Raw genomic sequence first — 137381 nt, forward strand, 5'->3', positions numbered from 1 at the left:
CTGAGTCTCAAGGTAAAGATGAGGAGGGGTTCATAACTCTGTGAAAGACTGCACGAGCAAATAGTGCAGTTTAAGAATAACGTTTCTCAACACAATTGCAAAGAACTTTTGCTTTTTATCATCTACAGTACATAATGACATTAAAAGATTCAGAAAATCTGGAGAAATCTTTGTTTGCAAGGGACAAGACCAAAAAACAGTATTTGTTGGCCATGATCTTTGATAAAAACAGACATGATTGAGTAGAGGAAATCACCACATGGGCTTAGAAACACTTCACAAAACCACTGTCTGTAAAAAAACAGTTTATCACTGCATCCACAAATGCAAGTTAAAACTCTAAAACATAAAGAAGAAATCACATATAAACAGGATCCAGAAATGCTGCCACCCTCTCTGGGCCTGAGCTCATTTAAAATGGACTGAGGGGAAGTGGAAAAGTGTCCTGTGGTCCACCAAATTAACATTTGAAATTCTTTTTGGAAATCAAGGCTGAAGACCACTCAGCTTGTTATCAATGCACAGTTCAAAAGCCAGTGGTCATGATGGTTTAGGGGTGCATTAGTGCACATGGCATGGGTGACCTGCACATCTGTGAAGACACCATTAATGCTGAATGATATCTACATATTTTGGCAACATATGCTGCCATCCAGACTTTCTTTATCAGGGAAGGTGTTCATTATTTCAGCAAGAGAATGTCAAACCACATTCTGCATGTATTACAACAGCATTGCTCTATTTTAAAAAAGTTTGAGTGCTAAACTGACCTGCCTGAAGTCCAAACCTGTCACCACTGAAAACATTTGTAGGGTTATGAAATGAAAGATACAACAAAGAAGACTCCGAACCGTTGAGTAGCTGAAATTCTGTATCAAACAAGAACACGAAAACATTTCACTTTCAAAACTACAGCAGTTGGTCTCCTCAGTTCCCAAACGCCTATAGAGTGTTGTTAAAAGAAGAGGTAATGTAACACAGTAAACATGTTCCTGTCCCAACTCTTTTGGAATGTGTTGTTGGCATTAAATTTAAAATGGAAATGCAAATATTTTTCAAAAAACAATAACATTTCTCAGTTTCAACATTTGATATGTCTTTGTAGTATGTTCCCTTAAAAATATGGTTTACATGATTTGCATATCATTGTACTTTCCAAAAGTGAATTTAATGTGAAAACTATGTACTTTAAATGCTTTAAAGGGTCCTGTGAAGACAAAGGTATGATCTAACTTAATCAAACTCTGCGCCATCCATTACTTGGAGACCTAGTTGGATTATGCCAGGCGTGGAGCTCCTAGGGGCACGGTTCTGTAACGGCCTGCCGTAATATTCCTAGACACTTTACTATTTAAGACCTAATAAAAAGGGTCATATAAAGTCAGTGGGGTGACATGCCTAGATTGGGGGCCACAGGAGCCAAGGTTAACTTTCTTGGAATTTCTGCCAATGCTTTTAAATGACATGTTAAATGGATTTTAAATTATTTTTATATGTTAAATGATGAAAATGCATATTCTCAACCCAAAAAAGTTACATAGAACCACGTGTTTGGTCTGTTCTCTTTGCGTCTCAACGTCTAGTTTGAGTGTATCTGGTTTTGGGGATCCTAGGGGCCACAGTTTTGTTAAGGGACCCTGAAATGCTATGAAGTCAAAGGTACAACATGTCCTCACCAAACTCAGTGTCCTACATCAAATGGAGGCCTAGTTGGAATATGCCTGATTTGGGGCTTCTAGGAGCCATGGCTTTGTAAAAGGCCGGTGCGAACTCCACTGCCCAGGCCCCGCCTCCTGTTCACAGCACGGCCACTGGACTATACCTCATGTTCGATCCTGGCAGAAGGGCTGGGGAGCGGAGGCGGTGACAGGGAGGCGGAGCAATGAGCTCTCTGTCCCTCTTGGCTCAGGTGCTCACGCTGCCCTTAATGAGAGCCAGCTGATGCTGGTCTGGATTGGCAGGATGAGCGCTGTTTATGCTACATCCTCCATTCAAGGCCTTTGGGTCTAAAATCACTTAATGAAAGGTTCATCTAAAGGCAACAGGTAGACATAGATACAGGAAACTCAGCACTGCACTATATGCCTTGTGGCCTTGTTTGTGCATGCCCGGTTTAGACCCATTTTAATATGCTGTCCAACTGTAAGTGCATGAGTGAGAACTGTGCTGTTTTTCCACATCTTATTGCTCAGCTAAGAAAGGCTTAGCAACACATGGTCACTTGTGATGGGAAGCTCAGGTCCTGAGCTATTGCATTCTCTCTGCTCTCAGTGGGGGTGCCATCTGGCAGGGTCAAACTTGCATTTGGGCTGTTTACTCCTATGTAAAATCCAACCTCCGAATTGAGTTTCTTACCTCAGAGAACCCATCAGTAAAATTTTGGCAGAGAGCTTTCGAGATTAATTTAAAATGTCAAGCCTCATGTATCTGTATTTCAGAAATTAATATTTATTTCTTGGACTTTGTGCCAATGCTTTTCAATATCAGACATTTAGATTTATTTTTTTTTTAATTTCTGGTGTTAAATGATGGAAATGCATATTCTCAAGCAAATAAAGTGAGTTGGGGACACTTCTTTGGCCTGTTGCATCTGTGTGCTTTGGCAGACTACTGCATTATACTGTGAGAGCATGAGTAAAAGCAGTGCACTTTTTTCCAAGGCTTATTTCTGAGTCCAGCACTGTTGCACTGTTCGGTAAGGGTCAAACCCCCATTTAAGCTGCATATCGACCTCCTATGTAAAATTTAACACCAGAATTCTCACCTTGGATCCTGTCTATAAAGATTAGGCAAGAAATTACCTTGTTGGACCTCAAAGGTCAATTCATAACCCAGTTTTTAGAGATCAATATTCATGTCTTGGAATGGCAATGCATTTTAATGATATCTTAGACATTTATACCTTCTTTTTTGGCCATTTGTTCTGCTACTCTGTCGTCTTATGATCTATTTTGACCTCATATGATTTGGAACCTCTGAGTAATGCTAATCTGAGGTTGGGACCACAAGCAGACCGACCCCATGCACTTTCTATAGCCTATGATAAATAATTTAGAAATTCTTATAAAACAGATTTCTATTTTACTTTCTGAATTTCCAGTGTTAAACTGTAAATGCTTGGAAATTGGAAATGCCTCCTCCATTCACTTTTCTGACAATAAACATTTAAAATCTTCATATAAAAATAAGGGTGAGTCACACGATAGTCTAACTTTGCTTTGTCATTTGGTGACATTTGGTATTGTGGCCTAGTTTGATATTTTAAAGATTTACAGGGAATAATTAATTTATAAAATTACAAATAACAGTTCTGCCAAACACATTCTCAACCTCTAACCAGCTCTACTACACACTCCCTCACACTCACCTAACCAGCTCTACTACACACAGCCTCACACACACCTAACCAGCTCTACCACACACACCCGTATACACACACTCTCACACACCCTCATGGACATCAAGCTCCACTCACGTGTATTATTATTATTAGTGTTCCACATCAGGCATTTACCAAAATCTAGACAATAAAAAGTCATGCAGATTCTACTAAAGTTGATCTGTTATTCCTGTCTGGATTCAAATTGTTACTTTTTAATGTACATAACTTAACATCCACCAAGAAATGCCCACTCACTCACATACATTTATCTACACTTTATTTCAGTGACGCTGTGACATCAGACCTGTTGTGAACTGATGCTAGAAAGTGATGCAGATGGAGGAGAAGAGACATTGATATTTATTTATTTATTTATTTATTTATTTTTTCTTTCAGATCTGGGAGAACACAGAAGTGATGTCAGCGGTCATATGAGCATAGTGTAGGGTACTACTTGTGTTGAAAAAGAATCATTGGAGTAATAAATGCACAATAAGAGCTCATTTTAAATTATTTGTTGGAACATATTCTGTTAAAACATATTGGGTTCTGTTGATTATATTACATTAAATTACATGTTTATTCTGTATCTTTCTTTTTATTCATTATTGTGCTCTATATATGATAAGATATGTGAAAAGATATGTGTCTCTCACTATTCTCTCACTATTCACTTCTCTACTGACAATTCAGATCATTTATTTGTTGGATTTTTAGTCAGTCAGTTGAACTTGTCTTATTTCTGTGTTTCTGTCTTCTAACTGAAGAGCAGTTTGTGTGCGAGATGTTATCAGTGTGTGGATCAGCTCTCTGCAGGTGCAGCATTAATGCTGTATTACACTGGAGTGTTTCCTCTCTCTGAAGTCAGTCTCCTGTATGTTGCTGTGTTTCTCACCACACTGCTGCGAGCGTCTCTCCTCACACACACACACACACCTCTAGAGAAGAAGGTGAAGTTCTGTTTATCAGTGCTGACGCTCTTTTGATAAATATGGAGAAAGAAAAAAACACCTCCTCTGATTTGTCACTGAAAATGTTTGATGATTTCCTCTCCTCTTTCTAATAAGGTCATAGTGAGTGTGATTGGCAGCTGTGGGGAGCTTTCTCTCTCTCTCTCTCCCTCTCTCTCTATCAGTTTCTTCATTCTCTCTGGGGGAGTGTAGGTGAAGCTTGTTCTGCGGCTGAGTTGAACGGACTGTGTGCAGGTCAGAGGGAGATGGACAGCTGTGTGGCTCTCATTCTTCTGTCCTCCACAATCACACTCACCACAGCTGGTAAGTACTCTCTTTTTTTTTATTTATTACATTTGTTAAACAGTTAATGAAAATGAAAAAAAAAGATTTAATGTGAAGCTCACACAAAACATTTAAAAGTCATGTAAAAATATGTGTGTGTGTGTGTGTTTGTGTGTGTGCGTGTGTGTGTGTGTGTGTGTGTTTGTGTGTGTGTGTGTGTTTGAAACAGAGCAGAAGTTATTTGAAGTGTTTTGAACTGACTTTGTTCATCTAAACTAAAATTTTGCATTGTTTCATTAAATGTATTTATTTTAGTTTAATATATCTAGTTAAATTGCTTATTTTCACATGAAGTAATTTCTTTTACATTAAAATAATTAACTATTTTTACTAGGTAGAAAGTGTCATTGCCAGTGATGCTAACAAGAAATATAATAATTTATTTGACTGGTTGGTTTGTGCTCACTGACTGTCCTTTTTTAGCCTGTTTCATATCAGCCCCTGTTGTTAAGTCTTCAGGCTAAGAAAGCAAAGCAATTTGGACATCTTTCATAATTTGGATTTTCACAACAACAACAACAACAACAACAACAATAATAATAATAATAATAATAATAATAATAATAATAATAATAATAATACATTAATTTAAACTAAGTAACAACACTTTCAAAAGACATATTTTCTGATGTTGGAAAGGCATTGCCTTGTGTGGCTTGGGTGTGGCTTGAACACCCACTACTGACATTCATACAACCTTTACATAAGCTTCAAAATCCATTTATTAATTAATTATTCAAAAGTGTCATTTTAAATGTTCAAAAACAATTACTCTCTCAGGAGCCAGAATAAAAGTATTTATATAATCTTGTTTACATTTGGCTTTCATAAGACCTCATGCTGTATTCAACACAGCTTGTGTCTACATGGTTTTTAGCAGAGCATGTAGCCAAAGAGGATTAATCTTTGTGGTTATCAAACCATCTCTCAGGATGTCCAACCTGTGGAGAGCAACTACAGAGCCTGGCTCTGTATGGCAGCCGCCTTGATCGCGTGAGATTATCTCGGCCTATGTCATACTGGGGACTTTCGGGGCCAAAGTCCTGCAGAGATTAGCATTCACCCTCATATAACTCTCAGTTCATGAAGGCCTTGCTAATTAGCTGAAGAGCTGAATCAGGTGTATTTAATGATGCAGCGTGCTGAAGTCGGCAGTGTATTGGCCCACAGGGACTGGAGCCTGACACATGTGGTCTACGTCTTGGCCTGTGCCAGTGGTTCTCAAAGTCATTTCTGGGGACCCCATGCTTTGCACATTTTTGTTGTTCCTACTCAAACACACTTGACCATGCATATGTGGAGTATGTTAGTTCATGAGTTGAATATGGTGTGCAACATGAGTGATTCCTAAGACTGACTTTGGCATCTTCTGGCCTATGTCTAATGTTGACTCTGGCTTGATGGCTGAAAAGCTTCATGATTTGGAAAAAATATGCAAATAGAAGTGGTGGCGGTAACACTTTACATTAAGGGTCGCTAATCAATCATTAAATATATAATAATCAACTATTAGTTTCCCATTATTTAGTTATTAGTTAACTCTTCATTAAGCATTAGCTATTACTTAGTAATTGATTAAGCACTTATCAATTAGTAATTAAGCACACTGTTAATTGATAAGTTAGTTTGTTGTTAGTTTGTGGCTTACTTACTCATTATCTGTGTGCTAATTGCTGCTTATTACATTGTTAATTAACTAATAAGTATTTTTCTTCATATAAAGAAGTAACGTGATAACTTACTAGCACCTATGTGTTAATCCCGCTAATTATCTGTTAATTAACTTTCCATCACCTCCATATATTCAGTTGCTTCACTTTTCTCACTTTGGTTCTTGTTCATTAAAGATGCTTATGGTCACATCTGACCGTAAGATGAGCACACACAAATTCACTGACGGTTTTGTTATTCATCACATTCATCACATTCATCTTGGCATATCTGTACTCATATCTGGTAGGAGTGCATGTAAATTTGGGCATAAATGCTGGATATGTGGCTAATTAACCAAAACCATTATCAACATAATCTGTAATAGCAAAAATAAGAACAATAGAACATTTCAATAATACTAATTTGTGTGCATGACAGTCCAGTACAAAAGTGGATGTACTTACTTTACATGCACATTGATATAAACAAGTGCTGCAACTATTTCATGTTCCATTTAAAGACATTACACTGTGCTTTTGTTTCATACTACTGACTCACAAACACAGCTTCGGTCATACACTGCAATAATACAGCGTTTATTTTAGGGAATTAATTACACTAAACAATCACTCTACTATGTTAACAACACTGAGTATTTTGTTTTATTTCACATTTTATTTTTTCCAGTTGTTTTCATTTTAATACTATTAAGTTTGGTCAGCAGGGGAGGACTGCACTCACTGCTGGACATCAAACTCCAACCATGAGCACGGCCATTAGCTTTCATGCCAAACACTGCCGTTTTATTGGCTGGCTACTGAAACATCTGCATGAATTAGGGTGTGTTTCATGTAAATATGTAAATGAGGTGCTGGTAGGCTGGTTTCATGCACTGAAGCTGATTTATCATTTATGCTCAAATCTCCACTTGTTTCCACATCGTACAAAATTGTTATGAATCAGACGCAGAGCAGTTCAAACCTTATAAAAGGCAAAAAAAGTGTTCTTTTTTTTACGTAACTTTGATGATTAATGGCCATTAGATCTTTACATTTTGACCATTAATTACTTCTTAAATTCCACTTAATCAATCATGACAAAAGGAAGTGAATGGAAGCACTGATTTAACTGTAAACACAGCTAAAATGCTGTGTGTGGTGTAGCCCTGCTTACTGCTGCTGCAGCTGCTCACATCAAGCAGTGTCTCTGTAGTTGAACAACATGCCAGCGATTTCTGTAATATTTCTGTTTTCAAAAGAAATCAGTTCTTCTGTGTAGTATGAATTTGGTAGACGTTGTTTAGCTGTAGCTAGCTAGCAACGCTAGAAGCCATTTCTAACTGTAGCTGTATTCCCAAAATAAGGAAGCTAGTTAGCTTTCATTAGCTGCTACCACCAGCCGGCTAACGTGGAGCAGGTTCTGTGACACATTTAGCTGCAGGATGGCAGTGACTTCTGACATAAACACAAACAAAAACTTTTACATGTGAAGTCTATTTGATAGACATCGTTTAAACTGTATTAGCTTACGGTAGGCTAGCAGGCTACAGTCGCTAATTAGCTAGCCTACCATTAGCAGTTTGAGGAGCACCAGCTTCGTATGAGCTTCAAACTTTAAAGCTAAGTTAGCTCTAATGCTAGCTATGTTAGCGATCTACCAAACAGCATTATTCTTATAGTTTCATGGCAATTTTTGAAGCAGCACTTCAGAAAACATCCACCTTTCACTGCTCAGTCAAAAACGCGACTCCTAGCTGAAAACATCTGAAAAAGCTGCTTTATGTTAGCCGGGCTAGTTTGGTTAGCAGTAGCTTCTAGCCAGTATAGCTAGCTTAATATAAACAAAGTCTATAACATTCATGCTACATATAAACGTTCTTCTTTCTTTTGAAAACAGAAGATTACCGAATCGCTGGCGTGTTGTACAAACACACAGAGGCTGCCTGATGTGAAGCAGCTGCAGCAGAACTGCAGTAAAAACAACACACAGCATTTTAGCTCTGTTTACAGTTAAATCAGCGCCTCCGTCCACTTCTTACTCTCACTGTCACAACCGTGCAGGAAAACTAAAATACAGCTGCTGTAGCTCAGTGTTTGAGCTTTACAGTTCACTACTAAACATTTTGACATCGCGTCTGCAGTAGCTTTATGGAGAGGAAGTGAGTTTTACCATGCTAATGCTTAAACCGGAAGTAATCACGAATCTTGTGAAAAGGGCCCATTAATCATTAAAGTTACGTAAAAAAAGAACACGTTTTTTTGCCTTTTATACGGTATGAACTGCTCTGCGTCTGATTCATAACAATTTTGTACGATGTGGAAACAAGTGGAGATTTGAGCATAAATGATAAATCAGCTTCAGTGCATGAAACCAGCCTACCAGCACCTCATTTACATATCATTTACATGAAACACACCCTAATTCATGTAGATGTTTCAGTAGCCAGCCAATAAAACGGCAGTGTTTGGCATGAAAGCTAACGGCCGTGCTCATGGGTGGAGTTTGATGTCCAGCAGTGAGTGCACTCCTCCCCTGCTGACCAAACTTATACAAATAGTATTAAAATGAAAACAACTGGAAAAAAAATAAAATGTGAAATAAAACAAAATACTCAGTGTTGTTAACATAGTAGAGTGATTGTTTAGTGTAATTAATTCCCTAAAATAAACGCTGTATTATTGCAGTGTATGACCGAAGCTGTGTTTGTGAGTCAGTAGTATGAAACAAAAGCACAGTGTAATGTGTCTTTAAATGGAAAATGAAATAGTTGCAGCACTTGTTTATATCAATGTGCATGTAAAGTAAGTACATCCACTTTTGTACTGGACTGTCATGCACACAAATTAGTATTATTGAAATGTTCTATTGTTGTTCTTATTTTTGCAATCACAGATTATGTTGATAATAGTTTTGTTTAATTAGCCACATATCCAGCATTTATGCCCAAATTTACATGCACTCCTACCAGATATGAGTACAGATATGCCAAGGTGAACGTGATGAATAAAAAAACCGTCCATGAATTTGTGTGCGCTCATCTTACGGTCAGATGTGACCATAAGCATCTTTAATGAACAAGAACCAAAGTAAGAAAAGTGAAGCAACTGAATATATGGAAGTGATGGAAAGTTAATTAACAGATAATTAGCAGGATTAACACATAGGTGCTAGTAAGTTATCACGTTACTTCTTTATATGAAGAAAAATACTTATTAGTTAATTAACAATGTAATAACAGCAATTAGCACACAGATAATGAGTAAGTAAGCCACAAACTAACGACAAACTAACTTATCAACTAACAGTGTACTTAATTACTAATTGATAAGTGCTTAATCAATTACTAAGTAATAGCTAATGCTTAATGAAGAGTTAACTAATAACTAAATAATGGGAAACTAATAGTTGATTATTATATATTTAATGATTGATTAGCGACCCTTAATGTAAAGTGTTACTGTGGTGGCTAAATGCTCTTTAAAACTGTGATTCCATGCAATTCTTTACCATAGACAAGGTGTCAGAAGCTACTGGACTGCATGATTTTAGGCATTTTTTTTCTAATGATAATAATGAAATTAATGAACTCTCTGACTTCAAAATTATTAATGTGCATCATAGCCCATTGTTCTGTGCCATAGTCTGGTATACAGTGGCAAGAAAAAAGTATGTGAAACCTTTGGAATTATCATTGTGTGTATGTATAAAGTCATTTTAAAATATCATCTAAATTACAATAAAAAAAAACAAACACAATCTATTTAAACCAAGAACAGAAAAAAATAATGTATTGTTCTTGTCTATCTTGAATACATCATTCAAACTATCACAGAGTAGGTTGGAAAAAGTATGTGAACCCTTAGGGTAATAACTAATTAACTGAAGTCAGGAGTTAGCAAACCTGGGCTCTAGTCAATAAAATGAGATAGGAGGTGTGGGTTACAACTACTTTGGCTAAAAACACTCAAACATTTTGAGTTTGCAATTCACAAGAAGCATCTGCTGATGTGAACCAGGCCCAGCAGCATGGTTATATACATGGTTTATTATGTTTCGTGAAACACTAATATTTACTTTCTCTCTCTCTGTCTGTCTCCCTCTCTCTCTCTCCCCTCTCTCTCTCTCTCTCTCTATGTTATATAGACAGCGTGAAGTTGGTGGATGGTGGTAGTCGCTGTGCTGGGAGAGTAGAGGTTCATTACAATGAAACGTGGGGAACAGTGTGTGATGACTACTGGGATATGACAGATGCTTTAGTGGTGTGTAGAGAGCTGCATTGTGGAGAAGCTGTAGATGCACTGAGAGATGCTCACTTTGGATCAGGATCAGGACCAATCTGGATGGATGACGTGCACTGTACTGGATCAGAGTCTACACTGAAGAACTGTAAATCAGCAGGATGGGGTGAACATAACTGTAATCATGAAAAAGATGCTGCAGTCATTTGTGCAGGTAATCATTACTATAATACCTTTAGCACTGACATACTAATACACAGAGGTGTAGACTTGAGTGACTATCTTGACTTGGGAATTGACCTAGGACTCAAAACTTATTTGACTTGAAATTTACTTGCAGCTTAGTGACTTTTCCCTATTCCTGCTAATACACTCCACACTATTCACTATTATCTTCAGTTCACGAATTTGATGACTTGAGACTCAACTTTTACTTAAACAATAATCACTTGGACTTTGATTTGGAAAGATTCATGGCCCAAAGTCTGGCTAAAGAGGGGACTCGATGAGTAAATAACACCCAACCCCATCTCCCATGATAACATTGTGGCTTCCGAAGACAAAAATGACCATATGGACAAATGCTCTTTTATTTATAACAGGCACTTCAATAGACAGCAAGAAAAGCCCAGCCCAGACCTAAGCCAACAAAAAAGCATGAATAGGGGGTAATGTAGGACGAACATCCATGGAGGATGGACACTTCAACATACTGTAAAACCACTCTCCTCGGTCGCAACAACAACAACAACAACAACAACAACAACAACAACAGCAATATCAGTAGCAGTAGTAACTTTTTAACCTGAGAGCATGGTGCATTTTGAGAGCTGGTTTGCATGGCCACACCTCCTAAGCTCCTCACAGCAGTGTGGCCTATGGTGAACGCCATAATACTGTCAATTAAATAGGCTATATATCTGTTACCATAATTTTTGGTGTACAGTTTTGAAATTAATTTAATGAATTTAAAATGTTAAATTTTCTAAAGAATGAAAAAAATTAAAGAACTGACAAGTTTAGAATGTTTAGTTTCTTTAACACTTCCCTGTATTAACTTGGGACTTGAATTGAGGCTTGACTATACTGACTCAGGAGTTGAAACTGACATGACTTGAAATTTACTTGCAACTTAGTTTTACTTTTGACGTCTGCTCATGAATTCCACACTACTTTTTCATTCAACAGCTTTAATGGCTATTTAGCTGTACTTGGGCCTTTATAAGTTTACAATCTTAAACTTCTTATGTGACTAAAAAAAGTTGTTTTTTTTTTAATATTTATTAAGAAGTCTATTGTTAAGCTGGATTGCGCATTGACCATTTACATTTTGCTTTGATGTGAACAAACATCTCACACATCTTAGACATTTTAATAAAACAGATATTTAAACACTTTGCTGTCATTTACAAACACATGTAATGCATGATCACCAAATAATTGTCTCCTGATAATATTTTAGAAGTCAGGCTGGTTGGTGGTTCTCGCTGCTCTGGGAGAGTGGAGGTGCTTCATGGAGAGACCTGGTCCACAGTGTGTGATGCTGACTTTGACCAGCAGGATGCAGAGGTTGTGTGTCGAGAGATGGGCTGTGGGCTTCCTGTGGAGGTGCTGGGAGCAGCTGCTTTTGGCAGAGGGGAGGGTCCGGTGTGGTTAGAGGAGCTTCAGTGTAGAGGCAACGAGTCTCAGATTCACTTCTGTCCAACATCATCTTCACTCAAACCCAACTGCTCCCATGACGATGATGTGGGACTGGTGTGTGATGGTAAAGGAATAATAATTAAAAATATATTTACTACTTTCAATAAACCGTTACATTGCTTGCACCATTGTATGAGCAGTGAAATGCTCTTCTTCATGCTTATTCATCTTATTTGCTGTGGTTTTACTTTCAGCTCGAAACATGAAATATCTATGGCTCAAGTTTAGTGAAACCACAGCTAACATCCACAGCTCAGAAGCTGTCCTTAAGAAAAACACATATTCTTTACATGTGAAGTGTGCAAACACTACACATGTTTAGAAGTAAATGTGATTATATGTTTTTTTCACATGTGAACGTCTGTATATGTGATCACACATTTTTTCCTGTGTGAACCAGAGGTGTAGTCTTAAGAAAAAAAGTGGGTATACTATAAATCTGCACCAGCCCAGCACACAGTCAACAAATAAACCATATGAGATTGAAAGAGGTGACTGCGTATTGAAATTGAAATCCTGAAACAGTTACGCCTTTGATATGTGTACAGTTTACTGTACAATTCTGGTGTAGTTGGGTTTGGATTGCTATGACAGTGAGCTTGCATAAACAATTTCTCTGTTCTCTCTCTCTTTCATCTATTTTTGGATGGAAGGAACATCATATAAACATAAAAATCACAAAATAAATAGTTATACCTGAGAATTAAATTGTTTACAAACCTTTTTTTTTAGTCCTGACATTTGATGAAATAAATTCAAAATTGTTTATGAAGCATGGAACTGATCAGTTACATTGTGCTCTGTCAAATTGGCTTGTGATGTTTGACCACTGACGTGAATACGCCTTTATATGTGATTGCATATTTTTTCACGTGACAAAATATTTCTAATATATAAAGTGTGCAAACCTATTCACATGTGAAATGTGTACTTTTTTCTGTAAGAGTTATAATGTTATTGCTAGATTAATGCTACTGTTGGGTCAGTTTGACAGAAACAATTGTTTAAAAAGCTGTACATTTGAGTGTCTTGAGAAAATATAAACTAAGTATTAAACTCGCAATAGATATTCAATTTTACTCATAAAACATGTTCACAATGTTCTATTCTCACTTTTTTCATGGAATAGTAAAAATGTTCTTTTATATTTCTCTGTTTCCATGGCAGTATGTTTATTGATTAGTTCTGACATTATATTATTATCATCATATTGAAGTGATGGTGTTTTGGTGGTGCAATCAAATTTGGTAAAATAATAGTTTGAAACTTACTAGTGTTAACTAAAGACTAAAGTAAAAGAGTTTACTCTCTGTTTTACAGTCGGTGTGAGGCTGGCAGATGGTGACAATCGCTGTACTGGGAGAGTGGAGGTTCTTCATAGAGGACAGTGGGGAATAGTGTGTCATTGTGGCTGGGATATGAATGGTGCTGCAGTGGTGTGTAGAGAGCTGGGCTGTGGAGAGCCTGTAAATGTACTGAAGGATGCTCACTTTGGACCAGGATCAGGACCAATCTGGATGGATTTTTTGCAGTGTAGTGGATCAGAGTCAACACTGAAACACTGCAGTTCACTAGGATGGGGTAAACATAGATGTCGTCATGTGCACAATGCTGGGGCCATCTGCTCTGGTAAGCTCTCAAGAAATATACGATGGCCATACATCATCATTGTCAGCAGTGACAGCTTCATTTTGATGAAGATTTTAACAATAATTAAATTGCATCTTTTACACTAGTGGCTCTTAAATGTGGAAATATGAGAAAAAATGTGGAAAATGAAGTTTGATGTATGTATTCTGATTCTATGAGCTAATAAAATACAAACCTGACAGGTCAAAAACAGTTCACCCCACCAATACAGTGCAATATACTCCTACATATGCAAGACAGAGTGTACAGCCACTCCTAATGTAATTAAAATACACACAGGTCGCATATCCAGACTTAGTGATGGTCCTCATCTGTGCTCTGGGAGAGTTGAAGTTCTTCATGGAGTGACCTGGTCCACAGTGTGTGATGCTGACTTTGACCAGCAGGATGCAGAGGTTGTGTGTCGAGAGCTGGGCTGTGGGCTTCCTGCGGAGGTGCTGGGAGCAGCTGCTTTTGGCAGAGGGGAGGGTCAGGTGTGATCAGAGGAGCTTCAGTGTAGAGGCAATGAATCTCGGATTTACTTCTGTCCAACATCATCTTCACTCAAACACAACTGCACCCATGACAGTGATGTGGGACTGGTTTGTATTGGTAAAGTGTTCATATTTACCTCTATCGTTAAACACTACCTGTAGCATTATATAAGTTGCTCTTATTAATGGTCATTCCTCTAACGTGATGTTGATTCAGGTCACACTCAGACTTGGCTGGCGAACGGCTCTGACTCCTGTTCTGGACGAGTGGAGCTCCAGTACCTTAGTGAGTGGGGCACAGTGTGTAACATAGGCTGGAATATGAGAGCTGCCAGTGTCCTCTGTGGTCAGCTGAAGTGTGGGAGTGCTGTGGCTGTGTTGGGGTCAGACTGGTTTGGGGAGGGGAGTGGCCAGATCTGGGCTGATGTGTTTGATTGTCAGGGGAACGAAACACACCTGTCAAAATGTCCCATTTCATCATGGAGTCGGACTGCATGCTCTCATAAACAGGATGCTGGAGTCATCTGCAGTGGTGAGCTCTTAAAATTGTGTACTCCATCTTAGACTTACATACACCATGTTAGTAAATGCCTCTGTGTGTCTGACCCCTCAATCAAATTATAATATTAATTTGAAACTTTTCAATCAAATAAGTAATAGCTTCCCTTCTCAGAATCCTCTCTGGTGTTTCATGAGGGGCGAGTGCGGATGTCTGGAGGGATGGAGTGTGAGGGGGAGGTGGAGGTGTACCTCAGGCAGGACTGGAGGAGAGTTCTGCTGGACTCCTGGAGTGAGTCTGAGGCCTCTGTGGTCTGCAGACAGCTGGGCTGTGGCTCTGTGTTTAGCTTCTCCAGCTCCTCTACATCCAGTCCTGAACACAGACACATGTGTGTGACGGGTTTCAGTTGTTCTGGGAGTGAAGCTCATCTGGGGAACTGCAGCAGCGCAGAAACAGTCAACTGCAGCTCCAGAGAACAGCTCTCAATCACCTGCTCTTGTAAATATTATACTCTTTATATATTTTCGGTTGTCAGCAACAGTAACACTACTTTTATATGGTCATGTTTTAAATATCCAATCATTGTGTGCTATTCAACTTGTAGTAATGAGGCAAATCATTGGGTAATGCAGATAATTAAATATGTACATTGTGCATAAATGGCTCACCATGTGAGAAATAATTCATATCTCAGTCTCAGACATTGACGGTGTGTGTGTGTGTGTGTGTGTGTGTGTGTGTGTGTGTGTGTGGGTAATTTTAATTTAGCTCCCAGCTCCATCAGGCTGGTTGGTTCTGGGGGAGACTGTGCAGGAAGGCTGGAGGTTTTCCACAGTGGCTCATGGGGGACAGTGTGTGATGACTTTTGGGATATTGAGGATGCGCAGGTGGTGTGCAGACAGCTGCAGTGTGGAGTGGCCCTCAGTGCTCTGGTACCAGCCCAGTTTGGACCTGGAACTGGACCCATATGGCTGAATGAGGTGGAGTGTGAGGGGAACGAGACGTCCCTGTGGAACTGCAAATATCATTTGTCTAGAAAGTATGAATGTGAACACAAAGAAGACGTAGGGGTCATGTGTTCAGGTAAAGTGTGTTCATCAGCTTTTCAGTTTGTTGTACCTAATAATTCTTCAAGGTTTTAAGTAAGGATAGAGAATTATGGTAATGTTCATTTGCAATGTTTGGATATCTCTTTATATTTTAATATAGGAATCTCATTATCTTAATGAGTTGATATGAACCTTAAATCTAAATGCTGAAAAGTAAATGGCCGTAATGATATTAAGAAAATTTCCATCTGTACTATGCAGAATGTTTTGTGCCCATTCAGATCAGAGCAGTAAAAAACCACGAGCATTACGCTTCGTTATAGATGAAAAACATGCCAATCTAAAAACCACATGAATTGTCAAAGTGATATTAGGGGCAATTCCTTTGTACTATGGAGAAGACTCTGTTGAGTGAGTGTGTGACTGTGTGGATTTTAAAGGTGTATTATTTTCACTTCTATAACAAATTAAGCATTTTATGCTTAAAAAGCAAATCCTCACATATTTTTGTTGTTGTTATGTGTTATAACAATAACGTATAACCAGGGGTGGATTAACTGACAGGCTACCCTAGATTGCGGCCAAAAGGCCCATACATGGATTGGAGCCCACTGACTGGCAAGAAAAAAAATATTCTATATTTTTATCAAAAAAATGAGCCCACCTTGACCCATTATAATGAACTAACTTCATGAGTTCAGGATTGGTTAGGTTGGAAAGGTTCGTAGGTCAGTTGTAGTTTTTGCCTGATTCTACAGCAAGTAAGTATGTCGGTAAGGTCTGTTTAAAGTATATTGGCTAAATATTAAGAGGGTTAACTGCAGTTAGCTCAAATATAGACACAAACTAAACTATTTGCAATCATGAAAAGCAAGGTTCTGCCACTGTAATCAGTTGAAGAGCACAGAGGCAAAGGAAAAATCACCAACAGCTGCCATGGCCTCCACAAACTCAACTGCTGCATCAGAGGGAACTCTAACAGATGCTACAGAAGAGGGGACCCAAGAAACGCTGACAATGACAGCAGCTCCCTCTTCTTACAGCTCGGACCAAGCATAGTGGCTGAAAATTGATGAACAGATGTGGGCATACAGGGCCTGGAATTGTGTCAGAACATCAACATAAACACCAGAAGATGTACTTCTTTAAAACGCTCTAAAGCAAACGAGTATATATAGGTAGTGTCTGCTGTTTCCACCATACAGGGGTAGTGTTACATTTGGCTCTTAGACTGCTTATGACTTTGTCAGTGACTAAAGCGAGTGGTAAACACTGGTTTTCCAAATTGGCACTGGTGAAAAATACACAGAGGTCAACATTGGATCAAAACAGACTTTCACTAGTCTAATAAATGCCTTCTCTTAAATGAATACAGAAAGAAAAAATTCTAAAGGTAGGAATTTTGTTTCCTCTTGTATATTAAGAGATGTTTGTGTAACTGTCATAACTGGCTGCAGATTGACTTTGTTCTTGAGTAATGTAAGAAGGTGGATCTCAGCTGCGCCTTTATCCAGTGCTTGGTTGATCTCAAAGCCTCTTGCGTAATCAGCTCACAGACTTGCTGTGTTCCGATTTACCAGCTGCATTACTGTACTTGGTACTGTACTTACTATTCAAACTAGTGTATGAGTGTGTGCATATGTACACGTGACTCATCATTCTGTTTTTCCATTTTTTTGAGGAGTAGCATAATTTTCTCTTTGTATTTTCTTTCCTCTTGTAGTGGAAAGAGGGAGTGTTTGTGTTGGTGTTTGTGTGGGAGGGTTGTGGAGCCTATTCAAAGGGTAGCGTAGAGGCCCCTGATCACCTTAACCAACCACTGTACATGTAATAATTTATATATTATATACATTGTCTAAGATGTAAACATTACTAGACATCAGAAAACACTGTAAGGACAATACATTCAGCCTACCATTTCTCAATCCCATGCTGACCATTGTTTACCCCAGAGGCCTCAAGTCAACCTCAGCTTCACGTCAGACCAGAAGATGCTGACAACAGCCTTGCAAACATAAACAGAGGTGGGGTGGGTGAATGGGTCCTAGTTAAACCCGGCCAAGGCCAGCGACGCTAGCTAGGATATCACTTCCCAGTTTACTCATTGCAAATGTCCAGTCACTTGAAAACAAGCTGGACACACTGAGACATCTACAGAAATGTCAATGAGGTTTACAGCACCACACTACCTCCTCCATTTGGTAAAAGTGACCACCTCTCTCTGCTGATGAAGCCCACATACCGACAGCTGCTGAAACGGGTCAAAGCAATGGTGAGAACATGATGTGTGTGGCCTGAAAGGAAAGTCAGTGTTTCAGGACTGCTATCAGTGTACTGACTGGAACATGTTTAAAACTGCAGTCAAGGTGGAATGTATTCACGGGTTGATGTAAATAAATATGCGACATTTGTCACCGGATTCATAAAGAAGTATGTAAATAATATGATTTGAACAAAGCAAATTCACAAACTTCCAAACCAAAAACCGTGGAAGAAGAGTTAAGTCCACAGTCTGCTGAAAGCATGCAATGCAGCCTTCAAATCTGGCAACAGTGAGCAAATTAAAGCTGCCAGTTGCAACCCAAAGGCTGGCATCAGGGCTGCAAGCTACAAGTAGAGCACACAAATTCCAGTCTACTTCAACACCAATTCAGATCGCTGATGCACATGGCAAAGGAAGAGAGCAATCACTGACTATAAAAGCAAAGTCAGTAACTCAGTGACTACAGACATCTCCCTCCCTGCTGAACTGAACACTTTCTGTGCCCACTTTGAGATCACTGCTCAGACTCAGGTTATGACTGTCCTGCCCGCCTCCACAGAGCCAGCCTTCATACTGACTGCAGATGAGGTGAGGAAAGCACTGATTGGGGTGTCAACTTGGAAAGAAGCATGCACAGATGGTATTCCAGGTTGGGTCCTGAAAGCGTGTGCCAAACAGTTGGCTGTCACCTTCACAGACTTCTTCAACATTTCCCTAGCACAGTCTACCATTGCCGCCTGCTTTAAAGCCACAACCATATTCTCAGTACCAAAGAAACACATCATCTCATTCATGAATAACTACCATCCCATCTGTCTCACACCCATAGTGATGAAGTGCTTCGAGAAACTGATCTTAGCTCACATAAAGAGCAGTCTTTCTAGCACTTTGGATCCCCATCAGTTTGCCTACAGCACAAACAGATCTACTGATGACACAGTCTCCTTGACAAGACACACTGCACTCCACCACCTGGAAGGAATGAACACCTATGTCAGAATGCTGTTTATGGACCTCAGCTCTGCCTTCAATGTAGTAGGACAAGGCCACTTACCATAAAATACAGCTACTTAAATTAATCTCAGGTTAGGGTTTGCCCATGGACAGGGATCCAATGAACGGTTGTGATAATTACACCCACAGAACCACCAGTGATAGCTTTAATAAAGGTTCATTTATTGATAAAGGTATATGAGAACTAAATTAAAGGGTTGCAAAAGGGATATAGGCACTAAATGATAAAGTAAAGGTATGCAAAGGAACTAGAGATAAGCACTTCACCGGATAAACAAACTGTAATTAGCTGAGTCTGATGGCATTTGGGCAGCATGCAGAATACAATACTAACAATTATGTAATGACTAAGCTAAGTTTAGATTAAGAAGGGGAACAGAGTGATGCAGTGAAACTGAACCATATCAAGAAGTGAAAGTATCTTATAGCCTTGGGACTATAGCTGCGTGGGATGCACGGGAGTGTACACAGGTCGCAGTGGAGTCACTAGGCCATTACCCCAGAACACCACAAGACCAGCCTGAACGGTTGAGCAAGGTGAACCTCGATGGGCTTTCGTCGTCTTGCGGTCTCTCCTAGTTCTGCTCTCAGCAATGGCTGGGGACATCGGGCTGCAGAAGCAACTTCTGTAACTGGATGGCTTGCAGTCCTCGCGTGCTCGCTCTGGTCTGAAGCTCTTAAACTATGTTTGCAGAGTTTGCGATGACCTATTGTTGCCAATCAGACCTTCAAAATGAATCGACAAAACTTAAAATTAGATGCAGCTAGATGTGGCTATTTAATGTGCAAACAGAGTCTAGCAGTTACCAAGACTTCAAGATTACAGAGTGAATAAAAAACAAAATGAACTGAACAAAGACACTACAAACTGAGACACAAAACAAAAATACATCTGCAGATTAAGTGCTTTTCTTTTGGAGAGGGCAGTCACATGTTGTCTCTCTCTCTCCTTGTGACTCCCACTCTCTCTCTGTGCGGGTTTGCCGGTTTTAAAGAAGGAACTTTTGCGGGCGGGGCTAAGGCAGGGGAAAAGGGTTTTTGCACTCAATTTCTAATGAATATGCAGTTTCTTTGTCTACAGGACTGCTTAGGTTCCATCACACGCCAACTTTTAAGGATTCTGAGTGTGGTTACCACTAAAGAAAAGAACATAATAAGCATACAATTTCATATACAAAAACATTATTGTTTCAAAGGTAACCATTACAAGTAACCTCTGAGTCTACAGATTATTATATCGAAAAGTATTTTAATTCCACACCATGGTTACATAACGCTACCTGGAATCTCTAACCATTCTACTTTATAAAGAAATGTGACAATTTAGAATTAGTATAAATCCAAACTACCCTTTCTAAACAATGCTTAAGTGAAAAAGAAGTTACACACTTCTGCACAATGTTGCCTAAGGTGGGAGCAGGTGGGGGTTGGGACAGTCATTAGTGGGTTGCCTCACCTGGTCACTTAACACATCACATATTGTCAAAAAGGTCCAACAATGCCTCCACTTCAACTGAAGGCTAATAAGAGTCAACCTGACACAACAGCTCATCTGCAACTTCTACAAGTCCACTGTAGAGAGCATCCTGACAAGATGGTCTGCTACAGTAGCATCATGCTACTAAATGTAAGGTCCTGCAGAGGGTGGTAAAAACTGCCCAGCCCTCTCACTCATACAGGACACCTACAAGAAGAGGTGTCTGAGGAAAGCCGTCTCCTCCGACCCCACACATCCCAGCCATTCCCTTTTTCGACCTCTGCCATCCGGAAAGAGGTACTGGTACATCTGAGCCAGAACCACCAGATTCAAGAACAGTTTTTTTACCCATAAGCTGTTAAACTGGTCACACAAGCAACACCTACCTGAACATGAATACACACACTACGGACTGTTACTGATCTAACCCTGATCCTCCTAGTCTACTCAGCATATCCACACACTGAGCTCCACTAGCTCATGCGACTGTATGTACATTGCACTTTAACTGGAAACATTTAAGCTTTATGCACTCTATACTTGAACATTTACACTGTAAGCTGTATGCTTGAACATTAAACTCCTAATGTTCATTTACCTTTACCTTACACTTATATAGCATATATAACATCTGTGATGCTGTTTACAAACACTTATTATAATTTGCACACCAGATCTGGTTTACCTCAACATACTATACTCTTCCATTTAATACTCACTATTAACACCTAAACTGTTATTGCACAAGACTATATAACTATTATTGGTATTTATGATAGTATAGTAAGTACAATTTGCACTCTATTTCTGCCTTCTGACCTACAGTTACTGCTCATACACATATCTGTATATGTTGTCTATACACCTATTGTCTTTGTGCCTTTGTCTATTTTCTTTGCACTATTGTCTTTTTTTTATTTATTTATTTTTAAATCATTGCAAGAGAAGTAACCAGAGAGTGTTTTGTTATGCTCTCAACAGAACAAGTGTGAAGTGAGCTAATGTGGGGGTTCATGTTAAACCTTCTCAGGCTTCTGATGTAGAAGAGCTGCTTGGTGTGTTCAGTCCATGTGAGGTTCTTTGTGATGTGTATGCCAAGGAACTTGAAGATGATAACCCTCTCTACAGTGGCACTAACAATATGCACTAGTAGTCCACTAATCAATAAAGATCTGAAAATTGTAAACAAGTATATTAAAAACTGACTGATAAACTTAGTCAACTTTCTCTCACAAGAATTTAAAGAGATCAGACTCACTGAGGGCTGTGAGGGGAATCTGGAAGTGTTCTACAATGGAACCTGGGGTAATGTGTGTGTAAATGGGATGGATGAAGAAACAGTGAGTTTGATCTGTCAAGAGCTGAACTGTGGAAGATCTGGTAGTGAGAACCGAGCCAAAGCAAGAGTGGAATCGGCTCCTAACTGGCTGGATCATCTAAAATGTAGGAAGCATGACTCCACTCTGTGGCATTGCCCATCTTCCCCCTGGAGACAGAACACATGTGATAATAGCAATGAGGTGGCTCGCATTACCTGCTCAGGTAGGTAGATTGTAGTGGTTTTGAATACTGAAATCAGTAAAATGTGTACAATATAAGGACCTGATTAATGTTGAATGAATGTGATGGAAAAAGCTGTAGAGCAGAATTCTATGGAAAGTCAAATCTATAAGCAAAACAGCTTTGTGTGTAACAGCTCAAAGATGAATAAATTATCTTACCGTTCTCTCAGAAAATGAAAGTCGTCATGTGTTACAAAGTCATCAGAGGTGCTCATCATCTCCCAAACAGACACAGCAGAGACAATGCACAAGTAAGCAAAAAAAGGGCTAAATGTTTGTTTAACCATTTTTTTATTTTATTAGCAGTAAAGAAAACCCACATTTTGGTACACAGATGTGTCATAAATTTTGTGATGAAGTTTGTCAATATCTCCTCATGTGTGATGTGTGTGAAATAGATCACCTGCCTCTCAGGCTGAGGGAAGGAAATGGAAGCTGCTCTGGGAGGCTGGAGGTGTATCATAACGCTGAGTGGGGGTCGGTCTGTGATGATCTGTGGGACATCAAGGATGCTCAGGTGGTCTGCAGACAGCTGGACTGTGGGCCGGCACTGAGTGCTGATGGGAGTGCTGTCTTTGGTGCTGGTGAAGGACCTATCTGGCTGAACAGAGTGAAGTGTAGAGGGAATGAGATTCACCTGTGGGACTGTCCTCATTCCCTGAAGAACCACACTGACTGCTCACACAGGCAGGATGCTGGAGTCACCTGTACAGGTCAGAGGAGTCTGCCGGAGTTTGGAGTTTCGACTCCACCCGAGACTCATTTGTCCCAGTTTTAATAATCTATGAGACAATTTTATTCGGCTTTGTTAATGTTGGTTAATTTTTCTTATTCAGTGAATAAAACCATAAGAATGCTAGATAAAACCAAACCTTTCACTTTGGTGAATGTGCATAACATATTTAGGTTTCACTGACAGTTTTATTTCTGTATATACAGACATATCTGTGTCTTCTAGTACTACTACATCTGAAATAACAGCCACTGATTCCACCACCACAGGTACACTTTTTGTCTTTTTATTTTTTCTTGGTCATTTTTCTAAATGTTTTTTAAGTAATTTGTTCAGTGCTCTACACAGTTTCTAATATGTTTTATATTTACCGATGGTGAATCAGCAAAAAGAACAATCAGTCCTCCACAAACTCATCCAACTACTGTTCAGTCCATCTATCCAGTGTCTCTCCTGGTTCTGGGAGTGCTGCTCCTCCTGGCCTTAGTGCTTCTGGTTGTGCTGTTTTACCAGAACAGAGTGCTCAGGAGAGGTAGAGAGATTCAGAGATCATCTATAATCCACTTTCTGTACATTCTCTAAACATCATTAGTCCTTCAGTCTGTCATCAGTCTTCACTTCTACTGAACTGGCTTCATGTTTCTCTCTGCCCCCTCACAGTGCTCTCTAAGAGGAAGCGTAAGACTCTGCCTGAGGCAGTCTATGAGGAGATTGACAGCAAATACATCACTAAAAGAAATGACTCGACTCAAAAGGGTGAGTGATAAATGGAATGTTTTTGTAAAGCTTATTGTATTAAATTAAAATAATTGTATTAAATCATTTGACATAACAGAACACACACTGCAATGCATGCCCACTTGCCCAGTGATCAAACCAATGTTTAATTTTCTTGAATTATGATTAAATGATGATTTTAAAGTTTAACATAAATAACTAATACAGAATCTTCAGCCATTTTTTCAGTATTTCTTTCTCTGTGTATTAATATTGAGAGTAAATCAGTTAAATGAGAGTTTAGTGTATATTAGATGAAATGTACAGTTAGAGTAGATCTACATGTAGTGTAGTGTGTTAATTCTGCTGATAAGCATCTATTCGGCAGCTGAAGTTAAACTGCGTAATTTGTCAGAGAAACCACACAGCTGCAGGTGTTTGTGTGTGTGTATTTGTGTGTGTGTGTGTGTGTGTGTGTGTGTGTGTGTAGGTGTGTGTAGGTGAGTGTGTGTGTGTGTCAGAGAGAGAGAGAGAGAGAGAGAGAGAGAGAGAGAGTGAGAGAGAGGGAGAAAAACAGATGAATGTGTATATTGTAGGTATCGTTACTGGCTCATTTGGCCAGGACCCGTGGGAGGCTTGGCCATGTGGAGCAGTGAGCCTGAAGCACCATGGGTACTGCTGTGGCAGCAGTGAAAGACTTAAATGTCTAAATGATTTGTTGAAGTTCGGTTTAAGAGGTGAAGCAATAAAGTATGCGTTGTGCTGGACTGTGGGGTAGAAGGTGAGTCTGAAGTGTTTACATAAACGGGCTGTCTAAGGCTAGAAATGACCTGCTGTCTACCCTGCTGCATTTGTTAATACTAGGCGGCGGTGTTTTTCTATTTTGTGTTCAATTCAAGAGCCTTCCCTCAAAAGTGCTATGATTCCTGCATCTCCTTCTTTGCTAAGGTTAATGACTTCACAGGTATGAGAATTGTGTAGCGGTACAGTCTACAATTTGAATTAAGGAGTTAGCTCCTGAGTCTGATTGATGGCTATTGATCCTCCTGTGTTGTCATCCAGGGTTATGAAGTTAAACAAATTTGAACTAAATGTTTTTACTTGCATTAATTGCAACAGAATTGACTCTTTGTCCTGCCTTACCATCATAAATTAAATTGTTTGTAACACTTACATTACACATTTTGTCATTAGGTAACTTTTGCCATTACATTGATTTCTAGTTCTTTCTTCTTCTTCTTGTCACATTTACCGATCTTATTCTTGATGACGCCCTGCACTACACACTTGACCCAGCCTACTAGGAGCTTGTTAATTAGTGAATGAGTTGAATCAGGTGTTCTCCATGAGACAAAGCACAAATAGTTTAAGTGTATCAATGTAAATGTAATTGATTTGATTTGCCCACATGCATAATGTTTTCTGCATCTTCTTCTGTGCCAATGATACAATATATAAGATTTTTTTTTTTTTTTCCATTTGATTTTGTGGACAGGTCAGCATCTGAGCTCATTATATATATGGACAAGCCAGGAGCACTTTGAGGCCAAAAGTGGACATTTTTCAATAACTTTATTTTGAGTGGTCTTTTTTTAGATTAAATAAATACTCAACAGATTTTCAGTAACATATCAACAACATATTAATGATGTAGCAGCAGTAAATACATTCACTAGAGTATCAAGAGACTTTTAATTAACTGTGTAAATAAAATGCATTTATAATCTGCTTGGTACTAATCTTGCTGCTCTGTTGAATGACAGCCATGACAACGATAAACCGTATTAACTCCAGAGAAACAAAAATCCCATTAGCAATCCACACTATCCTCCATCTCAACTTCCCACCCCACCTGAATATCCCAACGACCATGGAGAAGCTGTTATCAGCCGGGATGAGACTGTCACTTGCCTTGTCAGCCAGAACTCAGATACAGTGAAAAATCAGACCAGCTTCTCCTTCACCCTGATCTACTGTCTCATCTCCACTTCAATCCCCCAGACTTTACCCTAAGAAGAGTCAAGCTGCCCCACCAACTATAGCACCTCAGAGAAAGTGTGCCTGTATTCTCTTCCATTCTAGTACTTATCATAAAAAAGAACAGGGAGTACATGTCAGATAATGTGAATGTATCCAATCTAAAGTATGTAAAATGTGAGACACAGCTGTTGGAGCAAAGTGAACATGTTGCTAAGTTAGCTCTTCTCAGTATCGGATCTCTCACAAACAAGTGAGTGCTACTATTGTATTAATTGAGTCAGCTCCACCAAACTTTATAAATGTCTCACATTCCAGCAAGAAAGTGGATGTATAGCTGCTGCATTTGATTCTTTCCAATGCAAGCAGTGATCGTTTGGTGGCTTCTAATCCTGTAAGTTTCTATATGCAGTTAATTGCAGTAATTGTCTACTATGCTAATTTTGTTGATGATTTTTGATCATTTTGTTATCGCTGGTGATTTTAATATCCTAATTGATGATCCCAAGGATAGTCATGCCTAGGAACTGTGGCCCCAATTGGACTTTTTTGAACTCTCACAGCATGTGACCAGGAGTACACCCTTCATGGATACACTTTCAATGTGGTCTCATAAGGTCTTGCTGTTAAAGATGCTGCTTTGTCACATCATTACTGAATTTTCTGTTTTAAACATGGGCCTCACTAGACATAAAGATAAAGACATATTTGTTTTAAGAAAAGGTGCATAAATGACAGCACAACTACACTTTTCATGAGCAAATTGTGCACAGCACAATGCAAAACATCTGATTTTATACATGTTAGTCATATTTTTAATTTCTATTTTCCTACATCTCTATATTTTAATTTGAATCATCTCTTTATGTTTTCATTTATTCATATATGAATAAACTTGCCTTGCCTAATACCTCTTTGCAATTTCAGAGTGAAATTATCTTTAATTTCTTTCTCTATTTAAAGATTTGATTCATCTCCAGTTCTGAAGCGTCTGTCAGAAATCTATCAGACTAAGATTTAAATTTAATTAAAAGTAATACTTTTTGCTCTTTTTGCAGCAAAGTCTCTGACTGAAGTAAAGGCAGACTACTATGAAGATGTCCCCACCAGTGGTCTGCTAAGTGAGTTCCTATATTAATTAATCACTTGATTTTATCTTTACATTAAACCACAATGTAAACATTTGATTGAACTGTTTGTAAATACAGGCTGTTTTGATTTAGGTGAATCAGCAAAAGACAGCACAGCAGAGAGCTATGAAAATGTCACCACTGCTGGACAGATCTCTGCAGGTGTGTTTCTGCGTCTAATAAAACTTTCTGTGGTTATATCTGAAATACTTGATGAAACAACAATCTAAAGCATGATTTTAGATTTTTAAGGGTCCATATCTTTAAAAAAAATGTTCCTCACTTTATTTTTAAATACAGGAGCTTTATATATTAGATAAACCATTTAGTTTTCAAAATGCCCATATAAAAATCATTTAGGTATACATGCCTATTCAGTCTACAGCAGTGAAACTCCATGCATTTATGTTGAAGTTATGAGGAGTGCAGCATCTTTTTGAATGAGGCACAATAAAGGACAGCCATTTCGAGTTGAGGCTTGATTACATTTATCAGGCTTAAAGCAACAGTAACAAAAAGGCTTTTTAATTGTAGAGAGAAATAGAGGTTGAAAAATGGCCATGTAAAAAAATTATGATACACAAATACTATAAGTGGACCTGGAGGAAAAAGCATATGGGTATATATATATATATATATATATATATATATATATATATATATATATATACAATATATGCATCCAAAATAATTATACATATATATATATATATATATATATATATATATACACACATACAAGACAACAAATACTAGACAACAAAACTATATATAATTGGGCATCATATATATTTGTATATATACACATACATTTATAAATAAGTTTTGGCATCAAGCGATTGAGTGATAAAGGACCTAGTCCAATCACTGTCAGCTATATAACTGTATAGAAAGAGGTCTCATAGTAGCTTTCATAGTTCAGTTGGATGCTGGGGGACATCAGTGTGTTCAATAATCTGATTGCCTCAGAGAAGAAGCTGTTTGCAGAGTTTGGAGGTGGTGGAACGGATGCTGCCATACATTCTGTTAGATGGCAGAAGGGTGAAGAGTCCATGAGAGGGGTGGGAGGGGTCGTCGACAATGTTGGTGGCCTTGCGGATACAGTGCTTGTGGTAAGAGGTATTGAAAGTGGGTAAAAACACACCAATGATCTTCTCAGCTGTCCTTACAATCTGCTATATGGTCCTGTGGTCTGAGACGGTGCCATTCCCATACCAGACAATGAGACAGCTGGTCAGGACACTATCTACCATCCCCGTGCAGAATGTAGTGAGGATGGAAGTGGGAAAGTTTGCTATCTTCATCCTTCTCAGGAAGTGAAATTGCTGCTGGGCTTTCTTGGCTAGGCAGGTGGTGTTTAGGGCCCAGGTGAGGTCATCACTGATGTGCACACCAAGGAACAAGGAACTGGAGCTTTTGACTTTCTCCACAGTTGAATCAGTGAAGTGCAGTGGAAAGTGATCACTGTGAATCCTCCTGAGGTCAACAATCATCTCTTTCATTTTATGAACATAAAGAGAGAGATTTTTGCCTTTGAACCAGTCCCTAAGCCTCTCAACCTCCTCCCTGTATGCTGACTCATCATTGTTGCTGATAGAGCCTGGTTAGTATGAATGATGAAGGTCTTGAAGGAAGTCACATCATCTATGCACTTGCTAATGTAGCCAGTCCTTGAAAATATTCCAGTCTGTGAGCTCAAAACTGTCCTGAATGGCTGAGATGGTCCTTCAGACTATTTTCTCACCTGTTTCAGATCTGGCTGGGCTCCCTTGAGCAGAGGTTTGTATGCTGGAATTAACATAATACAGATGTGGTCCAAGCAGTCGAGGTGGCGCTGAGGTTCAGCTTAATAGACACCATGGATATTGATGTAAACAAGGTGCAATATATTTAATGCACCAGTCACAAAATCAACATACTGGTAGACTTTATGTAGCACTGACTTCAGATTTGCATGATTAAAGTCTGCAGTGACTGATAACCCCATAAAGATTGTTCAGTGCTTCCCTCGCATTAGTGCGTGGTGGAATGTACACCATGTTTGTAAAAACACAAACCACCACCACAGGTTTTAAAGGACAGTGCCGTTACCCTGTCGGTGCAGTCACCTGTTAGCTCCACTAGTTGGATGCTGTTACCGATCCACCTTTCCGTAAAAACAAAAACAGTTTAGCTGTAGTCTGGGGTGATCCAGTTTATTGTTGAGAGAGTGGATGGTGGACAGCAGAAGAAATGGTAGAGCTAGGGTTAGCATTAGCCTAGCTTGAATGCCCGAGTGTTCACTGTGTTTCCACTTTCTGGCACACAGTTTTCAACGAACTCTCTCCCAGCCAGCAGCATCATGCAGTCCCTTCTGTAGGTCGAGCACCACATCCAACAGTCTGTAATTTATTACAGCTGAACTCTGTTTTCCCATATCAAGCAGGGTCATGCAATGACAGACGTTTACCAATGTTTTGGATGCACATCTTGATCAAAATTGTTTTAAGAAAGTGACTACAAGAAACAAAAGCTCCATGTTTCCAGGCCCCGGAGCAGCCACTGCGTGAGAAATGCACCACTATATTGGATCTATCAGTACTTAACTATCTTACATCTAAATTCACAAATCACAAAGTGCTTCATCATCACTGCTGATCAGAGCTCAGCTGTTGTAACAGGTTTGACTTGTAATGTAACAATACTGTAATCTCAAACATGAACACAGTCACTGATGATACTGATGCTGATTTAATGACATTTATCTCTACATTATGACAGAAGACATGACAGATAACTATGATGATGCTGTTACCACTGGACCAGACTCCATCATTATGACAGGTAAGCTTTCAAAGCTTTCTCAGTAACCTAGTAATTATACGGCAATAACTCATGAACGAATATAGGAATCATTAGTAATGGATAATGCATTATGCTACATTACTAATAAGTAAATATGAGAATGAATCAGTTGTTAACCGCCGGAGTTAACATCAAGTAAAGTACATTTACAGAACAAACAGGCTGATTAACTCATACAGTTGTTAACTGCAACAGTAACTGCGAATAATAAAATACATTAACTTTAAGATTAATTGATATAATAATTATTAAAAACTAAAATACTGTCAACAATGAACACATCATGACTGAGTATATTAAATAAATAATTAAAAAAAAAACCTGAAAATATAAGAACAAAGAGCCTCATTCACCAACTGATCATAACCCTTTAATGTTCTGCTCAACCATTTGGTAGAGCACATTTTGAGTCACTATACATGCCACAAAGTGCCATCTCAACCATTTGGTAGACGTAAATATTTTAAAAATTGTGGGGTCAAAAAAAACAAAACAAAAAAAAAACACCAATTGTTTTACTATTGCCCAAACATTATTTAAAAAAAATATCAAGCCTTTTCGCTTGATGAGGACATTAAAGGGTTAAGAAGAAATTCCTGCTTAAATTTGAGTTTTTAAATTTTTCTTAGAATGTTTCTCAAGAACAAATTTAAGAAAAGGCTTAGGAAGAGATTGGTGAATGTGGCCCAAGGTTAGTTCTTTGGAAACTGTTTCCAAATCATTTTTAAGCATTTAATTACAGTTAGATATTGATTATAAATAATAAATAATATTAATGATAATAAGTTCCACTTTTGTTTTGATCTTTTAAATGCATTTTATAAATTTACTCTCAAAAAATGCAAACTCCTCCTTTAATAACCCCACTGAATATATTCTCTTTTAGTCATTTGTTTTAAGCCAAGAACATTTAGGCTCAGATTAAATCCAGCATTTAAAACACTGCATCAGAGGCAGTTAGTAATTATTTACAATCACTCAGCTACATTTACTCAGTTATATGTATTTAGTTATATGAGTCAATTAAACTGTTTAGAGACTTTTTACTTACGAACTTCAAAAGATAATACTTTTATTTTCAGCCCCGTATTTATGTTTGTTTCTCTGTTAAAAAAAAAGATTAATCTCTAGATCAGAAGTGTCTGTTAGAAATGATGGTTGAACACTTTCTATGAATGTCACCTTTGTAAGCATCTATAAACACATTCATAACATGTTATAATGCATTCATAAGGCATTATAAACATGGCTATAAATATTTATAAAAATGCATTACACATTATAGCCATGCTTATTATGCATTATGAATTGTTAACATAATAAATTATAAGTACTGGTCATAACAAATTATAAAAGCTCATAAGTCGTATTTGTCCACTCTAAGTAAAGCATACTGTACTAAAGCCTCCTCCAGTGTTAAGGGTGAGGCTACAAGTTGAAGTATTTACTGAAGGATTTACTGAAACACTTCAATGTACAAAGTACAGCACATTACAGGCTTCCAATGTCAGATTTTAAACTAGTGCTGCCATCAGTGTTTTACCCAACATGGAAAAGTCAATGTACACCACCGTTAGCTTGGTATTTGTCTTTATTTTACGCTCTCCAAGCTGGGACTGACTTCTTTGGCACTGACAGTATAACATGTTATTAACACTACTTATAATGCATTATATTAACAATTCATAATGTATAATAAACATGGCTATAAAGTGTAATTCATTTTTATAAATGTTTATAATCATGTTTATGATGCCATATGCATGCATTATAACATGTTGTAAATGTGTTTATAGATGCTTACAGACATGGCATTCATAGAAAGTGTAACTGAAATGATTTAGATGCATAATCTTAATGGAGTCACACAGAAATTGTAACATCAAAGAGTCTCTGAATGAGTGTTTTAATGTAATTACATGTAATTAAATGTGATACAGTTTGCTTTTTTTGCAGCAAAGTCTCTGACTGGAGTAAAGGCAGAACATTACGATGATGTCACCACCAGTGGCCTGATAAGTAAGTTCCTTTATTAATTAATCTTGTTATTTTATTTTTAAACATTAAACCACAATGTAAAAATATCATTGAACTGTTTGTAAAGTCAGACTGCTTTAATTTGATTTAGGTGAATCAGCAAAAGAGGACACAGCTGAGAGCTATGATGATGTCATCACTGCTGGACAGATCTCTGTTGGTGTAGCAGGTGTGTTTCTGTTTTGGGGTTTTAGTTTTTAAATTATGGTTAAAAATCATTGCAAATGCTGTGAAATTGTACATTTTGAATTGTAAATTGTTGGCTTTCTGAAGCATTTGTGGAGCTTTACTGTCTCTTACAGCAGTGGTCCACAGATAAGTACAGGGGGTATTTTGGTGCCCATAACAAATGCTCATCATTTTTATTGTTATATTTTGTAAAACTTAATAAACAATCAAAATAGTGTTATCAAAACCTACATTCACTGATTTTGCCTGAAACAACTGACAAATATAACTGCATAAAATATGATTTCATATCCTTTAAAACATCTCTGTGTTTTGGTGTAGAGAACGTACCAGAGAATTATGATGATGTCATCAGTGCTTATCAGAGCTCAGCTGTTGTAACAGGTTTGACTTGTAATGTAACAATAATGTGATCTCAAACATGAACACAGTCACTGATGATACTGAAGCTGATTTTATTTAATTTTTACTTTTCAACAGTGACAGATATCTATGATGATGCTGTTAACACTGGACCAAACTCCAACATTATGAGTAAGTTATTTGTTCTTCATGTAAACAAATAATTTAAAACTGAATCGTCAACACATAAAAATAACAAGTTCATTTATTGTTGTTATAATTCATCATCCCATATTGGTGTAGTGAAAACACAAGAGAACTGTGATGATGCTGGATAGGATGTATGAAGGTTAAAAGGCAAGTGGCCATAGATTTAAATGCATAGATGCTGCATCATCTGTTGCTCTATCTGAGGCAATACGCCTGCACGTCCATCATGATGATGGCCATAATGTCCTTATTATTAATTTTTACCAAATTTGTTTTGTTATAATCCTCAGACGTTTTACATGTTTATGATTATCAGTTTTAAATTGCGCTATATTTGTAATGTTTAAGTTTAAATAAGGAGGTTGATGCAGCCATAAGAAGCGTCAGAATGATGTAATATTTAGATTTAGGCAGTGATAGGATTTCTCTTGAGCAAAGAGACTGCAGATCTCCCCTCACAATGAACATGTTTATGATATGGATTTTAAAAATCTGAACATTGAATACTAGCTGTAATAAAAATACATAAACTCCAGCAGCACTGCTGTGTCTGATCCACTCAGACCAGCGCAACACACACTAACACACCACCACCACTTCAGTGTTACTGCAGTGCTGAGAATGATCCATCACCCAAATAGTACCTGCTCTATGAGGAACCATGGGGGTCCTTACCACTGAAGAACAGGGCAAAGTGGGGCTAACAAAGTATGCAGAGAAACAGATGGACTACAGTCTGTAATTGTAAAACTACAAAGCGCACCTATATAGTAAGTGGAGCTGATAAAATAGACAATGAGCGTAGAAACAAAGAGGTGGTCATAATTTTATGCAGAAGGCAGGATTCACCCTGGACAAGTCGCCAGTCCATCGCAGGGCAGACATACACATTCACGCACACACTCACACTCACACCTAGGGTCAATTCAGCATGTCCAATTGGCCTGACTGCATGTTTTTGGACTGTGGGAGGAAACCAGAGTACCCGGAGGAAACCCACGCAGACACGGGGAGAACAGGCAAACTCCACACAGAAATGACCCTGGTCACCCGGCCGGGAATCGAACCCAGGCCCTTCTTGCTGTGAGGCGACAGTGCTACCCACTGCGCCACCGTGCCGCCCATGATAAACATTGTCCTCATTATTTTGATGTGGAGCTTAAAGCTGTCATCTTTATAACAAGTACAGTCATCATTCACTCTTTAAAGTGCTGACATTTATTCAAGTGGAGGCACTTCAGGTGACTAATTTATTAGTTGTATTTACTTGCACACTCAGTGCAAAAAGAAGTGTGCACATGAGTAAGAATGGAAATGATTAGCACAACACTGATAACACTACTAGGGAAGTAATCAGCCCTCTCTACATCTGTCTAAGTCTGTTCTGGGAATGATAGATAATGCAGATGCTCAAAACTAAAAGAAAGTTGGTTGTGTTTTTTTGGTTGCAAAAATCTTTTATTTAAATAAACAGAATAGACTGGTAGAGCTGAAAGTTATGGAGAGTCAGTGTCCAGCACAGTTTGAAGTTTCTCTGTTTAAACACTCTGACCAACCATAGTAATTAGTAGATGAGTTGAAAGAGGTATATTTGAACACTTAACTGAACAGGGAATCAGAGTGAAGTAGTCATTCAGTATTCACTGGCAGCTCTGTAGCATCTTCTACACATGGAACATCTTAGCATTACGGTGGAAAATATTTGAAGAACAACTTGTTCTGAGTTGCAGGCTGCATATTAAACAGAGTTACATAGTGCTCTGTTTTCAGCTTGTCCTCTTTGGTGTGTTTCGGAATACATTAACTATAAGAAAGATGTGTGTTTTTTATTTATTTTATTTTAAAGAGTTTTAATGCACTTGTTTTACAGATTTTGATGACATGGAGAAGGAGCCTTGGAGACAATCGTGTGACTGAGAGCACACAGCCAGTGTCTTTCCTCAAGAAATTACAAAATTACATTCAAACGCAAGAAACGCAGGAAGCATTTTTTACGGAGCATAAATGGGATATAGAGGAGTTAAACAACCCCCAAAATGTATAGAAATAAATAACATTTTAACATTCACTTTAATGCTACCAGCCTTAGCCAGCTAAAACATTTAATGCTACATCATTATCATAATCTTACTTTGATATCTCTAACCAACTTTTTGGTCTTCATGAAAATCTTATACGTGGTATGAATTAAAGGAAGTTAAAGGCTTTATGAGAATTTTCCAATGTTGCCAAAAACTAATTACAGTTCAATGAAATGATTGTTTTGAGTTGAACTGTAAGATTTTGTTTTATTATGCTGATAATTTGAGATTATAACCACACAGACATCATAATGACTGCATACTGAATTCTATATCTTTCTTATATACTGAATTCTATATCTTTTTAGTTTCTTATGACTTAAGTGTGTAATGCATGGAATATATTACAGTGGTTTGAGAGAAATTGTCTTTGTGCTGTTCTTCATACATATTGAAAGATATACAGAGTATAAATTTGGGATTTCCTTAATTTCACCTACACTCCTACACTGCACCTCAACCTTAATGAAGGTCAACAGAACAGAATGTTCAGGCTCTAGACTGAAACGACACTAAAACAGCCCTGTGAACAACACACTTTCTGAAGTGGTCCATGACCATGAGAAAATAACTGAATGTCAACCCCAATATCAACCCCAATCCACTCCATCAAGGCTACTGGACACCAACAGCTGCCAGAGTATAAAACCAGGGACAGTGTCCTCCCAGCAGCAGTTGATGAGACAATGGTGGACAGGGGCAGTCTTTGCACTAGGCAAAGGAAAGCAGCCACCTAATGCCCCCAAGAACCAAGGGCCCCATTAAATACAAATTAGATATACTGTACAGTTGATGTTAAATGACCTATTCTGAAATGTACATATATTGTAGTGATTATTTCTAGTCATTTCAGTGCAGTCTTTTTTTTAACAAGCAACATTATCTTATAATATTCTAACAAATTATATTATATATTATTATATATAATATTATATATATAACTATATATTAACAACTTTAGGATGAATTCCCTTGAATTTTTGCAGTGTAGATGGCTGCAACACTACAAATGTGCATGAAGAGGGCCCCAGTCTTTTGCCTTGGGCCCCAGAATCACATGACCCATCCCTGACTGTGGCCTGCCAAGCTGCTCCCCAATATCCAACCACCACAGCCTCAGTATGAAGACACATCAGCAGCTGCAGTAGCTCAATGTCATTCTTAGGATCTCTCTGAAACTTCTCTGTGCTGATATAGGAGCTCAGCACTGCTCTAACTGATGTCTCTGCTGCTGTTGGGGAAGCTGGATCTACCACCGTTAACACCGCTGCACACCACTTTGCTATCTTTGTCTCCATCATCATTGGCTCCGCCCCCAAAGCAGCCTGTTCACTCTGGCTCTCACAGTGTCTGCAGTGTACTGAGCCTGTTAAGGTTGCAATATCTCGAGTCACAATTGTGACAGCATCTGGGTTAGTCTTTTGACCTTAAATACCGTCCCCTTGGACAATGTACAGTGTGAACTTGCCACAAACACGCATAAGTTTATTGTTATTGTGATATCATAGAGAGGAACTCTGAACCTGCAACACTGAACATAAATACTTAGATAAATAGCAAGTTTCATAGTCTTACTAGGCTTAACAATAAATCAAGCACAATGAAATTGAGTCCAGCATTTGAAAGAATATCCTTAGTGGCTACAAATCTTATTTTAGGTGAGAGTCTAAGGCAGAGGTGCACATTCAAATAGGCATGAAGAGAGTGTCTAAAATTGCAACACAGTTAGGATTAATGATTAATTATTCATTTATTTAAAAAAAAAATACCAATATTATTTATTTGAAGTACAATGATTGAAAGAAAAAAAAATTATCACAAATGTATATACCTATTGTGGAGTGAGATATTCTCTGAATCTCCAAATTATGGGATTGATATATATATTGTAGCACGGCATGTGCTACCCCGGGCTCAAGGAGGACGCTGGAGGCAGGGTTCAGGGTTGCAGCAGCCATATTTATTAACAAATCAACACAACTCAAAACAACCAAACTATGCTGGCCACTTTTCAGTGGCTCTAAGCAGGCTAGACCTTTCAGTCTTCTTCAAAATAAGCTTTTCAGCTCCTCAGTCTCTTGCTGCTGCTGCTCGTCCCTCTCTCTCTCGCTCTGTTCCCTCTCAGCTCTTTAAAAGGCGCTCACGCTGCCAGCCAGATCAGCATCAGCCGGCTCTCATTAAGGGCAGCGTGAGCACCTGAGCCGAGAGGGAACGAGAGCTCGCTGCTCCACCTCCTTGTCACCGCCCCCAGCTGGCAGCTCAGCCGCCCGGGTCGAACGTGAGGTGTAATGGAGCGGCCTCGCTGCGTAACAGGGACTCGCTCCTTGCCCTGGTGCCTCTCGTTGCCGGCGCCGTCGTCGTCTTCCTCCTCCTCCCGCCATCACTCGCGTCACTCGGGTTACTCGGAGGAGCGCGGGCTTTGCGCTCCGCCCCCTCCCCACTCGCGGCTCTCTCCCTGCCGTCCTGGCCGAGGTTCGTCGCCGCTGGTTGTTCGGGCCCCGCCTTCCTGCCGGCTCTCGCGGCCGTCATCGTCGGGGCCCGGGGGGCGGGCGCATGCCACATATATATATATATATGGGAGTAGAATATAGCTGGACACTCAACATACCTGATAAATGGCAGCAAAGCGGTCACACTGGAAATCAGTCTACCACTGGTTAAAACTCAAAAAACCACTTTGTGCTATTAGTCAACTGACCAGCCCAAATGCACAGGCATCTGGCCAAAAATACACAATACGTTCATAGAGGTTACCCAGATAGCAGTCTCACCACACACACACACACAAGAAGCCTTGTAGCACATTCAGTAGCTTTTCAATTAAAGAACAAATCATTAAACATTACAGAGGCATATGGAGCAATTACATCATACAAAAAACACTACTTTAGAACACTTACAGAACTTTTTACATAACCTGATGACCACAGATGCGGTACATTCAAAAGAACATTAAAGAAACACATAATGCACTTATAGTTCTCTATCATTTGGTTTCACCCTCTAGAAAGGCAGCAAATGCCAAGCCCCTACATTACCCGGAATTTGTAGCAAATATACATGTTTAATTATGTCTGCGCGTCCCTTTAACCCACCGCCCACTGTCCCATGCTGCAGACACGGTTCATAGGGGAGAATAAAAAGGAAGGTAGCAGAAATTTTAACATGTTTGAAACATGTTAAAGTACTACTAACAAGTACTACTAAGTAAAACTACCCATTATCAAACTCTGCCTGACTAGTGTACACTCCTAGCATTGAAGAACTGACCTATTTGCTTTTTACTTTAGCATTGAAATCATGTCTGAAAGGACAACATGTAGTTCATAATAACATCAAGACAACTACTTTTACACCAATGACATGATAAACAAGAACAGAGTGAATTATGACTAAGCAATATAAACAGTAATGGTTTGTGTTCCATAGTACCACGCTAACATACTGTAAATCATACACGTTACTTGACAGCCCAAGGCTCATGCTTCATATGCAGACCTTTTTCTAAGCAGGCTTTAACACTACTAAACCACACTTTTTTTACAGCTTTACACAGTACAGTTTTTATGTGGTGGTTTTATCACAGGGAGTTCATTTCAAGTCAAACTTTTAAGAAACCGTTAATAATAATAATAATAATAATAATAATAATAATAATTATAATAATGACCCAGTCTAAAATGATAAAATGAGAAACATTTGAAGGAGGCACGTTTGATGGTTAACCCTAAGGCAGTAGTTCCCAAACTGTGGTACTTGTACCCCCAGAGGTATGTTGAATTACACTGAGGGTGCATCAAAAATTCAGATATTAATCTTTATTTAATTTCATTTAATCAGCTAGCTGCACATTTACACATACTTTCCCGTTATGAGCAACACAAACAGCTTATGGCAAACTGGAGCTCTGATAGTTGTTTATTTTACTGTTATATTATAACAGATTGTATCAGGGGAGAAACTGTTTCACTTCTGAGCAGTGGATGTTATTGTAATATATGTGATCTGTGACTCAGGTGAACATTAGTTCATTAGTTAATCAAAAGTAAAACTGGGGACGTTTTCAGTTTGGCGGTCAATACATCATTAGAATATCCGATGATTTTGTCTATGAAATAAAAAAGCAGGGACAGTTCCAGTTTCATGTATTTTGACCATGTTAACCTCTTAAATGGCCAGGGCCTGCTGGTGGGCCCAAAGTTACAAACATCTAGAACCTAAGAATAGATCAATCAGTTTGCACTGAAGTCCCTGTAGTTACTGAATAATAACCTTTAGTATGTAATAAGCCTGGGATGATTTTAAAGGTGTTAACTGTTGTGCTGTAATAAACAAACTTAGTAACTTTGTAATCTGTGTCAGACATCACACAGTAGCCTACTGTAGTGAGTGAAGCTACAGTAGACTATGGAAAACTTAATAAAGAAAATGGTCAGCATGCATGGGAATAAATGACAAAAGTCCTAAAAAGATTTATATTTCTTGCTCTTTCCCTTGTGAGATTAGATGCTTGGCACTTTTTAGAAAAGTCCCTGAGTAAAAAGGGTCTCAAAAGTCACTATCGGCTTAGGCAAGGATGAGGCAGGGATATGTTTACTACAAAAGATTCAGTGTTTATATATGCCCATAATTCATATTCATACTAAATATTTTGGCAGTTAAAAGAGACCGTGGCTATAGCCCAATAGTTAGACCTAAACACACCCCTGGGCTAGCTCCAGTTCTGGAGAGACAAAAAACAGCTGCTATGAACTTATGCCACAGGTCATATATTGATGGCTGAAAAAAGTGATACAGTTTAAAAAATTATGCACTATTTGTAGATCACATGGTAGTCTACATTCAATTAGATTATATACCTATACAAATCAGATAATCTGGGCTACCACCTGGTAGCATGATTCAAGTCCTGTGACCTCTTCCCAGCTTTAATCCCTGGGTTACCTCATGTTTTGAAAAGACGTTTATGGTGATGTTGTGGACTTGACACTTGCTAGCTTCTGTTCAAGTTTTACACAGCAGTAAACTAGGTGAGCAAGTGGTAGGAGTGGTTAGTAGATAGCAGCAGCCAGATCCCTCTGTTGGCCTAAACAAGCACAACGTGAGCCTGTCTGATCTGCTGCCAGGTCTTTCTTAGGACTTTCTGGTGTGTTTTTAAGGGTGTTTTCACACTTGAAAGACCGGACCAAGGTCCAAATCAAGGTTCATGTTTTTGTTACATTATATACATTTGATCCTGTTAATTTTGGTTTCAATTTGTAATTCAGCAAGCAATTTAGTGAACTTTGCATGACATACCTATATCCTGTCATCATCACCTACATGGGGTGACTGTCTTTATACTTAACATTGATTTATTAATAGAGGAGCATGAGTCTTATATCAGCATGTTGTCAATTCAGCGGGTAACCTTTTCCATTTGAACGGAGAAAACTGTTGAGTTTCGCCATTCTGGTCAGACCAAATTACAATTAAATATCCTGTCTCTGCCTACCCCCATCTCTCCCAGTTCTTTTTCTACCTCTATTGTTTAATGGGTGATGACAGCCTGCCTCAACTTCCTGTAATTGGTCCAAAGTCCAAACAACCTAAAAACCTGTTTTCACAATGTAAAGAAACTAAACCATGGATATGGTGCTGCTAAGCAGTTGCTAAGGTATCCAACAAACTGAAACAAGGTAATATGAGACATCTAAGACTGTCTGACAGAAAACCCAGTAGTAGTAGTAATAGTTATACTGCTGAAGATGGCATACAACAACTTGAATAATGCATTTCCTGATGAAAATGCAGAATGATTGCGCAGCTTAAGCTTCTAGTCAGGTGGTTGCTAAGATGTGGCTAGGTGGTTGCTATGGTGTATGGGGTGTTTACTGATTGGATTGTAGAGGGTTACCAAGTTTCAGGTTTATTAATAAAGAGAGTATCCATAATTAAAGTCAGCCAGTACTGACTTTACTCAATACTGAGAGGGCAAGGTAAAAAGGCAAGGTCGAAGGAAAACAAAGCAAGGTTCATACACAAAAATGCAAATAGACAAATGGAAGGCTTGGCAAGGCTCTGTTAACAAAGGCAATACTTAGCAAGGAGCTAAGCTAAAGCCCTGGCTTATATACTGAACTAACAGGTGACCGTAACGAGGAACAGATGTGAGTGATCAGTCGTCAGGTGAGGCAGAACATTGGAGAGTCATGTGAGGGAGCTTGTCGGTCATGTGATCAGCAGTGGGGTTCTGGGTAATGAAGTCTGGGGGGCTGGGAGGCGGAGACATCAGGAATGGAGGGTAGCGTGACATTGTTTAGAATAAATGGGAGCTGAGGGACAAAAAAGGACATATACATTTTTTTTTGTACAAAAAAAAAGAAGAAGAAGAAAAAGAATATACAGTCGGATAACAATAGAGTAATATAATAAGTAAACACTAATAAACTTATCTAGAGTTTATGCCCAGGGCCATCTCTAGCCTTTTGGGGCCCCTAAGCAGGACTTGCAGTGTTATTAATGTGTGTCTGTATGTGTGAGTAGATTATTATTGTTTGTTTGTGTGTGAGATGGTTATCAGTGTGTGGATCAGCTCTCTGCAGGTGCAGCATTAATGCTGTATTACACTGGAGTGTTTCCTCTCTCTGAAGTCAGTCTCCTGTATGTTGGTGTGTTTCTCACCACACTGCTGCGAGCGTCTCTCCTCACACACACACCTTTAGAGATGGAGGTGGAGTTCTGTTCATCAGCGCTGATGCTCTTTTGATAAATATGGAGAAAGAAAAAAATGCCTCCTCTGATTTGTCACTGAAAATGTTTGATGATTTCCTCTCCTCTTTCTAATAAGGTAATAGTGAGTGTGATTGGCGGCTATGGGGAGCCTCTCTCTCTCTCTCTCTCTCTCTCTCTCTCTCTCTCTCTCTTTCTCTCTCTCAGTTTCTTCAGTCTCTCTGGGGGAGTGGAGGAGAAGCTTGTTCTGCTGCTGAGTTGAACGGAGATGGACAGCTGTGTGGCTCTCATTGTTCTGTCCTCCACAATCTCACTCACCACAGCAGGTAAGAACACTCGCTTTTAAATAATTTAAAAGTTAAATCATTTTAACTCTCTCTCTCTAAAACAAAACATGTAATTTGGAAAGGGGGAGCAATTTGAAGATCTTGTAAAATATGTTGAACAAGGGCTGTAAATACACATTGTTTATTACTCTTTGAACATTGATTAATTTGTATTTTGCCCCAAGTGCTACTCTGTGATAATAACAGGCCAAAGAGTAATTATCGTCCTAGTCAGGCAGCGCTTCCGCTCTTTCCTCACAACAGCCAGGTTATCTGACAGTTTTTACAGTAACATTTTAAAAATATTCTTATTATATGTTTCTCCCAGGTGTAGTTATTATATTTATATATTTTATGCACAAATATTACTGACTGATTCTGCCTTTTGTCAGTCAATCAATCAGTCAATCAATTCATAACCTAGTTATAAAACGTTTTTTTTCATAGCTTAGTTGGTGGCTGATTGACTGTACAGGTCTCTCTCGCTCTCGCTCTCTCTCTCTCGCTCTCTCTCTCTCTCTCTCTCTCTCTCTCTCTCTCTCTCTGTTGTACAGACAGTGTGAGGTTGGTGGATGGTGGCAGTCGCTGTGCTGGGAGAGTGGAGGTTCTTCATAATGATCAGTGGGGAACAGTGTGTGATGATGGCTGGGGTATAAGAGATGCTGCAGTGGTGTGTAGAGAGCTGGGCTGTGGAAACGCTTTAAATGTACTGAGAGATGCTCATTTTGGACGAGGATCTGGACGAATCTGGATGGATAATGTGGACTGTAGTGGGTCAGAGTCTACACTGAAGAACTGTAGATCAAGAGGATGGGGTAAACATTACTGTAATCATGGTGAAGATGCTGGAGTCATCTGCTCAGGTAAACTGTAATTAGTCATGTCTATGAAGGACAGTCTGTCTAAATATAATCATGATTATCATCCCACTAGCTTCATATTAATCAACACTTCAACTGTAATTAATTTGTATTTAATTTGCACTAGTGACTCCTAAATCGGGAGTATGTGAGAAAATACGGGAAAAAAACTGATCTGATCATTCTAAAGTTCTGTCTGTCTTCAGTGCAGTTTTGAGATATTGAAGATCAAAGATTTCACTTTCAAAATAGCAAAACTCCTCTGTCATAAAATCTCCTTTCATATCCTACTAAAGCCTTGAAATCTGATGTCTGACCACTCAAATTCTAGGATATTTGAAAAGAGCCTGAACCCAATGCAGATAAAACCTTTTTTGCACTGAGAGCTCTCATTAAGGAAGTATATGGTTCTATCTGTGAATAAACCCAAACTAGTATAGAAACTTCACATGTTCTTCAAGATTCAAACTTTATTATCATACATGCTTATAGTACATTAAATTAAGGTCAATATAAAGGCAGCTGGTTTAGTGTAATAGAGCGGGATACACTGCTTTACATTAATTTTATGTTTAACCTCTTATTGACCAGGGTATATTTTGGTTTTTCCATCTGAATTTACACGACCAAATCGTAAGGCAAATTATTCAGTAACTGCATGAAATAAATGTAAATTTTTATTTTATTCATTTTCTTTTTTTTTTTTTGTAGTAAAAGCTCCCTTCAATTGAACAGAACATGTGTTTTTGATCATACACATATTGCTATATGCTTACAATTTACTACTGAAAGCTGAAAATCTTAGACGCTTTTTGTATTATTTTATAAAAATAATTTTTACAGAGCAGATCACTGAAGAGACACCATCTGTTTATGGTTTATAGCCCAGATTTGTGGAAAAATGGGTCGACTTTCAGTAGACAAAAAAAATTGTGAGTTCAGCTTCTTTTATTATAAGGGTTTAAAATTACATCACCCATCTATTTGACTGGAAAGAAGACATTTACAGCTCTCATATGACACCCACCTTTTAAATATAGCTTATGAAATATGAAAGTTATGAAGAATATGACGAAGTGTGTTTTGGAACCACCGGTGGTCTCAAGGAGTTGAAAAGGTTAAAACATTTGCCTAGGTTTGACAAGTCACATCAAGATCATGAGCATGTTGACTAAAATATATAAAGTTAAGAATGATGAAGACATCAAGTAAATAGCACCTGAACAGGCTCATTTCAGCACATTTTCATCACTGAAAATCATATTTTAAGTAAAATCTCAGGGCTGAAACGTGGTTAGTCAAAATGCTGAAGATAAACCACAAAGTTAGTACAACACTTACATTTATTTCCTTGATATCTTAATGTAACGCAAGTGCAAATGTAACTCAAATACTCACAGGTCAGATGCTCAGACTTGCTGATGGTCCACATCTGTGCTCTGGGAGAGTGGAGGTGCTTCATGAAGAGAACTGGTCCACGATGTGTGATGCTGGATTTGACCAGCAGGATGCAGAGGTTGTGTGTCGAGAGCTGGGCTGTGGGCTTGCTGTGGAGGTGCTGGGAGCAGCTGCTTTTGGCAGAGGGGAGGGTCAGGTGTGGTCAGAGGAGCTTCAGTGTAGAGGCAACGAATCTCAGATTTACTTATGTCCGACATCATCTTCACTCAAACACAACTGCTCCCATGACAGTGATGTGGGACTGGTGTGCTCGGGTAAAGAATGTATATTTAAGCTTACTTTAAAAAGCTATTTAAATTTTAGTAATTTTGCCACTGCTGGTTTTCATTATAAGAGCAATAATATGTCTTTATTCATGTTCATTTCTGTTCATTTATTTGATGTTGATACAGGTCACACTCAGGCTCGGCTGGTGAACAGCTCTGACTCCTGTTCTGGTCGAGTGGAACTCCAGTACCTCAGTGAGTGGGGCACAGTGTGTGATGTAAGCTGGGATATGAGAGCTGCCAGTGTCCTCTGTGGTCAGCTGAAGTGTGGGAGTGCTGTGGCTGTGTTGGGGTCAGACTGGTTTGGGGAAGGGAGTGGCCGGATCTGGGCTGATGTGTTTGATTGTCAGGGTAACGAAACACACCTGTCAAAATGTCCCATTTCATCATGGAGTCGAACGGCATGCTCTCATAAACAGGATGCTGGAATCATCTGCAGTGGTGAGTGGCTGTTAATGTTTATGGAAACTGCATAAACCTCTGCTAATTTAAAAAACATAAAAAGGTTTGACTAAGTTTGTTACATCCTTAATCAAAAAGAAAATATATGCTATATTGCATAAATCCTCTACAGATTCCTCTCTGGCATTCCATGAGGGGCGAGTGCGGTTGTCTGGAGGGATGGAGTGTGAGGGGGAGGTGGAGGTGTACTTCAGGCAGGACTGGAGGAGAGTTCTGCTGGACTCCTGGAGTGAGTCTGAGGCCTCTGTGGTCTGCAGACAGCTGGGCTGTGGCTCTGTGCTCAACTTCTCCAGCTCCTCTCCATCCAGTCCTGAACACAGACACATGTGTGTGACGGGTTTTAATTGTTCTGGGAGTGAAGCTCATCTGGGGAACTGCAGCAGCACACAAGCAGTCAACTGCAGCTCCAGAGAACAGCTCTCAATCACCTGCTCTGGTAAGGTTTGCAGCAGTGAAATAACAAAAATAATCTGCCACAAAATATGATGTGATCTTTATTATTAATTTCACAGTCACATTAAATTTCTTCGTTATATGGAGGACCAAAGAGTAATACACTGATCTCAAACAAAACAGCTGTAATGTATGAGTAATCTTAGGGTGAACTGCTGTGTGTGTGTGTGTGTGTATGTGTGTGTGTGTGTGCGTGTGTGTGTGTGTGTGTGTGTGTGTGTGTGTAGGTAAGTTTAATTCAGCTAACAGCTCCATCAGGCTGGTTGGTTCTGGGGGAGACTGTGCAGGAAGGCTGGAGGTTTTCCACAGCGGCTCATGGGGGACAGTGTGTGATGACTTGTGGGATATTAAGGATGCGCAGGTGGTGTGCAGACAGTTGCAGTGTGGAGTGGCCCTCAGTGACCCAGTACCAGCTTGGTTTGGACCTGGAACTGGACCCATATGGCTGGATGAGGTGGAGTGTGAGGGGTAACGAGACGTCCCTGTGGAACTGCAGATTTCAGCTGTGTGGAGAGAATGAATGTGGACACACTGAGGTTGTAGGGGTTGTGTGCTCAGGTAAAACAATATTAAGGAATTAAACCTTTGTATAAGTATATTACATGTAATTAAAATGTTCACAGAACACTAGATATTGAATTAACCTCTTACAAAATCCCTGCCATATCACATACTAAGTCTTGTTTTTAAGTAACTACAGGGACTTCACTGCAAACTCGTTTAGCTATTCTTAGGTTTGTGCCCACTGGTGGGCTCTGAACTTTTAAGGGGTTAATGAAAAACAGTTAGACGAAAGATTTGACTAAGTATAACTCATCTTTCTCCCATCAGAGTTTAAAGAGATCAGACTCACTGAGGGCTGTCTGGGGAATCTGGAAGTATTCTACAATGGAACCTGGGGTAATGTGTGTGTAAATGGGATGGATGAAGAAACAGCAAGTTTGATCTGTCAAGAGCTGAACTGTGGAAGATCTGGCAGTGAGAGGGCTTCCAAAGCAAGAGTGGAATCAGCTCCTAACTGGCTGGATGATCTGAAATGTAGGAAACACGACTCAACTCTGTGGCAGTGTCCATCTTCACCCTGGGGACAGAATAAGTGTGATAATAGCAATGAAGTGGCTCGCATTATTTGCTCAGGTAGGCAGAGGTTTTGTTTGTTGATAAGTGTGGGATGTGTAAAATGTGTCACTTTGTTCCCTGTGTTTCAACAGTACATGAAAGAATGAGGAATGTGAGATAAAACAGGCAGAAACATCTAAATATCAGTCTGTATACTCTATAGGGTCAAACAGATAAGCAAAAAGATGTATGTATAAAAGTCAATGATTACTGAATGAATCAATTCTTAACTTCTCATAATCACAGAAGAGGACAGTCGTGTGTTACGAAGCCATCTGAAATGCTCTTCATCTTCCCATCACAAACGGTGCTCAAGTAAGTTCTACTGCAAACAGATCTAGTCAATATTTGATTAACGGCATTAGTTACAAAAGTGTGTTACTCCACTTCTCCACACAAATATTAATGGCCTATGAAAGACGTTCTATAGTAAAATTTTATTGGACTATGTAGCTGTATTGTTGAATTCAGTGTCTTAATTGATTCATTAGTATACCCTGATGTGTGACATAGATCACCTCCCTCTCAGGCTGAGAGGAGGAAAGAAAAGCTGCTCTGGGAGGCTGGAGGTGTATTATAATAAAACATGGGGGTCCATATGTGATGATCAGTGGGACATCAGTGACGCTCAGGTGGTCTGCAGGCAGCTGGGCTGTGGGCCGGCGCTGATTGCTGATGGGAGTCCTGTCTTTGGTGGTGTAGGGCCTATCTGGCTGAACAGAGTGAAGTGTAGAGGGAATGAGATTCACCTGTGGGACTGTCCTCGTTCCCTGAAGAAACACACTGACTGCTCACGCTGGCAAGATGCTGAAGTCACCTGTGCAGGTCAGAGGAGTTCTGACTCCTATCTAAACATCTTGTCATAGTATTATTTATCTGCAAGGTGATTTTAGTCATTAATAATGTTGTCTAATGTTGGTTTGTCATACTCAGTCTTTACATGGGTAGAAATCAGAATGAAAATTTCCCATTAAAATTTTCCCCTTTGGTGAGTGTATATTTACATTTTGTGGGCTGTTCACTGTTTACTCATGATTTAGAAGGATACGCAGTTTAGAAAGTGTGTGTGTGTGTGTGTGTGTGTGTGTGTGTGTGTGTTCACTGTTTATTTTTGTGTGTTTTGTTTCTGTATTAACAGAGATTTCCACACTGACTACTACTGCTCCCACAACAGCAATCATCACATTCTCCACTGCAGGTACTATTTTTGTTGTTTAGATAGTTTCTTCCTAATTGTTTCTAAATAGATTCTTCAGTGCTTTACACAAATTCTCTTCTATATTTTTACATCCAGTTGGTCAGACAGTGAACGGAACAACCACTCCTCCACAAAATCTTCCACCTGCTGTTCCGTCTATCTATCCAGTGTCTCTCCTGGTTCTGGGAGTGCTGCTCTTCCTGGCCTTAGCGTTTCTGGTTATGCTGTTTTACCAGAACAGAGTGCTCAGGAGAGGTAGAGAGATTCAGAGATCATCTACAATCCACTTTCTGTACATTCTCTAAACATCATTAGTCCTTCAATCTGTCATCAGTCTTCTCTTCTACTGAACTGGCTCCATGTTTCTCTCTGTCTCTCTCACAGTGCTCTCTAAGAGGGGGCATAAGACTCTGACTGAGGCAGTCTATGAGGAGATTAACCACAGATACACCACTAAAAGAAATGAACCAACCCAAAGAGGTGAGTGATATATGGAGTGTTCTAGATGAAAGTATACTTACATTAGACCTAATAGAACACACACAACAGTGTATGCGAGTTTAGTGTATATTAGATGAAATGTGCAGTTAGAGTAGATCTACATGTAGTTGCTAATTCTGCTCATGAACATCTATTAGGCAGTTGAAGGCAAACGTTATCATCCCAGGAAAGCTTCTGTTTTTGTGCAGACAGAGAATTCACAGAGCTACAGGTCAGAGAGAGAGAGAGAGAGAGATAGAGAGAGAGAGAGAGAGAGAGAGAAAGAGAGGTGAGGTATGAATTGAGATACCAAATGGAGTGAGTGAGTGAGTGAGTAAGCAATTGAGTGACCAAATGACTGAGTGTCTGAGTAAGTGAGTAATGACCAATAGACTGAGTGAGTGAGATGTGTGATCACGAGTGACTGAGTAAGTGACTGAGTGTGTCAGTGACCAAGTAAGAGAATGAAGGAGTGACCAAATGACTAAGTAAGTGACCGAGTCAGTCTCCTAGAGACAGACTGAGTGTGTGAGTGAGTAAGCAAGTGAGTGACCAAATGACTGAGTGTCTTAGTAAGTGAGTAATGACCAATAGACTGAGTGAGTGAGATGTGTGATCACGAGTGACTGAGTAAGTGACTGTGTCAGTAACCAAGTAAGCGAATGAGTGACCAAATGACCAAGTAAGTGACCGAGTCAGTCTCCTAGAGATACACTGAGTGAGTAAGCAAGTGAGTGAGTGAGTGAGTGACCGAGTATGTTTTGTGTTTTGTGAGATTTGTATTTGAGAGCGTCATTTATTGGTGCAATCTACTGGCAGGACATATTATTTGCTATCAGCAGGAAATTAAAGGTTTTTAAATTTGCTGTTGTTTTTCCTTGTTTCCGTGCATCTCAGCTGAACTCATTTAGCTGTATCTGTGGTAAGCAGATAAATGCATGTTTTGTAATGAAGGATGTTGCATTTTTGGTTAGGCTCATGTGAATCCTATATTCTCTTTGATTTGTACTTTTTTATTATCACTATAGGGCAGATGTGCTGGATTTAGTAAGTAAAATAATGACAGCACTGCCTTTAGTAATAGACTATAACAGGATGTTATGATATTGTGGGATACGTTTGGGGAATGTATCCCAAAAAATAAAATCTAGGTGGCCTACTGCCTTTTTCACAGGCCTACCCAAAAATGTATTTCTGCCTACACCACTGCTTCACGTTTGTTCTCTTCAGTCCTTAGACATGTGTGTGTGGCTTGTACAGGTGGGAAAAAATAATACACTAAAATGTTTTGATTTTCAGGGTTTAAAAATATTATCAGTACACTGAAATCAATATTTTATTATATAATTAGTCAGATTTAGGGCCTACTGTTAGACTAGAATTTCACAATATATGACTTTCTTAATCCACCTTTTTCTGGTGAGACATTTTCTGTGAGAGGAGTTACGGTTAGGAATGGTCAGATAGTGTAATGGACAAAACTCTTGACCAGCACAGGATGATGTAGTTTTGGTGTAACTTCAGGCAGGAATAAGAAACATGAGACTCGAGACTCGAGACTCCTTACATTACATTTATCACTCACTGTAAACTTCTCTGTATAAAAGCATTTGTTAAATATAAAAGCATAAAGCCTGTTTTAAATGTTTTTTTTTATCTACTCCACAAATAAAGAGATTAACTATATACAGTGTGTAAATATAACTGTCTTTGACTACTTATTTGTCTACCTCACACAGGTCTGTTTGCTTCAATGTTTGCAATATGGATATTGATACAGTGATGGCTTTATCAATATTTATGAATTTGTTTTTACACAGTCTGTGTATAGGTCAGTGAAAAAGACACTGCATTCAAGCCTGAGAATAAGATATTTAAAGCATCCAACATGTGGCATACATGCACTCTAATAGTTAGCATTTAGTCTTTATCTATTGTTGTTTGTATAAAAGACTACATTGCACAAAAAAATAAAAAAAACTGAGTAATCTATGTCAACAACATGTCAATCATGTAGCAGCAATGAATTTTCAAGAGAATTTTAATTAACTGCATAAATAAAATTCAGCTGAATTCAGCTGTTTTTCACTTTATTTGGAGTGTCCATTTCCTGTTACCAACCCAAATTCACAATGATCCACAGCACTCAGGGGATTGTGGGTGGTTCTGCATTCCGAAGGTGTTTGCTGACTGTTCTGCTCTCCTCTAACAGGAAGTATCCTCTCTGAAGAACAGCATTCAGGATATGAGAATGTGGATGAGGAGCTTCTCTCAGGTAAGAGGACCAGAACATGTGTGTGTTAAATTCCATTCCGCTGACAAATATTTACCATTTAGAAATAAGCTAATTTCATAAGGCAGTTTTATTTTCTTTCAAGAACACTTAAGTCTAGAGTAAATCCAAAGTTGGTAATATGGCACCAGAGGTGGGTAGTAACAAATTACATTTACTAAGTCACATGTATGTAAGTAACATTTTGATGGATTTGCATGTTTCTGAGGAGATTCAAATGATAATGCTTTTTACTTCTACTCACAATGTATTAGTGAGTAAAGGAGTCTGTGTTTTGGGGACAGAATCTTTATTGCTTTGTGATTGGTCACTCCTCTGACTATTGGGGTCTTTGATTTATTTTAAACCAAAAGGATAAGAAAAAGAGTAGAATTCAGCCTAACAAACTCTAGTTCCTGTGCTGATACTATTCCACTGCAGGTCTACCTGTTACTCAATACTTAAGTGTTTTTTTGACCTGGTACATTTATACTTCTACTCAAGTTCAGGGCTACAGCTTCAATCTTGTTTACATTTAAAATATATTCTGTCTGAAGATATATAGTTATTCACTCGCATCTGTGCGATCATTTTCATTGATTTCACTAAATTTTGCGTGATCAGTGAGAGAAACAAACATTACCTGCTTACTAAGTGAAGCTGCAAAAAGAGACAATATTGTGACGACAGCAAAGAGGACGATGCAGCCGAATGACCGAGCTGAATGAGCCTGTAGCAGGATGCTATGCAGCACCTTCTTTTCTTAAGAGCCACCCGGATGACCTCACAAAGTCCAAGCAGAGTCCCAGGGGTGTGCGGGAGCACGCTGTACCCCCCGCAGTTTCTCTGCAGCAGGGGTAACAGAATGTCCATTGTACCGGTAAACACACATACCACGGGGCATGTGCTCTCAGCCATGATCAGTCCTTCTTCTGGGCTGCATCCTCTTCCCTGGGGCACTGGACCAGAGACACTAAGCACTGCATCCTCCTCCCCAGCTTGGTGGAACTCCTTACAGCTTGCGGTGTCACTCTTTGCACTACTGAAGCAGCAACAGCAGTGGCTCTCCTTCATCCACTCTCTGCTTCCTCTACTGCCGACCATGCCACAAACACCAGCAAGGCTGTTGCTTGTGTATGTTGAAGCTTCAACACTCACCCTTGACCAAACACACCACCAGAAACTCCACCAGACCACCATGCTGCCCCTCTGGCAGGTCCTTGCAACTGGCTGCTGTCCCTTTCATTTTCCTCCAACTGGGCTCCACTGATGAGCCTCGTCGCGCAGCCTCCGCTGTCTTCTCTGCCCATCCTAGCCATGCTGCTTCTTCCTCTCTGTCCTTGGCCAGCCTCGGATCCTCTCCACCATTTCACCTTTGAGTTTGTAGAAGTGCCATTCTCCTCCAGACCTCTAAGGAGTCTCTTTTCTGACACCAATGTGGAACCAAAAGACATGGGAAACATAGCACTTTCAGCAAGTGCTCTTTTATTGAACACAGCAGCAATGGAGAACCGCCACTCAGTGCAGGCTGAAATGGCCGAGGTAGCAGGCCACTTCTAGCCATACGGCTCACCCTAATAGTGGACAGTAACACTACGCAAACTACCCTACAGTCCAGCACAAAACAGCACAAGCAACACATGTACGCATCTTTAAGCCTTAACGCTTTACTCCCGTAGTGCCCTGCATGTTGCCGCTCTGTATGGCTATGCCTTCCACGCGTCTATGGCCGAACGAGCCTATTGCAGGACGCTACAGTATACTATCTAACTTTCTGTATGTTATCTTACTGTCCTGCTATGAAGCATAAGATCCTCAATGCTAGAGGAGGAAAAAAAACCCTGTTTAGTGGATCATGAGTCAGGTTGTGCTTTATGTGATTTTCAAGCAGCATTTGTAGCTATGTGCTGTTTCAGAGTGAAATTCTGTGTTACAGTGAGTCTGGTTTCTCTGATTAAAGATCTGATTCATTTTTAGGTCAAACGTGATTACAAAATCTTATACGTTGTAGGCCACACAAGACTAGATTTTACGGTTCTGAAAGTTTTCCTGAATAGGTAATTTCTTTTGTAATTGTAATTTTAATGTAATAAAATGTAATAAATGTTGCTCTTTTTCCAGCAAAGTCTCTGACTGGAGTAAAATCAGAATATTATGACAATATCACCACCAGTGGTCTGATAAGTGGGTTCCTTTATTAATGAATCTGATTTTGTCTTTATATTAAACCACAATGTAAAACAAATTAATGCACTGTTTGTAAAGTCAGTCTGCTTTTATTTTATTTAGGTGAATCAGCAAATAAGGTCTATGATGATGTCATCACTGCTGGACAGATCTCTGAGAGTGTAGCAGGTGTGTTTCTGTTTTGGGGTTTCAGTTTAGAAAGGAGCAGATATTAAGCAGACATTAAATGTCCTAACAAATGCTATGAAAATAGAATAATGAAACAGTCAGTAATTGTAATTACGTTTTGAATAATTTATGGAACTTTACTGACCCTTAATGCTGCGGTCCAGAAGAACTTGCAAGTTGGTATTCTGGTTCATGCAAAATGCTCATATTTGACAAATAAAAATTAATCTACAGTAAATGTTCAGTGATCAGTCATTATACCTGAAACACTTGAAATACATTTGTAGCAGACAACTGTCTAACGTATCTCTGTGTTTTGGTGTAGAGGATACAGCAGAGAATTATGATGATAGCACAACTGCTGATCAGAGCGCAGCTGTTGTAACAGGTATGACTTGTGATGTAACGATACTGTAAATTCTTACTGTAATCTCTAACACCGACAGTTAGTGTTGTAGTCAAAAATCACTAAAGGCGAGTCTGAGTCAAAACTGAGTCCTGGAAACATCAAGTTAAAACCAAGACCAGAATTTGATGACGTTTTATTTTGATTGGTCCTCTAGCTGAAAAAACACTCAACAGACTCCTAGTAACACATCAACAACACATCAGCAATATGCAGAGCTGTGAAAAATGTTTACCCCTCACTTGATTTCTTGTATTTTTGCTAATTTGTCTTAAACCTAACAACATCAGGGCCAGGATGAGAGATAAGATTAGGTTTCGTATCGAGGTTAAGATTAGGAATAGGATTAGGGCCAAAGTGAGGGTTGAGATTAAGGTTAGGGTTAGGATTAGGGCCAGGTTTAGGATTAGGTTTCGGGTAAGGTTGGGTAAGGTTAAGCTTTGCTTAATGGAAGTGCCATATTAAGTCTACTCTAATATATCAATAATACATCAACTTACTTATGCAATGCTGCTACTTTACTGACATGTTGTTGATGTGTTACTGATACTCTGTTAAGTGTTTATTAATCATCTACAAAGGACCACTCAAAATAAAATGTCACCCAGAATTGTTCATGCTATAAAAATAAAAAGAATAAAGGACCAATAAATGAAATTTGTTTTTTCCTTATCATTTATTATGCATGCTGTATATTAATAAATTATATGATAACTTGAAATATATTTTGTAAAATATGGCATTAATTAAATATTAAATATAAAATAAATTAAATATTATTAATTATAACTATATTATAGTCCTAGTCAACCTTTGTATTGTAAGCTTTGGAAGCAATCATGTTGAGGTTCATCTCTGTCTCTTCTTCTGTAAAACACCAGCTACATTCAAGTAAATATAATCCAAAAAATATCAGTTTCCAATTACCTCAGTTGGTGGCATCACACTTGTCTGGTCTCGAGAATAATTCCTGAGTCCACATTTTCCCAAAACTGAGACAAAATCGAGTCCAAATGAAGTCAAGATTGAGACCTCTTAAGATGGCACTTGAGTCCTACAACACTACTGATGATTCTGAAGCTGATTTCATTTGGCATTTATTTCTATACCTTTTGACATAAGACATGACAGATAACTATGATAATGCTGGGGCCATTTGACCAAACTCCAATATTATGACATGTTATAGAAATATAATTTTAAGATGAAGCTTCAACACAGAAAGAATGTCAGATTTGTTGCTCACAGTTATAATTTAACTCGCAATGTTTGTATAAAGGACATCAGAGAACTATGATGATATGATCACTGCTGGACAGAATGTAGGAGGGGTAAAAGGTAAGTGGTTGATCTTGTTGTGTACGTCACTACATTGCAGATTTACATGAATATGGAGGGTGGAGTAAATGATTTTAATCAAGGGCACAGGAAGCACGAAAGCATGTTTACATTATCTATGGCATCTGTTAAATAAACTGTGTCCTCATAATTCTGATAGGTGTACTAAATATCATTAGTGCAACACAATTTTGGCCAAACTAGAAGTAACCAATCCTCTCCACATCTATCTGTGTTCTAAACATGATGAGTCGAAGATCATAAAGATGTTTAAGATAAAAAATAAAATAAGTAATGAGTGATACCTTGTTTTTTATAGCAACACATTATTTTAACCACTTTATAGACTTTGCACTTCCACTCAGCAGAATCTCTTTGAAGTTAATGTCAATCAGTATTCACAGTAGCATCTTTCACACATGAAACATCTGAGCATAAATTTGGTTAATCAGATAAATATTGAATACATCCTCTGAAAAATCCTGCTTGCAATCCACACCTCTCCACTGCAGCTTTTCTTGATATATACTCATGTTCAACTGCCACAATGACCTAAAAAGTAAAAATAAATAAATAAATAAATAAATCTCTTTAATAAACTTACTTTTATAAACATTTAAATGTAAACATTTAAACCAAATTTGAATTCAGGTTTAAATCATATTGACATTTACAATATTTATTTTTTTTTGCAACTGTGGTAAAGGGTTAAAAAAGATGTGTTTTTTGAGCTAAATGTACTCATTTTACAGATTATGATGACGTGGAGGAGGAGCCTCAGACAGAGATGAATCATGTGACTGAGAGACCACAGCCAAACAGTCTTACATCCAAACCTCTTCAAACACAACAAATGATTTTATTACAGATCACAGTTCCAAACATCACAAAAACATTGTCTATTTCAGGTCCTAAACATCTCAAATGGAATATGGTGGTATTAAACAGCCCTAGAGGTAAAACACCCCCCCCCCAAAGTTTACCAAACCAAATATCACAAAATGTCATTTCACTTTCAGGACTTTCTTTAAAATCTTTCAGCCTTAGTGAGCTACACTCACCACGTAGATGCGTTAAAACACGTAGTGTGTTATTTAATTGTGTGTGCAGGAAACAAGAACACATTTCATGTTATTTTTCATGCTATCAGTGTGTTATCACACTTAACACAGGCGGTTATAGTTTTTATCAGAGCTGTGCTGTGTTCTTGTGTCCTGACATGAAATGGGTTAAAGTATTGATAAAGCAAAAACTGTTTTGCTAATTAGCACATCGGTTTTAACAGAGAGCCATTTGGAGAAATGATCCATTCTCTACCAAAATATTTAGTTAAAGTTTAAGTGTGCGGATGGTTTGGGTTAGAAGTGTTAAATTAATTGGCTTTTCATTCTCATTTAAAACTTTTAAAAGAGTAAAAATAAATAAGTAATAAAAGCCGCACAGACTTAAAATGAAATTTGAAATTTTAGTATTTGAAGTGGTTTCACTGTAAAAATAACTCTTTTAACCCTCTGCTGTGTTAGAGACAGTTGTACTGTTGTCATCCAAAAATTGGCTAGAACATTATAAATGTTCACAAATGATATATAAAACAGATTAATTGTCTAATACTGCACTGCTATGTAAAAAAGGGTGCTTATTTTTTCTCTGTAATATTATTTGCAAGTCTATAATGATTGTTTATTGTTATGTGAGCTTGTATCCACACAGCCTTAATCACAACTGCAAGTTTATTTCTGTATATTGAGCTTTTTGTGATTTAAGTGTACTGTAATGTACTGAATCTCCTGCTGTGGTCTGAGAGATGATTCCTCTCCTCTCTATATCTGGACCAGCGGTGGACCTCAGGATACTCTGGTTGTCTCAGAAATGTTTGTTCTGTAGAACAGAATATTTTAGGGGACAACACTGAAACTAAAAAAGAACTGAAAATAGATCATGGAAATTATGATACATATTGTATTTGATGAAGTATCATTATACTGATGTAATGTAGAGTATAAATATTGTCTTTCTGAGGCTAAAGAGGGCTTTGAGATTAAAGTTTAGACTTTGAAATTTTGTACTCATTAAGATAGATAGTAGAATATCAGTACAAGTGCAGACAGAGGGAGGACACAGAACTCTCAGGCCAAAAGCTAGAGCAGTTGTTTTCAGAAGTGTTCATTTCATTTTGCCATTTTGCTATTTTTTTTTCTTTCCTTTTTTTTTTTTACCATTATAATCATTTTAATTGTTTAAGTTCTTTAAATGAATGAATAAAATTTTTTGCTCCAGGTAAGGTGGGGTTTATTTTCTATTTTCTCTGTGTCTCAGTGCGCAAAGGTAAAAGCTGAGGCTCTCCAGATCAGTCGATAATCCCTTGTTTGTGAGATGGACAGAGAGAGTGAGAAAGAACAGAACCAGCAGGCACTGGTGTGAGGGGTCACTTACTTCTCTGGGGTGGCACAAACTTTAAAAGGAGACCTCATATATATCTTGGCATGCACCTCTAGCCAGGCCTTTCCACCTTGTAGTTGCTAATTTTTCTTTAGGGATTCAGCACCATGGAGAGCGCTTGCTCTATTGTTGAGTCCACTAATAGAAATCCCACCATTACAATGTTAACATAGAGGAGACTCTCACAGCAGTGTGGTGAGAAAATGACCACCATACAGGAGACTGACTTTACAGAGAGGAAACTCTCCAGTGCAATACAGAATTAATGCTGCACCTGCAGAGAGCTGATCCACACACTGATAGCCATCTCACACACACACACACACACACACACACACACACACACACACACACTAAATCAAACGCTCACTTTGATTTAGAATATAAAGAGAAATACTTGTTTGTCACTTTTATAGAATTTAAAAAAAAAAATCTTTCACTTTCCACACTTTCTCTTCAATTATTGCACAAAACAGAAAGCACAGTGTGAGAAAATCATAACTGCATAAGATAAAATAAAATAAATAAGATAAGATTTTACCAGTCCATCACAGGGCAGACAGACAGACATATACATTCACACCCACACTCACACCTAAGGGCAATTTAGCATGTCCAGTTGGCCTGACTGCATGTCTTTGGACTGTGGGAGGAAACCGGAGTACCCGGAGAAAACCCACGCAGATACGAGGAGAACATGCAAACTCCACACAGAAAGGACCCTGGTCGCCCGGCTGGGGAATCGAACCGAGTTCCATCTTGCTGTGAGACAACAGCTCTACCCACTGTGCCTCCGTGCCGCCGGTAAAAATACCATATAAATATAAGCAAAGCAAAAGTATTTACACTGTAAGGATATTTCACATGGAGTACTGCACAGGAGGTACTGATTTATATTACACATGAGATGGTGAGGAGTTAACAATATAAACATTATAAATAGAAAGGCAAAACATCTTTACACTGTAGAGATATTTTAAAAATATTGTACATGGAGTACTGATTATATTGCACATAGGAAATGATGATGAATTCACAGTTTATGTGCTGTAGGTGTGTGAGGTCTAATAGGGGGTCAGGGGGAGGGTTCTAAAAACAGATTAAGATTAAGTGCTGGCTGTACATCCTAACAGCAGCAGGAAGGAAGGACCTGCAATAGCACTCCTTCTCACACATGGGGTGAAGCAGACTGTCACTGAAGGAGCTCCCCAGTGCTGCTAGAGTCTCATGCATGGGGTGGGAGCTGTTCTCCAGCATGGATGCTAGTCTCGCTAACTTCTTCCTGTCTCCCACCACCTGCACTGGGTCTAGAAGGCTTCCCAGGACAGAGGTGGCCCTCTCAATGAGTCTGCCAAGGAGGCTTCCCAGGACAGAGGTGGCCCTCTCAATGAGTCTGTCAAGTCTCTTCCTGTCTGCAGTTGAGATGCTGCTACCACAGCAGACCACTCCATAGAAGATGGCTGATGCCACAACGGTGTTGAAGAAGGTCCTCAGGAGTGCCCCCTGCACTCCAAACAACCTCAGTCTCCTAAGCAGGTAGAGTCTGCTCTGGCCTTGCCTATAAAGTGCACTAGTGTTTTCTGATGAGTCCAGTCTATTGTTGAGGTGAAAACCCAGGTACTTACAAGAGTCCACTCTCTCAATGTCCATTCCCTGGATGTTCACTGGTGGAGGGAGGTGACTGCATCTGTGAAAATCCACACCATCTCTTTGGTCTTCCCTGCATTGATCAGCAGGTGATTCCTCAGACACCAGTCCACAAAGTCCAGGGTCAGTTTTCTGTACTCTCTGTCATCCTAATCTGTAATGGGGCTGACAATCAGTCGTCAGAGAACTTCTGTAGATGGCAGTTTGGTGAGCTGTACATGAAGTCTGCAGTGTACAGGGTGAAGAGGAACAGTGCCGGGACTGTTCCCTGTGGGGCCCCTGTGCTGCTGAACACCATGTCAGACACACAGTCCCATACCCTCACATACTGCGGTCGGTTGGTGAGATAGTCCAGAATTCAATTTGATAGGTGGTGGTCCACCTCTGTGTTCTCCAGCTTGTCCCTCAGGAGCCTAGACTGTATGGTCTACACAGTGCTCCCAGGCTTCTCCAGGTGAGAAAGAGCTCTGTGTAGGAGGTCGATGACCGCATCATCCACTCTAATGCCAGGTTGATGGGCAAACTGGAGTGGGTCCATAGATGAGTTCACTAGAGGATAGAGATGCACAAGGATCAGCCTCTGTAGTGTCTTCATCAGGTGCGACGTCAGTGCCACCGACCTGTAGCTGCTGAGGTCCTTCGGTTGTCGCTTCTTTGGCACTGGTACCACACAAGTTGTTTTCGACAGTTGTGGTACCCTCCTGAGCTTCAGGCTCAGGTTGAACATCTGTCCAACTATCCCACACAGCTGATCTGCACAGGACTTAAGGAGCCTGGCGCTGATGCCATCCAGACCTGCAGCTTTCCTCACTTTGATCTTTCTGAACTCTTCCATCACCTGGGCTGTTGTAAGGCACATATTGGAGCAGGGGGGCTGGGTGCTGGGGTGTGCAGGTAGGGGGGTTGAGCTGACAACAGGGAAACCAGTGATAGGTGGCTGTGAGGTGAGAGTTGTGAAGAGGGGGGCAATTGTGGGAAAGGGGGCAGGGCAGTGCCCTAAGAGTCCAGGAGAGTGGGGTTGCAGCAGGGGTAACTGTGTAGGGGGAGGTGAGTGATCAAATCTATTGAAAAACAGATTAAGATCGTTTACTCACTTTTGGTCCCCTACAGCCTGGGGGTCGGGTTTTTTGTGTCCGGAGATTGTTTTTAGGCTTTTCCAGACCCCACCAGCATTGTTATTCTGCAGCTGTTCTTTCATCTTCGTCCTTTTTCCTCTCTGATTTTCCTTCTCAGTTTCATCTGCACAGGTCTCAGTTCCCCCTTGTCTCCTGATTTTAAGGCCCTCTTTTTCCCCTTCAGAAGAACCTTTATATCAGGGTTGATCCATGGTTTATTGTTGGAGAAACACCGAACAGTCTTGGTGGGTACACTGTTTTCCACACAAAAATTTATGTAGTCTGTTATGCAGTGTGTGAGACTGTCAATGTCCTCCTCATAAGGATCACACAGTTCCTCCCACACAGCTGTGTCAAAACAGTCTTTCAAAACCTCTTCAGTCTCCTCAGACCATTTCTTTACTCTACAGGTGACAGCTGGCTCCCTATGTACAACTGATGTGTACACAGGCAGAAGGTTATGATCTGATCTTCCAAGGGGAGGGAGGGGTGATGAGTTATATGCAGAATAAGATCAGAATAAGGGCCCATGGGTGCTGTGTCTGCAGTCTGCTCACAGCTGTGTGCAGGTCATTACAGACAGCATCAGCATTAGCGGAGAGGGGAACATACGCAGCTGTTGCAATAACGCGGGAGAATTCACTTGGTAGGTAGAATGGCCTCATGCTAATGGCTAACAGTTCAATGTCCTTAAAGCAGATTTGCTCCTTAATAGTGATGTGCCTAGAGTTACACCATCTATCATTCACAAATACTGCCAGCCCCCCTCCTTTCCTCTTACCATTCTTCGATGTCCTGTCCACCCGTATGAGCTGGAAGTTAGTTCGGAGTTAGCCATGACTCAGTAAACAGCATGACGCTACACTCGCAGTACTCCCTCTGATGTTGGATCAGCACGGTCAGCTCGTCTATCTTTTTGGACGTCATTTCCCATGACGACTGAGGGCTCCGTACGGGATCTCCAGACATAGACGTAAACAGAGAAAAAAGAAGAGTGAGGACCAGCACAAACTCTACAAGTTTGGTGTCCATAGTGAAAAAAACCTTCGCAAACAATCAAAAGTATAAATACTCAAAAAATAAAAAAAAAATAAAATAAAAAAAAAACAAAAATGAGAAAACTGCAGAAAGTAAGAAAAAAGCTCAAAGTGAGCTGGAGCTGCTGCAACAAGCTGCCACCCATGTGGTGTCATTTTGAATCTGATAAAAACAGAGCACACTGTGATGTAATATAGGCAATACAGTATTGTGTGTAGAATCAGTGATGGGACGGGGTGAATTAGAAGCTCTTGAGAGTGGATCAGAGAGACAAACCAGAGCCCTGACAATCAGAACTTGCCCTGCTCTAATCCGAGTCCTGTTGGCCCCAATCTCTGCACTTTATATCTGTTTTTACCTCATCAAATCTCACAAACGAAGAAATAGAAAAATATATTGAAAATAATATATGCTTCACTCATTTAAGTAATCTTGTTACATCCAAAACCCTTCAAAAATTTTGGTGGCAGTTCTGTTCCCTTCATTCAGTACTCTGAGAGATTCACTCTATTCTCTAGACTCTATTCTCTCCACCTCTGATATTGAACTCCTACCATGTGCTCGAGGCCCTAAAATCACCTGCAGTTGCTCTGTTTCAGTAGCACAGAATTTAAGATGTTGCAGGACCCAGAACAGTGTCCAGAACAGAGCTAATAAGGTGCTGGTGAAGCTCTTCAGGGAGAGACTCCTGAACTCATTCTACTGATCTCCACACAAACCAGAAAGAACCACATCTAACCAGCAATACCACACACCCCTTCACCCACACCTCACTAGCTCTACCACACACCCCTTCATCCACACCTAACTAGCTCTCCCACACACACACCCTCATTGCACATCTAACCAGCTGTAACACACACACACACACACACACACACACACACACTCTCACACATCTAAGCAGCAATACCATACACCCACACACACTTAACCAGCAACGTCACCCCTTGTGAAAAAGTGATACTTTAATATGATATTAGGCTACCTACACTATGTACAGGATGCTCCAAGTATATTTTTTACTTGATACTTATCCTTTTACTGAACTGAATATCTATTTTAGTATACTTTGAAAAAGTATACTTAACTTAGGTGGGCTAACTTGGCACTAATATACTTTATAAAAATATCTGCTGTATTTATTTTAGAATGAAACTATATGTTTGCAACGTGTTTCCTAGGAACATACGTTACTGCTGTGTTAGTATGAAGTATGCTTAAAAAGTATGTTGTTAATTTTAGTGCTTCATCAAAGTATTAAGTACTTACAATAAGTACAATAAGCGGTGCATTTTTGCTTAAACTATATGTTCACAAAAAATAATTTTGTGTTAACTGTGTGCATTAATGAAGTTTACTTGAAATAGACAAATTCTGTGTTGAAAAAGTGCTTCATCAAACTATGCTTACAAAGAACTGTGCTTATTTTATGCTGAAACAGTACTTAAAGTATTTCTAAACAATATATGTTAAATCTATACTTCAGTGAAATTCAGTGCTTGAAAATAAATATTTTGTATGAGCATTATTAGTGATAAATATTATTGACAAATGTGATGCTGGATCATATTGAATGTGTAAATATAAAATATAAGTACACTTCAAAACAGCTGAAAAATTCTTCCTTGTGCTAATTTGTTAATTGTATGATGTAATTTTTATGTCAAATGTAGTTCTAACAGTGGAAAAAACACCATGTCGCATCAATACAATGTCAGGGTACTTACATCAAAGAGAATCAAAGAGAATTCCTTGAAATGTGTTGTTATTCAAGGTAGTTGTAATGATGGGGGTGTTAAGGCTGGATACAAGTGCAAAGTGCTTTTATTTAAATCTGATTTTACAGAGTCTAGAAACTCATTAGTAGACGTAAGTAAAGCAAGTCCATGTTGAGACAAAACAGAGGAAAAGCAAAACAAAATCAAACACAAGGAGGACAAACTAAACAACTCACAAACAGAAACAAGACTGAAAAGAATTAGAGAGAATAACAAACAAAGGGGTCACAGTGACATTGACAGTGCAAGACAAAGGGACTGAGCAAACTCAGGGGTATAAATACACTGAGGGGAAACACTTTTAATAAACACCCCAAATCAAAATCAGACCTGATGAGCATCTCTGTCTATTATCTTATCAGTACCCACAAAGTAAAGAAAACGTGTGCACGTTTAAAAGAAAATGAGGGAATGATATAAGGAATCGTGACCACTAATAAAAGAAAACATGCGTACGAACTGCAAAACGTTCACTTGAATTAATTCTACCTCCATCCCCCCGGGGCTCCATACAGCACAGACCACTGAAGACAAAAGACTTTAATGGTAAGCTATCTTAAAATGAAGTACATGTAAAGTAACTCTGTACTGACTGTCTACCCAGCTGTTTATCGTGCCGATAAAACTCTAAACCAGTTGTGCTGTGATTCGTTTTGCTAGCACTGCGTTTAAGCTGCCCAGCTCTAAGTAAGCTAAGTTTGTTAGTGAGGTATATTTAAAATGGTGGCTTAATAAAAGAAGGCAAAAACATACTTAACTATTAGTACAAGTTAATATTGTAGTATTTAGGAGTTCCATGTGTTCTGTTTTTGCAGGTTTTGGAATGTTTAAGTTAAGGGGGACCCCTGGTCCAAAGGCCCCATAGGGAGTGAGTCTCTCACTTTCTCCCTTCTTCTCTTAGTTCCAAATAGATGAGATAATTTTAAAAAGGACCATATGTTGTGTTCCCTTTTTCGAAAACAAGCTGACTATATAAGCCGTTGGTTATATTGGTCTGGAGGGGACACTTTAGAATTGGCACGGATCCTCTCTCAGGTACTTTACAGTGCTTGATATGATACTGTTTTATTTTGTAATAAACATCTTATACAAGTAAGGCGGTGTCAGCGGAGTCTCCTTCATCATCTTCACATCATCGCTACTTAATAAACAACATTAGCTAGATAGCTAGCATGAAGTCAGACTCGGCTTTCTTGAACTGAGTATGAAGGTTAACAATATTAACAACACTGGTTTGCTCATGCTGAAAAATCTCTCTTTGAGAATAATTTATGAATGTCCGTCACCTGAATTTGAATTTTCTTCCTCTATCTATGCTGCTAGTTTTTTTCTGTCCAAAGCTTAACAGGTTAGCTTTAGTTGCAGTAATAGTGTTAGTTCTTCCACTCCAAACTCACCCAACCATGTCTTTATGGACCTTGCTTTATGCACTGGGGCAGTCATGCTGGAACAGAAAAGGATCTTACCCAAACTGTTCCCGCAAAGTTGGAAGCATCCAATTGTCCAAAATGTCTTGGTCTGCTGAAGCATTAAGATTTCCCTTCAATGGAACTAAGGAGTCTAGGCCAACCCCTGAAAAACAACCCCATAGCATTATCCCTCCTCCACCAAATCTACAGTTGACACAATGCAGTCAGGCAGATAATGTTCTCCTGGCATTTGCCAAACCCAGACTCGTCCATCAGACTGACAGATAGAGAAGTGTGATTCATCACTCCACAGGATACATTTCCACTGCTCCAGAGTCCAGTGGCAGTGTGCTTTACACTACACATTTCTCTGTATCTGTGAGAAAAAGAGAAGGGGGGGGGGTGGTATCTTTGTGTGTGTGTGTGTGTGTGTGTGTGTGTGTGTGTGGGTGTGTGTGCGTGTGTGTGTGTGTGTGTGTGTGTGTGTGTGTATGTGAGAGAGAGAGAGAGCAAGAGAGAGTACTTTATCTTTGTGTGTGTGTCTGGGTGTGTGCGTGTGTGTATAAGTAGTTTATCATTGTGTGTGTGTGTAAAAGAGAGAGAGAGAAAAAAAGAGAGAGAGGTTTTTGTGTGTGTGTGTGTGTGTGTGTGTGTGTGTGTGTGTGTGTGTGTGAGGTGTAAGTAATTAAAGGCCATTCACTTTGACAGTGGAAGTAATATTTAAGAGGCCTATTGACCGTTCATGGCCCCTGTGCACACCAAACAGGGTAAATCCAAATGAGGCCATGAGGCAACAGAGTCTACCAAGTTTGGGGATCAAAGGTTGCAATGTTGGCATTTATGACCCATTTACAACGAAGTTATTGTAGGCCAAACCCTTCGAAAAAAGCCTATTAACCAAAGGTGCCCCCTAGGGACCCCAAACTGGACATGCACAAACTAGGCCATGAGGCAACATAGTCTGCCAAGTTTGGGGATTAGAGGTGCATGCTTGACTCTATATGACATTTTCAATAAGCTGAGGTAGGTCATACACTTGGACAGGAGAAAGCTCAATGAATGTTCCACAGGCCTATTAAAAATGGGCTATGAGGTGACTAAGTCTGCAGAGCTTAGGAGTCAAGGGGCTGCCCAAGTAATATCTAAGAGGCCTATTAACCATCCTTGGCCCCTAGGAGCCCCAAAGTTGAAATGCACAAACTAGGCTGTATGACATGTGTATGTGCTTGGTTAAGGGGTCAAAGGTCATATGTTGGCTTTATATTACCTTTTCAGTAAGCCATCGTAGGCTATAAACTTTAATAGTGGGAGACCCAAGTAATACCTAATAGACCTATTAACCAACCATGACTCCCAGGGGCCCCACTTCTGGTAAGCTCAAACTAGGCAGTGAGACAACCGCGTGTGCCAAGGTTGGGTGTCAAAGGTCGCATGACTGTCCTCAAATGACATTTTCAGCCTTCGGAAGCCATATCTGACATACGATAAGGGATGGTCCAATTAATATTTATGAGGCCTATTAACCAACTGGGGCCAAAAACCAACCACTAAGTGCCCAAAACTGTGAATGTGCAAACTGGACTGTGGAGCAAGTTTGCCATGTTTGGGGGCCAAAGTTTGCACAGTTGGTTTTCAATAAGCCATCGTAGGCCAAACACTTTACAAGTGAAAGGCCCAAGTGATATAGGCCTATTAACCAAAGCAAAATAGGATGTAAGGTGACCGAGTATGGCAAGCTTAGGGGTCAAAACTTGCATGTACAATAGTAAGAAGGCCCAAATAACATTTAAAAGGCCCATTAACCAACCAAGACCCATAGGAACCCCAATGCAGGCATGCCAAACTGTGAGGTGATTGACCATGCTGAGGTTGGGTGTCAAAAGTCGTATAGTTGGCTTTACACTACCTTTTCAGTAGGCCATCGTAGGCCATTTACTTTGACAATGGATTGTCCAAGTAATATAAGAAACTTATTGACCAACCTTGGCCCCTAAAAACATGGAGCTTTGTCTGGAGACCCTTTAGAAATGTGTCCATGTGTCCTCATTAGGGTGTGTGTATGTGTATGTGTGTGTGTGTGTGAGTGTGTGTGTGTGTGTGTGTGTGTGTGTGTGTGTGTTTTATGGGTGTTTATGAGGACATTTTTCTGAACTTTTTTGTATTAAGAGGACAGTGTAGTTTAACAGACATTATCATGTCTCTATAGATTATAAATGTTGTTTTATGCCTCTATTTTGCCACTTTAGCAAGAAACTGGAATAGTTGGTAATGGTGGCCACTTCACTGGGAATGGGAGTCTATACCTGTTACCACTCCTCCATGACCAGATCCCAAAAGGAATTAATCCTGCATGACTTCTACTGTCTTCTCACTTCATGGGCTCACGTTCGCCAGACGTAGACACTGGTCCATAAAATCTATTAAAGTAGTGCTTCCATTTCTTTTTCTTTGTAATTTTTCTTTACTTGCCACTTGACAGTAAATATACAACTTACATAAAAAAAAAACAAATCTAGCTAATGTCTAGCCACACTAGTAACTGAAGGATGGGTCTAACTTTGCTCAGCTCCCAGTCAGGCAGCCAACAATCTCCACCAATGTGGCATTGACCATATGAAAGGCCAGGTCACCATGACCAGGAATCAAGCAAGGCCACAGTGAGACCAATGCAGGTGGAAGAGGCAACATTTTTATTTAAACAACACAAAGAAAATGTAAGGCCCAGACACACTAAGCTGATACTGTAGAACTGTGTGTGTGTGTGTGTGATGGTTATCAGTGTGTGGATCAGCTGCAGGTGCAACATTAAAGCTGTATTACACTGGAGTGTTTCCTCTCTCTGAAGTCAGTCTCCTGTATGTTGGGGTGTTTCTCACCACACTGCTGCGAGCGTCTCTCCTCACACACACTCCTCTAGAGAAGGAGGTGGAGTTCTGTTCATCAGCATTGATGGTCTTTTGATAAATATGGAGAAAGAAAAAAACGCCTCCTCTGATTTGTCACTGAAAATGTTTGATGATTTCCTCTCCTCTTTCTAATAAGGTCATAGTGAGTGTGATTGGCGGCTGTGGGGAGCTCTCTCTCTCTCTCTCTCTCTCTCTCTCTCTCTCTCTCTCTCTCTTTCTCTGTCACTCTGTCTGTCTCTCTCTTTTTGTGTCTCTCTCAAATTCTTCAGTCTCTCTGGGTTAGAGAGGGTGAAGCTTGTTCTGCTTCTGAGTTGAACGGACCGTGTGCGGGTCAGAGGGAGATGGACAGCTGTGTGGTTCTCATTCTTCTGTTCTCCACGGTCACACTCACCACAGCCGGTAAGTATTAAGACAATAACTTCAAATGAATTTACACATATGAAATATTTAGCGTGTTCGAGATTCGAGTGTCATGTTATATTTTAGTTGCTAAGATCATTTGTTACGCACTTAAAAATAAAGGTGACACTAGGGATATGAATAAGGATATACAATACTATGGAAGAGTCACTTTTATTTCCTTAAAGAACCATGTTTAAAAAAGAAATAGATGAGTGTGAACAACTTTTCAAAGGTTTAAAGAAATTTCACATCATAGAAAGGCTTTATAACAATTTATGGTTCTTCTGAGAACCTTTACTGAAGGTTGTTTAAAAAAGTTTTTCACACTCACGTGCCTCATGTGCAAAAAAAATAAATAATAATAAAATAATTCTCTAAAAAAAAACATCAACTGAAAGGTTTTTAAGGGAAGCTTTGCTTTTATGGAAATAATCTTTTTGTCTGTTTGATGAATGTAATTGTTCGACTGCAAATGATCTAACATTTATAATTTTTCTTCTGTATTTTTTGTTTTTTTTTCTTACTTTGAAATAAAATTACTAAAGAGTTACCATTATTAAAAAATAAAATTACAAATAATTTTTACTGATAGAAATGTATGTAATTTTAATTCTAAACTATAAACTCTCTTTCTCTCTGTACAGTGAGTGTGAGGTTGGTGGACGGGGGCAGTCGCTGTGCTGGGAGAGTGGAGGTTTATCGTAATCGACAGTGGGGAACAGTGTGTGATCATTATAATCAGTGGGATATGACAGATGCTGCAGTGGTGTGTAGAGAGCTGGACTGTGGAGAGGCTGTCGGCATTCCTAACTTTGGTCCAGGATCAGGACAAATGTTGATGGGAATAGTGCAGTGTGCTGGATCAGAGTCTAAGCTGATTAGCTGTGATTTTAATCCATATTATAGTTACTACTGCACTTCTCATGATCAAGATGTTGGAGTCAATTGCTCAAGTAAGCAGATATCACTCCTTACAAGCATTACTGTCATTAAAAGAGCTTGAAACAATGGTTCATAATTTATATTTACTAACTTCAACTCTAAAGTCACTCCTAAATGTGGTTTAATTTTGGACTTTTCATTCAGGTACAGGTTTTATCTTTGATAAAACTGAAATTAAAAAAAAAACAGTTTTATATTGATAGTGTTGTGGCCAAAACATTCCAAATTATAACATGTAAAATGATACCCAGATGACACTGATCGCTTTGATGGAAAACCTGTCAGGTTGAAGAATCAGCAGCACCAGGGTGTGTCTACATGTTCTTCTGACCATAAACTAAAACAAAGTTTTGGAAAGGGATTTGAGTCGATAGCATCATGTATTTATAGTCTGGTTGTTTTATGAGTTAGAATATCAAGACAACTACTAGGTAAAGTTCCATCTCTATCAATCTTAGAGAGCTGACTTTTTTCTAAGATCCAGCTCATCTTATAGCCAGACAAACATGAATGATGCTTCTCTCTAATAAAATAAGCAAAGTACATAAAAAAGTGGAGGAGGTACAAATCTTGCAAGCAGGCTTATAGTCCCTGAACAATGTTAAGATATGCTGTTATACACTATTATCACCTTTTAACAAGTGTTTAATATCTGTACATCTACTATGTTCTGTATGCTGTGTCCAGTTCTAATGTAATTCAAATACTCACAGATCATAGAAAAGCCAGACTTACTGGTGGTCCTCACCTGTGCTCTGGGAGAGTGGAGGTGCTTCATGGAGTGACCTGGTCCACAGTGTGTGATGCTGATTTTGACCAGCAGGATGCAGAGGTTGTGTGTCGAGAGCTGGGCTGTGGCCTTCCTTTGGAGGTAGTGGGAGCAGTTGCTTTTGGCAGAGAAGAGGGTCATGTGTGGTCAGAGGAGCTTCACTGTAAAGGGAATGAATCTGACATTACTCTCTGTCCCATATCAACTTCCCTGAAACACAACTGCCAAAATGATAACCATGTGGGACTTGTATGTTCTGGTCAGTATAAATAATTAAGCTCTCATTAAAAATAAAATATTAAAATGTGCTTAACAGGTATTACATTGTCAGTGGTTTGCAGGTGAGGGATTATATGTTTACAACCATTCTATTCCCCGCAATATGTTTCACGATGTTTCACTAAATTTTCAATTGTTGACACACAGGGGCTCGGTTGATCAGTGGTTTGGACTCTTGTTCTGGTCGAGTGGAGATCCAGTACCTCAGTGAGTGGGGCACAGTGTGTGATGTAAGCTGGGATATGAGAGCTGCCAGTGTCCTCTGTGGTCAGCTGAAGTGTGGGAGTGCTGTGGCTGTGTTGGGGTCAGACTGGTTTGGGGAGGGGAGTGGCCGGATCTGGGCTGATGTGTTTGATTGTCAGGGTAACGAAACACACCTGTCAGAATGTCCCATTTCATCATGGAGTCGAACGGCATGCTCTCATAAACAGGATGCTGGAGTCATCTGCAGTGGTAAGATGTTAGAGTAGTCTAGCTCTCAGTAAGATACACACCACGTCAGAATTGCCTGTTTATGCCTAAGGCACCCTCAATAAAATAATAATTGTTAATAATAAAAGTTAACTGATCATTTCGTCTTCAGGTTCCTCTCTGGCATTTCATGAGGGGCGAGTGCGGTTGTCTGGAGGGATGGAGTGTGAGGGGGAGGTGGAGGTGTACATCAGGCAGGACTGGAGGAGAGTTCTGCTGGACTCCTGGAGTGAGTCTGAGGCCTCTGTGGTCTGCAGACAGCTGGGCTGTGGCTCTGTGATCAGCTTCTCCAGCTCCTCTCCATCCAGTCCTGAACACAGTCACATGTGTCTGACGGGTTTCAATTGTTCTGGGAGTGAAGCTCATCTGGGGAACTGCAGCAGCGCACAAGCAGTCAACTGCAGCTCCAGAGAACAGCTCTCAATCACCTGCTCTAGTAAGTGTTAAAGCTCCGAATGCTAAATAAATAAATAAACAAACAAATAAATAAAGGGATCTCATTCTGGTCTAAAAATAGTTGGACATCAACAAATTTATTGTTGCTGTGTCTGTTTACCAATGCATATTAAAGTTGACACTGAATAAATATTATGGCTGCAAACTTTCAGCTTTAATTTGAGGGTGTTTATGTCCAAATTGTGTGAATGGTGTAGGAATTTCCTACATAGGTCCAGAGAACAGCTCTGCTCTCATAACTATTAAAACAATTGCAAATATGTCCTGACTGGATATATTGCAACAACAATCATTCATATAATTCTCACTATTACAAAAATAATGGCATTCTTCATGTCTTAGAATTATTTTGTGTATTTAATTTGTATGTAAGTTTGTTTTAATATTTGTGTTTGTGTGTTTTGGCTTTTAATGTAGCCATCAGGTTGGTTGGTTCTGGGGGAGACTGTGCAGGAAGGCTGGAGGTTTTCCACAAGGGCTCATGGGGGACAGTGTGTGATGACTTGTGGGATATTAAGGATGCTCAGGTGGTGTGCAGGCAGCTGCAGTGTGGAGTGGCCCTCAGTGCTCTGGTACCAGCCTGGTTTGGACCTGGAACTGGACCCATAAGGCTGAATGAGGTGGAGTGTGAGGGGAACGAGACGTCCCTGTGGAACTGCAGATTTCAGCTGTGTGAAGAGGATGAATGTGGACACGAGGAGGATGTAGGAGTTGTGTGCTCAGGTAAAATGTGCTTTTGTTAATGCTGCTAATGTTGAATATTACAGTCCTTTGTATGCCTTTGATAATATTATACATATGTGTGTATATATGTGTATATATGTGTATATATATATATATATATATATATATATATATATATATATATATACACACTCCTGAAAAACAAGCAAAAAATCAAAAGGGGTTTTCACTGATGTCCATATTTAAACCCTATCGAGAATATTTGGTTTCACATTAAACACAAACTAGCTTGGCAGTGCTTATTTTTTCATGTAAGTGTAATTAAATTATCATTGTTTGCAACTAAAACAATCAGGTGCCACTTTCTTTTGTTGAAAATTTATATACTGGACTGTTGCAACCACTATGAGAGCTAACTCATCTGCAAATTGCAATGCAAAGTGGCAGTCATTGGGTTCCAAGCACTTTGTGCCTCACAGATCTACTATTAGGCTGTTTAATTAAAAAAAAAAAGAGCTTCTAAACCACAAGGAATCCTATGACAAGGTTTGCAAAGCAGAGAGAAAGCAGAGAAAAATCTTTACGGGCATCGGAAAAAATGAACTCAGTAGCAACATGATTGAAGCCTGTGAAATCTGTGTCCTGCCATAGGATATAATGCCGTTACGAGTGGACTCACTTTGACTGATCACTATTAAACATTTCTGTCTTTATGTGGAGTGGTCTCTTCAGGGTTGGTGATGCCCTTATTCACAGGGCAGGATTACTGTGGTTGTAATGGGCTGGTCTAAACAAAAGTCCTAGGCTGAACTTAGTTTCCAGTCCAGCCTTGCTTTATAGGTTATATGAAGGCAGTTTATAGAGCTTTGCTTAGCCCTCAACTTACTGTTAAAACCTCAGTTTTCTGTTGGAGCCTCTCTGTATCCACATACTCCTGTGTTTTTTATTGAAGGAATTTTGGGAAATGACAGAAAGGGAGAAGCCTCTTCATTAAGTACAGTTCCATGTTTCTACACGCATTGTCCATTTTAACAACTCCACTAATCATATAGCTGCGCATTGGAGTTCTACAATTACAGACTGTAGTCCATCAGTTTCTCTGCATACTTTGTCAGCCCCCTTTCACCCTGTTCTTTAATGGTCAGTACATCACAGGGCCACCACAGAGCAGGTATTATCTGGGTGGTGGTCTAAGCACTGATGCAAAAAAAAAAAAAGGCATTGTGTCTACGTGTGTTGAAATAAGACATGTATACCAGATACAGCAGCATTGCTGGTCCTCAAATTGTTTCCTGACCATGACACCACTGTCTGTATGACTGTTAGATGTCCATGGGTCATCTAATCACATGAAAGTCACAACTGCAAACTCAGCACAGGATTGTCTTTTCTTCAACAGTTCAGTAGAGAATGATATAAAAAAGCTTATTACTGGATAAATACATTTCTATGTTGAACATTAAGAAATGTCCTTTTAACACACAGTGCTTGATAAGTTTTATTTATGAATTTTTTTTTTTTTAAATAAATACCACCAGGATGAGCTTATAAGAATGAATTTGGCCTAAGAAGTGATTCACATTCTCACATTATTCTATCGCAGCTTCTATAAGTCAACTAGGTTATGAGAATGTCCATTAGCCAAAAAATCAACAACAACAACAACAACAAAAATCAATCAAACAAAACAAAACATCCATCCATCCATCCATCATCTAAACTGCTTATCCTTTTGGGTCGCGGTGGGGTGCTGGAGCCTATCCCAGCTGTCATTGGGCGGAAGGCAGGATACACCCTGGACAGGTCGCCAGTCCATTGCAGGGCACAAAACAAAACAAAACAAACAAACAAAATAGTACAAATGGGGCACGACATGCTGGTGCTTTGCAACAGTGGCACTGTGTCCTTGTTCCTTTAACCCATCTGTATTTGTTAGATTGACCATCTAAAACTTACATTTTCTCCTATCAGAGTTTAAAGAGTTCAGGCTCACTGAGGGCTGTGAGGGGAATCTGGAAGTGTTCTACAATGGAACCTGGGGTAATGTGTGTGGAAATGAAATGACTGAAGAAACAGTTAGTTTGATCTGTCAGGATCTTAACTGTGGAAATTCTGGCACTGGGATGAATGGCCAAGCAAGAGTGGAATCAGCTCCTAACTGGCTGGGTGATCTGAAATGTAGGAAATATGACTCCACTCTGTGGCACTGTCCATCTTCCCCCTGGGGACAGAACTACTGTGATAGCAGCAATGAGGTGGCTCACATTACTTGCTCAGGTAAGCAGCTCCTTTATACAGTTAATTGCTTTTAAACACTGCCATGAACAGAAATGTGAAAGTGAGGCCACAAGACTAAATGTCCAGAGAGATCAGTCTGAAAGTTAAATTGCTCAATGACTACATTTTTGTATTTTTCTACTACAGATAAGGGAAGCTCACCTGTTCATCCAACATGCTTTTTGTCTCCAAACCAACAACAGTGCTCGAGTAAGACACTTAAAAATTAAACATTTCAATATACTAATGTACAGTAAATCCTAGCTCTATAAAACCATTGTGAAAAGATGGTTCTTTTAGTCTTTAGCCAAATTCTAGAAGGACAATCAATGTAAAGTGCAATTCTAAGTTTCTATGCTTCTTCATGTGTGATGTTGTGATGTAGATCACCTGCCTCTCAGGTTGAAAGGAACTAAGGAAAGCTGCTCTGGGAGACTGGAGGTATATCATAACGCTGAGTGGGGGTCTGTCTGTGATAAACTGTGGGACATCAGGGATGCTCAGGTGGTCTGCAGGCAGCTGGGCTGTGGGCCGGCGCTGAGTGCTGATGGGAGTGCTGTTTTTGGTGCTGGTGAAGGGCCTATCTGGCTGAACAGAGTGAAGTGTAGAGGGAATGAGATTCACCTGTGGGACTGTCCTCATTCCCTGAAGAACCACACTGACTGTTCCCACAGGCAGCATGCTGGAGTCACCTGTGCAGGTAAGGGGAGTCTGCTGGATGAGAGAGAGCGAGTGAGAAAGAGAGTGTGGTGGCGGGGGCAGAGTACAAGAGTGTGTGCGCATGAGAGAGAACTAGAGAGGGAGCGTATGTGTGTGTAATTACCTGAGAGGAGGAGTGTTGAGCTTAACTGTATGCTTAGCTGATCCTTTGTTCTCATCAGAACGACATCAAAGATGGATGCTCAGTTTAAATGAGTTTGATACATTGAGGATTTACTCAGCTTAGTACTACAACTATAGATGTGGTGTAGCTTTATGAAGGTCGGATAATGCTGAGATATCGTATACGTTTGTTAGTAGAGGATGGATTACATGCAAAGATAAGAAGTCTAGTTCATTGTGTAGACAAGTCTAGTTTAAATGGTCTAAACAATGCTGGCTAGAACCAAAAACATGAGTGCAAACAAAATGCATTAGACTTTACAGACTTTTATTTATTTAATAATATTAAATAAATAATAATAATATTTTATTATTAATAATATTTTCCAATATTTTATTATTAATAATTATTTTATTATTAATAATATTTTCCAAACATCTAAAGTTTGTCATTCCTGTGTGGAATGTGGTTGGAATTTTCATCATTATTTCCTTGAGGGATGAAAGTTGTCGTCCAGCTATACTGGGAATGTCCGATCTTCTGGATGTAGATCCAGGAAAAGTGCACAGTTTCAAATAAAGGACTTCGGAGGAGGGGTTCTCCCTTTAGTTATCTAACCCTTTGGTGAGGGGAAGGCCAGAGAAGAATTCGCATTCTTTGGCAAGGTTTCTTAACAACTGGGGTCACTGAACACACCACTTATTCTTCTTTGAAGGGAGCTTGCTTTGAGCATTTCTGGTGGTAATGACACCTACTGGTCAGCATGGTACCTACATCAGTTAACACCAACAGCTTCACTTTACTAAGTGCATGTTTGTTTTTTTTCTGTATTTACAGACATATTTGTACATTCTACCACTGCACCCATAACAACCACCACCACCACCACCACCACCACCACAGGTACATTTTTGCCTCTTTAGTCATTTGCCTAAATATTTCTGAATGGGGAAATATTTAAAGAAAGAATACAGATTCTGTGTTTATTTACAGTTGGTCAGCCAGCGAAGAAAAAAACCACTCCTCCACGAATTTCATCACCAACTATTCCATCCATCTATTCAGCGTCTCTCCTGGTTCTGGGAGTGCTGCTCTTCCTGGCCTTAGTGATTCTGGTTGTGCTGTTTTACCAGAACAGAGTGCTCAGGAGAGGTAGAGAGATTCAGAGATCATCTACAATCCACTTTCTGTACATTCTCTAAACATCATTAGTCCTTCAGTCTGTCATCAGTCTTCTCTTCTACTGAACTGACTCCATGATTCTCTCTGTCTCCCTCACAGTGCTCTCTAAGAGGGGGCATAAGACTCTGACTGAGGCAGTCTATGAGGAGATCGACCGCAGATACATCATTAAAGGAAATGATTTGTCTCATAGGGGTGAGTGATATATAGAGTGTTATATATTGGGCTTATTGTGTTAAATTAAAGTATATTTATGTTTGATACCATAGAACACATACAGCAATGTAGGCTTGTTTGACCAGAGTTAAAAGCAATGCTTAATTTTCCCAAATGAATCATATCTCAATGTACTAAGAGTAAATCAGTTAAATGAGAGTTTAGTGTATATTAGATGAAATGTACAGTTAGAGTAGATCTACATGTAGTGTAGTGTGTTAATTCTGCTGATAAGCATCTATTCGGCAGCTGAAGTTAAACTGAGTAATTCCTGTAAAACTTCCATTTTTGGACATACAGAGAAACCACACAGCTGCAGGTGTGTGTGTGTGTGTGTGTGTGTGTGTGTGTTTGTGCCTGCGCATGTGTCAGAGAGAGGGAGAGACAGAGAAAGAGAGAAGGGGTTAACGCTGTGTGTGTGTGTGTGTGTGTGTGTGTGTGTGTGTGTGTGTCTACATGTGTTTATGTCTAACTAAATGAGTTATATAGAGAGTGAATGAATAAATGAATGAATGAAGAGTAACTAAACATGTGAGTTACAGAGTGATTGACCAAATGAGTGACCAAGTTACTGAGTGCTTGAATGAGTGGCCAAGTTAGTAATTGAGTGACCAAGTGAATGATGGAATGAGTGACCGAATAACTGAGTTAGTGACCTTACGAAGTGACCTTGTGATTGATTAAGTGAGTCACCAAGTGAGTTAGTGAATGACCAAATGTATGACTGAATGACTGACCAGGTGAGTAAGGGAGTGACTGAGTGACCATTTTACGGAGAAATCTACAAAATGCCCTTTGTAGTTCTACAATTACAGACTGTAGTCCATCTGTTTCTTTGCATACTTTGTTAGCCCCCTTTTACACTGTTCTTCAGTGGTCAGGACCCCCATGGACCCTCACAGAGCAGGTACTATTTGGGTGGTGGATCATTCTCAGCACTGCAGTAACACTGACGTGGTGGTGGTGTGTTAGTGTGTGTTGTGCTGGTATGAGTGGATCAGACACAGCAGTGCTGCTGGAGTTTTATAAACACTGTGTCCACTTACTGTCCACTGTATTAGACACTCCTACCTTGTCAGTCCACCTTGTAGATGTAAAGTCAGAGATGATAGCTCATCTGCTGAGGCACAGTTTGTGTTGGTCATCTTCTAGTCCTTCATCAGTGGTCACAGGACGCTGCCCACAGGACGCTGTTGGCTGGATATTTTTGGTTGGTGGACTATTCTCAGTCCAGCAGTGATGCTGAGGTGTTTGAAAACTCCAGCAGCTCTGCTGTGTCTAATCCACTCAGACCAGCACAACACTCACTAACACACCACCACCACGTCAGTGTTACTGCAGTGCTGAGAATGATCCACCACCCAAATAGTACCTGCTCTGTGAGGGTCCATGGGGGCCCTGACCACTGAAGAACGGGGTAAAAGGGGGCTAATAAGAGAGGTACCTCTGTAGGCAGTAACTAGTTAGGCAGCTGCCTCCAGAATGGAATGCACTATATATGAATGAGTGAGTAAGTGTGTGCAAGAGTGTGACTGAATGAGTCAGTCAATTAATGAAATCATGAGCAAGTCAGTGAGCCTGTGGCTGTCTCTGAATTGTTAAACACTTTTCCTAGATTTTGTCCGATCTGTAGCTCATGGTAAACATATTGGCAGGAAATATATTGGCAGAGTTGACGAGTATGTTGGTTCACAGTGAAACCAGATCAGACAAAATTAAGAAATATGGAAAAAAAGGAACTAACTGGTTGCATGGTGTGTCAGGAGTGAGTATAAGTGAATGAGTGATGAAAAAAAATGTCCTTAACAACAAGCCCGCTTTCAAAGCCATTTAGATGTTTGCCTCTTGATGCCTTGAGCAAAAACTGAGGTCATCTGGCCCTGATCATCATTTTTATACATACCACAGAGTGTGGTGATGATGTGGATTATTTAAATATCATGCACTTGCCTGGAAGCATCAGCACTGATTTTGTCTCTCCAGTCATTTATTCAGGTTTTCCTTTTATTTGGCATCCGTCTAAAGTCGCAGCACTTAGAGGATTGTGGGTGGTTCTGCATTCTGAATGTGTTTCATGTCTGTTCTGCTCTCCTCTAACAGGAAGTATCCTCTCTGAAGAACAGCATTCAGGATATGAGAATGTGGATGAGGAGCTTCTCTCAGGTAAGAGGACCAGAGTGTGTGTTAATCTAACTAGTTACATCCGCATCAATTTATATAGTTAAATGTGCTTAAATTTTACACACTTTTTACTTACTAATTTCAAATGAAATTAATGTTTTAGTACTTTTTAATGTTCTACCTCTACCCAAGTATACAAAAAAAGTTTCATGAGGAATGTCATTCATTTTTTTCAACTGCTTCACATTTGTTGCTCTTTGATATTTCAGAGTGAAATTCTCTTTAATGTAACCGTTTTGGTGTAATTTCAAGAAATTATGCAGGAAGTCATTTCTGCAGACACTTCTGATCTGGAGATGAATCAAATCTTCAATCAGAGAAACAATCTAGTCTCACTTTTAAAGCATCACTGAATGAGTGTTTCATTTTCAAATGTAATTCAAAGTGATACCTTTTCTTATTTGCACCAAAGTCTCTGATGGGAGTAAAGGCAGAATATTACAATGAGGTCTATTATTAATCTGCTGATTTTATCTTTATATTAAATCACAATATAAAAATATGGCTGCACTGTTTATAAAGTCAGTCCTGCTTTATTTGATTTAGGTGACTCAGCAAAAGAGGACACAGCAGAGAGTTATGATGATGTCAACACTGCTGGACAGATCTCTGATGGTGTAGAAGGTGTGTTTCTGTTTCAGCATTTAATTTTAGAGATCATTACAAGTATTATAACAATAGAATAATCAAGTAGTCTGTATTCATAATGACTTTTTGAATCACTTGTGGAGCTTTACTGACCCTTACAGTGGTGGGCAAAAATAATTAAAATTTTTAAAGGAAAACTGGCTATGATCATAAACTATATAAAATCACATTTTCTAAAATAAAAGAAATCTCTATTTTTTGAGAAAAAAACATCTACAATATGAATTTACATTCTTAAAGTATCGTAAATGTCTCTCTCTTTTGTTGTAGAGGACGTAGCGGAGAAATATGATGATGTCATCACTGCTGATCAGAGCTCAGCTGTTGTAACAGGTTTGACTTGTAATCTCAAACATGAACACAGTCACTGATGATACTGATGCTGATTTAATAATATTTATCTCTACATTTTAACAGAAGACATGAGAGATATCTATGATGATGCTGTTGCTGCTGGACCAAACTCCAACATTAAGACAGGTATGTTTTCCTAATTTGTTCAAATAATTTAAACCTGAATTGTCAACACAGTTAAAACACCAGGTGTTTTTCTTTTTCTTTACCTTACTGTCATAATTTATCTTCTCATGTTGATGTAGTGGATACCCCAGAGAACTATGATGTCATCAGAGCTAAACAGGATGTAGGAGGGGTAAAAGGTGAGTGGCTGATCTTGTTGCTTATGCTGCTACATTTCAGATGTACATGAATAAAGAGGGTGGAGTAAATGATTTCCGTTATAAGCATCTTGTGAAAACTTGTTTACTTTAACTAGGGCATGTATGGACCATTCTACTGATTTAGTTAAAACTGCAGTCCCACAGCAAAATAAATAAATGAATAAATAAATAAATAAAACACTTAAGAATTAAGACCTTTATTCTTAAGGTCTTAAGTCTTAAATGCATTAATGCAAGGTATTTATAGAGATAGTAATACACAAAAAATATACAAAATCATTATTTATAGGGCACCTTTTTTTCAGAGGTGTCTATCCCAAACCCGAACCCCTATATTTACATTTGTGAAAAGAATACCTACAATTTTTTATCTTTTTGATGTCCTTTAATGTGAAGTTGTAATGTTTAAATTTATGATGAATTTATTTTTTAACAGCAACAAAAAAACTTAATTTCAAAAATACTGTGAAAAAATATTTTCACATAACTACCAAAACACAAATAGTCCATAGGCGGAACCTTATTTTAGCCACACCCCTACATTTTAGGACAAGAAGTGAGACTGCATGTGACTTTACATGTGTACAACTGATCAAAACCATGTTTGCTACTCATGTACTGGCTAGCATTTTTTACTTCTCTCAGTATTCCCTGGAAGCACTGTAGCATCTCATATATATATATATATATATATATATATATATATATATATATATATATATACACAACAAAATATATCTCAAAATAAAAAAATGGAGAGTAGAACAACATTATTAACTTTAATTTGACAAGATTTTTTCCAAGTAAGTTTAGGCCATTTTTGTTGGTCTGTTCATCATAAAGTGTTCAAATTATGCAATGACATGCGATGACATACAGTCTTCTCCAAACTTATTGGAACTGCAAGATCAATTCCTTTATTTTTGCTGTACATTGGGTTTGAGATCAAAAGATTTGATTAGTTGATCAGAATTTCTGCTTTTATGTTCTGATATTTACATCTAGATTTGTTAAGTAACTTAGAACATGGCATTTTTGATTCAATCCACCCACTTTTCAAGTGAGCAAATATACTGGGACATGAAACTGAAAGGTGTTTCTTGTCGCTCAGATGTGCCCTGTTATATTTATTATCTTAGATGTCTACACTTAGTTTAAGCCCTGGGTCTCACCTGTGAAGAATACATTTGCAGTTACAAAGGATAAATAAAAAGAAGAAACAAAAACAACAGTCAGTGACATCACCAACAACCTGCACATGGCAGGAGTAAAGGTATCACAGTCCACCATTCGAAGAAGACTTTAACAGCAGAAATATAGAGGCCTTACCGCTCATCAAAACACTCATCAGCAGTAAGAATTGGAAGGCTAGATTGAATTTCACAAAAAAACACAGAGATGGGCTCCCGAATGGCGCAACCGTCTAAGCGTTGGCCCTATCATCAGGTGATCGCAAGCTCGATCCCTGGTGATGCTACAGCCATCCGTAGCCGGGAGTCCGAGAGAGCACAATTGGCCTCGCTCTCTCTGGGTGGGTGGGATGGCTGCCTGTCTCCCCCCACTCACTCAGCGCGATGCTAGTCAGCGCAGGCGTCTGTTAGCTGACGTAACAGATCTGGCGGTTGGCGCTTTCCTCCGAGCGCGTTCAGCTGTCCAATGACGTTGCGTGAGCGGCAGCTCGAAAAGATGCGGTGGCTGGTTTCACAGGTCTCGGAGAAAACTGGGCAAAGCAAAAAAACAAAAAACAAAAACAAAAACACCACCGAGATGAGCCACAAACATTTTATGGACTGATGAGACCAGCATTTACCAAAGTGATGGAAAGGCAAAATTTAGGTACATCAATTAAGTTCATTAGGTAAACCATCAAATACTTTTATTTCTTGTGGTGTTCTGCAACCAAAGATGCCATGTTCTAAGTTAACACATCTATACAAATATAGGTAAGAGAGAATATTCATTTACAGAACAACATGATCTGAGCTGCAGTCTGCAGTACTAAAAAGAGACAAACACAGTGCTCTATTTCCTGTTTATTGTTTTTGTTTGCGTGTTTTTCTCTGAAAGTTGTAGAAACACAAAATGCCATCTCTGAAATGGTAACCAATGGTAATGGAGAAAAAATAGTCCTAACATGTATGTTAATGTAAAGAAGTTTAATTCCAGGTGATTTTGGTGCATTTCCTTTGATCTATTCATCAAGAAATGTTTACACAGTGGAAAAGGCAGTGGCCATGTTCAAATGATATAGAAAAATAAAAATTGAGAAAAATGCACATGCATATTTTTCAGCAACGATATATTGATTTTACAGATTATGGTGATGAGGAGTACGAGCTTCACGCAGAGATGAATCCTGTGACTAAGAGCACACAGCCAGTGTCTTTCCTCAGGAAATTACATTCAAACCTATTTTAGATCCTAATTAAAACAGTTTTATTAAGCATAAAAACTATTAATCATAGCTTTACACATCTAAAGTAGCATAACGTTTATTTCAACAAGCATCATCAAACTTTCACATTTTCTTTGAGTGGCTCCAGACTTAACCAGCTTGATTCCATTACTATGATCCTACTTTGATCTTTTTAAGCAGCTTAATCCATTTATTGTGTTAGAGACAGCTTTCTTTTTTTCAGTGTTGGTTTTGAATTAAGGTAGCACCTTATAACTGTTTATAGGGCAGTTATAAAGCATAACCACTCACCTAATACTGTGCTTTGCTGCAAAAATAAAAATCCAGACTTTCTTACTTATGTTATTTGCAGACCATAATGATTGTGTGATTATTACGCTGGTAATTTGTATCCACACAGGCATAATAAGGATTACATGTTAAAGTCTATATGTTGAATTTCATATGATCTAAGTGTGTAATGTATGGAATGTATTGCTGTGGTGGGAGAGATAATTCTGTACTCCTCTGTTCTCTGTATGCTGATCATTATACACAACGTATAAAGATATCCAGGGAATGAAGATGGGATTTTCTGTTAAATCTCAAGGGTTAAATAGGATGTTTGGGGCAGAGGACACCTGTGCTGCACTTTAACCTCAGTTAGGGCCAGTGGCCATAGAGGAATATTAAGAGGAAGCAGAATTCTCAAACCAAAAGCAGAACTGTTTATTTTAGAGTGTTATTTTGCCATTTCATTCAGTTTTCTCTCTCTTTTCTCAGTTATCTTGTTCTTTTTTTCTTTTTTTCTTTAATCATTATAAAATTATTATTGGCTACAATTATTCTGAATAAATATTTTTGCATACATGAATTTGGCACTGTGGACTCGTTTTTATTGCACAATAATTTTTACACCACATTTTGGAGAGGTTGATGGAGCTGGTTAGGCTCTTGTGTGCTATGCAGGGATCAGTTCACAAAGAATGTGCAGTCCTGACTGCAGCTGGACTAATGTAGCCCCCTACATAATTGACCCAGTCCCATCAGTCCATGGACAAAGTGTCCTCCCAGCAGTGACTCATGAGGATACTGTACGGAGCCAGGCTGCCCCACTGAGATAAGTACCCCTCTTGATTTCCCTTTGGATGACCAACATGCAACCACTACATTCTCTGCATGAGCCCAAACCAGCATCTGCAGCAGCTCCCTGTCTTTCCACTGCTCTTCCTGGAAAACATTATCTCACTACTCATGACTTACTTCTGCATTACTCTCTAAACACATACACATCTGTACCAATTTGAACTTACAAGGGAAACCCAGTAGTCCTTTTAGTAATTTATTTTGAGCCAGTAAAAGTAAATATAGCTACATTTGAAAAGATACAACTAATTCATCTCATGATCTCATCATGGGTTGCGCAGGGTGCTGGAGCCTATCCCAGCACAAATTGGGCAGAAAGGCAGAAAACATCAGGGACATGTCGTCAGTCCATCACAGGGCAGATACACAGACATATGCATTCACACACACACTCACACCTAGGGGCAATTTAGCATCTCCAACTGGCCTGACTGCATGTCTTTGGACTGTGGGAGGAAACAGAAAGGACCCTGGTCACGATACAGCCAATTATGTTGATTAAAATTATTAGAGCACGTTTAGCTGCCATCAGGCCAATTCTCCAAGAAAACTGATATTTCAGAACATGTCCCACCTACAGACAGCTCTTAGATAAATGACTGCACAAGCAGTTACTCTGGAGGCCATAACATACTTTGTACAAAACTTGAACATGCTCAGAAAGCATCTCATTAAAAAGTGGTGCTTGAAAACTTAAGGTCAGCTGCCCTGTTTCAGCAGTTCAAGGAGCTGCAGAACTTTTGGCAGCGTCCAGAACAGAGCTGATGAAGCTCATCATGGAGACACTGAAAACATTAGCTTAGCCACACAGCCCAGAGAGGCAGACAAAGAGCAGCTGTTCTGAAGCAGAAACTTTTGTTTCCTCTCACTCTTCTTCTCAAAGACAGAAAACATGGAGTAGAAGAACAAGGAGAGCAGAACCAGACCTACCCAGCTCTACCACACACACCCTCACACACACACCTCACTGGCTCTACTACACATGCACTCACCATCACCTAACCAGATCTACCTGTAATCTACCTCCGCTCTCCACCATTTCCACTCTGAAGCCTCGCCACACCGTTCCCTTTGTGGCCTACTTGAAAGCTCTTTCGAACTTGAACTTGAGACTTTTTTCAGTTCCTCACAGAATGCAGCCTGACTCCTTTCTCTCTCTCTCTCTCTCTCTCGCTCTATCTCTCTTGCTTTCTCTCTCTCCCTCTTCTGATTGTAATTAGTGTGGTTATGAGTTTACTAAAACTGGATAAATTTGCTGTTGTTTATAACAATTTTAAAGGTAGAAAGGATGTATGAGTGAATTTATTCAATTCAAGGCAGTGAATGTAAAGTTTACTGTCTCTAGAGGTTCACACCTCAGAACTTTTGCAAAGTGAAACACTTCATCTAAAACTTTACAATTTATACAAATCCAATTTTGTCACCAAATGGCGCACACAGAGTTCATATGATCTGATTCTGTTTGAACCAGTTACACACTGCTGTGGTCAGTCTAAAACACCTTTAACATTTCAGTAACACTTTATTTGAAGTGGTCCTTTGTAGATGATTAATAAACTCTTAACAGATTATCAGTAACACATCAACAACCTATCAGTGAAGTAGGTGTAGTGCAGCGTCCGAATACATTGAAGTAAATAACTTGTAGATGTACTGTTGATACATCACGTACATTAAGTAGATGTACTGTTGATATGTTACTTCTATTACGCAAAATCTAACCTTACCCAACCTTACCTAAAACCTAACCCTAACCCTTGTGTGGTGTTTGGGTCTGTGGGACTTATTTTCAATTTTTACCAAAAGAAAAAAATATGTGATTTATTATTGTTTCAACCTCAGATTCCTTGGCCTTTGCTCATTTTCTGTGAAGAACATATAAAATAACACATTTTCAGTGACTTCACACTGTTCACCCCCTATTTATGTTACACAAGTGGGTGAACCCGCAGGGAAAAAAAGTGTGGAGGTGCTGTGTCCCTTCACTCTGCTCTCCTTCTACATGGCCTGCTGTTAGTGTGTGTGTGTGTGTGTGTGTGTGAGGGTGGACAACATGGGCAGGCTCCTGACTGGCTACAGCTGCTAAAGGAGAACCTTACGCTGGCCACTTGTAATATTTTAAACATCTGGTATTTTTACATAAATTGTTATGGCTGTATTGATAAATAAATAAAAAAAGAACAATAATGTGGTGGGTCCACCAGACCCGCAGAGTAACAAAAACATCAACACCACAATTAATCCTTAATCCTAACCCTAACCTTAACCTCAACCCAAAACCGAATCCTAACCCTCATAAGTTTTTGACATGTTACTGAGAATCCATTGACTGTTTGTATCATCTAAAAGAACCACTTAAAATAAAGTGTCACCAAAATTTCTGCTTTTCTAATGATTTAGCCTGAATTTGATGCGACTCAGAGACATTATTAGAGTAAAATATATGAATAACCAAAGGCACACAGACCAGTACTGCACACTGACAATGTTGGACAAAACTTTGAAAAAGTAGTGGTGGCTGAATACTGAATACACTGTCCAAAATGTATTCCATTACAATATATATATATATATATATATATATATATATATATATATATATATATATATATATATATAAACAAACGTATTCAGAATACCTTTACAATACATTCAGAATACATAGTGATAAAGCACATGGGGGAAACATGGCACATTTTTTCTCTCATTTTTCTACTTTCACACTGTTCCTTGCTGTCATTTGTTTGTGAAATTTCACTTACCATTTCAACGAAGACTAGAAATTTCTAATATTTTTTTTCTTTCTCACCACCTGAGCAGGAGTCCAGTACAACACCAATGCTAAGCTTATCACTTGCAAACACATCAATTACTGAGGAGATTATTAGTTTGATCATTACTCATAAAAGCTCAGTAACACTGAGATTAATCACCGATCATCACATTGATTTATCAGTCTACTCAGACTTTAGCAGAGCTCAGTAATACTAAGATTAATAACTGATCATCACATTGATTTTTCAGTCTACTCAGGCTTAAGCACAGCTCAGTAACAGTGAGATTATTAATCGATCACATTGATTAATCAGTCTACTCAGGCTTTAGCAGAGCTCAGTAATACTAAGATTAATAACTGATCATCACACTGATTTTTCAGTCTACTCAGGCTTAAGCACAGCTCAGTAACAGTGAGATTATTAATCGATCACATTGATTAATCAGTCTACTCAGGCTTTAGCAAAGCTCAATAACACTGAGATTAATAACTGATCACATTGATTTATCAGTACTCAGGCTTCAGCCAGAGTAAATTTTGGTAAAGAAACTGTTAACCGAGGTCCTCTTAAGGGTTTTTCTAACAGGTAAGTTTGCTACATGCAGCAATTTAAAAACAAGCATCAATTGGGTTTCTTTTAAATATGATTTTTTTTATTCATTTATTTTTGAAATTTAAGTACGTATTTGAAAATTATTTTCCTAAAAATGTAGAAAGTAACTGTATTTTGAATACCGCCTTTACAAAATGTAACTTGAACTGAATACAGATACTTTATTTCTGTACTCTACATAGGTATTCACAATATATACTTGTATTCCATTACATCCCAACTCAGCACAGTGATGGATATTTTATTCCTCTCCACATTGGAACATCTGTAAATACATCCATGCATTTCCAAGGTTGCATTTTGCACTGAAATTCAGAACAGAACATTTTCTAAATAGAATATAGAATATAATATATAACACAGTAAAAACATTCGTGGAGACAAAAAAGAAAACACCTTTATAGTGATTGGTGAGCTAACAGTTAATCACTGTGTCTGTGTCTAATGTAGAGAAGTGTGTTTAGTGGTTTGTGTGTAGTGTTTTGCTAAAAGTGTGAGGCTGAGAATGAGCTTGTAGTTGTGCAGATCTGGGCTGAAGTTTTGCTCCTTCAGTGTCAGGATTCACTAACTGTGTGTTATTTCTAATTGTAGTGTGTAAGCAGTCAGTGTAGTAAAGTGTAAAGTAAACTAACATTCAGGGAGGGCAATTTAGACTGTCACTAAATATTACTTTGAGTAAACTACCTGTTATTTTGACACTTAAACAGTGTATACCTGCTACTGTATTTTTGTTTAAGTTTGTGTTTATCGTAATGTTATATAGTGTTTAAGTGACAAAAAAACAATTGTTACTCAGAAAGTGTGTGAGTAGTTTATCCGTGTGTTTAGCTTATCAGTGTATTTGCCCTTGAGTAGGTTAGTAGTATGTGTGTGTGAGTAGTTTATCAGTATGTGTGTGTAGTTTATCAGTGTTCATGTGTGCCTGTGTGTGTGTGTGTGTGTTGTCTGTGTGTGTAGTTTCTCAATGTGTGTCTGTGAGCAGTTAATCAGTGTGTGCCATCAGTGTCAGTGCATGTAGTTTATCAGTGTGCGAAAGTAGTTTATCTGTTTGTGTGAGTAGTTTATCAGTGTTTGTGTGTATGAGTAATTTTTCAGTGTGCGCGTGTGTGTGTGTGAGAATAGTTTATCAGTGTGTGTTTTGCAGTAATTTATCAGTGTTTGTGTAGTTTATCTGTGTGTAAAAGCAGTTTATCAGTGTGTATGTGTGTGTGTGTGTATGTAAGAGAGAGAGAGAGAGAGAGAGAGAGAGAGAGAGAGTAGTTTATAAGTGTGTGAGAATAATTTATCAATGTGTTTTTGTCTGTTTATGTATGAATATGTACTTGTGTGTCTATGTAGTTCACCTGTTCATGTATGATTAGTTTATCTCTCTCTCTCTCTCTGTGTGTGTGTGTGTGTGTGTGTGTGTGTGTGTGTGTGTTTAGGTGTGTGTGCGTGTGTGTGTGTGTCTGTGTGTGTGTGTGGGTGTGTGTGTGTGTGTGTGTGTGTTTGTGTGTGTGTGCGTGTGTGTGTGTGTGTGTGTGTGTGTGTGTGTGTGTGTGTGTGTGTGTGTGTGTGTCTGTGTGTGTGTGTGGGTGTGTGGGTGTGTGTGTATGTGTGTGTGTGTGTGTGTGTGTGTGTGTGTGTGTGAGATGGTTATCAGTGTGTGGATCAGCTCTCTGCAGGTGCAGCATTGATGCTGTATTACACTGGAGTGTTTCCTCTCTCTGAAGTCAGTCTCCTGTATGTTGGTGTGTTTCTCACCACACTGCTGCGAGCGTCTCTCCTCACACACACACACCTCTAGAGACGGAGGTGGAGTTCTGTTCATCAGTGCTGACGCTCGTTTGATAAATATGGAGAAAGAAAAAAATGCCTCCTCTGATTTGTCACTGAAAATGTTTGATGATTTCCTCTCCTCTTTCTAATAAGGTAATAGTGAGTGTGATTGGCGGCTGTGGGGAGCTCTCTCTCTCTCTCTCTCTCTCTCCCCCCCCTCTCTATATATATATTTCTCTAACTTTTTCAGTTTCTTCAGTCTCTCTGGGTTAAAGAAGGTGAAACTTGTTCTGCTGCTGAGTTGAACAGACTGTGTGCAGGTCAGAGGGAGATGGACAGCTGTGTCGCTCTTATTCTCCTGTCCTTCACAATCACACTCACCACAGCTGGTAAGAGAACTTACTCAATGTAATGTGTAAATAAATTGAGATAAATTCACAGGTCAGAAATATTCAGCAGTTTCTGGTTTTCAGGACTTCAAGGCAGTAATCTTATAGTGATCTCTGGGTGTTATGATCATTTCTGATAAGTGAGTAACTGTGAATGATCTAAGCATTGTTGTTATTGCCATATTTTTTTCTGCCTTTCTTTTTTTACTCTGAATGAAGGAACCATTAAAGAGTTAAAAGAAGTAAATAATAAAACAAATGGAAATGTAATTAAGTATGTAATAATATACTACAACTACTACTACTAATAATAACAATAATGATGATGATGATCTCTCTTTTGTACAGACAGTGTGAGGTTGGTTGATGGGGGCAGTCGCTGTGCTGGGAGAGTGGAGGTTTATCGTAATGGAACGTGGGGAACAGTGTGTGATTATTGGTGGGATATGACAGATGCTGCAGTGGTGTGCAGAGAGCTGGGCTGTGGAGATGCTCTGGGTATTCCTAAGTATGGTCCAGGATCAGGACCAATATTGATGGGATATGTGTGGTGTGATGGATCAGAGTCCACACTGAGCAGCTGTTATTTTAATCCATTTTATGGTCGTCTGTGTACTTCTCATGATCAAGACAGTGGAGTCACCTGCGCAGGTAGGCCTCCATCATTCCTGAAAACTGAACAAATGTCGCTGTCATTAATAGACAATAATCTACAACAATTTGCAACAAACATTTTCACTTCTGCTGTAAATGTACCCTTTAAATATGTTGAAGATTTAGATTTTTCAATGGATCATTATGCTGAACTAAAACTGTTTTAAAATTAAACAATTTTATATTTACTCTGTTGTGACCCACGCATGTTCTAAAGTATGATTGGCAAATCCTTCTATGAGTTAGTATGTTCCTATTTTTAAGTATTGAAGATGATGTCTTGTAAATGATGAAATATTTGTGAATACACAGGTGAGAAGCCCAGACTTACGGATGGTCCTCATGAGTGCGCTGGGAGAGTGGAGGTATTTTTTAACAATAACTGGGCCTCGGTGTGCAATGCTGGCTTTGACCAGCAGGATGCAGAGGTTGTGTGTCGAGAGCTGGGCTGTGGGCTTGCTGTGGAGGTGCTGGGAGAAGTTGCTTTTGGCAGAGGGGAGGGTCAGGTGTGGTCAGAGGAGCTTCAGTGTAGAGGCAACGAATCTCAGATTTACTTCTGTCCAACATCATCTTCACTCAAACACAACTGCACTCATGACAGTGATGTCGGAATAAAATGTTCTGGTTAAGTATCAATGTTAATACCTTAAAAAGAGACTATGCAGGTGATGAAGGCTGTTACAATTGAACATATTATATCAACAAGGAACTGTTTGCATTAATGATCCATTTTTGCTTTTCTAGACTTTTATTAAGCTCTTAGTTGTGTTTTCAGGTCACACAGGGGCTCGGTTGATCAGTGGTTTGGACTCCTGTTCTGGTCGAGTGGAGCTCCAGTACCTCAGTGAGTGGGGTACAGTGTGTGATGTAAGCTGGGATATGAGAGCTGCCAGTGTCCTCTGTGGTCAGCTGAAGTGTGGGAGTGCTGTGGCTGTGTTGGGGTCAGACTGGTTTGGGGAGGGGAGTGGCCAGATCTGGGCTGATGTGTTTGACTGTCAGGGGAACGAAACACACCTGTCAAAATGTCCCATTTCATCATGGAGTCGGACTGCATGCTCTCATAAACAGGATGCTGGAGTCATCTGCAGTGGTGAGTCACATTTATTGTTTGAGAATGATATGCAACATGTTAATAACAGCATCAGTGTCTGAGTTTATGGATCCTTTAATTGAATAGGAAGTATTTAATTTAAGTGATCACTCTTCAGGTTCCTCTCTGGCGTTTCATGAGGGGCAAGTGCGGTTGTCTGGAGGGATGGAGTGTGAGGGGGAGGTGGAGGTGTACTTCAGGCAGGACTGGAGGAGAGTTCTGCTGGACTCCTGGAGTGAGTCTGAGGCCTCTGTGGTCTGCAGACAGCTGGGCTGTGGCTCTGTGTTCAGCTTCTCCAGCTCCTCTCCATCCAGTCCTGAACACAGACACATGTGTGTGATGGGTTTCAGTTGTTCTGGGAGTGAAGCTCATCTGGGGAACTGCAGTAGTGCAGAAACAGTCAACTGCAGCTCCAGAGAGCAGCTCTCTATTACCTGTTCTGGTAAAATACTACAACACAAATCTTTTTGGTTAACAGTTTCATCGAAACTGCTCTAAATATTACATTTTCATGTTGATATTAAATAATTAACCACAAGATTAATGTTTTTCATCATATGGATGACACACATACACTGTGTGAAGAATTTTATGGTGAATTACTTTGTGTGTGTGTGTGTGTGTGTGTTTGTGTGTGTGTGTTTGTGTAGGTAAGTTTAGTTCAGCTCACAGCTCCATCAGGCTGGTTGGTTCTGGGGGAGACTGTGCAGGAAGGCTGGAGGTTTTCCACAGTGGCTCATGGGGGACAGTGTGTGATGACTTGTGGGATATTGAGGATGCGCAGGTGGTCTGCATACAGCTGCAGTGTGGAGTGGCCCTCAGTGCTCTGGTACCTGCCCAATTCGGACCTGGAACTGGACCCATATGGCTGAATGAGGTGGAGTGTGAGGGAAACGAAACATCCCTGTGGAACTGCAGATTTCAGCTGTGTGGAGAAGATGAATGTGGACACAAGGAGGATGTAGGAGTCGTGTGCTCAGGTAATGTGTGATTGATGCTGGTATGTTTTAATTTTTCAGCTAGCTCTATTTTGTATGTAAGATTTAGTCATGTGCGAGATTGACACAAGCAGTGTTTGCACAAATTTCTATTCTTTTATATTTCCCCAAATGTTCAAAAGGTACCGACAAGGAGTTTAACATAGAAATAACATTTGTTTTAGGAAATTAATAAAATCATAGCAAGATTTTTTGAGGAATTAAAAAGTGTTTGATACTAATGTATGTGATGTTTGTATGTTGATTTAAATGTTCATTTTTGGAGTCAGTGTAACACATTTTTCTCTCACCAGAGTTTAAAGAGATCAGGCTCACTGAGGGCTGTGAGGGGAATCTGGAAGTGTTCTACAATGGAACCTGGGGTAATGTGTGTTTAAATAATATGGATGAAGAAACAGTAAGTTTGATCTGTCAGGAGCTGAACTGTGGAAGAACCGGCAGTGAGAGAGCTACCAAAGCGAGAGTGGAATCAGCTCCTAACTGGCTGGATGATCTGAAATGTAGGAAACACGACTCCACTCTGTGGCACTGTCCATCTTCTCCCTGGAGGCAGAACAAGTGTGATAACAACAACGAAGTGGCTCACATAATCTGCTCAGGTAGGCAGCTTATATTGGTTTTGTATATTAATGTGAGTGGAATGAAAAATAAAATAAAGGAAAAGCTCTATGAACAAACAGATTAACATCACTGTTAAATAATTTTGAAAAATTGGAGTACTTAAAAACACTGAGCATCCAGATCATCTAACATAAGTCTTCTCTGTGTTACTTTAAGCTTTGAGCAATATAGTTATTTAAGTTTGAGATATATGTATCCATGTTTGTGGGTCTGTACTGAAAACATGTCAAAACAACTATGAAGACTTTCCTTAAAAAGGCAGTCCTAGATATAAATGCTTTCAGAACTCTGTGTTGTAAATAAGATAAATGCTATTTACTAAATATGGAGATTATAGAATAAATTCATTTGTCTTTAAGACAGTGATGCTGAAGATGTAGAGCAGTTTGGAAAGTTTGGGCTTTTACTTTTTAGAAATGTTCAGAAAATCTTCATATTAGGTTAAAATATACATCTGCCCCTTTGTATATTTATTGCATCTTAATATACAAACCATCATTGTTGTGTTTTCTTACATTTTATCAATTATTTAGACAGGCTTAAAGAATATACTGTCCTATATACCTTACAATAGCTAAACCTTACAGACATGCTAATTCTACTTCAGCACTAAAAAGGTTTAACTGATTTTTTCAATGCGAATTTGTAATTGTTGTTTCTGATACAATTAATCAATAATATTTTTGAATGTATTGATTAGTTATTTATGTATAGTTACAGAAAATGCTACACTATTTGGACCTCTATAAGCCCAATAACTCATTTACGTGTCATGGAAGCCTAATATCTATAGCAATCACAAGGACAGAGTGAGGGTTGAGGGGGGTTATTATTTACAGTGTCAATTCATTATGTGGCAGAACATAAAATTTGATTCACTATATTAAACATTCACTATATTAAACATTATTAAACATTTTTATTACCCTTTTTCAGCACAGACTACAATTTAGCATGCCAACACCTGATGCTATTTTTTTAGGCCTACATCACTTTTAACATTGCACTGTAAAAAACAGTATTTGCAGAGTTTACATTCCATCTTCTTAGAGTTCTCTATAAAAGTTTTAAAATGTGGCCACATTACTGAGTAATGAGGATTTGCATTACTTTTTTTCATGCTGCGTCTGCTTTGCTGCAGTACTCAGTGCTACACAATTGATGCACATGAAAAAACACATTCAGTAAAATAGAACAATGATTAAACTAATGAGGACTCTCACTAGCTACATGGTATAGAAACATCTGTAACTGTGTAAAAATAAATGTGTATATATAAATAACAACATAAATGCAATTAGTACATTCACATAGTCCTAATTCACCAAAATGTTACAGTTTGTTAACTAGTCTGATTTTTTAAACATTTTCTAAACTGCTTATCCTGGATCGTGGGTGGGTGCTGGAGCCTATCCCAGCGGTCATTGGGCGAAAGGCAGGATACACCCTGGACAGGTCACGAGTCCATCACAGGGCAGACAGACAGACAGACATATACATTCACACTCACAATCACACCTAGGGGCAATTTAGCATTTCCAACTGGCCTGACTGCATGTCTTTGAACTATGGGAGGAAACCCGCACAGACACGGGGAGAACATGCAAACTCCACACAGAAAGGACCCTGGTCACCCAGCTGGGGTACCAAAGCCAGGAAGTGAGGCGACAGCGCTGCTCAATGCTAATTTTCCAGTAATCATTTTTTAAAACTAATATTTTTTTTTATTTATTTTTTTATTTATCTTTTCATCTTTTCTTCTCTTTGTTTCATTATTTGTAACAAAGCCATATAAACCTTTGTAGGGTACAGAATCTGAGATTAATATTTCATTTCAATGTAAGACATATTATTAAAAACTGAAATACTTATATGGAATCTATGTTTGCTAACATTTATAAGGAGTTTAATATGTAATGTGAATTTCTTTTCATACTTAAAGAAGAGGAAAATCATCATGTGTTACGAAGCCATCTAAAATGCTTTTCATCTTCCTATCAGCGGCAGTGCTCAAGTAAGTACACTTAAAAACAGATTTAATCAACATTTGATTTACTTTATATCTATGACTACACTGGTTCATCATTGTTTCTATATCTCCTCATGTGTGATGTGTGTGATGTAGATCACCTGCCTCTCAGGCTGAGGGGAGGAGAAGGAATCTGCTCTGGGAGGCTGGAGGTGTATCACAACTCTGAGTGGGGCTCCATCTGTAATGATCTGTGGGACACCAGGGATGCTCAGGTGGTCTGCAGGCAGCTGGGCTGTGGGCCGGCGCTGAGTGCTGATGGGAGTGCTGTCTTTGGTGCTGGTGAAGGGCCTATCTGGCTGAACAGAGTGAAGTGTAGAGGGAATGAGATTCACCTGTGGGACTGTCCTCATTCCCTGAAGAACCACACTGACTGCTCCCACAGGCAGGATGCTGGAGTCACCTGTACAGGTCAGAGAAGTCTGCAGGATTTTGGAGTTTCTGACGCCTTTCAAAACCCTTTCCCTTATGTTAGTACTTTGCAAGGCTTCAAGGACAAGTAATGCTATTTTGCAGTTTTTATGGTGTACAAAGTGACTTACTAAACTAAACAATATATTATGCTTTGTTGGTTATTTTGTGTTTTCTTTATGTATTTACAGACATATCTGTGCTCTTCACTACCACAGCCATAATACCAATCACCACCAGCACAGGTTCTTTTTTGTCTCATTTTAATAAATGTTTCCAAAAAGGTTGTTTTATGTTAATAGAGTTTCTGTTTTTTTGTTTTTATTATCAGTTGGTCAGTCAGTGAAGAGAAAAAACACTTCTCCATCCATCTATCCAGTGTCTCTCCTGGTTCTGGGAGTGGTGCTCTTCCTGGCCTTAGTGCTTCTGGTTGTGCTGTTTTACCAGAACAGAGTGCTCAGGAGAGGTAGAGAGATTCAGAGATCATCTACAATCCACTTTCTGTACATTCTATAAACATCATTAGTCCTTCAATCTGTCATCAGATTTGTCATCAGATCTGTCTCCCTCACAGTGCTCTCTAAGAGAAAGCATAAGACTGTGACTGAGGCAGTCTATGAGGAGATCGACCGCAGATACATCACTAAAAAAACTGACTCGACTCAAAAGGGGTGAGTACAATTTAAAACTCTTGCCACAATGCATGCTCACTTGCCCCATGACCAAAGCGATATTTAATTCTTTCAAAGGGATCATGTCTTCAGTATTGCTTCCTCGGTGTATAATGAGAGTAAATCAGTTAAATGAGAGTTTAGTGTATATTAGATGTAATATGCAGTTAGAGTAGATCTACATGTAGTGTAGTGTGTTAATTCTGGTGATAAGTATCTATTAGGCAGCTGAAGTTAAACTGAGTAATTCCTGTGTGTCTGTGTGTGCGTGCTTATTAATCAGTTAGAATAAATTAAAAAGTGCCTAAACAAGTGAGTAAGTGTGAAAGTGACTGACTGACTGAATTAGTAGAGTGATTGACAGAGTGAGTGATAAGTGAGTGATCAAATGGGTGGCTGAGTGAAGGACTGCATCAGTGACAAAGTGACCAAGTGACCAAATAATTAGGTGAGTGACTGAGTGAACAATGGTCTGAGTGAGTGACCAAGTGACCAATTAATCAAATGAGTGACCCAGTGACAAGTGAGTGACTGAGTGTTGTTCGAATTTTCTGCCTTAAATTGTGCATGCATGCTCTGTGGGCGATCACTGAGGGTGGGACTAACATGCACGTGCGGTCGGACGGGCTATGGACACACAGAGGGGGTGCGACTTCATTCTCTGCTCAGGACCACCAGCACCAAATTTGATGTACAGCAGTATCCTCAAATGTCTGTTACTGTGCTTTTTTTATTTCGGTAGTCAAGTGAAGCATTAGAGTTAAGTTTGCCTCCATAAGCTAGAAACAAGCGAAGCATCAACAGCATCAGTAAGTTTTACTGGAGAAACAGATCATTTTCCTCATTGTAACCAAACAAAAGAAATAGCTCTCTCTGTTAGACCAATTTTAACAGCTTCTGCGGGTAAAGTTGACTTTTTATACGCCAGCTTCATATTTGAATTTGCCGTTCCACCTTAAATGGTGCAGCAGGTGCCGGTGTTGTGCCGAATTCCGACTCCCCGGCAGAATCCGACTCCCCCTCGCGTGCACGCGCTTCACGTAAACATGTGGACGTTACGGACTGCACTCAGGATTTCTTAGGTTATTTCTGTGTGTAAATAACGCTTTATCTTTAATTTTCCTTCACAGAGAACAACACAACAGGATCTAAAGCCAAACAAAGACTCTCACCGCGACGGTTTAGTTTAATATTGCGAAATAAAAATGATTGTTGTAGTTGCAGTACTTGAGAACTGGTGGGACTGAATGGCTTTCAGTCATGACGATAAGTGTTACGACACATTAAACACAGCTTTAAACCTCTGTCTGGAGCAATAAAGCTCACATCTAAGGACCTGACGTTGCAGTTTTAGCTGACTTGTTTTACTTGTCATTATTCAGCAACCAGACTTTCATTGCTTGCATAGCTAAGACAAATTAACAAATTAGTATACATTACTGCATAAAAGAGTTGCCTCTAATTAAAAATTGCAGTAAGAACAACTGTTGTAATGGTAGTAATTTAAGATTAATTTTGGCTGAAAAGTCTTCAGCTTTTACATAGTCAGAAGGTGTTTTGTGAACCTGTCAAAATTATGCCCCTCATATCTCTGGGCATGCATTATAACTTGAATGATTAACTTGTTCTGCTGACTTCTGGTTCATAGATTACAGCATATAAAGCACATTTCTCTGAATTCAACAGGGGGGATTTTACTGGGGGAGTAGAATTTTGGCAGGATTATTTTGACACCTGCTGAAATTACACTCCCCCTCTGATCTCAGCACTGCAAGGCCTGAATGATATCTCCTTTATTTTGCTAGCATGCCCTGGGCTGTGTCCTGAAATGCATTTTACTCTAGATTCAACAGGGGGGATTTTACTGGGGGGAGTAGAATTTTGGCAGGATTCTCCCCGTGTCTGCGTGGGTTTCCTCCGGGTACTCCGGTTTCCTCCCACAGTCCAAAGACATGTAGTCAGGCCAATTGGAAATGCTAAATTGCCCCTAGGTGTGAATGTGTGTGTGATTGTATATGTATGTCTGTCTGTCTGTCTGCCCTGCGATGGACTGGCGACCTGTCCAGGGTGTATCCTGCCTTCCGCCCAATGACAGCTGGGATAGGCTCCAGCACCCCACCGCGACCTAGAAGGATAAGCGGTTTAGATGATGTATGTATGTATGTATGTATGTAAATTCTTTCCCATCAAGACATTCTACAGGGGTGTTATTTTGCTCCAGCTAAAACAATTCGTAAAATGAGGACTCAGACTGTGCACGCATATTGCAGTGCAATATCACAGCATATTTTCACCATGTCTCCTCACATCTGTACATCTAGTCCTGAGAAATGTTTATACATGCCACAGTGCATGGTAGAATGTTAATACTATTATTGCATGATGCAGTCCACTTGTCTGGACACATCTGCACTCATTTTGTTTCTTCTTCCCCTTTTGTTTTTTATTTGGAGGGGTTACCCATCTGTAACTCATAATGACCAACAGCACTTGGTTCTGCATTCTGAACGTGGTTGATGACTTTTCTGCTCTCCTCTAACAGGAAGTATCCTCTCTGAAGAACAGCATTCAGGATATGAGAATGTGGATGAGGAGCTTCTCTCAGGTAAGAGGACCAGAACATGTGTGTGTGTGTGGTAAACTCCATTCCACTGACAAATATTACATACACAATTTAGAGAAAAAAAAAGAAATTAAATTACAAACTTGAATAGTTTTAGCTGTTTCTTTTGTGTCAAGAACAACATGAAAGGCCTGGAGTAAATCTGGTTAGTAACTAGTTAGATGTACTCTGTTACATGTACTCAAGCAGGGCTGGAATGGGAATTTAACCAAATTTCTGCCACACACACACACATACACACATACACACTGTCTTTGTTCAAGACAACTTTTTAAAAAAGCCTGCACATTTCTTACTGTCATTTATTATTTATGTGCTAATATGAGATAACAAAAGTGGCTAGCTAGTGATAAAATGAAAACTTACCAAATATTTGATCTGAAAAGTGTCATAATTATGACAGTCAACTAACTAATGCTTGTGGAGCAATTTAAGATCAGCATTTCTCACTGCCCACCAGCTTGGATATGTCCTCATCCTCCTTAAGCAGCCTTTCATTCTTTTCTTCCTAGTGCCACCATGTTTCTTGCAGCTTTTGCCACTGCTGTTCGTCTATGCATGATTCAAATACAAAAAGTGCTAAATTGATAATGCAAAAAAGTAATAAATTCTTTAAAGCATTCACACTGTTACGCTGAATTTGATGTACTAATCACTGAAGGCTGTTGTTCATTTCTTTTTCAAACTTCCTTTCCACTATAAATAGTACAGCAGTTCCACACTGCAACTTGTACAGGTGTTTAATTGTACCTGCTACATCATTTAAGGTGTGATTGTAAATGAGAATAAGGAGATAGCTTCAGCATAATCTAATATTTATCCACTGCATAAGACTCAATTATAATCAGCAAACTGGAGCTGAACTATTTGAGATGGGGGCCAATGGTTTAACCCCTAAATTATTACAGATATACACTTTGATGTATTTATAGTTTGTCTGAGTGTTCTTGTGCTTGTATTTATGAGTGTATACATTAGCTTACAGTAACTGGTTCAAAATGTTGCCAGCCCACCAGGAATTCTCCCAAATCTCCCAATGACCTACTCTGACATTGTACTGAAGTAACATTTGATTTTTTTTTTTCCTGAGAAATTTCAAACAGTAATATTTTACTGCAACTTAAGTTTATTTATTACATTTTTATTCAGTTCCTTTTTAGTCATTCACATTTTCTATTCATTTTGTGTGTGTGTGTATGTGTGTGTGTGTGTGTGTGTATGTGTGTGTGTGTGTGTCTGTGTGTGTGTGTTTGTGTACTTTTTCTTTTAGGTGAATCAGCAAAAGAGGACACAGCAGAGAACTATGATGAGGTCATCACCACAAGCCAGATCTCTGATCGTGTAGCAGGTATGTTTTGACTTTTTGATCCATTTGTTAAGCTTTTCCTACTCTATCCTCTTTAGGCAGTTACAATTCAGTCCCACGACTTATGCTCATCATGTGTGCAAAATCTGGCCAACAAGGACTTTATTGGATTCTGTTAAATTAAATTTTAAAATATATAAAATTATACAGTTTTTGAAAACATAATCAAATAATAAATTCACACTTAATCAATAGCAATGTAGTCCTATGTTAAGTGGTAGAATAGATAGAATTTGCTACACAAATAATCCTAACAGACAACTGTCTAAAATGTAATTTTATATCTTTTGAATATCTCTTTGTTTTGGTGTAGACACCATAGCAGATTGTTATGATGATGTCATCACTGCTTATCAGAGCTCAGCTGTTGTAAAAGGTATGAATGGTAATGTAACAACACTGTAATCTCAAACATGAACACAGTCACTGATGATACTGATGCTGATTTAATGACATTTATGTTTATTTTGTTAGAAGACATGACAGATAACACAGTAAAAATTTCAGATTAAAAAAATGAAAAAATCTCTCCATGTTTGTGTTGTGCACACACCACAGAGCTATTTTAAGGTCATCACTGCTGGACAGTAGGAGGGCTAAAAGGTTAGTGGCTAATATTGTTGTGTATGCTGCTACATTCCAAATGTATGTGAGTGTGGAAGGTGGAGTAAGTGATTTAAATCAAGTGCATGGGAAGCCTACTGGAAAGATGTTTACATATTCTGTACATAGTCTATGATATATGAAACAGTGTCCTCATCCATTCAATAAACAAATGAAGCTGTATTTTTTTAAGACGTGAAAAGTTCAGATGAAATGTCAGTCTTATTAGCTCACACTTTTAAAGTACAATTTGTATCACTAACTAAGAAGTGTGCATTTGAATTATTTTTCAGTACAGTTGAAAGGAGGTGTGCCTGCAACACTGAAAATCATTAGTGCACCACTGGAATAAAGGCAGGCCTGGGAGTAGCCATGTTAAGTTGACATATTATCAATGTCAAGTGACACTGACTTTTTCTGGCATTATTTTGTGTTATGGCACTTTCTCAGGTAAAATGACAGAATTTGTAGCTCAGTGTACATCACAGTGACATAACGGTGAAAAATTCAGCTTGCCATGTCAGGCTGGTTGAAAAAAAGTGAACATTTTCTGTAGCCCTACAAATGTAAATGTGTATATACATTTAATAAAATAGAAAATAGCAGGCAAAGTAACTTAAACAAGGATCTGGCAGCACTAGGCATTAAATTGCCTGAATGAAAACTGAGAATAGGATTAGTTAACATATCATGGAAGATGGCATGCAACACAAATATATTTTTGAATGTATTTTCCGCTATGTTCCTTGGCGAATGAAATGAAAGACTTGGTCTGAGTTGCAGCCTTTAGTACTAAACAGATCCTACATATTAGCCCTACAGTTTAGGGGCTATATTACAGAAACGTCCTACCTTTTTGTCTTATGATCTGACAGGTCAAGAGAAGGCTTTTCACAAATTTGCATTACAGAAGCAAATCTTATCCTAATCTAGGAATCTTATCTTATCCTTCAGCATCTTGTCTTACGTTAGGAAATCTTAACTTACTCGATTAAAGTCAACAACCAACTGTCACGTCTATTACCTAGCAACCAGCCATATGTGCACACCTGAAACATATCTAAATAATCAAGATACTTAACCAGTCAGCTAGCAAGCTGCCATTACTGATGTAAAAAAGGTTAAACAAAACTAAAACACGATAAACTGAAAGTTAAGAATATTGTGTCAGTGCTTTGTGCTGTTTATCAGTGTTGCCGCTTTATAATTTCAGTTTCAGTTTCCCAAACGCTTTAGCCAACCACGCTATTGCTATTTCTCCTATTGAACAGCCACACGTTCAGCTCTGTCTCCTCATTATTCACTACCATCACTGTAATATTTTATGTAATGGCTTTTCATCAACATTAACATGAGAAGATAATAAGAGTGAAAGATGGGGATCGGTTGGTTTTGTATTTGAGAATAGACATATATTCTTTCAATGTCAATAGCACTAAGAGAGATCATGTGACGAGATTGCCATTTACCTTCTCCTTCTCCATAGAACACAAGCAAAGGATTACACTTTTTCTTTTTACTTTAGTTGCTTTTTGTAAGAAATTCTCAACACACTTCCCTGGTTTGAATGGTGTTAAGGTGGATCTTCATGTACAAAAGTAAGGGACCATTGTCAAAGTGCTGGTCCTTATGTACAAGTCCTGTGCTGAACTTCAAAATCTTAAAAGTGCCTATACTGTGGGGCCAGCTGAAACCCAAGAAATCAAGACCTTACTGTAATTGTAACTTATTACAGCAGCAACATTTAAATTAAGTGTTATGTTATGTTTAAAATTTATTTATGTTTAAAAAAAATAGCATAAAGAATGTACTAAAGAGCTTAGAATTAATAGAACTTATCACAGCAAGTAAAATTTGAATAAAAGCTAGTAGTAATATGTATAATAAATCTTGCATTAGCTTTTTTATTAAAGGGCCCAAATTTGTCAAACCAAATGCATTAAAAAGAAGTCTATTATTGTAATTAAACCACAACAAGCAGAATTCACATTAAGTATTGTTTTGAATTTTAATTACATTCCACTTACATTACACTAAATCTAAAGCTTCTTTTCAGTAGTGGCCAAAATTGAAAAAAAACAAAAAAAAAACAAATGCAAAGTGCCCTTGCTGGAACTTACTACTCGAACTTACGACAGTAACTTACTACAGGAAGCATGAATTTGAAGGAATCTAAAGACAGAGTTGTGTTGAATATTAATTGATGTTTTAAAATGTAAAAATTCATTAGCTTTTTTTTACTGAAGAGCCAGAACTTTAAAACCAAATGTAAAAAAGAGTGATCCTTTTTTTAGCTTGAACTATACTTGAATTATACTTTATATATTAACTACAAAAAATTCAGTAGCTTCTATACTGAACCAACTGCATTGAAGAGTAAGTACCCTTTTATTGTAGCTAACTACAGCAAGCAGAAATCAAACTGTGTTATGTTGAATTTCAAATAATTTTGTATAGACAAAAAATTCAATAGTTTCTTTACTGTAGGAGCCAAAATTATAAAACCAAATCAATCAATGACTGCCCTGTAGTTGCTACTTACTACACCAGTCAGAACTTAAGGAAAGTCTTGTTTTAAGCTTTAAGGTTTTAAACATCAAAAACTTAATAGCTTCTTTACTGTACAGCCTGGAATTTTAAACCAAATGCATTAAAGAATATTCTAAAATTTTTATTCAAAATTAAAATTTTAAAAGTATTTTAATTTTAATTAGTTGTCCAAACAAAATTTCAGTATCTTGTGTGTTGTAGGACCTACAGTCATGAACACAAATACATTAAAGACTATCCCATTTTTGTAACATACTACAGTACTACTTACTACTAGTAAGTGAAATTTGAATAAAGCATTGTGTTTCATTTTAATTAATTTTGCAAACACAAATAATGGACCTAAAATAATGAAACCAAATTCATTAAAACTATTCTGTTATTTCTATTTACTACAGGAAGCAGGATTCAAACTAAGCATTGTGCCTAATTAATTTTCAGTACTCAACAAATTTGATAGCTTCTACATTATTGAGCCTGTAATTCTAATCCTAATTGCAATACAGATTCTATATTTTTTTTGTCTTACTACAGCCTGTAGCATATAAAATCTTGTGTTGAATTTAAATTCATGTGTAATCTTCAAAAAATGAGATTATTTACTGTTTAATGAACAAATTTAAAACCAAATGTCTCATAGATCTTCCTTCTAGTACAACATACTACAATGCTACTTGGTTAAAAATTGTTTTGCCCATATTTAATTGTTACCATCAAATATCCCATTGCTATTTCATTTAAGGCTTACAAATACAACCCAAATAGTCGCATAATATTTTCTTTTGTTATAAAACCACAGGCAAAAAATATGAAAAAAGTTTTGTGGAACTTTAATTACATTACCTATCAGCCAAAATCAATAGTGTCTTAACTATGACAGTTTACTTAACTAAATGTTTTGCAGACAGTATTTGCAGAAATTTTGTTTCAGCCTCAAACAGCAAATAGAAATAAAAAAAAATGTATTTGTTTGTCAACTCTTTATTCCAATATTATGTGTTGTTTGACAGTCTTTGATGCATTTGGATTTAAAATATTAGGTCTTACAGTAAAGCAGTTATGAAGTTTCTGATGTTAAAAACAATTAAAATTACACACTTCAGTTTATTTAAATTTGGCTTGGTGTAGCACTCTTTAAAGCTTTCAGTTTTACAGTACAGGGACCTACAGTAAAGAAGCTATTGAGTTGTTGATGTTTAAAACATTAATATTCAACACAAGGTTTTCTTCAAAATGCTTCCTGTAGAAAGTTGCAGTAATAGAGCAATCTTTAATGCATTGGCTCCTACTAAGAAGCTATTGAATTTTTTGCCTTTAATATTAATTAAAATTCAATACATCACTTAATTTAAATGCTGTTGTTAGTTACTATAAAAGGGTATTTTTCAATGATTTTTTCTTGACAAATTTGTAAAGAAGCTATTGGATTTTTCTTAATGAAAAATGCATTATAATTCAACATGAGTTTATTCAAATTTTACTTGCTGTAGTAAGTTGTAATAACTAAGCTTTACAGTCTGTTTGAATTTAAAATTTTAGGGCCTACAGTAAATAAGTTATTGAATTTTTAATTTTTCATTCAATAATTAAAATTAAACACCAGACACCTTTATTCAAATTGGCCTTGCTGTAGTTAAATGTAATGATAAGGCACTCTTTAATACATATGCTTTAACAATTTTAGGCCCTACAGTTTAGAAGCTATTTCAAATTCTGCTTGCTGTGGTAAGCTGCAAAAACAGGACACTCTTTAATGCATTTGGTTTTACAGTTTTTGTCTCTACATTATTCATTGTATTTTTAATTTTTAAAACATTAATTATAATTCAATACAAAGCTTTCTTCAAATTTTGCTTCCTATAGCAAGTTGCAGTGATAGGGCACTCTTTAATGCATTTGGTTTTACAACATTGGCTCATACAGTAAAGAAGCTTTTGAATATTTGAATATTCAACACAATACTTAATGGAAATTCTGCTTGCTGTTGTTATTTATAATAAAAGAGTTCTCTTCAGTGCATTTAGTTTGACAGATTTTGGAGCCTTCAGTAAACAAGTTAATGATTTTTTTGCTACTGCAAAACTTGTTACAATTTAATACTAGACTTTGTTCAAATTTTACTTGCTGTAGTAAGTTGGAATGATAGAACACAATTTAATGTGTTTTATAAATTTGGGCCCTACAATAAAGAGGCTTTCAATTTTTTGTATAAAGAAGGTTAATAATAAATCAACACAACTCTTAATTTAAATTCTGCTGCTCTAATAAGTTACAATTACAGGAAGGTCTTAAGTGCTTGAGTTTCGTCTGGCCCCACAGTATAGACACTATTAGGATTTTAACGTTCAAAAGATTCACACTTTGATGACGGTCTCTTACTTTTGTACATGAAGGTCCACTTAATACACCATTCAATTTGGGGAAATGTGTTGCAAAAAGCAACTAAAGTAAAAAGGAATAGTGTAGTCCTGAGCTTGTGTTCTGTGGAGAAGGAATATGTAAATAGCAATCTCGTTACATGATCTCTCTTAGTGCTATTGACATCAGAAGTGCAAATGTGTGCCTAATCTTGAATATAAAACCAACAACCAATCCACAGTCAGCAGCATCTGGGGTTTTTAAAACGTCGATAGAAAAAACACTCATAAGTCAAAGCACTGTTTTTAACATAGATAAATGTAACATCATTATGCTATCCTAACTTATGCTGTCCTAAATTCAGTCCTAACTGAAGTTGCCATGGTAACTAAACAGATAAGATTTTCTGTAATACGGCCTCTGGTTCATAAAGTAAACTTCCTCCCCATGAATTTATTCTAACTAATTAGCTCAAAGTGTTTTCAGAGGATCGTAAACAGTAAGAACAAAATTCAAAAACAAAAGTTACTTTTTTCAGGATTTTCCCTTTCTGGACCACCTTCACCTCTGTTTTTTTGGACATTGTTGGAATACAGTGTGCTATAAAATAAAAATGTGTTATTTGAAATAAATGTACTCATTTTACAGGTTTTGACGACATGGAGGAGGAGCCTCAGACAGAGATGAATGATGTGACTGAGATACCACAGCCAGTGTTTTTCCTCAGGAAACTACATTCAAACCTCTTAAAATGCAATACATTTTATTATAGATTACAATTCTTCATGGAGTATAAACATTGTTTATTTTACTTTTACATATCTCAAATAGGAACATGGGAGAGTGTGACTGACAGCTGTACTGTTATCATCCAAAAATTTGACTAAGCATTATAACTGTTCATAAAATGATCATAAAACATAGAGTAATTGCCTATTATTGTGTGAAGCTGTAAGAAAAATGAGTTTTGACTTTCTCTTTTGTGTTATTTGCAAGTCTGTAATGATGGTGTGATGATTTTTGTAAGATTGTACTAATATTTTAGCCTTAATGATTAAAGTGTATAATGTACTGAATCTCCTGCTGTGTTCTGAGAGATGCTCCTGTACTGTCCTCTCCTGTCTTTGTGATGACCAGCAATAGACCTGTGGATACCTTCTAACTGTGTAACACTGTGCCGAACAGAATATTTTAGAAGATGAACCTGATCTTTAGTTTACTTTGCAGTCTTGATTAGAAGTGAAGATAGAATAGAAAATATACAGTACATGCTGTATTTGATGTTTGGCCCAGTGTCACTCAGAGTATAAAGACAGTGGTTAAAGAGTGAGTTTGGGAGAGGGACATCTATGCTGCATCTTAATCCCAACAAAGACTGATAAAACAGCGTTCATTCCCCAAAGACAGTCGAAGAACAGTCTGAGTGTAGAGAAGATGAGAGGACACAACTTTCAGATCAAAAAGACCAATTATTTTAAAGATTTTTTTTCTTTCTATTTTACTCAATCATTTTACTCATTTACTCATTATAAAACTGTTCTTGAAATAAAATGTCTTAAAAAATAGAACTTAGGCAGTTTGAAAGCATGTGTTCTATTTTGTTATAAAGGGATTCTTGAAGTTTCCATCAACCACTTTCATTCTACACCTTATTTTAGAACTTATGGTTTATAGACCTGATTTTCCTAAAATAATAAAATGTGTTTCTACGTTAAATAAGTTCAGATTATATGTAAACAGACCACAGTACAGACCAGAGAAAAACATTGAATCAGTATAAAAGACAGGTATAAGTCAACGTTTTTTTTTTTTATTATTATTATTTTTTTTACATATAATCATACCAGTTAAAACTGTATATGTGTGAGAATGTACAATGCACTGACACACAAACATGACAATATGCAAGTTTTTGCTCTGGGAAAGGCAACACAAAACAATTTGATCAAATGCATTACTGTCACATATTCCTGTGTCTAAACCTGCAGATCAAAGCAGGCACTTATGTGACGTGTCACTTCTCTTTAAGCTTTAAAAGGGTGCCAGACTTCATACAGATCTTGGCTGTCTTCATCATGCACTTCCAGCCAGGTCTCTCTGCTTCGTAGTTTTTGGTAATCATCTAATAAGGAACTAAAATGTGATGCACTCACTTCGCTATTTACAACTGGAAAAAAAAACAAAAAAAACAAAAACAAAACAAAACAAAACAAAAAAAACATGTTCCAGAAATTCCAAAGTTTTTAATCATAGACTACAGTCACATTTTTATTATAAAACTCAAATTTGCTGTATGTTGATGTATGCATTCTATCTTGTGGGTGATATAGACATGTAATATGCTAAACAAGGAGAGAACACAGCCAGAGCGATACATGCACTGAATGTTTTAAACAGCAAATCATACAAAAGATAAGCAAATGAACAAAGCAAAAAATAAAACAAAACCTCTAATATATCTAAAATAAATGGTCTCAATAAAGCAAAAATCAGTCCTTGTCTGCAACATAAAAATACGTTTTATATATATATTTAAAATGTATAATATATATATATATATATATATATATATATATATATAAAACGTATAATATATAAACGTATATATATATATATATATATATATATATATATATATATATATATATATATATTATATATTATATATTATAGAAAACAGTAAAGTCACTAAAGTGTACAAAATGTCTAAACTGTTCTTTAAGTCCAAACAGCTGGAACACTAGACATTTTCATTTGTGATTTCATACAGTTCTGTGAATAAACTGGTAAAAAGTGGTTTAAAATGTAAAAAGAGAAACGAAAAAAAAGAAGAATTTTATGCTCCTTCCTTGCTTAGAAACCAATTTAAAGTACATAAGACAAACAAAGTAGATTAACCTATCTGAATAACAATAGGGTGGAAAAAGTGTTGCACTGGGTGCAGGCAATACCTTTTCCACTCTTCCACTCACTTTTTAGAAACTAATGAAAAAATGTATTGTGGGGATAAAAAGTTTCAAGAAGCTCAAATGTCATTTCCTGGGGATCTCTCAGTCACATGGTCCCCCTCATTCTGGGAGCACTTCACATCATCATAGTCTGAAAGTGAAAATTAATAAAGAAACAATTTTATCCATATCAAATTTAGCTTTACACCCAAAACTAAAGTGTAACTAATCTGTTATGTTTGGTTGTAACATACTAAATTTGCAATACAAAATCAAACAGATTTATACTTGCTATGCTATCTGGTCTCATCACTGCAGGACAGACATCACAGTTTTCTGATGTACCCTCTGTTCCCACCAAACCTAAATTAAGTAAAACACAATTGACTCATTAGCAAACTTATATTTAAGGGTTAAAAATGCAACATGGTGTGTTAGAGCATGTAAGAATCAAGCTTAGGAAACACTGCCCTAATATAGAACAAACAAGTTCTCTTACCTGAGAGAAGCTCCTCATCCACATCCACATATTCTGAATGTTGTGTTTTGGAGATGATACTTCCTGTTAGTGGAGAGGAGAACAGTCATATAAAACGTTCACTATGTAGAACCACATACAATCCTTTGAGTGCTGTGGGACATTGTAAACTGTGTTGCTGTGAAAAGGAATGTTTAGTTTTTGAAGTAATGACACTGAATCAATTTCAGAATTTATGGAATGACTGGGAAAGGTGAGCTTGTATACAGCTTTTCAGGAATAAATGACAGAACTTTGTGGCCAAAAGTTTGTACAACCCTCTTATGTCACCATGATAAAATTGCATTAGAAACATGCTGGCAGCCACCTGGAATACCATGGTAACCACCTAGCAACACCCTGAGAACAACATGGAAATCCATAGCTACCATATACCAACACCAAGGCAACCACCTGAGATGCCATACCAACTGCCTAGCAATACTCTAAAAACCACTAGAAATCAGAAATGCTATAACAACTGCTTAGCAACACCCTAGCACCCACCTGGGACACCATAGCAACTTTTTGGCAACACCATGGCAACCATTTGGAACACCTTAGCAACAACCTAACAGCTCTCTATCAACCAACAGAGATACCATAGCAACCACATAGTAACACCCTAGCAACAAACTGCAAAAGCATAGAAACTGTCTAGCAAGCACCATGGATACCATAGCAACCACCTAATAACATTTTAGCAACCACCTGGTATATCATAGACACTGCTAAGGAACATCATGTCAAGCAATCAAATAACACAGCAAATATCTAGCAACACTCTAGCAACCACTTGGGATGTCATAGCAACCACTTATCGACACCCTTGCAAACACTTTGCAACATTCTAGCAACCACTTGAAATACCATGACAAGAGGCGAGCAACACTTTAGCAACTACTTGGAACACCACAGTAAACCCCTAGCAGAACCCTGGCAACCACCCATAGCAATTGCTTAGCAACACCTTAGCAACTACTTGGAACACCATAGCAGACCTCTAGCAAAACCCTAGCAACTTCCAGAGATACCATATCAACCATCTAACAAGACCCAAGCAATAGCAGGGAATTGCTTAAATTGCACTATCACTCTGCATTTTGTTTGAGAAATGTACTTTTCTAAGTGTTATTGTTGTTGTTATTGTTGTCTCACAGTACTAAACCCACCAACTGGATGTAAACACACATGCATACACAGACCTTGTCTGTTTTAGTTTATCTGTCTGTCTGTCTGTCTGTTTGATTGTCACACACACACTCAGATATTTTATAAGGAAAATGACACAAACAAAACATGAACAATGATTGCTCAGGATTTATGGCCTGCATTTTGATGACATTAGGGGAGTGTTGAAGCTCTCTCTCAGACCCACCCCCACCCCCTCACATATAAACACCTGTTGCTCTGTGGTTTTCTTTGCTGGAAGCAAACAGTTCAGCTTCAACGGCCAAACAGATGTTTATCAGTAGAATTACCACAGTACACATGTACTGTTCATGTCCTCTGCTTTTAGCCAGCAAGTAGAAACAAGCAAGGCAAACTCAAGTGTTATAATTCTGTATGGCTTCAAACACGTATTTTTGCTCTTCCTGCTTTGATGATTCATATGTGTGTTTGTGAGAGCCTCGGATCATGCCTTTAGTGTGGAGGAACCTGTATCCTGAAACAACATGTGTACGTACATCCTAATCAATAAGGTCATATAAATGAACAAAACGCACAATAACAACAACATGGAGCGTCTCATTAGGTCTTATTACCATTCTCATTGTAGTCGCATGGTCCTAAATCGAATATGTACGCAATCTAGGACCACATATGAACCACAAAAGTGGCTCAGATCTGATTAGAGAAGATCAGATATGCGTGTCCACTTACCTCCGTATCACAGTAAGGCCAAAAGTGGATGTGTTTCTGTGAGTTTTGCTAACCTTGTCTTAAAAAGTCCTAAGTTTACTTGTCATAGACCTACTTAGCCCTGAATCTGGTTCTTGTAGGTTCTCCTTTAACTTTTATCCTAGCTTTGGTTCTTTCAGATTTTATCTTTTATCTCAGTTTAAAAAGATACATTCTATATAGCTTTATTTAGTTTTACCTCTATTTAGTTTAGAAATAAGCTTATGAGTTTTGCTACTTGAGTATACATATTTAACTTCAGTGGTAAACCAACAACAAAGAGAATATACTTGGAGCTTAAATACAATTAATAAAAATAAATGAATTAATAAAAGACAACATAGTTTCTCAGTCTATTGGTCGTACATGTTAGTACATGTTCGTACATGCAATCAGAATAAATTTGTATCTCTCATAAGTGTCTATTCAGTTCCTTTGGGTGGTTCACTATCTAATTCAGAGACATCAAAGGTGGTTCCAGGATATATGTCAGGAAACGGTGAAAGTGTCTTTTTTAGCTAAGATGTTCAGCTTTCATTTGCTGCTAGTCAGGTTATTCTAATGAACAGTGTGTTTGATATACAGCAGAGAGAGAAAACTATGCCAACCAGCCCCTACACTACAGCAGCATATCTAGACCAGTTTTGCTGCCACTGAGCAAAAAATCTGACATTGTTACTGTGAGATCCTTGTTTTCAGAATGATATTGGCATTTTAAGAGAACCAAACCTGTTGTGTTGTGTCCAGCAGTTATGGCATCATCATAGATCTCCGCCATGCCCTCTGTCAAAGTAATGCCAACATTAGTTTCAATAATGATTACATTACACACTTGCACACTCATAGTGCTTGAGTTTTGTTCAGCAGTAACATTGTCATCATTCTCTGGTACATCCTTTACACAAGAAGATAAGCCAAATTTCTGCTATTAATATTGGTTAGTGACCCTTCCAACAATTTGCAATAATTTGTCAGGTCTACTGACAGCCTTTTTAATAAGATTTGCTTATTGAAATATGGTTTACATCTACATATGCTTCCTTAAACATAGAAATTTGATGGTTTTATTTGTAGGAGTTTGCCATGCTGTTGCAGTATTGATGATGGAACACTTCTGAAAAATTACAAAACAGAAACATATGTTCTGCACTGTCAGGTGTCTGACCAGCAGTTGTGACATCATCATAACATTCTGCTGTGTCCTCTGTCTCCACTTCACCTACATCAAAAAACAAAAAAAAACAAACAAACAAAAAAAAAACATTCACTCTTTCAATCTCTTGTAATATATTTTAGTAAAATCATCTGTTAAAAAAGGCACCAACTTATCAGGCCACAGCTGGTGGTGGCATCATCATAATATGTAGCTTTTTCCTCGTTCACAGCCTTTTCTGGAACAGAAAGAAGTAAGTTATTTTCTCTTTCATTCATTTTGGAATAAATGTGACATTCAAACAGGCCTCTACATAAGAATAATCTCAGAACCCTTAAGTCTTGTAATAGGGAAAGGAACTGACTGACAACTGTAGCTGTGATATTTTAGATATCAATTTTAGATATCCATTTAGGTTTGTATACAGGTATGTAAACACACCTACCCTATATGTCCAAACCATTTCCAGACATTGCTTCTAAATAATGAAAAGCATTGCCAGTAGAATGGGACACTCTGCAGCAGCCGCACATGAACAAGTCACCATGCCTAATGTCAATCATTGGCTAGAGGGTATAAAACATGCACCAGCATTGGCCTGTTCAGCAATGTGGCTTCATTTATTGGAGTGATGGAGCTCCATCAAGTACCTTTGGGATGAGTTGGAACTAAGCATCCAACTCAGTTCTTGATCTCACTAATGCTCTTGTGGCTGAATGCAATCAAATCTTTACAGCAATGTTCTAACACCTAGTGCAAAGTCTTCCCAGAAGAGTAGAGACTGTTGCTGCAGTAAAGTAGAGGCTGTTACTAGAGTAAAAAGTAAACTTGCTATCAGCTACAGCGGCGATAATTTTTAATATACTACTTAATAGTACTAATTTACCTACAATTGCATTATAAGTGCAATTTTAAAAGTGTCATACCATAATGATAAAAGAAGTGTGATCTGTGCATAATTCAGAATCATTATTTTTATAAGAATTAAACAAAATTATATTTTGTTTTAGGATACATTTAAAATAATGATCATTTGAAGTGCGTAATTGGAAGCATGTCCTATAACTGGTCGTTTGAATGCAAATGGCTTCAACTTAAAATGCTTCATATATCACTCACCCTTATGAACGGATAAAGTGGTTCTTTTAGTGAGAAATCTGTGATCAATCTCCTCATAGACTGCCTCAGTCAGGGTCTTACGCTCCTCTTAGAGAGCACTGTGAGGGAGACAGAAAGAAACATGGAGCCAGTTCAGTAGAAGAGAAGACTGATGACAGATTGAAGGACTAATGATGTTTAGAGAATGTACAGAAAGTGGATTGTAGATGATCTCTGAATCTCTCTACCTCTCCTGAGCACTCTGTTCTGGTAAAACAGCACAACCAGAAGCACTAAGGCCAGGAAGAGCAGCACTAACAGAACCAGGAGAGACACTGGATAGATGGATGGAATGGCTGGTGATCGAGGTTGTGTACTGGGTGTTTTCTTCTCTGTCTGACCAACTAGAGACAAAAGTACAAAATTGAAACATTTATTAACATCTGTATTGGTGGTGATTATTGTTGCTTGTAATGTTCCAATACAGGAAACAGATACTGTATGTCTGTATGTACAGAAGCAAAATAGTCAGACAAGCACAAAACACATTCACTCTCATTAAAGTAAATTTTTGTTGATAGTTTGGTGGTAATTCTTATTAATTTATCCAATTTTGGTAAATGTGTCATATCAGGGGTGCTCAATCCTGGTCCTAGAGATCTACCATCCTGCAGAGTTTAGTGCAATCTAACACACCTGATCCAGGTAGTGAAGACCTTCACGGGCATCTGAAGATTAGAGCCAAGTGTGTTGGATCTAAGGTCTCCAGGGTGGTAGATCTCCAAGACTAGGACTGGGCACCCTTGTGTCAGACTAACACTAGCAAAAGTTACCACAGTTGCTGTATATCTTATTTACACTGGAGAAAAGTCAACCTATAATCCTGCAAGAAAAAGAACATCTCTTCCTCTCTATTATTTAGAGGAAAGGTGTGATAAAGGAAACCTTGTTGGTGAAGACAATGTACTGATGGGGACAAGGATTCATCTCATATAAGTTTTGAAGTATATATACAGGGATCTATATTATATAAGGTGGACTTAAATTCAAGCCAGCAGACTCCTCTGACCTGCACAGGTGACTCCAGCGTCCTGCCTGTGGGAACAGTCAATGTGGTTCTTCAGGGAATGAGGACAGTCCCACAGGTGAATCTCATTCCCTCTACACTTCACTCTGTTCAGCCAGATAGGCCCTTCACCAGCACCAAAGACAGCACTCCCATCAGCACTCAGCGCCGGCCCACAGCCCAGCTGCCTGCAGACCACCTGAGCATCCCTGATGTCCCACAGATCATCACAGATGGAGCCCCACACAGCATTGTGATACACCTCCAGCCTCCCAGAGCAGCTTCCCCTTCCTCCCACTCAGTCTGAGAGGAAAATGATCTACAGCACACACAACACACATGAGGAGACAACACAACTCTCAGAGTTCACAACAATTTAGTAACATGTTGTAATATGATTGTACTGTAATATGGTATCACTGTCAGGTGCATGAAAATGCTGTTGCAGAAAAAAATGGCACACATTCACTTAAATCAAAGACTTTGAAAGACTTATATTTAGCAGCTTATTTTAGGGAAACAGGTCATTTTACCTTAAGGAATGCCACAGGTTGTTCTTCAACAACCATCCTAAAAATTCCTTTGATCTGCTCAGTGTCAGTCTGGATAGTCACTGACACCGACATCAGGCAAACTGTTGTTGTTAATAGCACTAAGAATGTTTTCAAGCTGACTGGATGAGCCATTATTACTGTAGTCATGACAATCTCTGAAACTTTTCTTTGTTTGTTATGAACTTCACATAATATACTGAAGCTGCTGCCGCACAGACTCGAATTATTTATTCATAGACATTACTTCTGCTTTTCCTCTTTTCTATATTTTAATATTTTATACTAATGTCAAAACCTTATTCTCTGTTCATATTACTCTTTTGTTATTGTTTGCTATCCGGTGTTGATGGGCTCCCCTTGGTTCCTCTCAAGGTTTCTTCCTTTTGCTCTTAGAAAGTTTTTACTTGCCACTGTCGCCATTGGCTTGCTCATGGGGGCTCGGACCCGGATTTTTTCTGTAAAGCTGCTTTGCGACAACACCGATTGTAAAAAGTGCTATACAAAGAAATTTTGAATTGATGTGACTTACACAGGGTCTTTGAACTTTTCACATATGAAAACAAAACAGAAAAAGTACTCAGACCATAGTGAAGTATGAAGGTGGGAGCATCGTAGCATGCCTTTCTCCAAATGACACTGAGGTATTACACGTTATCAAAGGAAACATGAATGGAGAGATGTCCCAGAACATTTGTTTATATTAAGTACAAGTACAATGTCAAAAGACATATCGGCCTTTATACATCAAAGTAGCACGAAAAAGAGCAGATTTGACCGCTTTTAGCGTACAAATTACTCTGCGTCTGATTAATGAAACCTTTGTACGACGTGGAAACAAAAGCAGCTTCAGTTCGTAAAATCAAGCCCAGCTTACCAGCACCTCATTTACATACGTTTCAACTGACCAAACGTTTTAGTCAACTGACCAAACGTTATAGTGTCGAAATGATGATGTTTGGAAAAAATAACATTTGTTTTTTTAAGAAGGTACAATGATAATAAAATAACATATTTAAACATTGTGTTATTGCAGTGCATGACATGCTCTGCACTAGCTGTGATTTTTATTCTTTTGGCGAAGCCAGTAGTATAAAACCAAAGCACACTGTAATAAAATGGAATAGTTGCAGCATTTATTCATACAAATGTGCATGTAAAATAAACATATCCACTTCTATGCTGGATTGCTATGCTCACAAATTATTAGTATTATTGTTATTTTTATTCTTGGTATTGGTAGTATAGATTGTACTTCTAATAACTTTGTTTAGTTAATTGAGCATATTTCAGGCTGTTAAATATTTACACTTAAATGTACATGCACTCCTACCAGACATGGGTTTGATCATACATATATGCCAAAGATCAATCTGATGAATCACAAAACTGTCATGAAACTTGCGTGCACTTATTTTATAATTAGCTTTCACCGTACTGAATTTTGAAATTAAGGGCCATTATATGTGAAAATTTGAAGTGGATATATGCACTGGAAGTATATTTTAAAAACAAAAAAAAGGACACTGAATATTTGTTTTCTCTCATTGAATGTGCAAGCACAGACAAACATGTTTTGTTTGGCTAAAAGATTGAGTGCTGGTGAAATACATGTCAACAGGTAAGTAACTGTCATTTATTAAAGGTAAACTGCTTTTGACAATATCTTACTTGAGCACTGTCTCTCACTGGGTGATGAAGCACCTTTCCAATCAGTAACTAGCATGTTGCCATTCTCTGTGGTGAGAGAAAGTTTTGAGTCATTGGTGAATTACATTTACAAACATAACACTCAAAACATTCTTTGTCACTGAACTCATTATTTTTCAGTTTACATTTCATATTAGCGACTGTGCATTCAAGATTCAGGCTGAAATGATCCTATTCAAATTAACACATGGAAGCATTTTTAACTGGAGAATGGAATTGATCACCTGAGCAGGTAATGTGAGCCACCTCATTGCGATTATCACATGTGTTCTGTCCCCAGGGGGAGGAAGGACAATGCCACAGAGTGGAGTCATGTTTCCTACATTTTAAATTATCCAGCCAGTTAGGTGCTGATTTAACTCTTGCTTTGGCCCAAGACTCACTGCCAGATCTTCCACAGTTCAGCTCTTGGCAAATTAACTTTACTGCTTCTTCATTTATCCCGTTTACACACACATTACCCCAGGTTCCATTGTAGAACACTTCCAGATTCCCCTCACAGCCCTCAGTGAGTCTTATCTCTTTGTATTCTGGTGGGAGAAATACAAATAATGTGTCATGAATATAAAGGTAAGTTTTAACAGTGTTTTAAAAATATTTTGTTAACATTGTTAACAAATGCATTTGGATGGTCACACTATTATTGTTGTTTTGCTTTTGTAGTCCAGCACAATGGATTTGATGTGAAACAATGACTATGAAGTTAAAGTACAGAAAGTCAGCTATGTCCACCTTCCCTTCATCCAGGATGAATCCATTGTCCTCCCAGTGTAGGCAAGCATAAGTAACCAGATAGTGCTAATAGGAAATGCTTGCATTACAAGCCTAGGAGAGCATCAACTGGGAAATTCCCCAGCATCTAGTGTTATCTATGGGTTGCAGTCTTTCACTGAAAAGAATTTGTATTCATTTTGTAAACATGGCAGTTTAGTGTGCTGACTTGTCTAACTTGGTCCCCCTAAATTGGGGACAATTTGAATACACTGTAATTTCTCTTTGGTTCACATGCTTTAGCTGATATTCTACTCTGACAGTGCAACTACAAAACAACTAAGTAAAATGTGTAACTGAAAAAAGGACTACTCTGCTTGATTTGTATTGCACAACAGTCATGGGAACCCAGGTTAGTGCCTTGATGCACCTTTATATCACTCTAGCTGATTAACAAGACTAGTAAAAGACTGACTGATTCAAGAACAGCAGCAGTCAGCACACATTACCTGAACAAATGATCCCTACATCCTCCTTGTGTCCACATTCATCCTCTCCACACAGCTGAAATCTGCAGTTCCACAGGGACGTCTCGTTCCCCTCACACTCCACCTCGTTCAGCCATATGGGTCCAGTTCCAGGTCCAAACTGAGCTGGTACAGGAGCACTGAGGGCCACTCCACACTGCAGCTGTCTGCACACCACCTGCGCATCCTTAATATCCCACAAGTCATCACACACTGTCCCCCATGAGCCGCTGTGGAAAACCTCCAGCCTTCCTGCACAGTCTACCCCAGAACCAACCAGCCTGATGGAGCTGTGAGCTGAATTAAACTTACCTACAAACACACACACACACACACACACACACACACACAGATACACAAGACTGAGAACTGAAATTAATCCCACAGTGTACCCATTTAAGGTTGATAACACTCTGTTAGTCACTGTGTGTCTATAATAAGTAAATATTTTGTCTGTGAATCGGACAAGAATGATAACACATCATGTGAGATATTTATGTGATATTTAACTACTATAATCTTTTACCAGAGCAGGTGATTGAGAGCTGTTCTCTGGAGCTGCAGTTGACTGCTTGTGCGCTGCTGCAGTTCCCCAGATGTGCTTCACTCCCAGAACAACTGAAACCCGTCACACACATGTGTCTGTGTTCAGGACTGGATGGAGAGGAGCTGGAGAAGTTCAACACAGAGCCACAGCCCAGCTGTCTGCAGACCACAGAGGCCTCAGACTCACTCCAGGAGTCCAGCGGAACTCTCCTCCAGTCCTGCCTGAAGTACACCTCCACCTCCCCCTCACACTCCATCCCTCCAGACAACCGCACTCGCCCCCCATGAAACGCCAGAGAGGAACCTGAAGAGGAAATCTAGTCCCATTGAGATTTTCTAGTCTCCAAACACACCATGAAGTGTTTCACTTATTAAAATACCAGCAACTAATAAAATTTATAATGAAATGAAGTTTTTTCATTAACATCATGTGCATAACTCAAAGCACTCACCACTGCAGATGACTCCAGCATCCTGTTTATGAGAGCATGCAGTTCGACTCCATGATGAAATGGGACATTTTGACAGGTGTGTTTCGTTCCCCTGACAATTAAACACATCAGCCCAGATCTGGCCACTCCCCTCCCCAAACCAGTCTGACCCCAACACAGCCACAGCACTCCCACACTTCAGCTGACCACAGAGGACACTGGCAGCTCTCATATCCCAGCTTACATCACACACTGTGCCCCACTCACTGAGGTACTGGAGCTCCACTCGACCAGAACAGGAGTCAGAGCTGTTCACCAGCCGAGCCTGAGTGTGACCTTTACACACAATGGAGAGTATAGATAAACAGTAAGCAAAAAAATGTAAGAATGACATCATATAATTATAAATTATTGCACACGTATCAGTACAAATATCAAACACTTGTATATATCAATACTTAACCAGAGCAAATTATCCCCACATCGTTGTTATGGGAAGAGTTGTGTTTTAAGGAAGGTGATGTTGGACAGAGGTACATATGAGATTCGTTGCCTCTACACTGAAGCTCCTCTGACCACACCTGACCCTCCCCTCTGCCAAAAGCAGCTCCTCCTAGCACCTCCACAGGAAGCCCACAGCCCAGCACTCGACACACAACCTCTGCATCCTGCTGGTCAAAGTCAGCATCACATACTGTGGCCCAAGTATTCAGATGAGGTACCTCTACTCGCCCAGAGCACACGTGAGGACCACCAACAAGTCTGGGTTTATCACCTACAATATGTATTTTATGTATATTGTAACAGTTCCACACAAATAATAGAACAAAACACTAAAATGATCCCTGCTCATAGTAATTGCATATCTTCCAAATCTTTAATGAAAATAAGTATTGTTTGAATTTGGTTAAGCTTACCAAAGCAGACGACTCCTGCATCTTTATTATGATCACAATTTTGTTTACCCCACCCTCTTGATCTACAGTGCTTCAGTGTAGACTCTGATCCACTGCAGTATACATTATCCATCCAGATTGGTCCTGATCCTGGGCCAAAGGGAGCATTTCTTAGTGCACTAACAGCCTCCCCACAGCCCAGCTCTCTACATACCACTGCAGCAGCTCTCATATCCCAGCTATCATCACACACTGTTCCCCACTGTCCTCTATAAAGAACTTCCACTCTCCCAGCACAGTGATTAGTACCATGCACAAGCCTGATATTGTCTGTACATCAAGGACATGAAAAAAAGGAAAAAAAAAGACGATGAAAAACAAGCATATAACAGTGAACCTTTTAAATTACAGCAAAATGGTCAGAGGAATATACGTGCTTACCAGCACACACCAGTCCCACATCACTGTCATGAGAGCAGTTGCGTTTGAGTGATGATGATCTTGGACAGAGAGAAATTTCAGATTCATGGCCTCTACACTGAAGCTTCTCTGACCACACCTGACCCTCCCCTCTGCCAAAAGCAGCTCCTCCTAGCACCTCCACAGGAAGCCCACAGCCCAGCTCTCGACACACAACCTCTGCATCCTGCTGGTCAAAGTCAACATCACACACTGTGGACCAGGTCTCTCCATGAAGAACCTCCACTCTCCCAGAGCAGTGAAAACCACCAACTAGCCTGACTCCTAAAATCATGAGAGAACATAGATTGTGTACACTTTCTTATGACAAACATCAGTGTTAGTATAGTGTAGTCAGTATAGTTTCAATTTAGGTCATTTTGACACATATTTGGATTTTAGTGCCATCATCATAGTCTAAAATAGTATAAAAAGCAAAAACAAATCGATATTGTGAAGGATACTCAAATATTGTGGATTTAAAAATCAAAAGTGCTTCATCTTTTATTTTCAATGTTATGTAAAAGTATGTTCTACTGCTTTGAAATAATGGTATTTTACCTTACTCCCTCTAATTTTTCAATGAGCATAAGAACTTAAAACAAATGCTAAATGAAGTTATTTATACAGCCGTTATTTACAGCCATATACTCCGTTATTTACAGCCATATACTCAGAAAACCCTGGAATCTGAAGGGGAAATGATCATATTTGTCTTTTGATTCCCATACATTAGTAGTATCCCAGAATTCCTAGAGGGCACTGAGATAATCATTAGAAAAATGTAATATCACCGAACTAAGAAATGGGGAATAAAATATTGAAAATTAATAAGGGACCACAGAATGCTGTGGTACAAACATACAACCATGTCTAATAAAACAGAGGTGTATAATGAGTAGATGGATCAAAAGCACATACTTAGGCCTGCTTACCTGAGCAGATGACTCCTGCATCTCTAACATGACCACAGTTATGTTTACCCCACCCTGATGATCTACACTTCTTCAGTGTAGACTCTGATCCTCTACAGTCCACATCATCCATCCAAATTTTGCCTGATCCTGATCCAAAGTGAGCAACACTAAGCGCTTTCTTACAGCCCAGCTCTCTACACACCACATCAGCATCTTTCAAATCCCAGCCATCATCACACACTGTTCCCCACTGTTCTCTGTGAAGAACCTCCACTCTTCCAGCACAGCGACTGCCACCATCCACCAACCTCACACTGTCTGTACAACAGAGAGAGAGAGAGAGAGAGAGAGAGAGAGAGAGAGATAGGTAGTTATACATAAATCAGAATCAGATAGACAATCGATCATAAGGCCACTTTATTAGGAATATGTAACCACCAGGATGTCATACTTCGTATCTACAGATGGGAAGTGAGGTGCTATTCTTGTGCTCAGAGACTGACAACACAACAGAATACAATCTATGTGCAGCTCCAGACATGAAGCCTTTGTGCCCATGTGTGTCTGGACTTCGGGAGTTTCATTCAGAAAACCGAGATGACTATTGCAAAGGCTTGATTCTTTGGTCTGTGGGCCATTTTTGTGTGAATTTCTTGTAATACTTTGAATGACTGTCCTTTTGGAAGATTCAACAGCTTTGTTTCAGCTACTCAGTAGAGGCAGCTGGATTTTTATTTAAAATGTCCTGAAACTTGACAGTTCATCATCATTACACTCCATTTTATGTTGGTCATGTTCGTCTATTTCTGTGTATGTATCGTCTTGGTTTTGTCTCTGCAAAGTCTTACATGTGCATTTGTTTCTTTGTTGTTTCCCTGTTAGCTCTGTCTTGTTTTCTACCCTGTTCTCATGTCATCACCAGCTAATCAAAAGTGCACAGTTCAAGAGATGAATCTCTGCCACGCTGAGAGGGCACCTGGTTGACTAGCTGTAATTTGCACACCTTTGAGTTTCTAAATGCTCCCACAAAGAAGCTGAGAATTACTGGAAAAAATACTGACACCTTCACGGATTCTGGCGGTAACGTCTTTAGTGCACACTTCTCTCCTTAAGTAAGTATTAGGAGCCCTGGCAGGGCCCATACACTATCAATGAGCAAGTAAAACAGTCAATTATTGAGTGCGCCAACCTGTTTAGCACAAGAAAGATAAACTGTATAACTTTGTCTAATCAGCATTTGCAGAATTGAAAGATCCACTCTCCTGGTACCTAATATGGTCTTGCAAAGATTTTCTCAAGTACAGCAGCAGAAGTTCATGAAATTAGCAGACCAGTTTGTGGATATCTTTTCTATGGAACCCTGGTATAACCAAATGGTGCAAATTGATATCAAATTGATATCAACCCCAGGAGGGTGACGCAATATAAAGTCCCCTTGTTTGGTCTCCATGGGGAGTGGGCAGTCTTCCAGAGACTCACAGAGTTTTGGAAAGTACTGTGTATGTATACAGAATGGCAGGTGCATGTTGTACACAATATAAATGCAATTTCTTTATATCAACATATACATCAGAGAAAAAATAGACTAACTGTTAAAGATGCAGTCCATACCAGCACACACAAGTCCGACATCGCTCTCATGGGAGCAGTTGTGATTGTGTAAAGATGATGTTGGACAGAAGGAAATCTGAGATTCGCTGCCTCTACACTGAAGCTCCTCTGACCACACCTGACCCTCCCCTCTTCCAAAAGTAGCTGCTCCCAGCACCTTCGCAGGAAGCCCACAGCCCAGCTCTCGACACATCCTCTGCATCCTGCTGGTCAAAGTGTGCATCACACACCGTGGCCCAGCTCTTTGCATAAGAGACTTCTACTCTCCCAGAACAGCGTGAACCACCAACCAACCTGATTCCTAAGAGAACAGAGACCATGTAAAACGCTTAGACTAACATCAGTGTATTCTGTATTATGTTCTATATTATGTTAAAGTGTTAATTGAATTTACTTTAACGGTGACAAATAGAAATCTGTAGACTGTCTATTGACCATACCATGACCTTAAAGTCTGAGGGACTTGGGGATGCAAATGGTAGGCTGTTTAGCAATTACTGAGACAGTAAAGAGTGTAAGATACATTAATTCATAAAAAAATCATTTTGAGGTTTAGTGCAGCTTACCTAAGCAGATGACTCCAACATCTTTACTGTGATCACAATTATGTTTACCCCATCCTGCTGATCTACAGTTCTTCAATGTAGACTCTGATCCACTACAGTCCACATCATCCATCCAGATCGGGCCAGATCCTGGACCAAAATGAGGTTTACTTTGTGCAACTACAGCTTCCCCACAGCCCAGCTCTCGACACACCACTGCAGCATCTCTCATATTCCAGTTATCATGACATACTGTTCCCCACTGTCCTCTATGAAGAACCTCCACTCTCCCAGAACAGTGACTATCACCATCCACCAACCTCACACTGTCTGTACAACAAAGAAACATATACAATGACATATTGTTAATCACAAAGAGTGAACTGTGTTTGAATTATCATATTCAAAGTAAAACTGCTTAGTTTTTTAATGATCTTACAAAGCAACTTTAGGACTTAAGTTGTAAGCCCAAGTCAGTTAAAAGTCTGAAATGTGTCTAGCACCATGTAAGAACATGTCTATTATTAGCTTGCTGATCTGAATGGTAAGCTTGTAGTGGTTCTTTATGTGTGCGATTTTGAGCCATTCTGGACACTGTCGTTGATGGTTTGCCACAGCGCCCCCTTCCGCGGCTTCCGTTTAGTTGACTATGTTTCCCACACTCCAGCCAAACTTATGAACTTATGAAAGAGGAAATACTATCTGTTTTTTTTGTTTGTTTTTTTTTCTAGTTAATCAAAGAATCAGTTTTAAGATAAAAAACAAAACTGGAAAAGTGAAACAACCACACGTGTTAGTTTTTCGACATTTCCAATGAATTGAACAAATAAATGAACCAATAATCCATGGACCATACACCTATTCAGCAGCGTGTCACACTTCAAAATAGCATGAATTCTCTATAGCATACATTCTACAACATGCTATATGTATTGGGTAGGAATGTTATACTAGAAATGAATGCATTGCACACTTGCAATGCAGCAAACTAGATGGCTGCACAGGTTTGCTGCAAGCAGACATTTCCATCGCATCCCAAAGATCAAGAGGATTGAGATCCAGACACAGTCAGGAGTCTAAAAGAGTATAAAACTAGCTATCATGTTCCTGTAACCATATGATGATTGTGTCATAGTGCACTATCATGCTGGAAGTGTCTATACAAGCATGGATAAATTGTAGCCCTGAAGATATGAACTGTGTCAGCAACTGTGTTCAGATATGCTTTGCCATTCAGATGTTCTTCAGTGACTATCGGGGGTCCTAATGTGTGGCAGTAAAACATTCCCCACACCATCATACTGCCACCACCAGCATGCACTGTCGTCACCAAACAGGATGGCTTCATGAACTCATGTTGCTTGTATCAAATTCTGATCCTTTCATCATCCAGCATGATGCAACAGGAATCTTCCTTCATCTTTTCAGACAACTTCTTTCCACTCCTCATCAGTCTAGCTGTTATGCTTTTACACCTACTGGAAATGCGCTCTCTTGTTCTTTGTTGACAGCACTGGTACCTAACATAGTCCTCAGCTGTTGTGACTCATTCAGAAAGAAGTCTGTTAAGTGGTATATTCTGCACATGGACATAAAACTGTGATTTGCCAAGTTGTGGTCTGTTTGTTTGTTTGCACAATCATCACCATTCTTCTTTGAATTTTCTGATCAAATGTTTTATTCCAGACAATCAATTTTAAGTGGTTCTTTTGAGATGAAATGAACACTCAACAGACTCTCAGTAACATATCAACAGCCGAATGTCAATCATGTAACAGCAGTAAATTAATTAACTGTGTGAATAAAATTTCTTCATAATCTGCTGAATTCAGTTGTTTTTCACTTTATTTTGAGGGTACAAGTTCATATCTGTACATGCTGTAGTGACCTGAGGAGCTGTATCAGATTTAATATAGACCATCTCAACATCCTCAACAAGCTGTTATAGACATGCTGCTGACACCACTCTCTAACTGGGGCTTAACTGGATTAGGTTTTGGTTAAATTAAAGTTAGGATTAGGGCCAGGGTTAGGATTCGGTTTTGGGTTACGATTAGGATTAGGATTAGGGCCAGGGTGAGGGTTAAGTTTTAGGTAAGGTTCGGTAAGGTTAGGTTTTGCTTAATGGAAGTAACATTAAGTCTACCTCATGTAACATATCAACAATACTACTAGTGTAAGTAATGTATCAACAGAACATCTCGAAAATATTTACCTCAATATATTCAGATGCTCCACTGATATGTTGTTGATGTGTTACTGATACTCTGTTAAGAGTTTATTAATCACCTACAAAAGACCACTCAAAAAAAAGTGTTACCCCAATCTAAATCTCTATTTTAGCTGGGAGACAGGGCATTTCACAAACAGTAAACCTTTGCGAGTTCATATTCAGTGAGAGGAGCTGCTGCTCACCAATCTGGTAATAATGACTTTGATACGCAAATTAATGCATTTGACCACAGTTTATGCTACTACATTGTGTGAATTTACTACATATCAGTTTGAATATTTCTGAACTAATGATGCTTTCACCTTTTCCTTGTTTGGTGTGGCCTTACTTTGTATTTTTGTACTGCACACTACTCTTATTGTTTATTGTTTTAGTATGTTTTATTCTATTATTTATCTCTACTTTCTTTTTATATATCTGTATATAGTGTATGGCTATTATATCTATCTATCTATCTATCTATCTATCTATCTATCTATCTATCAATCAATCTATCTATCTATCTATGTATCTATCTATCTATCTGTCTTACAAATGCTTCCTTTACTTCGGTGGTTTTGATAGGTGAGCATTCATATTCAGGTCCACAATTGGACTGTGCTTCAGTTTTCTGCTGGTGGGAATGCATTGTTTTGAGGGTGTGCTTTTCTCAGTGCACAACCGTCCTGTACTGTCTGCATAATCAGTCTGTTTTGACATTTTACTCTTTACAGATACACTTTAACCTTTGCAGCGTGAAACTGTCTAAACCAAATGAAAAAGATACAAGGTCTAAAAACCCAAACTCTGGTGTGGACTTTGTAAAATGAATTAGGTGTGGTGTGAAAACAGACTGATGTTAGCTAGCAGTGTTTGCAATTTGAAACTGATCCCAGTGAAGTGCAGGATCAAAACAAATACTAATACTGTTCATAAATATGTTTAAAGAAATATGAAATTAGCATGGCAGGAAGTGGCCTAGTTGTATTTTGTCAATCAGCCAGCTGTGTGGTCTTTCTTGGTGTTCTGTCTGATTTATGCCTCACTCCACAGTCACGTGACATATGACTTGCTGTTACAACTTCTGTGAAGATAGGGATGTAGGGATGTGTGATTGATTCAGCACAGCATCATTAGTCTACATTCTCTGCAGTAATTCCAGCGACAGTTAATCTAAAGCCACATGTTCATCTTTTCTGAGCACTAGTGGTTTCAATAACTGTATTTCCAGTTCCCACATTATTATCTATTATTTTATTTCAGGTGCAGTTTGTCACTAACTTGAAAAAAATTTGGCAATTTAACACAGACTTGAACAAACTTGATCTCAGATTCTGAGGTCACTTCTGACTTACAGAAGCTTGTTTGTTTCTTGTAAGTGATATTTGCTTCACATATTTGTATTGTCTTGGTATTTAGACATTTTCTTAAGGTATTTATACCCTCTATTTAGCACTAAATTGAGCATTTTACACAACTTGTGCCTATGGTACTCATATATTAGCTTACTTACTAACAGTAGTTCACTAGTAACTAGATAAAACTGATATCGTCTGTGAAATCATACTTTCATGTATTAAACACATTTAGATTATTATCCGACTTGGGCCAACTAACATCCCTTTTAATTAGATAATGATTATATTAAAATGTGTGTAAAATGTACATTCAATATTAAAACAAATGATGACAGAAATGTTAAGATTTTACCAGCACACAACAGTCCTACGTCATTTCCATGGGAGCAGTTGTGTTTAAGTGAAGATGATGTTGGACAGAAGTAAATCTGAGATTCGTTGCCTCTACACTGAAACTCCTCTGACCACACCTGACCCTCCCCTCTGCCAAAAGCAGCTCCTCCCAGCACCTCCACAGGAAGCCCACAGCCCAACTCTCGACACACAACCTCTGCATCCTGCTGGTCAAAGTCAGCATCACACAGTGTGGACCAGGTCTCTCCATGAAGAACCTCCACTCTCCCAGAACAGCGAGAACCACCAACCAGTCTGACTCCTGAAATGTTATCACACGCTAAAGACAGCTACTTATAACTGATGCTGATATTTTGCTTAATTTTAATTTTGCCATTTTAAAAGGTGTTAATATAAAAAGAATAAGAAATGTATAGAAATTAAATAGAAATGATAAATTTGATAAAACAATTATCCCTGGAAAATCTTTTCCAAATGGTAAGAAGGAATCAAATACAAAGAATATCACTATGAATCACAGTGACCAATATATAATTTATTGGAAAAAAAAAATGTTGAAATTGATATTGTTGAAATTCACATTGAGATTCAGTGCCACTCACCAGAGCAGACAACTCCAGCATCTTTAGAATGGCTGCAGTCATGTTTACCCCATCCTGATGATTTACAATTCTTTAGTGTAGATTCAGATTCTCTACAGTTCACTTCATCCATCCAGATTGGTCCTGATCCTGGACCAAAGTGAGCGTCATTTAGTGCATCTACAGCCTCTCCACAGCGCAGCTCTCTACACACCACTGCAGCATCTCTCATATCCCAGCCATCATCACACACTGTTCCCCACTGATCATCATGAAGAACCTCCACTCTCCCAGCACAGCGACTGCCACCATCCACCAACCTCACACTGTCTGTACAACAAAGAGAAGACAATCGATGGAATACTTTAAACATAACATCACGTAAACATTAAATTAGAGGAAATCACTCAAAGAAATTAAATATTAGCAACAAAATACAAAGCTCTTACCAGAACACACCAGTCCCACATCGCTGTCATGGGAGTAGTTGTGTTTGAGTGAAGATGATGTTGGACAGAAGTAAATCTGAGATTCGTTGCCTCTACAATGAAGCTCCTCTGACCACACCTGACCCTCCCCTCTGCCAAAAGCAGCTGCTCCCTGCACCTCCACAGGAAGCCCACAGCCCAACTCTCGACACACAACCTCTGCATCCTGCTGGTCAAAGTTAGCATCACACACTGTGGACCAGGTCTCTCCATGAAGCACCTCCACTCTCCCAGAGCAGTGAGAACCACCAACCAGCCTGACTCCTAAAATATTATCCAAATAAAACAGATATGAAACATGATTAAGTGTGCTTATGAAATAATGCTGTAACTTCACATCTTAATCCAAAAAAATATGGAGTTACTATAAAAAAACTGAAGACAAAGATGAAAAGACTAGATTCTATTTTGAATTTAGATGATTAGAAAAATCACAGTAAAGTCATACTTAGGGTAGTACAGAAAATAAAACTGTAAAGCACATTTCAAAATCATCATAATCATCTAAACATCATATGAAGGTTCAGTAGAGCTCACCTGAACAAATGACACCAGCATCTTTTGAGTGATCACAGTTATGTTTACCCCATCCTGCTGATCTACAGTGCTTCACTGTGGACTCTGATCCACTACAGTTCACATCATTCATCCAGACTGGCCCTTCTCCCAGGCCAAAATTTTTAAATATACTTATAGCCTCTCCACAGCCCAGCTCTCTACACACCACTGCAGCATCTCTCATATCCCAGTTATAATCACACACTGTTCCCCACTGTCCTCTATGAAAAACCTCCACTCTCCCAGCACAGTGACTTCCACCATCCACCAACCTCACACTGGCTGTACAAAAATGTTAGAGGAGAAATTTTTTAAATATAACATGTATTATTTTAAGTAAGAGCATGTAAGTAATTGAAGTAGATGTGCATCTTACCAGCACACCCCAGACCCACAGCACTGTCATGGGAGCAGTTGTGTTTGAGGAAGATGATCTAGGGCAGAGGGAAATATGAGATTCGTTGCCTCTACACTGAAGCTTCTCTGACCACACCTGACCCTCCCCTCTGCCAAAAGCAGCTGCTCCCAGCACCTCCACAGGAAGCCCACAGCCCAGCTCTCGACACACAACCTCTGCATCCTGCTGGTCAAAGTCAGCATCACACACTGTGGACCAGGTCACTCCATTAAGAATCTCTACTCTGCCAGAGCAGTGAGTTCTGCCAACCAGTCTGACTCCTGAAATATTTTAATAAGATAATGGAGACAATGTTATTCACAATATATATATATATATATATATATATATATATATATATATATATATATATATATATATGTTAACAGTATCAGGTCGTCCAGTCATCTTGAGCAACAGGAGTTTCAGGGTATTACATCCCCTGTCAGCTCACTATATTTTCTTCATGGATGTAAAAATGTACCAAATGAAGGTTGTCATTCTAAGGGGGGGATATTACTGGTTGACATTATTTTTCCTCTCCCACTGGTACATGGTCTTGTAATCAAAATGTCGTTACATCGGGAGGAATGAACAAAATCAGAGCATCTCTGAGAAAAAGAGGCTTAAAAGATTCAGAGTCAACAGCCAGCAGTCGAAGGGATAAGAGTTTTCAGTGTAACTCAGTAAACATAATTTTAAAGGTCTGTACTCTGAACATTAATGCCAGTCACACAATTAAAACTATGTGAATAGTTGATGGTTTAAGTAAACCTAGAAACTAGTCATCAAAAACAATTCAAAAAGTTAATAGGTATGTTCTTAATGTCTTGGTTCAGGCGTGTTTGAAGCTCAATTAAGAGCAAAAATGTGGACCAGATAAGGCTCCCAGAGGACTGAGTTGAGAAACACGTATGCTTATAATTATGACCTATGGTTCAAATGAGCGTTTTAAGCATTGCGACAATGGATAGGCAGTCTCACTCCAGCTACATGAAAATCCCACTCCAGTTACCTAAAAAAACTCAGCAACCCTGATAATATACACTTCGTCACTGTGTTCTGCATTGATGTGTTCTCATATCAAATCTCACAGCACAGAGGCATCTTCACTGCTCTCATTCTCAAGTGATAGATTTCGTATCATTTAATAATGTTTGAATAAAAAAAGTGGGGGAGCGAAAGCACTTGTTCCCCCTAATGAAGGCGTATGAGAAGGTGCTGTATTTACACCATTGTTCAGGTGCCTATAGTAACACGTGCTAGAAGATAAACGAATGTTGAATTAGAAACAACCAGATTGCAGAAAGAACTACAGTAAGATAGGCAACCACACTATTCACAAAAAAGAGTCAAGAGAGAGAGGTTAACTTTCAATTAGCAAGAAGGCCATGCAACAAAGCTGGAAACCATTAAAATAATGAGGATAAAAGTTGAGATAAATATTAATGCAATAGTAATGGGATAAAATAAAACTTTCAGAGAGACCTGTGTGCTACTTAGTCATATCTGTTTAGAATGCATTATCTGTTAGTGCCAACTAATGCATTTGCATTTGTTTACATCTCTTACATTTAACTTACCCGAGCAAATGACTCCAGCATCTTCGTCATGATTGCACCTTTTTCTACCCCAATCGTCTGACTTACAGTTCTTCAGTGTAGACTCTGATCCAATACAGTTTGCATATTCCATCCAGATTGGTCCTGATCCTTGTCCAAAGTGAGCCCTGCGCAGTGCATCTATAGCCTCTCCACAGCCCAGCTCTCTACACACCACTGCAGCATCTCTTATATCCCAGTAATCATCACACACTGTTCCCCACTGTCCTCTATAAAGAACCTCCACTCTCCCTTCACAGCGACTTCTACCATTCATCAACCTCACACTGTCTTTATAACAAAAACATTAAGACAGGAAAGAAAGTATAATAATTACAATCAAAGTATTCAAACATAACTTATATACAGTTCTGTCCAAATCATGCAGCCATAGTCCATAGTCTAACTGGTCTGGTAACCTCAAATGCTTCAGGAGTGAATACCATTGTGTCTGTGAGAAAATGTGTCTTTTTTATTCGCTAAAATACTCAATGAACACAAAAATTATTTTTGAGGGCTTCTTAATGGTGCAACCAAGTGTTGGCCCTATTATCAGGAGATGGCTGGCTGCACGTGCTGAGAGGAAACACGTGCTAGCATTCATCCTCACAGCGGTGGTACTGTCATGATTGGGGGAGACCTAACTAATTGGTGGAAATATACCAATATAATAATAATAATAATAATAATAATAATAATAATAACAATAATAGTTGGTATGTCACAGGATTATTAACTTATTAGTTTCCAGTCAATGCTCCTTTATAAAAAATGGATAAAGTAACTTTTGTTTCCCTTTGATTTCTTTAAATGTTGAAGTGGGTAAACTTGCAGACACCCTTTTACAGTAAGAAGAGTCAATATTGTTCCACTCAGCACTGACGGCTTTAAACAGTTGCCAAGAGACCAAATATTCTCTATAGAGTTTAAATCTAGACTCTGGCCAGACCAAAACCATCAGTAAAAATCAATACATTTTGGGCTTGACCCACTTTTATGTGTTTATGTATGGAAGTGTACTAACATGGAAATGGGCACACCGGATGATGGCTACTGTGTGAATGTGCAATTTCTTTATAATATATGAGCAAGCATATTTCTTTGAGTTATTATAATAATCTTCTAGGCATGCAAAAGGAAGCAGCTTCTACTGCTTTAAAATACTTCAACAAGACATGAAACCCCAAGAAATGACTGCATCAATCACTTTAAGATCAATTATTGTCTTTTACAGACACATTGTAGTTAAGAAATTAATTGCATTTACATTACAACTGATTCAGTAGTTAAGTGTAAACTGATTTGTGACACATATTTGAAACATATATTTCTTTTTCATGCTTACCAGAGGTGATGAGAGTGACTGTGGTCAACAGAAGAATAAGTACCACACAGCTGTCCATCTTCCTCTGACCTGCACACAGTCCGTTCAACTCAGCAGCAGAACAAGATTAACCTCCACTCCCCCAGAGAGACTGAAGAAACTGAGAGAGAGAGAGAGAGAGAGCGAGAGAGAGAGAGAGAGAGAGAGAGAGAGAGAGAGAGAGAGAGCTCCCCACAGCCGCCAATCACACTAACTATTACCTTATTAGAAAGAGGAGAGGAAATCATCAAACATTTTCAGTGACAAATCAGAGGACGCATTTTTTTCTTTCTCCATATTTATCAAAAGAGCGTCAGCACTGATGAACAGAACTCCACCTCCGTCTCTAGATGTGTGTGTGTGAGGAGAGACGCTCGCAGCAGTGTGGTGAGAAACACACCAACATACAGGAGACTGACTTCAGAGAGGAAACACTCCAGTGTAATACAGCATTAATGCTGCACCTGCAGAGAGCTGATCCACACACTGATAATTCAGAACATGAAGCAAACACAAGTAATTTAGGTCAGAGTTCCCTTTACTAAGAAATACTCCATTACTAATAACAGTTCAAATAAATGTTGTAAGCATATCTTTATAATATTAAGGTGTGAATTTTCTTTTGTAAGTTTTCTAAGCTCTCAACGAGAGCAAAGACTAAAGAAAACAGAATTATTTTGAAACAATGAAGCAGCCAGGCATAGATGTGTAAGCTTTCTCATCTTAGTTTACTCTTGAGTACATTTTAAATTACTACATACATGAAATGATACACCTGCAGACCTAGGTTTGGGACTCTAATACTGTAATACATTTTTCTACAAGGAGAGGGCTTCAACGCATTTGTAAAAGTGGAATACTCCAACTATAAATATATAAACATAAATGCTGTATTTGCGGCCTGTCCCAAAGTCTACATTTAGGTTTGTGGTTTTGCTTTGGCCCACAATAATATGTTTATCAAAAGTGCGCAAACACTTAAAGATCGTAAGTGTGCTGTTACGTATCATATTTTTGTGTGACAGGCAGTTACCAACATTCTTGTTAGTGTTCTTCTCGTATATTTTCAGTACAGCATGTAAGGACATCACCAGCTCATTGAAACATAGCTCTCTCTAGCTACGTAATACCATCAATATGCTGGTTAGCGATGAACTTTCTCTTGCCATTTGTAGTATATTATGTGTAGATAACAAATTATAGCTTTAATATCTTATGTAACTACTAATATAGCCAACTATGGAGCCTGTAGCCTAAACTGAGCAGTTACTGGAACTAGACTAAAGCATGCTGGTTTAGCTAGTAACATTGGGAGTGCTCCAAATGAAAAATGAATAATGGAGTTTGCATTGTGTAATTATGTAAATTACGCTCATAAACTCTTACATTTTTTACCATAGCGATGTTATATGTTAGCTCATAGCATGTGTGCTGCATACCTGATCATCTCAAGAGGTCAAAGTTACTCTGGTATTCAGGGAAGTGTAGTGTTTTGTACAGAGATAAACAGAGCAGGCAGTTCAGTCTAGGGCCGGACCATAGCTGTTCTGAGGTCAGCTGAGAACCTGCACTGCTCACTGTGCAGTTTCATCGCTTTTTCCACATTGAGTCTCATAAAACCCTCCAGAAACTTCCAAGGACCTCTGTGTCCCAACATCAGTCATAAACATGATGGGTGCTGCTAATGTACTGAAGCACTAGCAGATAGCAATGGTTGCTAAGCAGTGATTGGAGAGCAGAAAAAATAACACAGAGATTGGTAGATTTTGATTGCCCACAATACCGCTACAGCACTCACAGAAAACAGATCAAATTTCATCATCCCAGAAATTCAGCATAATAAATATTCTGCCCCTATTTGGTTGGGTGGCCTGTGATAATGTGGTATTATCATAATGGCGCTGTTTCTATGTTTAGAATGGAGGAATGTGAAAAAACTTTCTGAAACTACTGAGGTCCTTATCGCTTGTAACAGCCATGATTACAGATTCAAAAAATGTATATAGATTATAGATTCATTGCACACACCTGTACAAAGATAGAAGCCTCACCTGAGTGATAGTTCATCTTCAGCTGTGTAATTATCAGTAGAATTATTACACTGTACATGTACTCTGACTGCACACTTGTACTAATACTGGTGATCTGCCACATATTTAACCTCTTATTCTCCAGGGTATATTTTGTTTTTTCCATCTGAATTTACATGACCAAATTGTAAGGCAAATTATTCAGTAACTGCATGAAATAAATGCAAGTTTTTTATTTTATTTTTTTTTTTGTAAAAGCTCCACTCAAATTAACAGAACGTGTTTTTATGATCATACACATATTGCTATATGCTTACAATTTACTGCTGAAAGCTGAAAATCTTAGACGCTCTTTGTATTATTTTATAAAAATAATTTTTACAGAGCTGATCACTGAAGAGACACCATCTGTTTATAGTTTATAGCCCAGATTTGTGGGAAAAATGGGTCGACTTTCAGTAGACAAAAAATTGTGAGTTCAACTTCTTTTATTATGAGAGTTTAAAATTACATTACCCTTCTATTTGACTGGAAAGTTACATTACCCATCTATTTGACAGTTACAGCTCTCATATGACACCCACCTTTTGAATGTAGCTTATGAAATATGAAAGTTATGAAGAATATGATGAAGTGCATTTTGGAACCACCGGTGGTTCCAAGGAGTTTAAGAGGCTACCTGACTTTTTGTAAACAAAGCAGTAAAAGGCAAAAAAACCCTCTTTTAAAGATGTAAGCTGTATTTCCTGTGTCACATCTTTGTAGTTTTCCAGTTTAAAGCACTGTCAAGTCTGTCAAGGATGAGTTTTATAGTCTATTGACCCTACAGAGATGTGAAGTACAATCAAATTATATATATATATATATATATATATATATATATATATATATATATATATATATATATAGAATTGATATTTCAAATATTGACAACTCACATAAATCACATTTTATTAACAGGTTATACATTGTTTTATTTATTCCATCTTACAACAATGTATGTTGTACACACAACAAGAGGAATACAATGTCATGGTGCTCTAAAGGATTTCAGTGCAAATGAATGAACATCACTTTGTGTACTTTGGTTAAACAAATCATTCCTCCAGGCGAGATTCTTCATCATAAACATTTCAGCCAGGTCCGTCAGTTGTAAGCATACAGTGTCACCTGTTTGCTGCTGTCAGCTCCAGCATGTGCTTTCCAAAGCAGTACTTTGTTGTTTAGAATCATATTTACTTCTGGCCCAGTTAAGTGACATTCAATAAGTCTGTTAAGGCAACATTTTATTCATTCACCCAACTAAATATTTTGCATTCCAATTCAGATTTCAAATTATATTATTGCAGGACTGAATTGAGCAAAGGGTTGCATAAAATAAGATTTGTAGTGGCTGGTAAGCAACTACAAAGTAAACAAATAAAGAAAGCAAGAAAGAAAATACATGTAAATCAAACTGCAGCACTGAAAAGATTTTACTAAAACTTTACAACAAGATGAAACTGAATTCCTGACTTAAAATGTTGTTTGTTGTCTGTAGCAGTGTAACATTTTAATAACAAATTCCTGGATCAAACTGCTGCAAAATAAGAGTAAAACCAAAAGTGATGCATTCATAATTTTGTTCAGTATAAATGAAACCTATGAGTAACAATTGGGTTCCAATTGAAATTGGGTAAAATTAATTTTAAAAATGTAAGAAACCCTGACATTGTATTAAATGTCATTTCCTTATTAGTAACACTGGGTGGAGTCTCATGGTCACATGATCTGTTGTTTATTCTGAGGCTTCTCTGCCACATCATCATAGTCTGAAAGTAAAGAAATGAGAATAATTCTGACTCTATAGATCACAAGTCCTGCAGACTTCAGCACACAGCCTTATTAAACACATCTGATTCTACTCATCAGCTAATTAGCAAAGCCTTCATGAATTAATAAGCGCTAATATCCGCAGCACTTTGGCCCAGAAGGTCCTCAGTTTGACATGCCTGCTCTAGATTTTCCAAACAATGTCAAAAATGTCATCATATTCTATGCAAAGAGCACTTTTAGTCATTGGTTTTGGGACTGGATACTTCAATAAGTAAGAATTATCTAAAATAGAGTTCACAGCCCTGTCCTGGCAACCCTGATGCTCTGTGAGTTCTGAATCAAGTGAGTCAGCTGTGTTAGACAAGTTAAAGCACAAAAGTCTTTTGTGTGGGGCTGCCAGAACAGAGATTGGAAATATCATATAGGAGACACACATTGGTTCCTAACCCTGGTCCTGGAGTGTCCCCTACATATCCAAATACTTTCCCTACTACAAACACCCGATCCAAAAAATTAGCAAGTTAACGAGCCCTTCCTGAGCTGAAGTGGGTGTGTTTTGGCAGGAAAACACTAAGATGTGCAGGGCATGGGGTACTCAGAGTAGGGAACCTGTGCATGTGTGTAACATGTTGCAGTGATGTCAATCCATGTATAACTAACAATACTCAGTGCACTTTGAATGTATAAATGCAGACAGCAAAAACACTCCTGTTTCAGCTCCACTTTAACGAACAGTATCTGTAGACTCACCAGTGTCATCTCCTAAATCCTGTCCAGGAGTGATGACATCATCATAGTTCTCTGATATGTATGCTACACAAACATTAGTAGACAAATGGTGATCCAGTGAACAACAAACCCAGCTTAATTACTGTACTGATGCTTTTGTTTACATTACATTGAAGGAAAACAAACTTGTAATGTGTGGATCCTGCCCAGCAGTAGTGACTCCACTCCATCTCCACCTTGTATAAAAATACAATGGAATCACAATGGAAGGCAAGGCCATGGACATAGTGCTGAGCTTTTTTTGCATGGAGAAATATCTTCCGCATTCAATCATGAACACACTTTGTCTCCTCCCATTTCTGTATCTCTTTTTCCCTCTCTTTCACACACGCACACACACACACACACACACCTGTGGCTATGTGGTTTTCTGTGCACGTGCTAAAACAAATGCTTCAACTGTCTAATAGATGTTTATCAGTAGAATTACCACATGGCACTGCATACTGCACTTACACGTCCTCCAGCACATTATACCGATTGAGCTGACCACTCAGGAAACTCAAAAATCAGAGCCACTTACTTTGGTTATTAAAAAAATGAGATAAACAAAAATGCTTTGAACATTGAACATGCATAAACTTTCTCTATTACTCTCTCTCTCTCTCTTTCTCTCTCTCTCTCTCACACACACACACACACACACACACCTGCAGCTAAGTGGTTTTCTCTACCGGTACCTTCCAAAGATTTACTTCTGATAGCAATAGCCAGTAGATACTAATCAGAAAACCTAACCACTTTAACATCCTATGTATTGTATCTATGCACTTTCTAGAAAACACTTTTCCTGTATTAAACTGAAAGAGTTTACTTGTTTACTTTTGCTGGTAATGGACTACTACAGGAATGTCTCTGCATTACCCTTTTTAGTGATGGATCTGTGGTCGCTCTGCTCATAGACTGCTTCAGTCTGAGTCTTACGCCTCCTCTTAGAGAGCAGTGTGAGGGAGACAGAGAGAAACATGGAGCCAGTTCAGTAGAGGAGAAGACTGATGACAGACTGAAGGTCTAATGATGTTTAGAGAATGTACAGAAAGTGGATTGTAGATGATCTCTGAATCTCTCTACCTCTCCTGAGCACTCTGTTCTGGTAAAACAGCACAACCAGAAACACTAAGGCCAGGAAAAGCAGCACTCCCAGAACAACGAGAGACACTGGATAGATGGGCGGAACAGGTGGAGGAGGAGTTTGTGGAGAAGGGATTTTTCTCTTAACTGGCTGACCAACTGTAAACAAATAAGGAACAGTATAGAAACTGTGTAGAAACTGTGTGAAGCACATAATAATCTATTCAGAAGCATTTATAAAAATGACCTCAGTGACAAAATAGTACCTGTGGTGGTGGAGGTGGGGGTTGTAATTATGGGTGTAGTAGTAGAAGGCATAGATGTGTCTGTAAATGCAGAAGCAATTCACAAAATTAAAAATCCAACAAAGCACAAAAAACAAACACTCACTAAAGTGGAATCATGTTAACTAGCAATTCTGTTTCAGATTTCATACAACTTAAAGCCACACTATGTATTTTTTTAATTGAAAGAACTATCATTAGTCATGAAAATGTGTTGTGTATGCACTGCTGTAAGTCATCCTGTAAACCCAGACATAATAATTTAAAAGTCAGAGGCATCGGATCAGATCTTGTGAAGATATTGGACCCATCATATATCTCTATGTATTAATGTCACATGCCTAGGCTCAAAAAAGCAAGTCTCAAATGCAAAATCCACAATATATTGATGAAGACATGATGACGATACTTACATCCTTGAAAGACATGTCCTTTCTGTTTAAACTCTTTGAGTTCTCCTTGAATACTTTTTTAACACGCTCATGCTAGGAAAGGAGTCTGAAGCCTAACTGATGTTACAAAATCTACAAATTCTTCTGCATGCTGCGTGCAATTACAAATTTCCACCAGAGAGGTCTCCAAATCCCCAAAACTTACATAGTGTAGCTTTAAGGACTCCAAACAGCCTTGCACATGATTAAGACTCATGTAAAATTGTTTTGATTCAAGTTAGAAACTTCAAAATCCAGCAAACTCCTCTGACCTTCACAGGTGACTCCAGCGTCCTGCCTGTGGGAGCAGTCAGTGTGGTTCTTCAGGGAATGAGGACAGTCCCACAGGTGAATCTCATTCCCTCTACACTTCACTCTGTTCAGCCAGATAGGTCCCTTCAAATGTAACTTTGACTGTAACAATTACTGTTGTCTCAAAACTCACAGCAATACAGAAAATGTCTTTTGTTAACTATAGGACGTGCATATCTGGTGCAGTCACAAAGGCTGAACTCATTGCTTGTTGTGTCCTAACTTGAACACTGTCTCTTCTTGGGAAATGAGGAGTGTTTCAGATGTGTGACGATTTAATACATTTCATGATGCTTCACTTTTTGGAGCCTATTTGTTCTACATGGAAAACTCTGCATTCTCACTAACACTCTGTACATTGCTCAACAAACTCACCACTGCAGATGACTCCAGTGTCCTGTTTATGAGAGCATGCAGTTCAACTCCATGATGAAATGACATTTTGACAACTGTGTTTCATTTCCCTGACAATCAAGCACATCTGTCCAGATCCGGCCACTCCCCTCCCCAAACCAGTCTGACCCCAACACAGC

General features: G+C 38.6%; 3 protein-coding genes, 1 long non-coding RNA gene and 2 pseudogenes across 4 annotated transcripts; 2 read left to right on the plus strand and 4 right to left on the minus strand.

The window, feature by feature from the left end:
• The first annotated feature begins 15100 nt into the window (after nt 1-15100).
• On the plus strand, nt 15101-35941 carry LOC118811243 (deleted in malignant brain tumors 1 protein-like). Its single transcript, XM_036575401.1, has 12 exons — nt 15101-15182; nt 15660-15974; nt 21931-22236; nt 22655-22840; nt 23650-23745; nt 26742-26804; nt 27783-27932; nt 29574-29636; nt 31614-31676; nt 31786-31863; nt 32205-32260; nt 35714-35941. The coding sequence occupies exons 1-12, from the start codon at nt 15101-15103 to the stop codon at nt 35939-35941; spliced, it is 1686 nt and encodes a 561-aa protein (XP_036431294.1).
• A 5554-nt stretch (nt 35942-41495) lies between these two features.
• On the plus strand, nt 41496-93607 carry LOC118811244 (deleted in malignant brain tumors 1 protein-like). The gene is given in 40 exon segments (XM_036575402.1): nt 41496-41553; nt 42108-42416; nt 43814-44125; nt 44264-44578; nt 44712-45035; nt 45280-45518; nt 45520-45610; nt 45884-46189; nt 46418-46486; nt 46685-46996; nt 47466-47624; nt 47754-47849; nt 50062-50124; nt 52802-52864; nt 54973-55016; nt 58483-58647; nt 58704-58760; nt 58995-59192; nt 67622-67910; nt 68625-68927; nt 69086-69400; nt 69531-69854; nt 70292-70597; nt 72530-72598; nt 73221-73381; nt 73487-73535; nt 74940-75035; nt 77157-77219; nt 78156-78218; nt 78303-78365; nt 78485-78544; nt 87574-87642; nt 87991-88293; nt 88609-88920; nt 89072-89386; nt 89505-89828; nt 90037-90366; nt 90678-90983; nt 92948-93019; nt 93131-93607. Coding segments are annotated over 40 exon segments (7779 nt in total). The 3' UTR covers nt 93538-93607.
• A 12965-nt stretch (nt 93608-106572) lies between these two features.
• LOC118812541 lies at nt 106573-107111 on the minus strand. Its single transcript, XR_005007559.1, has 3 exons — nt 107064-107111; nt 106853-106927; nt 106573-106715 (listed from the first exon to the last, which is right to left on the minus strand). It is a non-coding gene; the product is annotated as an uncharacterized LOC118812541 (long non-coding RNA).
• A 1517-nt stretch (nt 107112-108628) lies between these two features.
• LOC118811245 lies at nt 108629-119178 on the minus strand (annotated as a pseudogene).
• A 1573-nt stretch (nt 119179-120751) lies between these two features.
• Nucleotides 120752-121511, minus strand: LOC118811246 (soluble scavenger receptor cysteine-rich domain-containing protein SSC5D-like). Its single transcript, XM_036575403.1, has 2 exons — nt 121226-121511; nt 120752-120960 (listed from the first exon to the last, which is right to left on the minus strand). The coding sequence occupies exons 1-2, from the start codon at nt 121434-121436 to the stop codon at nt 120752-120754; spliced, it is 420 nt and encodes a 139-aa protein (XP_036431296.1). The 5' UTR covers nt 121437-121511.
• A 4495-nt stretch (nt 121512-126006) lies between these two features.
• On the minus strand, nt 126007-128765 carry LOC118811247 (annotated as a pseudogene).
• Between the last annotated feature and the right edge of the window lie 8616 nt (nt 128766-137381).

The sequence above is a fragment of the Colossoma macropomum genome, unplaced genomic scaffold (genome assembly GCF_904425465.1).
Source record: "Colossoma macropomum unplaced genomic scaffold, Colossoma_macropomum, whole genome shotgun sequence".
NCBI lineage: Eukaryota > Metazoa > Chordata > Actinopteri > Characiformes > Serrasalmidae > Colossoma > Colossoma macropomum.

What these genes read in the sequence shown, in the direction of transcription:
- LOC118811243 (XM_036575401.1), top strand. Translation starts at nt 15,101, where the DNA reads ATGTCTGGAGGGATGGAGTGTGAGGGGGAGGTGGAGGTGTACCTCAGG. An exon ending in CCCCACCAGTGGTCTGCTAA is followed by an intron (nt 26,805 to 27,782) that starts GTGAGTTCCTAT and finishes TGATTGCCTCAG; the next exon opens with AGAAGAAGCTGTTTGCAGAG. An exon ending in CTTATCAGAGCTCAGCTGTT is followed by an intron (nt 32,261 to 35,713) that starts GTAACAGGTTTG and finishes GTGCTGATATAG; the next exon opens with GAGCTCAGCACTGCTCTAAC.
- LOC118811246 (XM_036575403.1), bottom strand. Translation starts at nt 121,436, where the DNA reads ATGAGAGATGCTGCAGTGGTGTGTCGAGAGCTGGGCTGTGGGGAAGCT. An exon ending in TGTTGGAGTCATCTGCTTAG is followed by an intron (nt 120,961 to 121,225) that starts GTAAGCTGCACT and finishes CTGTTCTCTTAG; the next exon opens with GAATCAGGTTGGTTGGTGGT.